At 28.4% G+C, this 117,616-nt stretch overlaps 5 protein-coding genes across 12 annotated transcripts in view; 3 read left to right on the top strand and 2 right to left on the bottom strand.

Moving 5' to 3' along the window:
- The first annotated feature begins 944 nt into the window (after positions 1–944).
- Positions 945–32,410, top strand: LOC107451568 (uncharacterized). The gene is made up of 12 exons (XM_016067712.3): positions 945–1,361; positions 6,164–6,228; positions 7,613–7,904; positions 9,865–10,071; positions 13,564–13,719; positions 15,870–15,964; positions 18,783–18,880; positions 20,405–20,600; positions 24,610–24,734; positions 26,895–27,127; positions 28,439–28,598; positions 32,135–32,410. Exons 1-12 carry the CDS (start codon positions 1,283–1,285, stop codon positions 32,205–32,207), a joined length of 1,779 nt encoding a protein of 592 aa, XP_015923198.1. The 5' UTR covers positions 945–1,282; the 3' UTR covers positions 32,208–32,410.
- Positions 32,411–33,644: 1,234 nt separating this feature from the next.
- LOC107451585 (ribitol-5-phosphate transferase FKTN) lies at positions 33,645–53,089 on the bottom strand. 6 transcript variants are annotated; one of them, XM_071183381.1, is made up of 9 exons: positions 52,775–53,089; positions 51,727–51,842; positions 50,377–50,409; positions 49,366–49,557; positions 41,991–42,274; positions 38,491–38,753; positions 37,259–37,392; positions 36,068–36,122; positions 33,645–35,646 (listed from the first exon to the last, which is right to left on the bottom strand). In XM_071183381.1, the coding sequence occupies exons 2-9, from the start codon at positions 51,817–51,819 to the stop codon at positions 35,603–35,605; spliced, it is 1,098 nt and encodes a 365-aa protein (XP_071039482.1). In that variant the 5' UTR covers positions 51,820–51,842; positions 52,775–53,089; the 3' UTR covers positions 33,645–35,602. The 6 variants fall into 6 exon arrangements, with proteins under 6 accessions (XP_071039482.1, XP_015923226.1, XP_015923225.1 ...); XM_016067740.2 differs by having other exon boundaries at positions 36,068–36,192; positions 52,929–53,087; XM_016067739.3 differs by having other exon boundaries at positions 36,068–36,192; positions 52,775–53,086.
- Positions 53,090–53,314: 225 nt separating this feature from the next.
- LOC107451577 (solute carrier family 35 member E1 homolog) lies at positions 53,315–69,590 on the top strand. 3 transcript variants are annotated; one of them, XR_011637268.1, is made up of 7 exons: positions 53,315–53,865; positions 55,555–55,625; positions 56,508–56,645; positions 58,650–58,775; positions 61,579–61,824; positions 63,698–67,801; positions 67,932–69,590. XR_011637268.1 is itself a non-coding variant. In XM_016067723.3 (6 exons), the coding sequence occupies exons 1-6, from the start codon at positions 53,541–53,543 to the stop codon at positions 63,899–63,901; spliced, it is 1,110 nt and encodes a 369-aa protein (XP_015923209.1). In that variant the 5' UTR covers positions 53,315–53,540; the 3' UTR covers positions 63,902–69,590. The 3 variants fall into 3 exon arrangements, 2 of the variants coding, with proteins under 2 accessions (XP_015923209.1, XP_071039483.1); XM_016067723.3 differs by having other exon boundaries at positions 63,698–69,590; XM_071183382.1 differs by lacking the exon at positions 61,579–61,824 and having other exon boundaries at positions 53,341–53,865; positions 63,698–69,590.
- A 3,114-nt stretch (positions 69,591–72,704) lies between these two features.
- LOC107451560 (uncharacterized) lies at positions 72,705–102,112 on the bottom strand. The gene is made up of 3 exons (XM_016067699.3): positions 101,980–102,112; positions 94,393–94,796; positions 72,705–77,287 (listed from the first exon to the last, which is right to left on the bottom strand). The coding sequence occupies exons 2-3, from the start codon at positions 94,693–94,695 to the stop codon at positions 76,184–76,186; spliced, it is 1,407 nt and encodes a 468-aa protein (XP_015923185.1). The 5' UTR covers positions 94,696–94,796; positions 101,980–102,112; the 3' UTR covers positions 72,705–76,183.
- An 11,782-nt stretch (positions 102,113–113,894) lies between these two features.
- LOC107451572 (serine/threonine-protein kinase STK11) overlaps positions 113,895–117,616 on the top strand; it is a 15,445-nt gene continuing 11,723 nt past the window's right edge. Inside the window, exons 1-4 of the mRNA XM_016067715.3 lie at positions 113,895–114,601; positions 115,397–115,570; positions 116,065–116,197; positions 116,728–116,864. Coding sequence (XP_015923201.1) covers positions 114,279–114,601; positions 115,397–115,570; positions 116,065–116,197; positions 116,728–116,864 — 767 coding nt within the window. The 5' untranslated portion in view covers positions 113,895–114,278. The remainder of the gene's footprint in view (positions 114,602–115,396; positions 115,571–116,064; positions 116,198–116,727; positions 116,865–117,616) is intronic.

Here is a 117,616-nt window from a genome sequence, read left to right as displayed (position 1 = left end):
CTGCGAAGTGTCAAATACTCGATGCCTTCTTTTGTTTTTGGATTTAGTAACTTTGCCTCCCTCGTAGATATAAAAAAAAATTTACTTTGGAAGCGAGCCACACTGCATGACCCTTTGAGCAAGCCAGCAAGGTACATCTCTATAAAAACCAGAATAATCATTTCTATTTATCTACGAACGTCTTTTCAAATTTTGTGATGATTGCCTGCTGAAGTATAAAGCACGCTACTGGTGATTTCGGGTCAATAGCGTAGAACACCTTTCCATTGCAAATTTTTTAACAAGGCGTAAAAAGAGGTTCCGCGATCAAACCTGACACGTTAGCTGCTTTTTTGTTGTAATCAATGTTGCTCTTCCTCCCGTACTAACACCTTTGGCTATTGTTTCCACATTATTGCTCATCTTTGCCAAACAGTGCAAAATTTGTGCAAACTGGTTGAAGAATTCGTTCAAACCAGCCGTAGCTGGGGTTCGAACCTGAATCACCTCATTTGGAGGCAAACCTATCCCCTGATCCACGGTGGTTTCTACCATCGAATTGTAAGTATCACGTGATTGTGGCATCACGTGACCTTATTACCCCGTACCCTTTTCTTCTATAGGGACTACTCTGTACAACGCTGACAGGGATGGTCACTGTCTTTATGGTTAACATGTGGCTAACACCCTCTTTGCATTCCACGTAGCTTGCCATTTTCACTGATTATCCTGCATAGTTTAGTTGAAAAAACTACTCCTTTTTATGTGACCTAAGCATTTTTATTTCAATAAAACGCTAATGAAATAAATCGGCTTGATAAATTAAATAATTATCAAGAAAATAAAACTTAGTTCTACCTCAAAACAAATAAAAATTAAAAAACAAGATCTAAAAAATGAAACCTTACAATAATTCCTATCAGAAATGATTTGACAAGTGATTGCTATGACAACACTGCGATATTGCTCTTCTTATCAGTATTGTCATTGGTAAATAAGGCTTACGATCTACATACTTTTGAAACTAAGACCTGATAGTCAAATGTATGACAAAAAAATCAAAATCAACTCGTTTTTTAAGCATCAGAACTATACGAGTGTAGCATTCATCGCTATTCTAATGAACGCTATGTTATAATCAAAATATCGATTAGATAGTTTCGGAAAGTGAAACAAAAGATAGAATTGTTTTTCTAATAGTGATAGTGAAAAGTTAAGCAAGCTGATTTAAATAACTCTCATTTTAAATCATGGTATAACGTGAACAATCATACATTTTTAAATGTTGCCAATTTAAAACGAAATGTCGATGTATGAGAATAATGCTCTTTTCTTCTTTTTGATTTGTGTTGTTTCCTTAGTCAAATCTGTGGAAAATGCAGGTATTTAAAAAAGTTTTTTGATTTATTAGACATTATTAATCTGAGAACTCTTAATGCCATGACCAAGGTCCTAAAAACTTCATTAAATTTGTAATGTAATATATTTTAATTATGCAAACAGTAATGGTTAATACCAAATTATTTTAAGGTTAAGATTGCAGTAATAATATTTTTATTTATTTATTACATAAACTCCTATACGTACGACAATCGACTCATATTACTTTTCTTATAGCATATTTTCAATCATATAAATATTTTCAAGAAGACTGAAAGCATTTTTTTCATTTTACTCAGTTTGTAAACAAAAAATATAAAAGGTTACAAAATCTGAAAAATATTATAGATATTCTTAATTCATATTTAAACCTATACAAAGCTACCCCGACGTTTTCACAACAAGTGTCATATTTCAGCTTTTTCCTTTAATTTTTTGAAGAAAAAAATCACATTTTTAACTGTTTAGTCCTGAATTTTATTGCAGTCATAAGACATACTCGTTCATTACAAAACAAAAGAAAATAAGCTTTTTCTAGAAAAAGAATTCTACAATTTTCTTATTAAAATCTGAGTACATTTGCTGCTTTATCTACTCTAACAAGGAAATCCGAATCAATATAATTCTATCAATTGCAAACGAACTTCATTTTAACCAAACAAAAATATCTTGTCACCTTCTTCTCTATTTTTCAAAACAGTTCTTCTAGTTGTCAATTATTTTTTTTAAAAAAATCAGTTTGTTTAAAAAGTTTTCTTAAAGAAAATAATTCCTTATTTAGACTTATGTCTTATGCAATAATTTCCTTTCCAAACATCTAATCTCACAACTTCTTTTGTTTATCCGGCTGTTTTAGATACTTTTAACCTAATTAAAGCAATAAAATCAGACCTATTGAAGCTAGAATTCTATATTTTAAAAAATATGTCTAGATGCCACTCTTCAAATTGGCTAAAAATATAGAAAAAAAATATGTTACTAATTCTTAGATTGTACATCACTCTTAGTACTTTAGGAATAGTGATGCGAAGCGGTCTGTTAAAGAGTTAGTGAAATTTTACAATACCTTTTTAATCAATAAAATTACTTAAAGTGATTATTATTATTAAAATTAAGTACAGTGACCATTACTTATTAAATCACTATAATATGAATACTTAGAATTTTATATTTTTTTCAAGTTCATATATTTCTCATATCAATAACAAATCTTATTCTGACTTTTAAGAATAAGAAGACCAAAGTTACTTATGCGGATTACTGTTTGTTAGGGAAATTGAAAAATGAGAGTTAAAGATCAGAAACAGTTGATACCGAAGAGTGCAAATGAGCACTATTCGTGAATTAAAAAAAGTCACAGAATTCTTATAGTTATCCAATTTTGATAAATTTAAATTTAAAATTTTAGTTCGTGTTTCAAACTGTCAAATGCAGATTAAGCAAAATTAAAATATGTATAATTAATTTAACTTTGAGTGTATTAGCAAAATTTTAACTTTGAGCATTTTTTTTCCTGAAAGTATAGACATTCCGGCTTATGAAATTTAACATTCTCAGAACAGAAAAGATTTTAATAGATAAGTGATAGCTTACAGCCATAATTCAAAACTACCGTGATATGGCAAATAAAAGCACTAGATTTGATATGAAGGTCTAAGGCCCATTTGAAATTTCTAACTAAGTACATCAGGCTGTAGGGGTAAAAGAGAGGAAGAAATTTAAAAACTGCTATCCGTATAACTAAAATATAGTTTTCAATCCATTTCATTTCGGTGGAAGAAATTAAATCAGCAAAAATAATCCAACTTCATTAAGCCTATTAGTTTAGATGTTACAAGTGTTTTAGGCTCGAAAATTCGGTTTATTTACAAATAACTATTTACAATAGCGATCAAGGAAAAAGGAATAAAAAGCTTTTATTAAGTCAATAAATAAGGAGTTTATTCATCACCCTTGCTTCTTAGTAATTGCATTTTGACCCAACTTTATTCAAAAAGCACATCCCAATACCAGTCTTACATGCCTTACATTTTCCCTATTTTAGCTGATAATATTCTATCGGAACAAGATTAACATCAAACTCAACTAATGCGATATACAGCTTGACCAACTGTCGAATTATAAACTGGCTACTTAACTTTATAATGACTTAGTTTACCACCACTTATTTTTATAAATAACAATAAGAAACAAATATTTTTGCTGCATTTATAGATACTTGATCTTACCTAATTCGAGGTGTTGGGATTTAAATTCTAAAATTAGTTCTGCTCCTAAAACTGCAGATTCTTTTTTTAAAAAATTACATTTTTGGTCTATTTTTTGTAGAAATGAGCAAGTTTAAAAACTTTATATATAATAGGGGTCGCGTAAATGTTGCAACAAACTCTTAGGGAAGTTAAAACACATCATCAGGATTGAAATTACATAGGAACCCAAGTCCAGAAATGTACTCGGCTAAGGGCGCTCCCTCTATTATGACCTGTTCAGAAGTATACGAAGATATGGTTCATAATAGGAAAACGCTCCTAGTGGCTTATGTCTACATTTCCGGGCATGGGTTCCTATGCAATTTTAGTCCTGATGATGCGCATTAGCTCCCCTAGAAGTTTTTCACAATATTTGTGCAATCCCCTGTTGTTTATAACGTTTTTTAAAACTTGTACATTTCGACAAAAAATAGAATAAAAGTGTCATTTAAAAAAATTGTAACTTGGCGAGAGAAACCAAATTCAAATTAGAAATCAACAATGTGAAAATATCCAAGTTTAGTTAAAATTCTCATGCTACAGAAAAAAAAAGTTTTTCAATGTTATCTCTCTTCTCATTGCATATCCAACTAATTCGTCGACCAACTAGTCTTAGAGCTAAGATATCCGACTAGTTTCAATAACGTTTTTTAAATATTAATATAAAATTTTAAAAAAACTAACTTATTTGTTTCATTATGTGTAAAAACTTAAAAACTAGCAAAAAAAATTTTAAAATAGTCATTGTTAGATAAAATAAAAATTAATAATAAATAAGGCATTTTTTGCATATACAATAAACACTTCAAAAGAAATTTCGATCACTTAAAATTAAAAAAATCTTTTGAGGAGTTTATTTAGAAGTCTATTAACTATTTTTTGAACTATTATCTTAAAAGCAAGTGCATATACTACTGAGTTAAAGAATCAATGTACTAGTTAAAAAACCAAATTTTTACAATTTTCGAACTTGTCTTTACGAAAAAACATGCATAAAAAATGAAGTTTTACTTTTTTCTCTTATTCTGAAGTTCAAGACGTGTGCTATAATCGTAAACAATCATGAAAATTTGCAGACAATTATTTTAAAAACCTTGTTTAAGGTGCTGTAAATTTTGAAAAAAATCTGATTTTTAGATAAACGCATTTCAAGTCTTAAAATCTTTAGTCTTTCCACTGTGATCACCTTGCATAAAAACTGCTATAACTTTGCAAATAAGTAAAATACAAACAAAAGCAAAGCATTTTTAGAAAGCTAAGAGTATAGGGATTTTAAACTTATAATAAACTCAATGTTGAAAATTTTGTCCAAAAATATGTTTTTGCTCTTGTCAGATACCTTAATAAATGACCTACTGATACCACAGCAAATCATTAAGTTATAGCTATAAGGGTCATTGATAATTAACAAACTATCTGCGTTATGAATTAATAATTTGCCCATTAGTTAACTATAGTCATCCTATAAGTCAGTGTTTCCCAAACTTATGACTCTTGTGTACCCTTTCTAACTTTTTCGTAACGATGTGTACCACTAGTGAAAAAATGTGTACCACTAATAATATTTTTTTACTATAAAAAAGTTGCACAAAAGATAAAAATCACAACTGGCTGTTGACACCACTAGTTATTAACTGTTAACTGTGCAAAAATAGCCAATAGAAGAATACGTAATCGTAAATTTTCATAGCTAGTTATGTTTTTTTAAATGAAAAATTCTGAAATTTCCGTTTGTTGCAAGATATTTCGCATAAGAACGCATACCCCCTCTAAACTGTTCCCGTACCCCTGGGGGTACGCGTACCACACTTTGGCAAATACTGCTATAAGTAAATACCTTCAAATTCTCAATTATTCCTATTAATCAATTAATGAAATAAATACTAACTTCATAATTAACTAATGAACCCCTCATAGTGAGTGAAGCAAGGAAGATTCTCAAAGGAATCAGAACGGTAAAAAATTCTCAGATTGGTTCGAGAGGATGTGTTAAGACGGAGTATGTTTTCTCTCGTAAATGTGTCGCTGGAAAAAAAAAACATTAGAGCTAGAAGTTAAAAGGACGCTATACCGGGAAAGAAAAGTTTCATGACAAATTATCTTTCACCTACATAATTAACTCAAATTTTAAGCATACAAAGAGTTAGAGCCATGAAGTACCAAGTAATGATTTTTGTCTTCAAAATATCAAAATGCAAACAAATTATGGGTAACTCTGGGTGACGCAGTGAAAAAGTTATCCTGTAATAATTTGTCTGAAAATTTAAATGACGATTCAATATTTTAAAAGCATTTAGCAGCATTTGAAACTTCGTAGTTTTCTCTGGGTTTAACTGAACTCACATTTTTCAAAGCTTCAAATTTTAAGATGGCAATGGAGGAAAAACAAAATTTGCCATGAAAAAAACATTCCGTGGTACAACAATCTCATAAAAGAATGTCTATATATTTTCAGTTTGGTCCAAGGGAACAAGTAGAGACCGAGACTCTTATTTCTTAATAAATTTGTCGGAGTTCATTCATAGCATGCCCGATTTTTATTTATTTCTTTACAGAATGCTCCACTAATTTTCTAAATGGAACTGAAACTCAGCAAATCGAGTTAAACAGCGGGTGTACCGTAAGTACTTTACATATACTTCAAATGCATTTATTTGTCAGCAAATTTCTGTTTGATTTTATAACTGAAAGAAATCTTTTTAACTATGTTGTTTACGAGATCCTAATCCTTTGTATCCTTTACGAAACTAATGATATCCCTTACGAGAAATATTATTTTTTGTCCAACACGGGCGTAACTTTGTCAAACGTAAACATAACTTTGACTAACGTACTCTTATTGTCTCAGCAATATTGGGTCAAAATATGTTCAAAACGTACTCATCACGTAAAAAATATCCGTAATTAAAATACTTCATTTTAAAGTAGATTGTTTTCAAAACCGGTTTTGAAAATATGTAGATATTTCAAAAGAAAAGAATAAAACCTTATTTGAGAAAAAGATTATTGCGTCGAAAATATCGCCTCAGACTGCGGTTTATAATTATCTCGTGTGCATACAGATGCATTTAAAATGATCATAAATTATACACTTTTTCTTACAATGACAAGGAAGCCTGTTATGTGGAATAATAAAATGCACGGAGAAAAAAATTCTGAAAAGATTACCGTACTGCATAGTAATAACATTCTGTTTTTTTTTTTTTTTTTTTCTTTTTTAATAAAATAAAACATTAATTTGATATATATAACGTACTTAAACCACTAATTTAAAAATTTTCTAGTTCATATCGTAACGGTTTTCATCGGATATTCTGGTTTTTAAAATTATAGTTCTTATTATGACATATCTTGTAAAAGGTACAAAACTGAAAAGTAAATTTAACCGAATAAATGGCTTTGATGACCGGCTATCAAGCCTCCTTTTCAAATCACTGTATTTTACAGTTATTAAATTTGATCACTCATTATAAAACCCTATTTTCTATTAATTTCCCCAAAATCATTATCAAAGCACTTCGGAGAAAAAAAAATTATCGAGATTTTTGGTGTTCCCCAAGAGCCAGAACATGGCAAATTTTGCCTTACTCCGGTAGTTTCGACCATATTTTGTTTCTCAGTACGATTTCAAATTTTATATACATAGATTAATACTTAATAATTATGCTTCAAATTTAAAAATTAATACTTAAGATTGAGGGGTATAATAGCACTTGTTTTCTGCACTCTTTAAACTATTTTTTAAACCATTTTTTTAAATCATTTTGAAGAAAAAATTCAATGTGTATATTCCATGCGTTCTATGTGTATGTGTGTTTCTATGTTCTTAAAATGTATTTCTTGATATTTATCTAAATTCTTTCCTTTAATCACGTTTTTTAACACTTACTGTAGCTATTATTATGCCCTTATTATACCATCTTACTCTTATTTTAAAATGCCATAAAATAATGATTATTTTTTTACCATCACATTTCGTTTCATAACAATATTATTTTCATCAGATATTTATTTATGAAAGTATAACTGTTTCGGACAAGAGCATATCTAGAATTGTTTTGAAAAACTCTCCTCTAAAGGAAAATTTTAATGGAACATCTGCAACTGTCACCATAGAGGAATATAGAGAAAAAGAGAAGAATTATGTACTCATAAATAATTCATGGATTATGAACTCGAATGAAACATTTAAAAGAAGTCATTTCAGCGAAAATTTAAAAATGAGAATTACGTTCTCTACTTCAGAAATTTGGTCAAACAGTAATGTCACACTCTGCTATGAAGAAATAACGTTTGGTAAGTTATTTCTTTTGTTCTTTTTAAATATACAACAAATTAAGGAATTAGATTCTCTAATAAACCTTACTATTGCACTGTGGACCAGAAGACAATGATCTTTGGCCAAAAGTCAAAATTAAATTTTCCAACTAAAATATGTGTAGGCAGTTTTAATATAGCCCAAATTAAGTATTCATAATCATTCCTAGCATTATAATTTACTTTTTGATCCGACGAGAGTACAATGCAGTGAGAAATATATTTAAAAAAAAATTTTTAATGCAACTTTTAAGTTTTAATGTCAGAAATATGTGTAGGAATTTCACCTTACTGTTACATTTTCATCAGAGTAATTAGTCTGAAATAATAGTACAATTTTTCAATTTGTTGGATTAGTTAATACTCTTGACAAACTTATAGTTTATATCTTATCATTTGACATTTTACAATGTTTGAATGACTTTCGAAACTTAGTTCCAAAAAGTTCCACGACGTAATTAGCTAAACTTTTTTTTGTTGTCTTCTTTGATGTTTCTTCTTTCGAAAAAAAACCCGCCTCATTTTTCCCATATTGCAAAGGTGGACTAAATATACCGAAAAACAAAACTTATGTTTTTTTTCATGATTTCGCGTTATTTTGTAATATTACTTCGGAAATGTAATTTGCTTTTCATTTGTAATATAAAATTAAGAAAATTATTATATTTTCATTGCTATATTTAATTATTTAAACAAACTATATTACTTTTTTTTATTTTTGCTCGCCATATTACAGCCACCATTTTGTTTTGTTTTTGGTATTTTTAGTGTATTTCAAAATTTCAACTATGAATTCAATTTACTTGCACATAAGAACCCCTAAATAAAAAACCCCAAATTCTGAAACAAATTTTATCGAAATACTAATTTTGGCCACGAAACCTTGGATGCTGGCCCACTGTACATTGTTGTTATCGTTTAACATCAGGGCAATGCCGACGCGAGATGTGTGATTCGTTCAATCTTCATCCAATTCCTTTTTTCCAGATTCAAATTTATAGTGAGAAAAATGTATAAGACAGGCAGCTTTTGCAAGTCTATGTTTTTTTTTTCTTTAGTGCGTATCCCTGTAATTTTAGACAGGAAAACACATTTCTGACTATAGGTAGTTAAGTTAGGTTCTGAAAATAGGTTTGAAATCGCATAATATGGAAATTTAGTTCCGTTTTCTGGTGTGTCTCTCAACCAATGTATATATATATACATATATATAAGCCATATGTCATCAAATTTAGCTACAGTATTAAAGTGTCTCAGATATTTACTTCGAATCTTATATGATGTGATTTTAAACAATATAGATTTGCTTATTATGAAAGTTAACAGCTATATATTTTTTGTGGTAAATAAAAATTTTCTATATTAACTAATAATTTTCAATAACAAAGTTTATTAAATGGATTAGTTTTTAATTATTATAGATAATATATTAATTTTATTATCTAATATAAGTTTTAAAAATTATTGGATAANTATATATATATATATATTCATTAAATCGATTTTTTATTACTCACAAAAATATTACTTTTACCGGTTTTTTAATAATTAATATTCCATCAAGTAAAACATCAGTTTAGAAAGTACTGTGTAAAACCTTTTAAACTTACCTTTAAAAAATAGGTGTAGGGAATATCAAACAATAGCGCAAACATCACTGCCGTTTTATCATTCCTTTCAAAAAAAGCATTCCTTTCTTAATTTTTTAATTCAACTAGCTCGAATAATTCATAATTGCACGAATTTAAAGTACGAAATAATCATATTTAATACACTTAATTCGTAGAGCTTATGATTATCTGATTTTTACACTTATACTTATGATTTTTATAAGTATTATTGTTTGATTATTATGTTTACGATTATAATTATTTATGATATATTATATTACATTTTATTTATGTTCACTTATTTACTAATTTATTTATTTATTTTACAGAACAGTTTGTAAATCATTCCTCATATGTAGAAGGAAATGTAATATCTCCGTGGGTCAAATTTGATGATGATTGGAATTACAGGCCCAACTCGAAATATACTTTTTACATTGACAAAAATATTAGCCAATCCACCAGTAACATTCGAATCACACTCAACGAGCTGGATGCTGATATAGCTATGGGAGAATATTTACTGATTGGGGCTGGTATTAATTATATTACATATAGATTCTTATATGAATTTTTAACAAACCTTCAAAGTTTTTTTCTAATAAAATCTAAGCATTCAATTTCATAATGATTATGATTGTTAAGTTTGGCTTTAAGAAAGTATTTAAATATGGCTTTAAGAACATATTTCAAAAACGTTCGAACTTTTTAATAAATTTACACTTTTGGAGTCTTCTTGCTGTTATCATTTTCCAGTGAGCCATAGAAAACAGACAAGAGTTAAGAACAAAATGAATTTCTTACCTAGAATTATGTACCAACATGAATATTTTTTTTAAATAATTGTAGCAAAATTTAAGACGTTTTGTGTCTGTTTAAAGAAATTTCATGTGCATATTAAAGAAGGTCGGAAATATTGGCGTTTGGTAAAGATAGCTTTGAAATCTTTTATTAGAAAACGCAGCCGATAATTTTGTGGCACTATTACAAATTGGCATCGAAGTTCTTTTCTGCTTCTGAAGCGTTGAAGTCTACGCTAGATCAATAAGAAGCTATCCCTTTAAAGGTAAAAATATTTTTTTCTCTTTTAATTTGCTGTAAAAATAGTGTGAACGTTACTTTAAAGCTTTTAATAAATTTAGAATAGCATAAAAAGATTATATGTCAACTGTCTGACTAGGCTGAAAGGCGGGAGAGCTAATGTTTAAAATGAAAGCAAATTGTTCTGCAATGATATCTGATGTGAAGATCCTGACTTCGCTAATGGACAGGCATGAACTCAAATGAAGAGGAATGTTCTTGACTAATAGTGTAGACTGAAGACGAAACCAATCAAAATTGCGGAGAAGTGAGGACAAACTAACGCTTAAAATAAAGTTAACGCTTTCTGGTGCAAAAATAAAAGACAGAACATTTCAGACTTTTCTTGAAAACGCGTGAAGTAACATTTAAAATGAAGCCTAATGAATTCTCATTGGTGTCTAGGGTAGAGAGAAGATTCTGAACCAAACTGACTTTAAGAGCATTTTAAAGGAGCGCCATCTTGGACTCTAGGTTAAATTTTTAATTCGTGTTTTCTCAATACTTTTTTAACTTGGCAAAGTTTTGAAGATGTAGCATTATTAGACAACAGAACACCTTTCAAAAAAAAGGATAGAAAATAAAAAGACCGCTTTATTAGATTAGGAAAAATAGCACTTGATAATTTCTAGAATTTCTCTGAGTTTTTCCACGAAACTTTAAAGCAATAAAATGGTACGATTTGTGGTTTTGAGTAAGTAATTTAAAACAACGTGTTTCACAGTTTTTAGATTTTTTAATATCTAATCTTTGTGCTGCTTAAATTGGTAAAAAAAATTAATTTTTTTGACACAAAAAATTTCCTTTAACGTTCATTGGTTAAAAATTTCCTTTAATGAACTGTTAACTATTTGCATATCTTTCAAAAACTGTAGTCTGCGAAATTGTATTAGCATAATTTTGTCAGAAAAAATAAATAGAGAATCTAAAATACCGTATACTTTATATCTCAAATTCTGATTCGGTAGCGACCATATATTGTGCATGTATCGAAAGATAGTGCCAAAAAAGAGTAAAATCCATAATCAGTTTTTTGAGAAAATTAAATGAAAAAGATTAAAAACATATTTAGAATTTTGTCTCCCCGTCTCGCACTTACATACTGACACTTCTCATATTCATACCCTGACTCTCTTACACCTTTAGTTTCAAACTGATATCTGTTGTAGAAAATAAACCTTCCCGACAAATGAAGAACTTCATATGCCTAGTATGACACACTCTACGTCTACTACGTCTTTCGAATTGAAGATTTCAAAGTTTTTTTGGCCATATGTCATACACTTCGATTTTTCCGCAATTTATTTCAACCAGAAACTACGTTTGAGTGCAATGTTTGGTGATGAAATGCTTTTATTCTTTACTCTTTTCTTTCCTTTATACATTCCATCGGATTCTATAAAAAGATCCTAAAATGATATCTAAAGTATTTTGCGATTTTTTCCACAATTAATTTTGAAAATGAAAATGATAAACTCGTTTTTTACGTTGCTCTTAGAAAATAAAATGCTCGATGTGAACTGAACGCTTATGCCCAGAATAATTTTTCGAACAGACCTTTGTGTGAAATTTAAGTTTTTTTTTCCATGAAAAAAAAAGCAAAATGCTCTCGAAAACTGTTTTTGTACATTTAAGAAAAAACACGTGAAATTGTTATGTATTTTTCAAGTGAGCATAAATTTCGTGAAATATATCTTTTATTTTCATCATTCAAACAAATTCCTCATCTCAATAAAAATCCCACAAGAAAAATGGTAACTGGACTTTTTTAATAGCCTTAACTTATATGAAAATCTGTTACACTAATTTTATAATTTAGTTTGCTATTCCAGTTCAATTAAATAAAAAAGAAAGAACACTTGAAAGGGAGAAAAAACAATTTTCTGGAGGGTTGGTGAACAAGTGTTTAGATTGTGTTCGTTAAGTGTTTAGATACGTTGAGTGTTTAGAGTTGTTAAATGTTTTTAATTCGTTAAGTGTTAAGAATCTTTCAGTGTTTCGATTCACTGTTATTTCTTGCGTATGTTTCGTAGGTTACATTAAAATTAAAATATTTCTGTTTCTACATTATAAGAGTACTGGGAAAAAAGTAAAGCTCTTTAAATGTTTAGAGTTGTTAAATGTTTTGATTCGTTAAGTGTTAAGTGTTTAAAATCGTTCAGTGTTTTGATTCACTGTTATTTCTTGCGTATGTTTCGTAGGTTACATTAAAATTGAAATATTTTTATTTCTACAATATACGAGCACTGGAAAGAAAGTAAAGCTCTTTAAAAGTAAGCATATTAATCGTAATCCACAAATCAAGTCAGAGAAAAAAATAGTCATTTCATTTTTATTTCTGGAGTTGACTATTGACTTAGATGACTGAGAATGTTACGAATTTGAAAAACGAAACTGAAGTAAAATTTTACGTTAAAATGTTTAGCATAATTTATATTCTTAAAATATTATCTAACATATTATGACAAAAATTCGAACTGATTCAATAGAAGAAGAAAAAAATACTTTCTCGGTTTTGTTTAACTTTCATAGAGACTAGACTTTAAAGTCATTATTTCGAAATTAAGTTTCAACAGGAACATGACGTATGTACATAGCGTTTTGTCTCTAAAATAAAACAAAATAAAAATTTTAAATGGTTTTACTGAAAAGGGTTTAAAATTTCATGACAAATTGCAATATATCCATTAGAAAAGGTAATAACCTTATGTCTCAAATCATATCTCAAATTGGCTTGATTGGCCATTGGCTTGAAATTTCGAAACTTTTTTAATCAAAATGTGCTTCAAAATATTTCTTTTTGTTTAATTTCAAACCTTAAATGAGTTCACATATGATAATAAAAGATGTTTTCTTATAAATAAAGAGAGTGTAATCATTTTCATTTTATATAGAAAAAAAATATTGCCTCTGGTACAAACTAAAAAATCAAAATTTATTTTTAAAAGGTTTACATCCCTTAGAAGGGCCGCCCTGGCTAAGCATAACCAAGGCAGATGAAAAAAAGAAATATGAAGTTTACGATGAAAGTGCATATATTGTGTTTGTTACAAAGGCAACGAGTAGAAACTTCAGGGGTTTCAACATTTCATGGGACTACGGAGGTAAAATTCACACTCCATGCCTTAAATAACTCAAATACATTGTACTATAAATCTCAAATGTGTCTTTGTTTTAAAATTTCAAATAACTCTAAGTTGTCTTAAGTAAGTAGTGAACAAAGTCAACTCAATCGCATAACAAAGAATCTGGGTACAATAAAACGTCAAGACTACACAATAAAGGTTAAGATGTCTCACAATGATCTCCAAATGTAAATTTCAATAAACGCCACTTGCCCATCGAAGATGGAGAGATAGATACTCTAGCTCATACGGCTACAACCCTGCATCGTGGTGACTGGCTGTTCCTGGGTTCTGTCCGCCTCGCTTGACCCTGTAAAATTTTGTTCGTTCCTCTTCTAAAATGAGATTTATGTACTTGGCTCTCAATATAAAATTTTCATCCATAGTTGAAGAATAGAGTGGGAAAAGATTTTAAGTACATTTTAGTGAATATGAGTACTGTTTGTCTAAGATAGGTACTCTGCCAGACATTCGTCTGGAGCTGTGGTGATGACTATGGTAACGAGGTATGATTATTTTAAGTAGGGGTGAGGGGTCCCTCTTTAGGACTGGTTTCGGCGAGAGAAAAGAAGATCTCTTCATCGAAGCTACCCTCCCTAAAATGCCATCTTCTTGTTTCCATAGCACCAGACTGCCGCAGACTTAGTGGCGGTCAGAGTACCTATCTTAGACAAACAGTAAATCATTTTTAAAGTTCACGCACTAAAACTAAGAAATCGATGTTGTGTCTTACTTTCCTTCCTTAAGTTTCCTACTTCCAAAATCTTCTTTTTTTAATGCCCACCTGGAGAATGACCTATCATACAGGCATCTGAAGAGCAGATTTGTTGGCCACTCAGTCAGAGGCACCATATTAGGTGGGCCAACGTTGCTCCCACAGTAAGGACAGATAGTAGAGAAAATGAAAGAGCATCCATGCCTTGCCCCGGATTCGAACGCAGAATCTTTCTGATGCAAAGCTCTGACCCCTACACAGGCAGATTAAAATTTCCAAAATCTATAAATGTCTAACTCTTCATGTTTTTCTTAATTTGTTGTCAAAAGAGAACATTTCTAAAGTTACTCATCGATGGCGTTCTTGGAATTTACTTCAATTCCGAAACCACTCAAAGATTGATATGTAATACCTTCATCCATTATATTTCAAAAATTGGAGAAAAAAACAACTTATGTGTGGTTAATAAGATTAAAATAAGATTTTTTCCTCAAAACCTCTGGGGGTACTGGATTGGAGATCGATCGTTCTCCGATTCAGGTCAAAATTACGATCTGTGGATGAATGAATGGATGTATGACTGAGTCCGCCCTATAAACGGGTGTGACGTATGGTGTGGCAGAAGTCGAATTCTTAGCCATAGATGGCGCCACTGGAAAACAAGAAGAATCGCACCCCCTCTGCCTAAACAGGCATACGTCAACAACAACATAAGATTTTTACAACAGAAATCTTTTTTTGTTTTCAAAATGTCTCATACAACTTTTTTTCCCAAAAACTATGTAATTATCAAAAGCTATGTGAGTGATCACAAAATATCCTGGCATATTAATGTAAACAAACTTATAAAATAGTGTAAAGAAATAATTAATATTAATAATTAAAAAGCTAATAAAATCATGTTTAATAATACATTTCCGAACGGAAATCACTCCCAACTCCTAAATCCGAATAGGAGCCTCGTTTTCTCTCATTCTGTACTCTGCTAATGTCAATATCCCAATGTTTATACTTTTTTATTTTTATGGTCAAGAATTTTAATTGGTTGGGGAAAGTATTACTTTAACTATTGAATTCCTTCTGAAAGACCAAACACGTGAGAAGTTTCAAAACAAGAATTTTTGAATTGAGATGGATTTGTTCCTTGCTTAACACGCCATTTTGCTCATATATGATCATTAGGTTCCGATATCATAGGTCACATGAGTGAGTATCCATGATTTTCTTCTTCTTCTTCTTGAAATGAAAGTACACAATTTATGTATGTATGTCGAAAAATAACCCCCGAAAGTCAATGTAAAACTAAAAAGTATTCCTAAAACCATCACTAAAAACGGACCGAGTTCACGATTAAGCTTCCTAACATGGATGGAAGAGAATTAGAACTAAAAATATTTTTTTCTTTGCTTTATAGATACAACTATAGAAAAACCTGAGATTGATGAAAAAAAAGACGTGAAGGAATCTGCTCCAATATGTATTTATAACATTACAGCAGCAAATGAAGAAGTCAGTAAATGCTATTTTTATTACCATTTTCCTTAACCTTGCAACTTACACTAAACCTGTTATCACCTAATAAAAGTTTATTTTATTATTCGTCACCTTTGATCACCATCGCTGCCTATCCTGCAATAGATATGTGGTTATAAGATTCACCTTAGTATCCGTCTAACTTTAATCTCTACTTCAAAAGAAAAGACAAACTTAAGAGTCAAATATCAAGATCGGTGCAAATGTTTAAGAAGCTCAGTTAATTACTTATGAAACCAGCTTCGTTCGTTGCTTTTCATCGAATATATAAGGCACTTAGTTTTCAACTCTGTATTTTTGTAATTAAAAACCCAACTCATAAAATAAACAGCCGCTACGTCAGAGTGGTGAGTTAGTCCATCGGCTTCGATCCGAGTTCGATTGGCTAGTGCAGTGGTGCACAAACTAGGGGTCGCGACCCCAGTGGGGGTCACCATAAGTTTTTTGGGGGTCGCCAAATTTATATGAAATGCATTATCCCTGCATGCTGCATACCATACAGTGTACAAATAAAGAGTGAAGCGCCGTCACTCCCTGTTTATTTGCAATTTCATGCTGTCCACTCTTTCTGATGGTGCTGCAGCATTAACAGGTTTGAATAAAGGGCTCAGATGCTTAATTCAGAAGGTGGCGCCTCATATGGTATTTAATCACTGTATGATTCATCGGCAAGCTCTTGTTGCAAAAGATATGGATGAAGAGTTGCACAACGTATTACAAGACGCTGTTAGTTCAATTAACTACATTAAATGCAACAGCCACAACAACCGTCTTGTTTCAATACTTTGCAATGAGATGGGCTCAACGTATGAGAGATTTACTGTTACACACCGAAGTCAGATGGCTTTCACGTGGGAAAATACTACGACGGATATTTGATTTAAGAAATGAAGTGTACTCGTTTTTAATCGAAAAGAAACATAGATTGGCAAGTTATTATATCAATGAAGTTTGGATGGGGAAGCTGAGCTATTTAGTTGATATTTTCGAAAAACTTAACGACTTAAATTTGAACTCGCAAAGTGAGAATTCAACTATCATAACTGCAGCCAGTAAAATTCAGGCTTTTAAGAATAAGCTTAGTCTCTGGCAAACTGAACTGAATAAAAACAACACCATGATCCCTTGCTTTAACGATTTTATCAAGGAAAATAATATAGATATATTTACTTTTAAAAACATCATTTCCAATCACATTGAAAAGTTACAGAAAATTTTTTCAAGAAGATTCGAGGATTTTCCTGAAAATCTTGGTTGGATTCGTGATCCATTTTCCTTTGACATATGCAGTTCAACTCTTCAAATTAGTGAGAAAGAGCAATTGATGGATCTAATTAGTGATTATACTCTTCGAAATCAATTTAAGACTCAGCCTTGACAAAAATTTTGGCTATCCGTGGAAAAACAATATCCTATTTTATGCAAGAATGCCATCAGAGTGTTAATACAATTTGCATCAACGTATTTATGTGAAACTGGATTTAGCAAACTAGTTTCAATAAAAACTAAATACCGCTCGTGTTTAAACCCTGAAGATGATATGCGAATTGCAATTAGCAACATACATCCTAACATCGATGAGATAATTAGAAACTTGCAGCCACATACATCTCATTAAAGGGCAATTTACTGATTTTTGTGTTATACAAAAAGTATTTTCTTAAAATTATGAATAAAATTAATATGAGTCAAATAAGATGATGTTTTTATTCGATGAAACGAAAGAAATGCGCGAAATATACATCTTATTTGTGAACATTTATCTCTAGGGGTCGCCAAAAATTTTCTCTCTACTAAAGGGGTCGCAGTCGAAAAAAGTTTGCGCACCACTGGGCTAGTGGACAATGTGATCGAACTGCACTTTCTCCTTTCGTGTAGGTCAGTGTTTCCCAAAGTGTGGTACGCGTACCCCCAGGGGTACGGGAGCAGTTTAGAGGGGGTACGCGTTCTTATGCGAAATATCATGCGACAGACCAAAATTTAAAATTTTTATTTAAAAACAAAGCTAGCCATGAAAATTTATGTTGACGTATTCTTCTATGGGCTATTTTTTGCACAGTTAACAGTTAATAATTAGTAGTGTCAACAGCCAGTTGTGATTTTTAACTTTGGTGCAATTTTCTTATAGTAAGGTAAGTAATAAATTCCACTTATTATAGGTTTGTAATAAATTCCACTTATTTTAATTATTTTTATAAAATAATAAAAAAGGATTTTAAGTTATTAGCTAATAAATTAGCTAAATATCAAAAGTATTCGCCAATTTTCGAAAGTCTTCGCCAAATGCAAATCGTAACAATTTTTTATAATTAATTTTTTCCCATAAAAAAACTATTTTACGGTAGTTTGTTTCAGGCGTATATTATTTGGACCCAATTCTACTTGGTTATGCTGGGCATCTATCAGAAAATTCTGTAATCGAATAAAAAATACTGATTTGTTTAAAAAATTAATATTGACTTAATTTTAATTTCTTTCCAGTGCAAAAAACATGCAGTGGAGTGCTTAGCTCGGACCCTGATAGTATAATTCGTCACCTACGAAACTTTAATCCGCGAACTGCCTTGTTTTTAAAACAATACTATCGTGATGTTTTAAGGAATAGTTAAATTTTATAGCAACATCGAAATTTTGAAAAATATTTCTAAATTTCGGATTCTATGAAGATATGCTTTTTTGCCTCAAACGTGATCTAAAAGTTATTAGTCAACATTTGAATTTGTTAAAAAAAATAATTAATCATAAAATAATTTATTTTGAAGGTATACAGTAAAATACTATTTAAATTTTACAGTTTGCGAACAACACACCAGGAGATTATTTCAAGGATTTTCGTGAAAACTTCGCTAAAGTTGCAACTGATGTCAGCGAAAACTCGGATGATGTAATTAGGTGAGTAAAAAACCTATGAAATACCTGAGCAAAATTAATTTTAGGAATTAAATATTACCTTTAAGTCAGAAAGAAACCTTATTTATGTTTGTTTTATCCAAAAAGTATATCACCTTAATTTTTGTGCACACGTCGATAAAATTAGCGAGATTATTGCACGTTAGAAATCCCTTCTACCGAAACCTGCGATTAATTGGCGTTGACGAATGATAAACACACCATTGCATTCTTATTTTTAAATAATGTAAAAGTAGAGTTTGTTTCTTCATGAAATGTTTCGTGATTGAGGATCCCGTTGAACGAACTAGTTAAGCCCGAATTTTCCGAATTCGGTCTTAATGCATTTTTGGCTAAGGACAATAAAACTGTTTCGATTGGTGTAAGACACTGTCATAATTATAAAATAAGCCTCTTCGTGAGCAGTAAATAGTACGAAGGAAACCTATATAAATCAATCGTCTTTTTAAATTGCCTTTGGCTCTCACCAGCATTTTGTTAATCTGGAGAAACCTAGTTCTCTTAAAAAGCCCTTCAATTCTTGAGAACTTCCATGAGGAAATGTAGAATAAAATTCAACAATCAATCCGAAGACGTAGTGTTTGCAAACATCGAGAGTGGAAGAATTGGTAAAGCAGCTTTAAACATGGCTGACTTCTATAATCGCCTTTTCAACATCAAGAAATAAAGCAATTTTTGCTCAAGCAAGTTTCCAAATGATCCATGATGATTGAACCAAGTTAAGTAAAGCGAAGCTTACCCTGGCCCGCCTTCGGAGGAAGAATTCAGGAATTACCAGGTGACGTGGCATTGCGAGAGCTCAGTTTCAGTGGAACAGAGGACCGGTGGCGCATGTACACGGAAATTCATAGCCCCGAGTCACGCCCAACAAAAGCAACACTTACTCGTCGAAGGTAAAGAGGGGCAGAGAAGCTCCAAGTGCAAGATCCGCGGGGCGTAGGTCGTGCCAACTCCGCTGAGACGCAGATCAGCTGGGGCTGACCGCAGGGAGACAACACCCATCCCGCGATCAAGAGAGTAGCCCTCTGACTGGAAGACCCCAAACCATATGCTTTATTACCAAAATTACACCCACGTTAAGTAAAGCTTGCGCATAGAGTGAATCAGAAATAAACCAGCACGTCACATTTTGACCTCATTTTAAGCATAGCTTTCTCAATGCGATTCAATGGTGATTTTTTAGGGACCCTATTTTTTCAATAAGAAATTCTAAGAGTAAGAAATTCTCACATAAAAAGGGAAAAAAAGTGCAACTGATTCATAAGCTTTGCGTCGATACGTGACATTGACGATATTCTGGTTTTATTTACTTGTGGACAAAAAAAAAATAAAGACAAGTTTTAATAAACTACGTATTTAATTTTTTACATTAAACTAATTTGTGACGCTAAAAAATTAATAATAATAATTCTAAAAATAATAAACAATTGTTTGTAAATTTAGTCTGTTAGTGCAAAACATATTACTATGAGTCTATAATTCACCACTGCTCTTTTCATTATCTAGCGCTTCTAGTGTCAGCGTTTTTCGAATATCTGGAGTATTTAAGGATGATAAATCCAACGAAGCTCTGTACGCAATGGTTAAAATAACAAAGGATTCCACTCAAGGAGAAGCAGCTTTCAAGAGGAAAAAGCTGGAAGAAATTATAACTATATACAGTAAAAAAGTTTTAGAGAAAGAAATAGTGGACAAATTTGAGGTAATATTTCTTTTGAATCCGATTAATTAAAGCTTTGCTTGAAAAGTCTTAATTGTTTTCTAAAGAAAAAGAGCCGGGAGAGCCTAGTTAGTAGGACACTGGGTTCATGCTCGTTGTAAGGTCGTAAGTTCGAATCATGCCAGCAAAAGCCTTCTCGTGTATTAAATGGTGATTGGTGCACTTTAAATCTGCAGGGGTCATGAAGCCCTTCAAGTTCCCATAACAAATCAATACCTCTGGGCAGAATTGAGATTGATCATTCTCTGGTTCATGTCAAAATTACTATGGGTGGTAGAATAAATGGGGTATGAATGGATCCTCTTTGTAAAACGTGCTCTGACGTGTGCGTGGCTGAAGTCGTATTCTTGGCCATAGATGGCCTCTTCTGAAAAACAATAAACGCGCTCTCTGCCTTAAAAATTACTTGGATTCCCATAGTAGGCTTGGTATTCTGTGGCGAGCTGGACTGGTAGCCAGACGTGGACTATACTGGTAAGGGTTTTGCAAACCTAGGTACGTCTCCACGTCTGGAGGAAAGGAAAAGCAGGCTTGGTATTGACAAGTGGAGGTAGTAACAAGAATTTTAAAAAATAATAATTGCTTCCAGATATGTTTTCACTAAAAGAGAAGTGTATAAAAAACTTTGCAACGGTAACATTTTTCCGATAATTGAATTGATACATCGTGACTACCACAAGTAAAAAAAAACTTAACAGACATGTAATATAGGAATGAATTCATCCAATCTACTATTAGTAGCTAATGCTGTTACATCATACCTGATAAGTTTTACAAATTATTCACAAAAATACAAAAAAGTTAGACTTACCATATATTCAAAGCTGAATAAACTGACTTCAAAAAATGTAAAAACATTGAATTTTCAGCACAAAAAATTTAAATTAACACAAGTTTGATGTAGAAAATATCAGAATACGATTTCCTCAAATACATTTCATCACTTTAGTCCTATGCTGCCGTAAATATGAAAAACTGATGTAAACGACGAAAAATTCGAAATCGAGATTTTTATATATTTGGCATTTTTTTTCTTCGGAAATCAGTTTTTTAGCAGTTTTCAGAAATTTCGTTTCAGCATGACTCTGACTGAATCTTTAATTTGCAGACATAAAATGCCTAAGTCCAAATTACAATTGAAGAAACAATGTTACTTAGCTATTTATTCAAGGTTATCTTTTCGACAAGTAGTAAAACAGATTTACGATGATGTTTGTATTGCAAGTAATTGTGACCGATGGAAAACAATAACCTCTGGCAACCCTTGAACTTAAGTTTTTTTTTGTTTTTTTTTTCATCTGCCGCTTTATTTCTTTAGCATCTTGCGATAATTCAGCACATTCTGATTTGAAAATTTTTGGTTTTACTCAGAAATAAAAAAAAATTCACGTCTATCGCGAATTAAATAATTTTATATGAGTGAAATCTTCAAGATTACAGAGCATTGTGTTCGACCTTGTGTTCTATCCTGAAAAACGTACGACTTTTTTATATAAATGTTACGGATGTACTTATTAATAATAACCCGTTATTATTAATAATAAAAAAGCTTTTTTTGGTAAATATCTTGCAACTAAGCACAATAATCACACTATTATTAATAATTGCCAAAAAAAGCTTAGCAAGTGTAATTATCTAGGCATAATTTATTGAGACTTAAACCTTAACGTAATTTTTTATATGTTTATGTGCGGTGATTATGAATCTGCCTTTGTAAAGTTAAAAGAGGGACAACAAGTAATACGAATTTTTACTTATATTTTAATTTAATATAACAGCATTAAAAATTCAATTTGCTTGCCTATCATCATATCTATTGGTTATTGATAATTTTTTAAATCTTGAGTTCATAAATTTTAATATCGTTACAAAAAATGAAGAACGGCTATTATAAATATTTGGATTGATTAAAGTTGCCATTGCCCGGTTTTCCCTACACTGATTTTATGAATAAGTGCCACTGGCCGATACACCCTACAGTTATGTTTTTTACTGTCAAGTGCGTTGCATGATACACATTCATGATACCCGACACTGATATTTTTTTTAAAGTTAAGGGCAACAGCTCAGTACACATTGACGAGGTATATCCTACACCGATGCGGCTTTTTTTTTAGGTACAAATAATTAAAAAGGATTTAAACCGACTAGGATAAAGTATTTGTACAACATACGAACAGCATTCAGAAAGGGTGAAGGTCCACATCTAAAGTAAATAAGAAATTCACATTCGTTAGCTGGTTGCACGGGAAATAACCAATATGCATGCGTATCAGAAACTCTAGCCAAATGGATTGAAAATCATTATACCAACTACACTTTATTGGTAACTATAAATAATAACCAGCAAATATAATAAATTTCGATAGATAATTCAATTTAGCCGACTTGATCGTACTTTAATAAAATGGTGAAGATCATGTTCCAAAGACGGATTAAAAATTTCGAAGAAATTTTTCAAAGATGGCCACTGGACAGATGTAAACTTCTTGAAATCATCTGTAGCAAAAGACGAAATCTGTAGTTAAACTTTCTGACAAGACACTCCTCCCACAGATGAAAAAAAATATTTTTTTCATCCTAAAAAATCTTGGATTACTGAACGGAAGTTATTATTTTGGAATAATATAAAAGCATCTGAAACATCCAGAGATTTAATTCATGACTCCTCAAATAACTTTATATAAATATATGCAATATTGTTAGTATAAAATTTGTTTAACCATTATTTCGTTTTATTTTCTTATTTATTTATTTTTGATAACTTGAGGAAAATAATCTTAAAAATATATTTAAATTTTAAACCCCAATCCAGAAGACAAGGGAACTCCTGGACCAATCAATAGAAGAAATTTGCCTTCGTGGAGGACTTTTTTGATGGAATTAACCCGCATTTGCGTTACATGGAAAGGAAAACCACGAAAACATCTCACGGTTAGCCTGACAGCAAGCGGACTCTAACACATGATCCGTCTGCCACTGAGGATATTTTACGTCAGCACTGCGCCGGTCACAGAATTTGTATCGACCAGCCATTGCTGGGATTCGAACCCGGTTCACCTCATTGGAAGGCAAAAGCTCCATCTCCTAAGCCACCACGGCTCAAGAAAAATATTGGGGAAAAAAATTTTTTGAAAATAAATAAATGAAAAAAAAGAAGAAAAAAAACTTCACGTCGTTGCAACAACCTGCGGTGCATGAGCAACTCACAAAGGGGGTGGGGGTGGAAATGATGCGTCCAGTTGCGCTGATTTTTAATCTGTTATAAACTCGCCAAAGTATTATCGATAGGAGAAAACCATCGTAATTCCTAATTTGTTTAAAACTTACAGATTAGTAAATTTTTTTCACAATATTATTAATGCAATATTAAGGTACGTGTATAACTAATTTGAAATATTTTTAATTGATAGTATTAAAACAGCAAGAAAAATAGCTGTTAGTTGTTTAACTTAAAATCTTTCTTGAAGAACTTACGATTGGTTTTTCAATTACACGGCAGAACAATAGTTGACTAAATATCAAACTATCATGCAATGAAATAAAAATTTTAATGTATGCCTTTAAAAATTCCAATGCCATTAGACCGTTATATCGTAGAAATATATGGCAATCTTAATACAATGTCTAAATGTACCAAATTACCTTACTTCTAGACTTGGTTATACCATACTACGTTTCAACTTGTTCATTCAATTATCTACGAATCAATTTATTATCTTGTTAAGGTTGCAATATTTTTGCACCGTTTAAGTTACGGTTATAATGTTTCTACATTGCACCATTTTTTTCCCTAGGACTTTACAGATTTGCAGATCTGGTGTTCTATGCCAGTAGAAATCACATCCTCCTCATATCAAATATTCGAATAATTTGGAAATTTAAATTAGAATTTGTATTAATTAAGTTATTCATAATTTTTTTATGTATTTTGAATAAAAACTGCAAATATTTTTTTAAAAAATTTCCTTCTAAAATCTCAATTGTTCAGTTTAGAAAATGTGAAGCTCCTTATGTACCTGAATCCTGGTTCTATTTTGGCGTAATCTTAATAATTCCAGTCGTCTGCTTTGCTTTGATTCTCTGGATATGGAAACAAAATCCTATTGCGGAACAGTGAGTATTCAAACTTCTTAATTTCAAAAATCAAAATTGTCTTATTGTCGCCAAATTTCACTTTCATTGAAATTATTTTTCTACAAAGGCATAAAAACAATTGATGCATGAAAAATATTTTTATTGAAGTTTGAAATTTTATTGATTTGTAAGTTTATAGACGTTCTCAAGATCGAAAATATAATATTATTATTATATTTTATTATATAATATTATACTGAAAATATAATATTATACTGTTATTATTTGTATTACGCCTAATAAAACATTTCAATATTTTATAACTAGTATAGTAAACTAGTATAGTAAACTAAACTACTTCAGAAATGATAAAAATGCCTAAAAAGTAAAAGATAAGATTAATAAAAAATATATATTTTAAACATAGGTTCCCTTACAGCATGCGTAGTAAAATAATAAGTTTTAATCAAAAGTCTTGAATCGAAACACTCATCACAATACTTTTTATCGCTTTAATCGTTAATGATTTATGATGTCTAGTTTAAGTACACTCATAACAAAATATTGTATTATTACACGGGTATTTGACTATTTTTTTTTAATTTTATAATTACATTAGACTATTTTTTTAGGTAAGCGTGAATTTATCACTCAATAAAATATGAATTTAATTCAATCATCTCGATTTTTTTTAATTAATTTCATTGAGTTATGCATCTTCCATTGCAAAGACTGCTGTTATTGTTATTGTAGTTAATTTACGTCGCACTAGAGCTGAACAATGGGCTATTGGCGACGGTCTGGGAAACATCCTTGAGGATAGTCCGAAGACATGCCATCACAATTTTGAACCTCTGCAGAGGGGATGGCACCCCCGCTTCGGTAGCCCCACGACCTGCACGCGAAGTCGAGCACTTAACGGTAGAACAGTTTAACGAGGACCAATACCGCACACCCTCGGTCCCTACGCAGACTAATCCAAGAGGTCACCCACCCGCACACTGACCGCAGCCAGTGATGCTTGACTTCGGTGATCTGCTGGGAACCGTGTCCTAACGATCAGTCCACTGCGGGACTTGCAAAGACTGCGTTAAAATACATTATGTCTCTTTTAGTGGTGCTAGACAGCGCTGTTTTAGAGTGCGTCTCTGAAGTTCTATTGTTGTAACAAAAACGATTTGCTAAAAAGGATGTTTCATAGTTTTATTTATTAAGTTTACCATTTGAAATCAATTTCTATAGGCTAAACTAGAAAATAATTCTTAATGTTCTTGAGAAGATTATAATTCGAGGTTATCAGAAGTGTCTATGATAGATAAAATTTTGAAAACCTTTCGAAAGCACCAAAGTTAAATACATATTTTTAAATAATTATCTCTAAATAACTTAATATATAATTGCTCATATTTAAATAAGTTTATCTTAAACTACATTTCTGTACGTCTACATTATAGAACAGAGATTTGTTGTACACGTACGTTTGTTGTATTGACTACATAACTATCAAATTATATTTTATCTATACTTTATTGAATGGCATGTTATATTTGATTACTTATTAATAAACAAATATATTATCTTCATTTTGTTAATTTAATTTTGATATTTATTTTGTTGTTGAACAATGTTTCATTGAGTACAATTCCTTTAAACTATCTTAATATCACGCTTTTTTTAGTAGAATCACCCAAAAAAAAAAAAATTGTCTATAAAACATGGGTTTGCCAGCTAGACGATTGCGCATTATTTAATAAAAAAATAAAATATCCAATATTGACGTTTATTTATTACCTTTTCCACGAAAAATATTTTTCTCTCCAAAACAAATGCAATATAAAACTCTCAAAATGGAAAAATATGGGAACAAAACTATCATTACTACAGTATAAAAAAGGTCATCGACTTAAAATATTTACATTAAAAATATCCATTGTTATTAAAAACTGAGAATATTATTTTGATTACTATTTATTTTTTCATCTGACAAATTCTCTAGTTCTCGACAAATTCATTATAATTAGATGTTTAATTCTTTCAATAGAACTCCTGACAGTTAAAGAATAAATTCTTTACATATGAGTCAAGTAATAAAATCTCGTCATGGCGGTGTTTAATTTCAGTTAAATCTCCTGTAATATAGTAAATACATAGTAATGCAGCATTTCATTCTGTTTAAATTATTTAAACGTAATATTTCAGTTATGAAAAGAAGAGAAAGTTAAAGAGAGCGTCTTTTACACGAAGATCTCAACACGAAGAGACACTAAATCCTAGGTTTTATGATGTAGACAATTGTGATTTTGCTGTGCAGTCTGCAACTGAAAATCATTACATAACCGTGCCTAAAGTTCAGCTAACGAATGAACAGGGACGAAGGATGACTTTAAACCTCTCCGATACATTGCTGTGTGGCGATAATGCATCTGACGATGGTAAGTTAAAATTTTGGGGGGGGGGGAATTTAAGTTCTATAATTTTAATCGTTGGTTTTGTTGAAGCAGTAAGAGTTAGTTCAACCGACTTTGCTTAAATGAAAGAGAAGGAAAGGGTTAGGTCATTTCGAACAATATATAAAAACATAAGAGCTCGAGAAATAGAGTCTCATAAATGAGTTGACCCGGGTTCGAATCCCAGTGATGGCTGGTCACTCGGCACCCATCTCGCACCGACTACAGTGATAACGTAAAATATCTTCAGTGGTAGACGAATCGAGAGTTAGTTTCCTTGCTGTCAGGTTAACAGTGGGAAGTTTTCCTCTTCATGTAACGCAAATGTGGGTTAGTTCCATGAAAAAGTCCTCCACGAAGGCAAATTTTTTCCAATACTTGATCCAAGAGTTCCCTTGTTTTCTGGATTGTGCTAATAATTACAGAAAGCAATATCCAGAAAACATCGAACTCCTGGATTAAGTATTAAGAGAAATTTGCCTTCGTGGAAGACTTTCTGACGGAACTAACCCCTATTTCAGTTACATGAAGAGGAAAACCACGAAAACCTCCCTCATTGTTTTATAACAGTCGTTGAACAGCCGATCCAATTTTATGGGTTTACGACCACTAATGTTGAACTCCGTAGCCTTGTAATTTGGAACCCAATCCAGAAGACAAGGGAACTCCTAGATCAAGTATTGGGAGAAATTTGCCTTTCTGGAGGACTAACCCGTATTTGCGTTACATGAAGAGGAAGATCACGAGAACCTCCCACGGTTAGCCTGACCGCAAGGGGACTCTAATCCATGATCCGTCTACCACTGAGGATATTTCACGTCAGCACTGTGGTCGATGGAATCGTTTGGGATTTCAGATGTGGTCACGGAATTTGTATCGACCAGCCATCGCCGGGATCGAACCCCGGTTCACCTCTTTGGAAAGCGAGCGCTCTATCCCCTGAGCCATCGCGTCTCTCCCGCATTCTTTAAAAATACTAGAGAAAACGTCTACTGATGTTGCTAGTTTGTATGTGACATTTGTAAAATAAATTTGTACAGAAGCATTTACTAACGCTCAATCCATAAAGTAATAGATTCGATAATCTTAACGGTTGATATGATCAGTGCTAAGTCATTGTCACGTATTTCGAACAATTCTTTAGTATTCAGTTTAATTTGAATTTAGTTTAAATTGAAAAAAAAACTGTCAAAGAATCTCGGGAAATGTCTAAAAAAACTAGTTTATGGTGTTAATGTGTTGACACTGAAGGCTGTTTACAAGTAGTACAAATCGTTACTTTTTTTATTTTTATAGAACTCTTCAACAAGATGTTTACACATAAAAGACGAAGCGATATACTCGAATTGCAACGTATGCAAAGGACAAACAGATTATTTTTAACCAATGAGGGAGAAGATAATGCGGCCTTTGAAATGGATCAAGAAAGGAATGCTGAAACGGAACGAAGGCAACAGTAAGTACCATATTTGAAGAAATAAGTTCAAGTAAACATGCAGGGTTCCAAAGTCTGGATGCAAATTTGGGGACCCGCATTTCACATATACAAAATCCCCCCACCCTTAATATATATTTTTAGAATCCTTATCAAATATGATGGTAAAACAATACGCACAAATTAATATTTAAATGAGAAAGAAACAAATAAACGCTATCGAAGTATGAAGAATCACAAATAAGTAAGGCGGGACTGAAAATATCAAAACATGTTTGATTGTTGATAGAAAACGCAGAGAATTTGAAAGATGATTATTAGAAACATTTCATTCCAGTTCATGGGTGCAAGTTGGAAAAAAGGCCAAGACTGAAAATTTTTTGACTGAAATACCTAACATACGCAATACTCCCTCGACATATGCAAACTATCTAAGAAAGCTTTACCATAATACATCAAGTTTAAATACTGTACAAAAAATATTTATTCATCTGTCTTTTCATAAAATAACAACAGGACATAAGAAAGTAGACCAATAACGTAGACCTAAAAAATATTTTTATGGACAGAAAAAAAAATTCCGATTTCCGTCTTCGAGTCAGTCTTGTTTCCGTCTTACTTCCGTCCGCGGACATTTCCGAAAGACGGAAATCCGTCCTGGGGACGGAAGACTTGCACCCATGTTTCAGTTTCGTACTAGCTTTAATATCGGCCCCTAATCTGTATGCTCTTCTTTTACTTCATTTCTGACAAGGATTCAAACATAAACATTAAGGGCAGTCACTAGGAAATATCTTATATACTTGGATAATCATATGTGGATGGAACGTTTATTATTATCAATTTTTGTATAAATTTTTAGTTCTATTTATTTATTGATTATTCTGTTGATATTTTGTTTATTTACTTGTTAAGAGAGCCATGTTATATGAGGTTAAAACTGTGTGATTGATACGAAAGACGTATACATACAGAGAACCAAAAAAATAACACAATCAACCTAAGTCAAGGGGCTAAATTTAAACTTACTATTTGCAATCAAATTCAAAGGTAGTGAGTAAATTTCCTTTTTTTTTTTTTTTTTTTTTTAAAGTTAAATTTTAAGTAACTAAACATACTATAGTGCTTTAGTTAAACGGCGCATGGAAGAGTTTTGATATCAAGCAATTGCATTTTTCTTCTATTTAGAACAACAAAAAAAGTCACCCCCCACTTTTTATCTCCGTAGTTACTTCTCGAAACAATGAAATCTTAAGACAACATTATTTTGATTTAATATTTTTATTGCTATAAAAATGTTTCGAATTTTAGTTTCTACAATATTTTATGGCTTCGATCATGAAAAAGTTCTTCATACCACATATGTTAACGATTTAAAAAATTTTCATATTTTTCAGAAATGAACAATTTTTAAACTTAAATTTCATGCTGTGCTCTAAATAAAAAATGTCGCGATGAAGTGTTCGGTTGTTTACGTATTAAGAGACAATCCAAATGGTTCGAAGAGATGACTTTATAATATGCTAATTATTTAGTGCTAACTGCTGATTAAAGAACGAAATCAGAGACAAAACAAACTTTCTCCCGATAGACGAATTCGGCATTTCATTTTATTTTATTTTATAACCGTCGTTGAACTGCCGATCGAATTTTTTGGGTTCACGGCGACTAAAGTTCAACTTCGTAGTCTTGTAATTTTTGACCAAATCCAGAAGACAAGGGAACTTCCGGATCAAGTATTGGGAGAAATTTGCCCTCTTGGAGGACTGTTTTATGGAACTAACCGGCATTTGCCTTACATGGGGAGGAAAACCAAGAAAACCTCCAACGGTTAGCCTGACGGCAAGGGTCCCTAACCCATGATCCGTTTACCACTGCGGTTGGTGCGATTCACATTGGTCGCTGGGATTCGAACCCAGTTCACCACATTAGAAAGCGAATGCTTTATCCCCTGAGCGATCACGGAACTGAATTCGTCATTTAAAATAATAGACATTACGACAAATTCGGACCTAAAATGTTGGGGGTCACCGTCTTCTAGAAGATATGGTCTCATAAGTTTGGCGGTCTAACGTTTGGGCCCCCTAATGTTAATTTTATTTCCTGCATATTTCGCCGCATTCAAAAAAAAAATTTAAAATATTTAGCCCAAAGATAATAAATACCCAGCAAAAATAAATTTTTAACAATTATTTATTAATATTTTTATTTATCTAAAAATGATTGCAAATATATTGACTAGTAAGGTGTATAAAATTTTACAATCCAACAATCATTTTACAATTATTTTAATCAGTGTAATATTAAACAAAACGCAAAATTTAAACGAAATCGACTTATTTCTTTCCGAGTTATAATATTTGAAAAATAGTTGTACGTGTAGATTTTAAATTTTAAAGAATAAGGCGAATGAATTTGTTCAAATTTCGTAATTTGTCATTTAAAGTTACACAGTTTGAAATTGTGCTAAGATTTATAAATAATCAAATAGTTACTGCTGTGAACAATTTTTTCCAGATTGAGTTGGTGCCATAATTTGTTTTGTGCATTTAATTTTTATTTAAATGTTAACCAAAAATATACAAGATTTCCTTAAATTTTTTCTGGTTGTTTTCTTACTTAATAAATTTTGGATTAAAAACGAACACAAAGTAAATTATTATCTAACTGTTTATATACATACAAAGAAGTGTTTTAAAATTATGCAACGAAAAATTATGCTCAGAATTGCAGCAAACAAATTGTTTAATTCTAGTAAAGATTTCTGTATTAAAAAAAAGCCAACACTTGGCGCATCAAGCATGTTTTATTTTTTTCATTTTTTAAAAATAAAAAAAAATTTCTTATTACGTGGTTAATAGACATGCAATAATATACAGGGTGATTCTCAAATAATACGACACAAACTTAGAGAGGAGGTGGGGCGGCAGATCATAAAGATTAGGAATCGCATTAAAAACCATGACCTAAAATTTCTGTTTTCTAATAATATTGTCGCAAATTGCGTTTAAATTTGGTTCAGTATTAGATTTTTAATCGTAATTTAATGATTTAGCGACTAATTTGATAACTTCACTAGATCGCTAAATTATTACAAAATAGTTTTATCTGCGTCTATTTGAACGCAATTTTCAACAATTATTAGAAAACATAAAATTAACAGGAAATTAGATAATTTAACTAAATAAAAGAGCCTGTTCAAAGGCATACGTAAAAACAGTTCATAATATAGAAGCGCTCCTAGCGCCTTACGTTGGCACATCCGCTCATGGGTTCCTTTGAATTCTTAATCCCTATGATGTGCCCCACCTCCCCTAAGAGTTTGTCTCATTTTAAAATCCCTGCATTCGTCATGTGCACTCTGCATTTCGTCATGTTCTTAAATCAGAAAGTATACGGTAAAGAAATTCTGACAATTAAGAAAGATTTTGTTTTTACTTTATAGGGAAATATATCTGCTTTCTTTTATTTTCTTAGTGGTTAAAATTTTGCTCATTCAAATATTAAATTTCAAAAAGAATAATTTTATTCTTACATATAATATTCTTGTTTTTCAGTGACGATAGGACAGATCATACCTACGAATCACTCAGATCATCAGCAAGCTTATATGAGAACACTAGATTATAAAAATGGTCAAACGCAAATATATATATGTATATAAAAGAATGCCATGGTGCTTTTAAGAAATTTAGTTCCCTTCAATTATGAATAAAACTTAGTTAAATCAAGTCCATAAAAACTGTTTTAAAGACATTTGTTAGTTATGTTATACATTGTGCTTTGTGATTGTTTTAATATTTTTATTTAATAAAGCTATTTTTCAATATGAATTTCAAGATTGATGTCTAAAAGCACACAAAATCATAATTTTTAAGGACACAAATATTTGGTGTCATTAAAACGGTTAATTCTCTCATAATATAAAGGAAACAAAATTCGCATTCAAAGAATCGCCGTCAGTTTTTTGTATGCTATTGGCGAATAAAATTAAAACAGTTTACGAGAAATTACTAGAAGTTATTCGAAAAAATCAAAATTCTTCATACATGTTTGTTTTGTTTTATTTTTATTATATCAATTTTACTTTTAGTTATGAAATCTAAAATCGTCGAAAGTAACCCATAACTATTAAGTAGACAAAGATAAGATCGAAAGTTCGTTAAATCGTTTCACGCAAAAAAATATCAATCTACTTCACAATTCTTTGAACTGAGCTTAGTATCATAACATATTTTGATGTTGCATTCATTCATAAAGCTACACTCTCTTGCCAACAAAGCAAACTGCGTTATTCTAACGCTTCATTTTCTTTTAAATAATCGCACTCTTTTTTGCAGCTTTTTATATAATCCCTATCTGAACTCGTCATTACATAATCATTCAAAGACATAACATTTCTGAAATGAGTAACTTAACTGAAATTAATAATAGAACACTTACTGTTACACAAATCTTTCAAAAACAATTGTGGTTAACTCTTTGTGTTTACTAGTATTAATATGCTTCAAAACATCTTGCATAAAAGCACATTCTAATGAAAACCATATAAATAGACAACTAGTCATAGACGAAACCTCTTAACTGCTTCTGTAAATATTTGCCTCGAGTTTTGTAGGGATTCAAAACTATGAAAAAGTTCGAACAGGTTCTGTTACATAACAAGCCTTGCTTGGAGAAGAACAAACAAGCCTCGAAACCAGTATATTTTTTTAGATTTAGGACAAAGTTGAGATAAATATTTAGGTTTTAGCTGTAAGCTTAGGTTTTAGTTAGTAGGCTCAATAAACTTCGCTACGTTCAGTTGATTAACTATCTGTCAAAGCCATAAGTCGAAAGGGAAACTGGGCTTCATCTCTTATTGCTCCGTTTTATCGGTCTTAATAAAACACTATATAGAATAATCCATCAAGCTTTTTTATAACTATTAACCACAAATTTTGCAATCACAATTCAGTAAAAAATATTTTTTTAAAAAAAGGATGGATTCTCTCATTTCCGTCTAATATGTGAATTTCTATCCATCATATATATATATAAAAGAGAGAGAACAATAAAACAGTAAAATTAAAGCTGAAATATTTATTAAGAAATTGATGAATAGACAAAAAATTGACAGTATAATGAGAAGCTTCATAATGTTTTCTGAAAATAGAGTATTAAAAATAAATAAAGTATATTTCCCTTTGCATATTTCAAAAAAATTGTTAAAAGAAAGTTAAAATGTGAAAACTCATTACCTAAGCAAAAACATTAATGGAAAACAATTCAAATAACAAATTATTTGAAATTTCAAGAACAAATTATTAATTATATTCTTAAACATTAATTTAGTTTAAACTTTTTTCATTTAACACACTGACGGTCCTGCACGTAAAAAGTCACATTTTAACCAGTTTTCCCATGTTAATGGATAGGGGAACTGTGTGTAGCGGAGAAACATTCTCCAAATTTTGCCCATTTTCTTAACCACCAGTGGGTTAAGCAAGTAAAATAATAAAGAAAGATATTTTAAAAAATAGGATAGAATAAATAAATAAAATGCAGACACCTATTGACAAGTTAAACTTTAACAACAACAAATAAATATATATTTTCACACATAAAATAAATATAGAAGTTTGAATAATTGAATAGATAGATAAAAAAAAGTTTGCTAAAGAAAACAAGCATGGCATGCACAAAAGCTTAAATATAATTAAATCCATACAAGTAAAAATGAAAACAAATTGTTTAAAAAAATAAATATGGCACATCTTAAAATTGCAAAAATCACAAAATTCAAAAATGTAAAAAGTAAGCTGCCGAAATTCATATTTCATTATTGAAATAAGAGTTGACTAAAACAAATTATATGAAAGGAAATCTCTAAAACTCTATAATATGTACAAACATTTTAGCAGTAATTTACATATTTATATAGAAATAAGTTACATTTATCACAAATCAATGCCTATATAAAGCTCGGTGGTATAAATAAATAAACATAAATACACAAAAGTCAACTAGAACATAGGTCACAAGACACATGAATAAGGTTAATACTTAAAATAAATAAATTCCGCCAGCTGAATATTCGACAAAAAGGTCAAATAGCAAATAGGGGCCAAATATATGTTACATCCCTTAGTTAATATTTATTAAAAATAGTAATAACATTTATTAAATAGTAAAAAAATTTTATAACAATAGTTAAAGAATAGTTACAACTGTTGTGTCATAATACATAACAGTTGCAAGTATTTCTTTGAAACTTTATGGAAAGTAATATTTTGGAAAGTAGCAAGTATTTCTTTGAAAAAAAAATATTTGATAAATGGTAGGACCTTTATAAATAATTAAATAAAAACTTAAATAAGTTCAATTACTTATTCATACAATTTTAATACCTATTGACAGTTTACTTCATAGAAAACTATTGTTAGATCATAGGGAATACCAATTAGTTTAAGCAATTTTAAAATTCAGTGAATAGAAAAAAATTGACATACATCTGAGTGCAAAAAAAAAATTTCTGTTCAGAACAGTTCAGTTTAAAATCTCTTTCCATAATCACAAGTATCAAAACAAGGATAAAAAATCTTTTTTTTCAACATTTATTTATATTTTTTAAAGTAATGAGGAAAACAATTAAAAAATAAATTTTACAAATAGGTCTGTTCCATTTTTATACAAAAAATATCAATAATTGATGTTAAAAGCTATTTTTTTAAAAAAATAGATATTCTATTAAAAAAGTACATCACTATTTATTTTACTGAAAAATTTGATCTTGGTTATAATATCAAAATAGAAAACCATTTCATAAAAAGAATCAGTAAAATTTAAAAACTAAGATCACGTTTGTTCAGGAAGAGGCAGAAGTTGAATAACTTCGGGCCACTCATCAAGAGGCCACTGTCCATTTTCCATCACATTTGAAGGACTGCTTTTCCAGTCCCAAACTTTAACTGGCTCATACCATTTTTGGCCATAATTTGCTTTTATGTAGTCTTCAGTTTGACAAGGAATTCTAACTTTAAGTTCTAAAAACTCAGTCCAACAAAGTTCAAATTTTGAAAACATATATCTAGAAACAATATTGTTTTTAGTAAAATGATCAAGAAAAAGATCACTATTTGACTTACTATAAATAAAATACAATCAAAAAATGTAATGATCACTCATACAACAGAATTTAAGTGAAGTAAAAATTAAAACGTAAGACCTTACTAACTTACTTTTATAGTTATTGGTAAATTAACTTTAATTGGTCATTTAACTTTCATAAGTAATTTAATTATTGGTGTAATTTAACTTTTTTATTAGCATGTAAGTAAATATTTTTTTAGAATCTTTGCTTAAATGTAAGAGAAATATTTTATAAACAAATTTCTTTTTCAACTTTAGTAAATATTCATCTTTTGAATAAGATGTATTTTGAATTTGATGTGATTAAAAAAACATGAAGATTTTATACTATACTAAATTTGATTCATTGTAATGCTTACTTGAACTTTTTCCCAGTCCTTGCTTGCGTGCCTCCATTCCACACATATGACTCCTCTTCATAGAAAAAAAAGATATCAAGTTTAAGGTCATTATCCCTAAAAGATAATTCATAACTATCTTCAACCTATAATTTTAAAATACAGATTTTAAGTACTATACATTACTAATCATTTTTTAACAAAACATAAAATTTACTAAAATAAAACTTTAACTAAATTTTCATAGAAGCAAAAGATAATATCATCCTAAAATATTTCAACATATTGAGAATTTTTTCTTTTAACTCATCTATTAACAGATAATATTGCATATTTAATGACAAATAATATATAACAAAAATAAAAAGTAACTATTATTCCATTTATTAATTCCAGGAGAGATATGCTTCCTGATTTTATTTTTTATTTTAGTAGTTATGAAACAAAAATATAAAAAAATTCATACATTATAACTTTGTAAATTTTTACATTTTTTTAAGTTTGAACCACATAAACCAGCCATTTAAATTGAAAAGAAATAATAATAATAATACATATACCATTGGGAAACACAAAATATATTGTCCTTCATTTCAAATAATTTTAAAAATATCAAGCTAAGGCAGCTAGATTTACTTAATTTACTGCTTTGTTTATCCACACTGATGTAAGTGTGGAATAACATTTTTGAAAAGCAAAAAAAGCTAGTCTGGATTAGCAAAATAGTTTTATTTTGATGTAGAAAAAAAAAACTATTTTGAAGCAGAAATTTTTGATTCTGCAATAGCCAATAAATAGTCAGCGGCAAGAAGAGAAAGGATAATTCTCTTTAATGAAAAAAAGTATGATATAAAATTTATTGTAATGGTGGCAACTAAATACCATTATATCAAATAAAGAAAAACATGTTTGAAAAAAAAGTTTTAGTCTTTAACAAGCTAGTAGCTTTATTTTATCTGATGGCTTTTTTTATTATATTAATGATCTCTTTCAATGATTGTTTTACTAACTAATGAATCAATGTTCAAAACGATTTTTATTATAATTAGCTGTACACCTTCAAAGTAAAAGGAAAACATTCTATCAATAATAAGCTCATAAAGACTAAACTTTTTTATGAAGTGTGGGGAACAATGTCTTCCTGCTAATTTACAAAAATTAACCTTAACTAACATTAACTGCTCAAATAATGCAAACAAAGCTACATTTTACCTTTCCAAATGAATGAATTAAAGGCATATCATTTGTTGAAAATAATGATATTATTTCCGGTCTGAAGTCCTTAATCCAAATACCAATATCAACATCTTTACTATAAGAAATAAAACCACATTCTCTATAGTATCCTAAAAGAATGAAATTATTTAAACATTAATATTCATTATAATTAAGAAAACAATAACTAAAATGCAATTTAGTAACATAACATGATGCTATTGATACAACACAAAAAAAAAATGTACAGAATAATAATTCAAATCTATATAAGCAATAATGATTAGATAAAATATAAATTTTAAAGCTATCTGTTGAATAGTAGCTTCAAAAATGTTATGCACCATTTTTGATAAGTTGTTAAACTTTAGCAAGGGCACAATAACAAACACTAGTTATTAAAACTACCACATGGTTAAATATATTTTTAACATAAAAAAAGGGATTTTTATTCCTAAGTTATCAAAATTCAGTTTAAATGCTTGTTCAGTTTAAATGTTATTCTCTTTAAATAATTATTAAGATTTTAAAAAAAATTGTATAAGAATAAAAATTAATAATCAGATAAGATATTAGGTTTCATAAGTAATAAATTTTTATTAAAATAATAAATCCAAAGTAAAGATTGCTATAGTTTTCTTACAACTTTATTTAAAATAATGCTCATTTTAGTCCTAATACAATTCAGTTTTTTGGATCAAATTTAAACCTATTATAGGTCAATATTGAATGTTGTATTTTAATGCTGTTTTTAATCTTTTTAAAAGCAAAAATAGAACTTTTATTTCTTCTGAAATTTAGGTACTTTACTTTTCTATTATCACTTGTATCAAGTTGCGTTGTTTCAAAAGGTTTTTCTAATTAATAAGCGTTAAAATAAAAATTTAAACAAAAAGTTCAACAATTAGTCTTATTAACTTATTGTCATTTTTGGAAGAAAAATATTGAAAACAGTAATAATATCACAATAGAAATGAATGCTAAAATAATAAATTCTAAGAAACTTATTAATCAATAATCTAATACAAATCAATGTAATACAAAATCATACAATTTAATTTAATGGATTATCAAATTCACAAACAAATGGGTAGCAGAAAGAAATAATCATGTTAAACATTAAATTTTAAAAAAATATATAAAAAACATATTATCACAAAGAAATTAATTAAAATTATACTAATTAAAATAACTAATTATATCATTAAAATTGCTAAAAACATTATTACCAAGCAAAGTTCCACTGCTCAACCAAAAAGGAATTTTCAAATGATCCAATAAAGATTTTGCTTTGGCTAAGAGCTTCCATGCTTTAGTGCGAAATATTTCAGCTTCATCACTTTCATCTCGGCCAAACTTTTCAAAGAATACTTTTGCTTGGGAGTAATTACACTCTATGAATTTACTGTCGTTTGGAAAATTCAAAAACATATGGTGTTGCAAAGGTACAAAGATTCTAATTTTATCTATTGATGCTGAATGTATTTCCATCCTAAAATAAAAATATTATTACTAATGTTAATATAAAACAAAATTATAAATTATAAAAGTAAAAAAGAAGCTTGCAGGATATAAGTAGTGAAAAATGGTAAGATGTTATAAAATATATCATTCATCTTTCTACTGTGTTGCATGATAAAATTTAGTTGCTATTTAATATATAAGAAAAAAACCAATAACTTTATGATTTATTTATTATTACAGTATTAATTTTGCCAAAATACATCAATCAAAATATTTGCACAAATGCCTACCTACCATTTAAAAGATAACATTAAAGTAAGAGGGTTATAGCATTATCATTTAAATAGCACAAAAAATTAAAATTTCAGTTTTTAAAAAAAATCAGTTTCTTTAGTTTAGGAATTGGAAGATATTACTAATCAGTCAATTTTTGTTTTGAAACTGTGTGATATGATACCTAGTTATAAAAAACAATTTTATGGTTTGTTTAATCTCAAAACTTTGCTGTTTTAAATGAAATGTAATTCATATGCATACAAATAAATTTTATAATATTTACAAATTAAGAAACTAATTAACAATTTAAGAAGCATAAATAAAATTATTTTGAGAATACTTTTTATAAAATCAACAAAATGTGCTAAACAAAGAATAAGAAAAACCACAATATCAGTCGAAGTATTATATAAACCAATTAAAAAAGTACCTTCATGTGAATGACCAGAACAATGAATTAAATAAATAACTAGAGGCAAGGGGAGGTTTATCAAGAAAATTCTAAGTTTAAAATATATATATTTGCAGGAATAAAAGGACACTAGAACTTTTTAAATTATTCCATTTAAAAACAGCAACTTCCGTCTTACTCATTGTTGTAATAAGTATTTTCCCCAGATTGTTACATTTTAATCAGTTAACATATAAATTGATTTTCACAGGGCAACAAGAAGAAATTTCGTCTCTGACTTATTCAGGAAAGTAAATATAAAATTCAGAATTAAAAGAAAAATACACCAATTTTAACAAATTTTACGCTTAATAAAAATGCAAATTACTTAAAAATATAAAATCTCAATAAAAAAAAGTAAATAATAACTGTAAAGAAGAAAAATTAATATTGCTTAGTGAAAAAAAAATGAAAAACGGAAGAAAACATTTTTAACGCTTACTTGGTTAATATATGTTTTACTTATTTAACACCAACAAAGATAGGAAATTTATATTTAAAAAAAATTATTTTGAAAATAGTCCACCAATTTGAAGATAATTTTCATTAAAAGTTTTAGTTGTGTTCAATAATATGTTTTTTTAAAAAAATATTTCAATAACTTTTTGCATAAAAAAGAAAATAAATGCTACAGCCAAATATTTTTGTAATATTCATCATTTTCATTTCGTCAAAAGGAAATTAGAATACAAGTCATTTAATTTTCAGCTTCGACTATTGAGAAATTATTAAATTACTTTCAAATAAAATGATATAAGAGGTTAACCGAGTTATTTAAAAGGATTTTCATATAAGATTTGTAAATGCTTTATTTAATATATTGAATAAATGAAGGGTCTCTCAATGCATATTTATTAAAAATTTTGTAATAAAGAAAAATATTGGATGATTTATGTTTTTACAAAAAATGAAAGAGTATTAAGAAAATAACTGTATAAAGAAAATTTTTACAATCACAAATCCAGTAAGATAAACAAGGCACTTTAAATACATTGTACAACTAGTTGACAGTCCCTCAAATAGAAACTTAGCAACTAAATAAAGCTTGCGCAGCTTAGCACTAGTAAATTGAATCCTTTTTAAATCAAATAAATAACAGGGGAAGAAAAATTTTGAAATGATGAATCTCTAACGTCATAGACTGTCGTAAACTCTCAAGAGAAAATATAATTAGTAAATGATAGAAAGGTTCAAGGACTGTAATACTGACCTATTAACAGAACAGTGCACTAACATCAACAAGCAAATTATTTGTTATCTTCTAATTGATACAAATATTTTTTAACATTAATTTTAGTAAGAGAAAACAAAAGTGGAAAGTTCAGCATTTCTTACATAATTCGATAAAGTTAAAAATTCCCAAGGCTTTGGAGTAGAATTATGTTTTTCTCTAACATTTTTTATTGAATCTCTTTTTCTTTAATTTTTACCGCTATTTTAAATATTCCCAGGTACATACAAACCCTGTTTAACTAGGTTTTGTTTCTCCATTCATTTTTTCCAACAAAACCTCAAACAAGGTTCCCCTGCAAGTGAAAATTCCTAAACTAAACCCGAAAATTTAAAAATTGCCAAACTTTTGCAATACCTTTCTAACGTTTCAATTGAAAATAATAAAAACAATTGTTCATTACACTTTTCATCTTAAAATAATATTGAAATACTAATTTCAATGATTAATCAATACATGATTTACATTCTTAAAAAACAATAAAAGCAATTTTATTCCAATTACTTTCATAAATATTAACGATCAATATTCATAAAAACATTTAAAAATTGCTTCAAATTTAATTTATAATTATAACAATTTTGTAAGCAAACGAAAAAGTATATTTCTTCTTTAAATTTTGGTAAAACATAACTAAAACTAAAGGAAAATTTACACATTTAAAGTTACAGCATGAAATAAAATGTCATTAAAAAAATGGAAAACTAAATAGAATAATTATAATAGAAATCCTTGCAAGTTTCATAAAAAAGTTCACTTATAGAGATACATTATTTAATATTAACATGACAACAAAATAAATTACACTGCAAAATTATTAAAGAAAAATATAAACAGGTACTTTGAAACCTGAAAAACAATTATCACACAAAATATACCAACAGATATCATGTCTCTGCTTGATTTTCATGTTGTAATTTAATCTCAAATTAATAAATTTCAGTAATCTATATTGATTATTTTATTATACACTTTAATTACATTAAACTAATAGCTATACATGCTAAATAATTCATTATAATTACTATGATCAAAGTTAATAAATAAGAACGGATGAAACTATGTCTAAGAAAAACACAAAAATAACTATCAAAACAAAATATTTATAGGTACTGAAAAACCAAAACTGAAGCTATAATAATAACGAAAATGCAAAATAATAGAAACATGATTTAAAACAAAACAAGAGTAAAATTAAAAATAAAAGTAAAAAGTAAGATTTATGTACACTTATATTTTGAAATCATAAAAACAGTGTAGAAATTACATTATTTTGTGAGAAAATGTAAGGAACAAAGTTATTTTACTTATCAAAAGCAGCAGATTGTAACAATAAGAGCAGGTCCTCCTTTTTAAAATCCATTTCATATAAACTGTGCAATTCTTCCTGTTTGAGATTATATCCTCCTGTCCACCAAAACTTTCCAGGTCTTTCATAAAAAAATGCAACATGAATAGCGATATGGTTGTCAGATATGATGAAATGAAGTGGAATTGGAGAATTCAACCCATGCTGTTGAAGAATTGGTTCAAATCCTACAAACTGCATGACTTTAAAACTTTCAGCTTCTAAAGCTTCAGTGAAAGAATTCTGCAGGAAAATAATAAATAGGAAAATTCAAGTTCAACTTCTTATATTTTTATTACAGCCTTTCACTGGCATAAAAAAAAATAACAAATTTAATATTAATGTAAAAATGTATGCGAAAAAATTAAGTTGTTTATATGGAAATTTAAAAATAAAATTATTTAAAAATAAAATGCTTTTTTACGATTAATAATGCAATGCTGAAGAAAAAAAGCTTTACTTAAAATTATATAAGAATTAATTATTTAATGCTTTCAAAATAAATAACTTAAAACATTTACTATAATGTAGGGAAACAATTTTTGACAGTACTTTTTAAATTAACTTTATAACTTTATTTAACTTTATGTTAAGACTAAAATAAAAAAATAAATAAAGTATTTAATAATTATTCCCTTTCAAGAACACATGGGTAAAAAGTTATAACATGTGAAAGAGAAATAATATTGCTTATTTCTAATTAAAAGCTTTGTTGTTAAACATTACTAGAGCAGAAAAAAAAACTCTTGTTGAATAAAACTATTTACAGAAAGGAAGTGAAATTCTTATGCGATGTAGGTTATCATCTTTTAACTCTGAAATCTGCAATCATTTATTTATTCAAACAATAAAATAATCTTCACATTTAATTACATAATGATTCAAAAAGTATAGGAAATTTTGTTTCAAATTTAATTTTGTAAAAAAAAATAATTATGTTCATGCATAGAGAAATAATGCTTTTACTACAAATAAAAAAAAAGTTATTAATAGGTCAACCAAAAATTGGAAAAATATAGTTTCAAAATTAAGAGAGAAATGAGAGGGAAAAAAATATTGAAATTGAACTTTTTGCAGCTTTCATAATGCTTCCGGTTGAAACTAGAATCTATAGATTTTACTGAAAATACATATAGTATCTCTCAATAGACAGGGTTAGTCCTACGTCATCAACGACGTCACTAGCTCTCCTCGTTCCAAACAAAGTTCTGAACGGAGCAAACAATATGGCGTTTCTCATGTAGTTAAAAGTGGGTGAACTAAATCTTTGAATATATTAATATAAAGTCGAATTTAACCACTAACATGGCAAGAAAAAGTGTTGCATATATTAATATTACGTTAATCTCTTTTTATGATATTAATTGGAATAGCTTATTAATTGCAAATGATTATGAAAACTTTTTGTATATATGATTGAGAGAATTTGTATTTAATATTTACCATATAAATTGTATTTATAATCTGGAAATCGGAAATTTGTGAATTTTATTATTTGGAAAAAGTTATTTCTAATTTATGTTTAATTTTTCTTAAAATATGTATATTATATTAAATCAATTTTTTTTATAATATTGAGACAACTTATTAATTGTAAATAATTATGAGAATTTTAAAACAAATTAAAAAGTTATGTAAGAAGCATGAATAAAGTCAGATAAATTAGTGAAAATTATAAAGCATTTTAGATACACGTTTTTAAAATAGCTCAAATTAATTGGTAAATTTACTAAAATGATAGGAAGTAAAAAAAAAATTATATAAACAAACGAGTTGACAGGTCTTAAAACATATTTACAACCAAATTATGAAATAAATATGGATGACTTGAATGTTACGTTCACTGCAACAAATAGAATATTACTATGAAGGTAATTTAAAAAATTTTGATTTAGACTGTCAAATGCAAATTTTATTCTATAAAAAGTGATAACAGTAACATTTGCCAAAATAAAAGCTGTATAACTAAATATGCATACATACATTAAAGAATTAAGTTTCTAAATTAAAAAATTTCTTAAAAATTTGAATTATATTTATTTGAAATGCATGCGAAATTAATATTATTAAATAAGTAAAATTTAAACATCTATGTGAATACATAGATTAATAAATATGAATGTTAAATAAAAGTTTATGTATGGGATAAGTATGTTTTAAAGAATTCTAAAAAAATTCATGTTGCACTTTCTTATCGAATAAAATAGGAATCTGAGATTTTAAGATAAATTCATATATAACACCTAAAAAAAATTGTTCCTCTCACATTTTAAAATGAAAATTAGAAATTTAAAATTCTAAAATAATTTAGCTATTCTATATATTAAAATTCTGGAAACTATACATAGTATTGACCCTTTTAACATAACACTACACTTTAACATAGCACTACACTAGTTACGTTAAGAAATAATCTAATATTAATTATTTAATAATAAGGTATCTTAATTTTTTCAAAAAATTAATGCATAAAACTACTGTTAAAAACTGATAAATACAAACAAGAAAAAATCTCAAGTCAAAATAAATCTGAGTTTAAACTAAAACTCTGTGCAGATTTAACTATATGTATACATATTAAATAAGTTAGTTACATAATTTATTCCTATTTAATAGTTAAAAACTAAAGCTTATGAGAATTAGCAGCAATAATCAGAAAATCTTAAGCAAACAAAGTTTACAATAACTACAAATTTAATCATCAGGTATAATTTAATAAACAGACATTAGTATTGATAAATACAATCTAATTATAGATTAAAAATTCATTTCTGAACGTTTTAAAACAATGCATGCCTTTCCATAACTAAAGAAAAAAATTAGATGTAGGTTAAGAATATGTAACAAATTCTAAATAAAATAAGGCATTATTATAAACATGAAACAAGAGTTAAAAATAGTACTGACGCTTAAATTTTTATACATCAAAATTAAAGATAACCATTTTGAAACTTTTTTATAGCATTTAATGCACTTAACTCGTAAAATCTACTGAATACCCCGTATAATGAAAACTACATAAATTAGGAATATGTCCCTTAGAAGCGCTATATAAATTTATTTATTTCAATAATTAACTAAAAATCTTGCCGTCTTAAATTCACATAGGAAATGCCATTGAAATGGTTCGTCCGAAAAAATGTTTGGAACGCGTTTGGAAGGAGGCGGGGTGAAATACGTCATCACTGTCCCTGTCTATTGGCGACGGTTCGGGAAACATCCCGGAGGATGATCCGAAGACATGCCATCACAATTTCAGGGCTGGATTACCCATTAGGCCAGACTAGACCATGGGGCCCCCAATGATTAGGGGCCCCTTTGAAATGGATTTTTTGAAAATAAATTTTAAAAAATTAAGGAAAGCGATGATTTTTCAAAATGTTAAGATTATTTTTTAGTTCTAATTTAATAGAATAAAGTAAAATTTAATTTATTTTTATTATAAGTATGCTTTCTTAAATGAAAAGATATATAAATGCTTTTATATTTGAGTAAATAAAAAATAAACGTGAAAAAAATTTAATCTGAGGGCCCCAAAAATTTGAATGACCTAGGGTCCCGCATGCGCTTAATCCGGCCCTGGGTGTGTTAGATCCTCAGCTTCATATTAATAGGTAGTAAAGGCAGCCTGTGAGCAATGCTGACCACTTAGCCATAATCATGGGGTTGGGCACTATATTGTGGAGCCTTAAAACCTCCATCACCACCCTGGTCCATAATAAGTTGTTGCGTGAATGCTTTTTCTTCGTCTTTTTTTTCCCTTTATAACAAAGGGTATGTGGTTTAAAGTAGAAAGAAAGAAAAAAAAATTGGAATTTAAAGAAAAAATTGCTTAATTGCAAATAAAAAAGTCCCTTTAAAAACACTAAATTTCAATTCTGAACTTGCAGTCTGAGAGCTACAGAGTTACTAATGTGTGTTTTCACTGCAAGTTTAACAGTTAATAATTCTTGAACTAATTAAATAATGTTTAAATTTTTTATTCCATCACATTGTTTGTTCTCCAAATCTTTATATTTTCAAGTTCCGTAGTGCCAAAGTCTTATAGTTTTGCGCTGCAAAACGAAATTTAAAGTATCGTAAAGGTTATCCACCAAATCAGTGATTTCTTTCACCATTTTTTAACATAGATACTTATAAACACTTAAAAAAAATAGCAAAAAATTGAAGAACGGTATCAAAATAATAAGCCAAAAAACCTATTGGCCAGCGGTTTTGAATCAGCGACCGCTGGAGCGAAAGGCGGGTTTTTCAAATGCTGAGTGTACACGGACGTATAATGGGACCTCATTCTTTCTTTCTGTTTCGCAATTTTAGTTCTTACTTTTTAACAACTCGAACATTCATATAGAGGTAAATAAAAATAAATCATAAATTTGAACTTGGTTCCTTAAATTCATTAATGAATGTTATGCTTAATATGAAGAATTTATGTTTCAATTCTTGTTTTCTTATTATGTGCAACTAACTATATTTGCAGCTTCGCAATGATTACTAGGTTTAAAAATTTTAGTTTTTGCGCAAAATATTCCTTTTCATTTAATTTATTCCGTAAATTGCGTAACTGCTTTTATTCAATAGCATTCAGTTTTTACAAAATCAAATATTATTACATATATTACAGCCGACGCTAGAAAGCTGTTAATGTGAACAATATCTTGCTAATATATAGATTAACTGATTTGGTCCACTAAAGTGCGGAATCAAGTGTTTTCACATTTTATTTTACCAAGGTAATGTGCACAATAACGGATTTAGTATCATTAAAGTTCAAGCGTTTATTTCTCTCATTTCTCTGCCGTAATATTCTCTATTTAAAACCATTTGATTCTTTGTATTATAGTTATTCAATTGATTGATTCTATCTACTAATTTACTGATTGCATTAATTTCATTCTTTAGATGTCTAATAAAAAAATATAATTATGATAATTTACGATGCACAATGACGTAGCTGCTGTTCTTGCAAAGATCTTATTTTCCATTTAACGACATCATTTTGTAGGCAATTTTCGATCAATAATGGATCGCCTTAGTTAATATTTTCATTACCAAGATTATCTGCAGAATAACTGATTTCTGCACTTTAGTTAAAATTCAACTTCAATTCAATTCATATTCAAATATTATTAAGTAAAATTTCTTTAAAGAAAAAAAAAGAATGATCCTATTTTATTTTAAAAAATATTGTTTGTTTATTTGAACCATTTGGTTGGAAGCATATTTTTCAATATTCTTTCACAATATTACATAGATATTGATTTATATAGATATTGATTTCTCATTTTGATTCTGCTGCGAAAAAAAACAAAAAAAAAACTGTTCATTCTTGAAGTTGAGTCACATTCCTTTCAAAGCATTGTATCTAAAATCCTATAAATAATACAATGATTTCAATTTAAATTAGGTTCACTTGTTATTACTTATTCCTTTGTTTTCCAAAATTATATACATAATATTCCCTTTTTAAATAAAATTCAACAGCTATCTGTCTGGTTTGGGATCCCGCAGTGGACTGATCGTTAAGACACGGTTCCCAACAGAACACCAAAGTCAAGCATCACTGGTTGCGGTCGGTGTGCGGGTGGGTGACCACTTGGATCAGTCTGCGTAGGAATCGAGGGAGTGCGGTTTTGGTCCTCGTTAAACTATTCTACCGTAAATTGCTCGACTTCGTGTGCAGGTCGTCGGGCTACCGAAGCAGGGGTGCCATCCCCTCTGCAGAGGATCAAAATTGTGATGGCATGTCTTCGAATCATCCTCAGGGATGTTTCCCAAACCGTCGCCAATAGCCCATTGTGCAGCTCTAATGCGACGTAAATGAACAATAACAATAACTGTCTGGTTTGGCAAAATATACAAGTATGAGGACACGTATGGCTCCTCGTACTCACAGAGCTCAATTATGTAATAGATTCATGACCGATAATTTTTTTAATGTATGTTTGAAATTTGAAAATGAAATTTTCAAAAGAAAGTATTTTTTTAAATCTAAGTGAGGCTCTCTGTAATAATAGGTATGCTATGCAATGAACAAATAAAGTTAAATTTTTGTGTTGCATTTATACAAACACTTGATTTTGCATAATTCGGGTGAGGGGATTTCAAATCTGCTATTAGTTTCGCTCCTTAATCTGCAGATTTTTTTTTAAAAATTGACATTATTAGTCGAAATGTGCAAATTTAAAAAGCTATATGTAATAGGAGTGTCGCATAAATGTTGCGATAAACTACTCGGTTAGTTAGGGCACATCATTAGGATTAAATATGCATAGAAACCCGTTCCCGGAAATGTCGTAAGTAGCTAAAAGGCACTTCCCTATTATGACCTGTTCAGAAGCACACGAATAGACAGTTTTCAATAAGGAAACACCCTTAGCTGCGTATTACGGTGTTTCCGCGCATGGGTTCTTCATGCAATTTTAATCCTGGTGATGTGCTGTAACTCCCCTAGAAGTTTCTCGCAATATGTACGTGAACCCCTGTTATATACAACGTTTTTAAAATTGTACATTTTGACAAAGAAATAGAATAAAAATATCAATAAAAGAAAACTGTAGTTTGTAGAGAGAAACAGAATTTAGATTTAAAATCATATGTTAAAAAATCTCATGCATCAATCTACAGAACATTAATTAATATTAAAAATACAAATAATTAGAGAGAATAAAATAATTTATTTATAAAGAAAATCAATTAACTAATATTGCATGCGTAAGAAGTCATGGAAAAGAAAATGGAAAAAACGTCTGAAAAAAAAATAGAACAATTGTTATGATATTGTTGACTAGTTATTACATCACTGAAAGAGGTAGAGGGAAAAAAATCCAACTCACACCATTTATAAATATTTATCTATCCCAGCAATTGCGTTGATAATTGGTAAACAGTAATATGACCTTTTTTATGTTTTTCTTTTAACAAATAATTATACGTTGATGTTTTGTTGAACAAAGATTGAAGATCAAAAAGATTGAAGAGGTTGATTCTTTTGTTTATCTCAGAGCTAGCGTTAATAAACAGGGCAGAAGTAACATTGATATTTCCCAGAGAATCGGAAAAGCTATATCCTGTTACAAAGATACAGTTTTTGGAGAGCCTCAAATATAAAATTAAAAACAAAATTAATTGTCTATAAGGGAGACCGAGAATAATATGGCAAAGATGCATTAAGGAAGATCTTAGTAGAGTAGGATTAACTGGATGGGAAGAAGCGTGTTGCCTGGAGAAAAAGACTCGAGGCCTTATGTTCGGCACGAAGAGGATAAGTAAGTTAGTAGTCTAACAATTATAGTTATCAAAAAACCTTAAGTTTTCATAAATTGCTAACTTACTTTCTGAAACTGGGTTGTCAAAGGACCAATAGTTCCTAAATGTAAGACTTTTTGTCCCAAGCAAATAAAATGGCAGTCAATATGGTCTTCTTCATCACTAGAAACATGTGCTCGATACAATATTTTGGGATCAATAAGGAACAAAGGAACATTGTGTTTAACAGAATGACTTATGACTTTGCTTATAGAACTCTGTAATAAAAAATATAAAACAATTAAAAATTTCATTTGCAAAAACATAAAAATAATACCATCTAGCCAGAATCTCATAAAAATATTTTGCAATAATGTATGATAAACATTCAATAAAAAAGATATAAAAAGCAAATTAAAAACTTGCTTGTTATAAATCAGGATAAAGTTCAAAACAAGTAAAAAGAAAAAATAAGTAAAGAAATAAATAAATACAGTATTTAAACCTTGATTACCCTAAATAATTCGGCTTGAATAATTAAAATTTTTCAAAAATCAAGGTTTATAATTATCACATGAATTTATCATATTTTGAAGTTATTACTCCTAAAGTAGGAGTGCACGAGCTGTAACCCAAATTTTTAGAAAAAGTATCAGGGTTTTTTTCATCATTCAAAAGGAAAAGCAAGTTATAATGTAACATCATTTCATCATGAGTGGATAAAAATGCCATAAATATTTACTCATTATTAAAAAAATACATGATGAATTTGGACAAAACAATAACAAAACTAACAAAATAAAAATACAAATTCATATGGTAAAAAAAGAAAAATAAGTTATGTTTTACCTAATGTCTTTTTATAAATGAAGACAAATTTGTCCAATCTCAAAAACTATCAACTACTATCCTTAAATTTAATAAATATTTTTAATTATCAATTAAATTCAGATCAGTATGAAAAATTTTAAAGCTTAAAAATAACAATAAATTATAATCTATATATTTCTATAAAATGAATAAAAATCATTCATTATTAAAGGATTCCAATTCTATGAATCATATTTAAATGCATAATAGAAATCTGTTTTTCTTACATAGGCTGGATCAACTTTTTCTTCCTTTATTTCCTGCAATAAAAAAAAATTTTAAAAAATTAAGATGCACATTAAGGTTCAAATTAAGGGTGCACAACTTGCATCCTAAGGGCAAAAATGTCTAGGACGTATGTAGTATATTACATAACCAGAATAAATTAAAAACAAAACAAAAACTTTCAACAAAATTTAAAAAAACACAGAAATTATAACATTAGAATTCTAAAAGTAAAGGTAAAAATTTATGAAGTAAAAAGATTTTTATCAGTATTTTAGATTACTTTTCACATTTCAATTTTTACACATAATTTTCTTAAATACAAATACAAATGCATAAATAGTTTGATACAAATGTATACATAGTTAGGAGATTTATTTAAAAATTAAAGATTTAAAGAATTCAGCAACAGTAAAAAAACTAATAAAATAATTTTTCCAATTTAAAAAATAGTTTAGAAAAACCTGCATTGTAATTTTGTACATAAAAATACAAACAATAACTTTATTTTATTTTCTTAAACAAAAAGAAAAGAAAAAAGACAAAATTTTAAATGTTTAATACAAAAATTATATGCATATTCCTTATTTTTTACTTTATAAGCCAATCTGATGTTGTTCCAATTATACTAAATTATAATACACAAATGGAAATTTAAAAAAATTAATCAAATAAATTAGAAATCAAGTAGAATTTAGAAATAATGAAGAATAAAAAAGTTAGAATTCGAAGAGATGTTAAAAACATTATGAAAGATACATTATATTTTAATTTTAAAAAAAAAATCTAATTAACTTTAATGCAAATGAGATCAAATTTTAGTGTGATAGCTTTAATGTCATATAAACCTTTCAACAAATATTCTGTAATTTTCCCAAAATTTAAATAAATACAAATATGTAAAACACCTAATAAAAAAATAATAATAATTAATAATGGAAAAGAGTAAAATTTTTATAAGCTATTATATTAGTAAACAGGCCAGTGTTTGTAAAAAACTAAAAAATTTACATAGTATTATTACACTCACTACTTTACCTTTCTAATGTTATATTCTGGAAACAGAAATCCCTCACAGAGATTCTCTGACAGAAATAATTTTTTTAAAGATTAAACGGTAAGTTTTCAAATGTTCTTTTAAAAATTTTGCTACCAGTTTTATAGTTTTCTGAGAATCTTGATTACCTTAATATTAAGACATAAAATGTCTTAAATAGATAACATAAAAACAAATTTAACAGTAAAGTAACTCTTAAATACTAAATCATAAAATATTATACATATAAATCTTAACCATATAAAATATTTATCTATAAAATTAACCATATTTAGCAACTAAACAATTGACCTACTTTTTGCAACAGTAATCTCAGTATAAAAGTTTGTATTGTAAGAATGGTGATGCTGAAAGTGCATGTTATAAATAGGACTTGATTTTTTTTCATTGTAAAAGCTTTTGAGCATCAACCTAATGTGAGAAAGAATAATGTAATGAGTAAAAATAAACAAAATAAAAAAAAAAACATAATTTTTTAAAAATTTAATCAAGAACCTATAAAGAGGGACAAATTTTTGATAGTGTTTCTCAGAAGCAGAATTATATCAAATGTTCTGCAACAAGACTTTTAAAAATTACAAATATTATCAAATCTAATCTTGCTAGAAGTTGCCAAGATTTGGCGATTATTCTGCAACACATCACGATATGGAAATCTCCCTGGAACTATGATCGCCAAGGCACTAAAAGAATTTAAAACTTGCAAAAAATTTTAAAGGTTTGCCATGCTTTTCAAGTTGGTCCCTTTTTTTATAATTATTATTATTTTTTTTTTTTTTTAGTTTTTTTTTTAGCACTGCCTAGAAATAGCCTAATTTTGACAATCATATTACTAATACGGAAATCTTCTCAGGTACAATGCTCTCCTCTGTTTTTTATTTGGTACATCTGATACTTCTTTTCTTTACAAAAATTTATTATGAAATATTTATCTAATGGGATATGTATATACTACACTATAATAGCCAAGTTTTTTGCTTCTGGCAGTGGCTCATGAGAAACTAAACAAAAATATCACAAACAAGGACCAACTGGAAAAGTATAACCTGTAGTCACCCCTAAGTAAACCTCTACACATTTGGAAGAAAAAAGAAGAAGAAAAATTTTCAGGTTTAAAATCTTAGTGCTCTAGCGATTGCAGTAACGTGATAGATCTCTTCTATTGAAAATAAAATGAAGTTTTATTTCACAGTATATTAAAAGTTATTTTTAATTCAATAAAAATATGAAATTTCATTTTCAATTCAATATATATTATACAACTAAAGCAATTACGGTCTGTAATAAACCATATTTTTAATAGTTACTTTATTAAGTCAATATAAGAAACTAAATCAGAATACTTTATTTTACTCCAATGATGGCTTAAGTTACCATTGAAGTTTCGAATTAATGTGCCGCTTCGGAATTAGAAGCAGAAAAAGTAATAATTAAACATCAATGAATTTAAAACGGCTCCATAAAAAAACTCGGAAAGAGGAAATTAAATATTAAAACCTCATAGAAATACAATCATAGTGGGATCTTGCCGCTTTATCGATACCGAACACAGCCAAATCCATGAGCACTGATTAAATCTTTCGAGCTTCATCTGGCCTATTATACACTATTGAATTTTTATATACTTTACGTACTTCAATAGATACAAAGTTTTCCATGATTTGTATGGAAGAAACTATCATTATCATCGTCTGCTCCGTTAAACATCAAACTAGATCTCCAAAAAGTTTTTTTTATTATTTAAAATTACTATTTTTCTATCTCATTTTTTGAACTGTTAATAAGCAAAAAATAATATAATTCATCAATTTAAATTTGTCGGGATTTTCGTAAAGCTTTTTAAGAAAAAAAATTACATAACTATAAGTAAATTTTTTCAACTCAACTCAATAAGTTGTCAAAGTTTGTCGTCTGGTACGAATTTTTCTTTCGGAGTGAGGTAGTAAACTAGCACGATGCTGACGTGGGAAGCTGTAATAAATAATTAATGTTTACTTCTTAAAATGAGCTATTATTTACTTGTAACTCTATTTGAATTATAATAGTTCTTTGACGTTTCATTTAATTTATTTTTACACATTAAAATGTCCCGATTTCTTCGCATTTAGCATGGCAAGTGATTCCCAAACTAGAGAAATTTTGCATGTAGTTTTGTTATGTATCATCTGGTATTGTGTTAGTTCAGGTAATGGTGTTATTTTAAAAACCATCCTAAATGATTTCCCATATCCTACTACCGTTACAATGGTACAGTTACTGACTGCTACTGTACTTTCTGGACCGTTATTTTCTGTTCTTGGTGTGAGAACTAATGTGGAAATCAGTCGCTCATATTATTGGAAACTTATCGTGCCTTTGGCATTTGGTAAGTTTTTTTCATCAGTTTCAACCCACGTCAGTATCTGGAAAGTGCCTGTTTCTTATGCGCATACTGGTAAGTCTCTTTTATTCATGTAGTTGTACTGCATTACCATAGCCAACTACATGTTCATATATTTTCAAAATCTAGTTGACCAGCATATGTGCAGCAGCAGTTTTTTTTTGTGATTAATTTAAATCTGTTTCATTAAATCTAATTATGAGCAATTTTTATTCTTAAAATTAATGTATAAATAAGTATTTAATGACTTTGTCTTATGATTAGATTAGAATCTAATTTTTCCAACTATATATGTCTATTTTTTACTCAATGTTTCAATGCTTAAAAACAAAATAAAAAATTTATAAAATTTAAGAAATTGTAAGCTCACTACCATAGCTATTTTAAAGAAAGTAAGAAACTTAAAAATTTATAAAAACTGCACTAGCAACAATTTTCATCTTTCAATTTTCCCTTCTCGAGTCATTCAAAAATGTGTTACAAGACATTAAAGTGGAGGTATCTAGATTTTGCCCTAATTAGTTAAGATACAATTGGACAAATATTGTTCCTATATCAACTGAATCAGACAAGCCTGTGTAGATTCAATATGGGCCAAATAATCAGCTTAATATAAAATATCTTTAATGAAAAATTCAATTTGGGATTTTTGTAAGTAAATATTGGTTGATAGCCAATTATTTAGTTTTTTATTTATCCAAGATTCTCAAATATTGGTCCTGCAATGAAGACAGTTCATTATAGGGTTACTATTACTTGTATCACACTGATAATGGTTCTTGTACGCTTAGAGCTTTGTTCCTATTATCCTTTCCAAAATCTGTAATAATGGGTTTTTTTTTTTTTAAGTTTAAATTACAACTTCAATTTGATATTTTATAAAATGAGTATTATTGATATATATTATTGCTTAGTATAGTTATTAAAGCTGTTCTCTTTCTATTTCTGGCTTTTGTTAGCCTTTATATTTAAACTACAGTGTGTATAATGTTGAAGACTGTCATTGGTAAAATTATAAATTAAAGTTAACTAAAAAAAATTTTAAAAAATCATCAATGAATTTAATTGTTGTGAAATTAATTCTATTCAAACAGTTCAGTTGGTATTATGTAAAATTATTTACAGCTAACTTTATCAACATTTATAGTGTTGAAAAATTTAAAAAGTTATTAATAATAATAAATTAAGCATAATCTATTCTAGGTACTGTGAAAATAGGTTTTTTATGACTATAAAAGGTATAAGTGCCAGAGGAAATTGTTAATTAGGGCAACTTTTTACTATCAACTATGCTTGACCTCTTATAATAACATTATACCAAATGTCACTGAATGTAGTTAATCTTTATATTGATGGGTGGAAGTTTTAAAAACATGTTTTGCTTAATCTTTTGATCTAATAACTTATGTACTGGGAAGGGCAATAAATATTAAAAAATAAAGATATATGATATATCTTAGCTTAATTCTGGTAGTATATGAATTTCATTTTTGTGCATGATTTTGCAGTGTTGTTCAATGCCGATTTATTGGTTATTTATTTTTTTCCAACCCATACAAAGATTGGTTATTCAGCTAATCGGATATCAATCATTACTGATGGGTATCATTATGTATTAGTTAAACATTCTTAATGATATAGGAATGAAGTAAAATAAGATATCAAAAATTTTAAAATTTTTTTGTTGAGGTTTCCTTTATATGTATGTGTATTAATACTTATATTCTGCCTTTCTTTTAACAGTTAAAGCCACTATGCCATTATTTACAGTTATATTGTCTAGAATAATTCTAGGAGAAAAACAAACTTTGAAAGTAAGTAAATTTTAATGTGCTTATAATTCGTTTAGTTGCTTTATGTTTGTTGCAAAAAAATAAATAAATTATAATATTAGTCTAAAAGATTTTATTTTGTAAGGTATGAAATTTTTTACATCATTTTAAAGAACGTAATTTTTCATAGCAGAATACAAAATTTGAGCAAAACTGGTCGAACTGTTCCTGAGAAATTGAATTTTTAAAATAAGACATTTTACAAATTTGATTTCTCAGAAACTATGGCCGATTTCACTCAAATTTTGTATTTTGCTGTGTAAAATTATGTTCTTTAAAATAATGTAAAAAATTGCATACAGTATTCATAATTTTTTCGGCTAATATCAAATAAAATAATAAAAAATATTCATTATTTTCTAAAAGTTATATTTTGCATGGAATTATCTTTGGATAAATGAATTTTATAATTTGTTTAAAATGTTCCCTAGATATGGCAAAATGAGCACTAGAGGAAATTAACATTAGGTCCAACTTTTGTACCGCTCTCCTGACCAAACTATCGAGACTATATTTCCCAGATTGCAGCTACCCCCTATATTTGGGATCAAAAATCCAAATCCGTCGAGAAATAGGTATACGTTTATTCAGAGAAAGTACATTTTTATGTCTGATTTCGCAACTTAAAATATGGCCTGCAGTAATCAATTGGCATATTTGAGGTCACCCCTTTGAACTATTAAGATTGAGTCCTAGAACATTATGATCCGATTATTAGATTAAAAGTTATTAGAGTGATATGCTTTTTATTTTGCGCACTGCATATATTAAATGTGTTAACTTATTAGTTATTATACTAAGTAACTTATTTGTTGAAGCATTCTTGAGTGATAATCTTGTTTGTTTGTTTTTTATTTATTTTAGGTTTATTTTTCCTTAATCCCAATTGTAATTGGTGTTGTCATAGCAACAGCATCTGAGATATCTTTTAATGTTGTTGGTTTGATTAGTGCACTTTTAGCTACAATGGGATTTTCTCTTCAACATATCTTTTCTAAAAAGGTAAAGATTGATTTTCTGGACAAATCCATTTGTTACTTTTATAAACTGCTATTTTCATTCAATAATTGTTAATATAAATTTCTATGTAACAAAGCTAAAATTTAAGAATCAGAAGAAAAGTTAAAAAAATACAGATGTAATAATTTTCTTGGGTAACTGATATCATTTCAGGTAATCTTTAAGAAGCTTATGATGTGTAAGCTTATGTTTGAAGGCATCATTTTTGTTTCAAAATTTTATGATTACTGCTTCTAAAAAGCAGCAGCCTCTGACATTAGGAAGATCTCTTTTAACTTTAAAACTTTGTTAATGTTGTCTTTTTATCTTGAAAAAATTCATAGTATTGTTTAGGTTTTAAAATTTTGCTTATGCTGCCCATGAAACAAAACAGAAAACATAATTTTTCTTAGTTTCTTCTTCACCACTGGCTGTTAACTAAAATTAAGCTAAGAGTTGCTTTTATATTATTACAATTTAGACATAATCTATGCACATGAAAAGGTATGTTATGCTTAAAACTAATTTAGGAATAATATACATTAAACATGCTAAGAGCTATTATGCATGATATGCTTATTTTCCTTCAACATTTTTTTAACATAAGGTGTAGTCTTGTTCTATCGCTATGGTCCTGTTATTTCTATGGAATTTTATTATGTGCATGTATGTTGTTTAGCCATTACTGAATAATCTTGCTGGTGAAGATCAATAAAATTGTCTAATGTGAGACACAATCTCAAATATTTGTTATTTTAATGTTGTAAAAATAGTGCAATTATTCAGATTGTCGTTACCAAGAAAAACACCTACGCAACAAGCAAAATTATATTTTTTACCTTTATTTAGCATAATTTAAAGCATTTTATGTTGAAAATTATAACTTAAATGTAAAAACTGTTTTTAAAATCATAAATGAAAGTACTTAGTGTATAGTAAGCCTTGATCAGTTTTAATTTATTCTGATTCTATAAAAATATTTTTATAGAATCAGAATCTATAAAAATATATGCCAAGAATTTTCCACTAATTTCATAAATTGAGCCAGTTAATACTTCATGATATATCTCTCTGTGCTTATCATATTTTTTGGTAAATTTAAAAATGATGAAACAATTGTATTGTTTGATATTTTTATCATCAAAGGATGACATTTTTGTCTTCTTTTGTTAATTTTCATTAAATATGATTGATACGTTTAATAATAACTCAAGGAAAGATATTCATTGTGTTTAATATTATTCTACACAGAAATTTGGTTTACCATTCATTATATCAAACTTTCAATATTCGTGCTTGCATTTTCTTTAATAAATCAGCCAAAATTTCCCTAAATTTGAGTTTAACAGCAATAGATCATATATTTGAACAATTAATATTCAAAAACTAAACTGTATCATCATAATCAGTTGTTAATGTTATTTTATGTTCCTATTTCACATTTTGTTATATCCAGTATTATTTCCAAATAAATTCATTATCATTTTTTTTTTTTTTTTTTTTTTCTGAGTAGAAAAGGAGAATTAAAAAAGTTATATTTCTCTCTTTTAGAATTTTTTGTGCTATGCATTGTTATATTACATGGGAGTAACAATTTGTCTGGCAAATATGAATTAAGATTTCAAAGTTAAATGTTAAAGTATGCTTACAAATTCTATCATTTTGATATGCAGGAATTTTGTAATATATATATGTGCATATATAATACATGATATTTTGAAATTTTAATTGTAAACACCACATAAATTTTGTTAAAATTATACAAACACTTTCATAATTAAATGATTTGTAAACTGAAATATGATTGTTAACAACATAATTTAAGAAGGGAGAATTTTAAAGTAGATAAACTATGAATTTTTTTACAAAATGTAAACATGTATTTATTTTATATAATTCCAAAACTATTTAATACTAGTATTGCTTTTGTTATTGTAAACATTTATCTTTAATTAGACTGATAAGTATCTAAAAACATTTTCATATAATGATTTGATTTCATTCTAGGTCCTAAATGAAACGAAAATTCATCATTTACGATTGTTGTATGTGCTTGCTAGACTGGCTCTTTTATTCTTTTTGCCAGTTTGGGTTATGTATGATTTGACTACCATCATTTATGATGAAAATTTGGTGAGAATAATTTCTTCAGAAAAAATGTTTTTAAAACTATTTCAATAAGTTTGCTATATATTTCAAATTTTTAGCTAGTTATTAATTATTTTAATTTTCTTTTGTCAACTCATATTTTAGGAATTTTGAGTTCAAAATTACCCAAAGCCTATAATTCTGAAAATAGATGAAAGTCTTATCATTTCCTTCAGTCTTGTCATTCATATCAATGGATGGAAGATTATCATTTTCAGAAAACTTGCCCCTTTGATGTCCCATGACTTTTAAGTGATTTTAGTTACTGAAAAAAATTCCAAATAATATTTTTAAGCCTTTAGATTAATTTACTGTGTTTTTTAATAAATGTAGGTACCAAACTGGCACCTATTTTAAAAACAATGCTTGTACAATACTTTTTTACTATGTCAGATACAGCTAAATTGCTATGTCCCAGACTTTTTTTTGCCTCATATTTTACTACAGTTTAACCGTTAACTGAAAATAAATTTATATGAACTACTTATGAAAATTGTGTTAAATGCCATATACTGTTTTAAAATTACTTTTGATTGCTAAGGATTTTTTCCACTCTGTTATTGTGGTAAAAATATTGTAGTATTAGATAATTTCTGTATTAATACAGAAAATATTTAATACAACAATTTTATTTGTTCTATTAAATAATTTCTGGACAGAATGGCTCCCTGAATAGTCTATTTTATAGATATTTTAAAAATTGTCATTATATCTCCTGTATTCTAAAAAAATAAAGTGTTGACAATGTAAGAAGGATGTTTTATTCACTATCTACTCTTTTACTACCATAATTGTTTTAAATTTATTGTTTTAATGTTCATTTTATATTTTTAAGGTAAGATCAAATTTTATTTTTCTGTTTTATATAAATATTTCTTCTTTTTAATTGAACATGTCCAAATAAGTTGACAATGTTTTTTTCCCCTCTCTTTTATTTTCCACTCTGTTACTGTATTCATAGTTACTTTTTTTTATAGACTTTAAATTAAATATTTCATTAAATATTAAGTTTATTAAAAGAAATATAAGTAAGTATCAATATTTGTATAACTAAAATTTAATAACATTTCAAATTTAGTTTTTTTATTAGTTATTCTTTTCCTCTTTGTTACATACCATTTATTAAGTTTTATTCCCTATATAATTTAACAAAATGTGATTTGAATGCTTTACAGTGTTAGTTTGACTAGAGTGTTAATTATTTACTGTTTCAGGTAACTTATTTTTTTATTCAGACACTTTTGAACATTAGAACATATTGCAGACTCAAATAAATTTATGTTCCAATTCAAAAAGTGTATTTAGTTTTATGGACATGAAGTATTCCAATTTCAGCTGAAATTTTTAAATAGTAATTAAAATATTTATTTTTTTAAGAGAAATATTTCCTAAGTGTTTCTCCATTTTGAAAATGGCCCTGATATAATTCAGTAACTCAAATAATATTTATAAGAATTTTATTTGTAATGTAAGTCATAGATTTAATCCTTAAATAGAAATTACCAATCAAATAAGACTATATTTTGCTTTTTACTTGCCATAGTTATTTTGCCATTATTTTGAGTGCTTAACATTGGTTACTTAAAACTACTCCATGATATCCAGTTTTTACAGTTTTTTTACAAAAAGGGTAAAACTACTTCAATTCGCTTGTTTTTGAAAACACATTTTAAAAACATAAATTGAGATTTAATAATAGTTTAATTAATAAAATGTTTATTGTTAATTGTAATATTGTTTATTGTATGTTTCTCAATTTTCTATAATTGCTTAATGAAACATCTGCAAAATCTAACTTTTGTCAGAAGCACATTGGGCAATCAATAGAAAAGTTTTGTACAATAATGTTTTTGGCAATTTTGGACAGGACAAGAAAAACCATAGTTTTTACCATTGCCATTATTTTTACTGTTATTCAGCCTACCATGGTTATAAAAATAAATAATTAGCAATAATGAATATATTCAATTAAAATTATTAAAAGATTCACATAAACTTTTGTGGCATATTTCTTTAAATTGAAATTTTTTTATAATCTTTAAAAATCTCTACTAGAAACATTTATCTAACTAAAACTTTTTTCAGAATATCTTCTAAAAAGCACCTTAGATTTCAGACAGATAAATGTGTGAAAAATATTTTAGTTACTGTAACTCTAATATTGTTTAGTTTATTACTAATTTAGGTGATAGTGTCATTACACTCCACATTTTATCCAGTCCTTATCTAAATGCAAACTCTTTTTAATGTTATTCTAGCATTTCCTGACTGTTGTAAGTTCACTACTTATAAATTTTGTAAATATTAGAACCTAAAACATATGATTTAGTTAACATATGAATGATATCTACCTGCTGCCTGCATTCATATATAACCTAGTGCATGTAGCAGATAATACGTTAAAACTCGTCAGAAAAGTTAACCGTCTGTATTTACGAACTATAATATAAAAATATGTGTGTTTAAAATTTTCATAGATAATTATAATTCCTTTAATATAATTTTTTTTTAAATTTACTCATATAATCAGCTCTTATTCACACTGCTTGGCGATTAAGTTTGTTTTAAATTGTAATTTGCAATTTTCAAAACCTATGTAGCAAATTTAAAATTCATCTACATGTAGTTTTTTAAAATTTATTTACACTATTAAAATTTTAGGTTTAGTCTTAGTTTTTGTATGTATGTAAATTAAACTATTTATGTATGTAAATTATTATGTATGTAAATTAAACTATTTTTAGTTCATGTTTTTATTTTAGACTAATATTCTTCTATTTTATTTTAGTTTCAACAAAAAAATCAGGGAAGAATTTATTTCTTATTGTTTGCAGATGGGTTGTGCAATTATGCCCAAAACATTGTGGCCTTTAGTATTATTTCCTTAGTCTCTCCTCTAACTTATTCAGTGTGCAACACAGCCAAAAGGATATCTGTTATAGCTGTTTCTCTAATTCTATTGGGTAATCCGGTGACTGCAGTGAACTTTTTTGGCATGATGTTGGCCATATTTGGAGTTCTTGTGTACAATAAAGTAAGAAACTTTTAATGCTTCATGAAAAATTTAATCTAAAATTTTTTGAAATCTATAAAAAGAACTCTTTATCCCAGGTACACTAATTTAACTGTAATTTTTAATTCAAAATCTTGTTTTTGTAATATATTTATAAAAAAATAGCTTCTTTTAGTTATTTAAAACTATTATGAATTTTAAGCATAAGTTTTATAGGTTATTCAAGTTTTTGTAATTTATTTTTTATACTATGATGTACTTTTTTATTTGCTTATAATTATGTATATACTTATATATAGTAGAACCTCGTTAACGTGAACACGTTTAATGTAAATTTCTTTTAACATGAACTAATTTTTTATTCCCTGTCAAATTGTAACAGATATAATGCTTTAAAGTATGTTCAACATTGACACTCTTAACGTGAAATATCTTTTAAGGTGAATTTGAATTTCATTACCCTTGGAAACATTTAACTTCTTATGTGAACAAAAAAAAAATTCCCCTTTGACAGGTAAAAAAACTGATCATTCACAATTCTATATCTATAAGAGTAGGTATTTCTGAATGCTTTGTTATAATGATGATACTTTGACAATTATAGCAGTCGAAACGTACAGCAAGCCATTGCCAATTATTTTGTTAGTAATCCTCTCTAATTTATGCAATAAATAAGTTCACTCATATTAGTTAGTTACTTTTCAATATTTTTTTTATTTGCTTCTTTAGAATAATAAATAGAACAGAGTAAGTAAGTACATTTTTTGAATTTAATCGTCTGAACTAAAAAAAAAAAATTCTTTCTTTATAAGTTTATACCTGTAATAACGTTATTCTATTTTTTGAAGTAATTAGTTGTATTTAATATGAGAATCTGTGTAAAGATTATTAATTTAATATAAACGGCAAAATAGAAACTTCTATTGAAATGAAATGTATATTAATTTATCTATAGATTATAGAACATTATGCTTAAAAGATGCAAATAGATATAGATATAGTCTGCGTATTGTATGATTTCCCCTTCAATTTGAGGTTAATGAGGTTTGGTCGTATATTTTTAATCAACACAAATATAACTTTATTGGGAACAAAAACGAACACATAAATACAAAGAATATATATTCGTCGCCAAGAGGAAAATCCTGTCCAGGCGACAAAGAAGGGTAATACAATAAATTTTTAAAAAAGAAAAGGGGGGATATTACAATTATAAATTATTTTGCTCATCATAAGACATCATATATTGTTGAACACTGTAATAATAGGGAAAAAAATACATGAAACTATGTAAAAAAAAATAACAAAGGTAACATACGAAATTCATTTGGATTGGCATAAGACTGGTATAAAAAAATCAAATGCTTCCTTTAAAGTTAAAAATAGAGATCTAAATTGTCAATGTTCATCACAAATTGAAATAAAGCATGCTTAAAAGAAGAATATATTTGGATGTTTTGCAACTGAAATGGTAATTTATTGTATAATTACTAATCTATATTAATAGATTTATTAATATAATCTTAAAAATACAATGAATTGTTGAATTTCAATTAATGATGAACAAACATTTCATATTAAATATCAGTAAAAGGAGAAGTTAGATATATATTTCATTTTATATGCAATAAATGCATAGTGATCACATTAAAATTTGTAAGTATTTTAACTATTTTCATAATTATTTACACATTTAGTACACTTTAAGACAGTAAATGCAAATTTTCCTGTCAAAAAAACAATTTAGGAAGTCCAAAAGTCCCATCCTGATTATGATTCTATATGTATCTGTAAAATTTTTGTAACTATAAATATTTAAAACATTTTGTTCATTTTTAGTTAAATCATAAGCTAAATTAAAAGATTTAACATTGTTTATTTTGTTTCATTTTAGGCAAAATATGATGCAAATCAAGAAAAGGTAAAAGCAACAACTCTTCCCTTTGTAAAGCAGAATGATACTAATTTACTTTTGAAGTATGACAACTATTATGATCCTGTGATAACTAAGGTATACCCACTAGAGATGCCTAAGCAAAATGGATATGTTCGTTTGCACCAAATGATGAATGGCTCACCGAACCTACAAAATATATGATAAAATCTACACTTATTTATTTTGCATTTAAGTTGATAATTTTTATGAACCCTAAAGTGAGTTATTATTGATTTTTAGTTTGCAAATTTTGTTTTTGTTTGCTTATGAATGTTAATTCATCTAGTACATTCATTCAATTTGCTTCCTTCTGTTAAATATAGTCTCAAAATTGATTTGTCAAATTATTCGAATAAATAAAATCATACAATGTGTTTTACCAGAACTGATTAATAAATAACTGTTAAATGTTTTTGCGGGATATTTGTTTATTATTTTTTTTTTTTTGATAATTTGTTTAAAAATTAGACAGCAAAAAAAGAGCAAAAAAATTTGCAAATTCTCATTAAAAATTTTAACTTTTTGAATCTTTACAATTAGAATGGCTTAGTAAGGAACTAAATTAAAGCATAGTAATTTGTAAATGATGTAAAAAGAAATTAATCTATTGATAAATAACTAAACATTTATTGAACAGGTTACAATTTATTTTTTTAGTTTCAAGAAAATCAAGTTGCTATTGTAATACTTTAATAACTTAAAACGTTTAACAGGTTAAGGGTTTTTTACATCAAGAAACTGATTCTCAGTGTTATTCAATGGGAAAATTTCAACCCACTTTTTCCTAGGGGTTCAGTGCTTGAAGGGTCAATATGAATTAGAATGAATTAATGTAAACTGTTGCTAAGAAAAACCCTAATCTCTAATATCTATTTTAGCAAATTATTTTTTCAAATTTCTTTGTTCTTTATTACCAGAGTCAGACTTACTAATTAAGGCTATTTTTTTTACCTCAATGAGCAAATTTTATTATAAATACTAACTGTAGTATTTGTGTTTTATTTGATGTTATGCATATTTATCTTTTCTTTTTTTTTATTTATTCATTTAATTTAAGCAACAACAAAAAATTTTATAGTTTTTCTTTAACTCCATTCATTACCAAAAGATACATGTGTAACATTTAGTTGGTTATTATAAACAGAACCTGGGTCCTGTAGGCTTGGGAGATAAACTAACTATCTTGAATAAATACAGTGTTTCAAAAGCAACAACTTGTTTCTAGAGATATGAGCTTTATTTGCATTACTTGTCAGCCATGTGTCAAAACTCCATCACATTTCCTTGGAGTATGACTCTGCATGTCAGCGCACAGATACCATTGTTCAGATCAGTTATGTGAAATACACAAAGTAAAATGTGCAGAAGTCCCCATCTTGCTAGAAAATTACGAAAAATTAAGGAAAGAAGAAAAAGTTTGCTAGCTTATTTCAAAAAATGAGTTCTTATTTGAAACACTGTTATTTTCCTGTACTTTACTAAGTCTTCTCTATTAGTTCAAAAAAGTTTCATACAATAAACCATGTTAATAGCATTTTTTTTTTTTTTTAATTTTTAAAGTGAGCTTTTTTATTGACTATGTTTGCTATAGATCATTTTATTTTATATTATATACATTATCAGTATTTCAGTTAGTAATGTTGTTTTCAAATTTTTTTGAACATTTGATTTTAATTTTCAATAACCTTTTGTTAACATTCTAAAACTTTAGTTTCTAATTAGTACATATGTTTGTTTGTTTTTTAATAATTTTCCAACATCTTTCTTGTTATAGCAGTTTCTCTGCCTAGCTCTTTGAACAATTAAAGAGTTTAGTTATTGTTGCACATAAAACTCATCTTAATCTGTTATCTAATAATTATCACTTAAATAAATTGTTCACTTTTTCACATATTAGTTTATAAGAAAACTTTAGCTTTGTTGATTTGCAAGGTGTAGTCTAAACATTTAAATATAATACAATTTGCATTTTTAATGTTTAATATATTGTGATCTGTTTTTATGTGTTGAAAGGGTATTTTTCCTTTAACATATCATGTTTTATTTAATTCATTATTGCATTTTATAATTTATTGGTCCACAGGTTTTAAGTTATTTGATTTAATTGATATTTGAAATGTATTTTATGGTACTTTGGTTATGTATTATTTCTAATTATATAAAAAAATAAATGGTGTCACAAGATCCAATGAAATCATTGACAAAACGAAAGTCTTAACCATCAAATGCATAAACTAACGAATCAGAACTGGGAATGTTATTAAACAGAAGTTATTGTTACTTTAATGATCCTTTTCAAATGTGAACTATAAATCTCTATATAACATAAAAACAGAATACTCTAACACAGTTTTTCAGTGCTATCAATGTATTTTTAGGCAGAAAATCACATGGTAGAATCCAGTTTTCTCACATTAATTTCCATATATTTTAGGTTGTTATCAGGACAAGATTAAAACAAGTTATAAAGCTTTCATTTTCCTATAAAATATTTTTGTATCCCTAGTTTAAAGGTATTTGCCTGTAATATATTTTTTTCTTATTATATTCTGCATTTATTATGTTTTTGATTTTGGCTGTTTTCTAAATTAAGAGTAACAATTTAAAAGGTTGTTTCTTTATTACAATGTAAGCTAATATTATATTACTTTAATTTGCTACAATTTAAAATAAACAGACCTAGTTAAATCGGTGTTTAAATTTATTAACTGTTTTACAAATATTGTTTTTTTATACAAATTATATTAATGTAATATTATAAATTACAGTAGAGATAATATAATACAGAGATTTGATTAATGTCATACACACTGATACATGCCTAAATTGTATTTAATAGATCAGCCTAATTGGTAAACAAAAATTTTAAATTTCAGTTGTTCACTCACTAAATTTGTAATAACTATATACCTTTAATTTTAAATGTTAATTCAAAAAATAATTGCTATTTAAAATTATTTATGTTTATTAATAGATCTTAATTGAATCGTCAAGGAAATGTTTGAACTTGAGAGCAAGTGTAAGCAAACAGAATTCTTTCTTAGTACATATACTTTAAGTAAATAATTTTCGCTTTCCTAGAAAAAAAACTGTTTTATGCCAATAAACAATTATTGGGAAACATTCATTGGGGTTGGTTGAATGGCAGCAAACATAGTGCTTTTCTCCCTAGTGGTGAAATAATTACCCTTGCCTATTTATTAATTGTGTAGTTTTTAAAGAATTATTTACTTGTGCGAAAGTATGGAATACATTTGAACTTGTATTTGTTCATTTTACATGCTTTTAAGGTATTCTGTTCTAATGTTTTAGTTTCTGTTTTTAACTAATTTATTAGCTTTTAAAATTTGTTTTTGATATTTTTACGTATGCTTATATATTTATGTGTATTTATGTATATTATAAAGTATAAAACTCAATAAATCTTCCTAATCAGATATTATTTTATGTCATGTTCATCAATATAAATATTTTTATGGTGCTATGGTAATTTTAAAGGTATTTTGTATGATTTTAGAAAATATCTTAGTGCTTCCATTTAGTATAACATCTGCTATTTTAAATTAAATTCAATTTAAATAGTTTTTTTTAAGAGTGTAAGCCGTAAGTATTGAATTTCTGTATGTAAATTCATACATTTAATTTGTTTTCTTGACAGTTCATGTTTAATAAAAATAAATTAAGATGTTATTGATGAACAAAAGCAATAAATACTCAATTTTATAATTGTGTTCTATTTTTTCAAAAAGATAATATTAAATAAATAAATGCTAAATGCATAGAGAAACTTTTATACATTTTTTTTCATTGGAGAACACATTTTATTAGTGTAGATATATACATAATTAAAAAATTAAACTTGTTTGTTCATGCGTTGAAAAAAAAATGTGTATCAGTTGCTTGTGGTCAAAAATGCACAAAGAAAAGATCAAATGTATAATAATCATGTATTGATAATTATAAATATTAATTGCATATATTTATAGTATATGTTAATAACAATGGAAATGTATAATAATTACGATAAAAAATGCATAAAATTATACTTCCAAAATATTCCAGGTAGTTCATTTTAAAAAAATAAAAAATGGAAATGTATAATAATTGCAATGGAAATGTATAATAATTGCAATGGAAATGTATAATAATTGCGATAAAAAATGCATAAAATTATACTTCCAAAATATTCCAGATAGTTCATTTTAAAAAAATAAAAAAGTTGCTGCGACAGTTTTAAAAAGAATTATCTCAAGTCATTGTGAATGTTTTTTTTTAAAAAATTATACAGTATTTCTTGAAGGTAGAGCATTCTAAATAATTATTTTTATGTTCTATAAACTAACCAACTGTTTATTTATTCATAAACTGCAGTTTTTTATTGCAGTTTTATTAATAAAGGAAATTTTAAAGCTGAAACATTAGATTTCTTTTCAGTATTTTAATTTCAAAATCCATTAATAGGCTGTTTAATGCAGAATCTACCATTTGTTTATTTTATTAAACAAAAATAAATTTATGTTTTTCTGTTGTATTGGGGGTGAAACTATTTTATTTTACTGTCGTAAAATGACATTTCTTTTTAATTTTAATTACAAATTTAATAGTTACATGCACATTATATATATATATATAAGCACTTAAACTCTAATTAGCAATGTGCACTAAAGCAGCTGGCAAAAATCAGAGAATGAAATATACAATAGAATTAATCTAGATTAAAATTTACAAAATGTTTATTCAAATTACAAATTTTTTCTATCAAACATTATGTAAATTTAATTTTTTTTTTCAATTTTATTTATTTGTATCATTACTTGCCTAAATTGTTTTTGCCATTTTGTTGCCTGCCATTTTTGTTTTAAATTATTAACTTGTTTTTAAATAAACTAACCATTGTAATATGAATCAGTATTGATGCATTTTTGTCATGTTCATTGCATTGCAAATTATATATAAAAACATTTTTTCATAACTTAACGTTCGTAATTGTTGAACTGATGCAATTATTATATACATTTATCATGCAACTTTATAAAAACAGTTGCTGCATCTCATTATTGGTTTGTCTTAGGTTTAAATTGCTCAAGTACATCACAGTTAAATATTTTTACTGACAGTTTTTTTTTTTTTTTTTTTTTTTTTTTTAAATAAAAGTCAATATTCCTCTTTTATTTATTACAAGTTTTTAATTTATCTTCATAAATTAATGTAATTTAATCTTCAGTTATCATTAAAAAACTTTTTTTCTTATATATAATCATACTTTTTATTCATTATCATAATTACTTGTTAAAAATTATTGAATATTTTTTTAATGTGTGTTTTCTTCTATCTGTAAACTTTAAATGATACCCAGTGCTTTTTTATTTTAAAAATATGTTAGGCTTTCTGCAAAGAGACTTAAAAAGATGAGTGGTTTTTTATTATATTATGTTATTTCTTATTTTAAAATTATCTTATTCATTCATTTTATCTATGAATTTTGAATGCCATTATCTGATTAATTTTTATAAGCAACAAGCGTCACATAATTTCACAAAAGCAATAATTTTGTTGCTTTTTTAATATTTTTTTCTTTGTTGAATAAATAAATATTACAGTGACATTTAAATAAAATACTCATGTGTATCATGAGTTGTGTATCATGTGTATCATGAGTTGTGTATCATGTGTATCATAAAATTAAAAGTTGATCTGATAAATACGACGAGCTTTAAATGATTGTTGTTGGTTTTGTAGTTGTTCACTTCAATTGTAAACTGTATAACCTATGTGGAAATTAGTGAATTAAATTAACTCATATTTTTCTTATGTAGCAGCAATTGTCAGAATAAATTATGAAATACTCATACTTTCATTGTTTATTTATTTTATGTATTTATTATTTTTTGGTCCTAGTAATTGTTCTGAGTTTTTTTTCCATCTTAAAAATGCATTCCCAAATGTTCAAATGAAGCACATGAATGAATGAATCAAAATTTAATCAATGAACATAACTGCCATTATTATTTCTGTATATCATCTTTACGATATTAAAAGATTAAAAAAAATTTCTTAAGTATTCAGATTATCCTCTGATTAGATGAAAGAATATGATTGTCTTGATATGACAGTCTTTATCTCATATTTAGAGTGTTCTAAAACAATTCAAAGTTTTGAAAATATTAAAAACTTTAACCTTTAAAAAAAAATTCATAGTTTTATACTAATATAAGTTGATATCAAACACAAAGCTGAATTGATAAGAAGGAAGAGGCTACTTGACATTTTTGGAGGAGAAAAAATTAGATTCCTGAGAAATTTTTTAATTTTAAAGATCTCAATGGTTGAGGTAACAATGTGTGAGTGTTACTAGATTAAAATTCTTTATACACTTCAATGCATTTTATCCTGATTTGCCATTCTCTGCCACTATGGTTTTTCTTATTCTGTTTTTCATCTCTTTTTCTCTCTTAGCTACTGTGATTTTATATTCACCTTTATTTTTTCATTGGCAACATTATATTTTATATTTCAAATCACTTTTGTTTCTTCTCATTCACGTCTGGCAAGTCTTGAAAATGAATGCTTATTTTTAATTCTTTTTTAATCAAGTAATATTATTTATGAAATAAATGTTTGAGTGTATTTAGAATAAGAGAAGGATCTAAACGAACTTACAAGGAGCAGCAGAAAACATGCAATCAATACAAGTATGTATTTTTCTTAATTGTATAATCCTCCATACTAAGATGGGAAGCGTATGAATGCCAAGTTAAAGACAGATCAAATTAGTGTTAGGATTACTGGTTTGAAATTCATGGGGTGGCTGCCTAATCTATGAAGTATAAAAAGTTTATGCATAATCATGTCATCATAATAAAATGAATGCCGAATTCAGTTTTGTAGTTTCTATTAAAAACTGAACATTTTTATAAATTTAATTTTTTTTATAAAATTTCTAATATTTAATCCTTTGAAATTTTCAACTGGTGTCCCTTTTATATATATTTTTTCTGACGCTCTAATTACAAGCAAAAATATATTTAGGTATGTTTTAACCCTTTGACGGTTATGAACGAGTTCAGCTCGCAATCGAATCGTGCTTCATAATGCGCGCAGACGAGTTCCGCTCGGGAGCAAGATTTCAACCGTAATGGTTAGTAACGAGCACTGCTCGCGTAGTGAAATTTCTCCCCAATGCGCGCTGACGAGCTGAGCTCGTTCGCCATTATTATTCTGCATAAACTACGTTAAAAACGAATCCTACTCTCGAAACGTAGTTAGTTTTACTGCCTACAGAAGGCAGTAGTACGGGTTCCATGAATTTCTTTTCGTAATGAAGGGGGAATTTATTTTTTTACCTTGTTCTTTTTATGCGTATTTTGGCGCGTTTTTTAGAGTGTTTGTAAAGTAAAATGGCTGAAAAGTTAGATAATTATGATGATTATTTGTGATACAGAAAGCTTATCAGGTTTTGAGTCTGATGTAGACTTTGTTCAGAGTATTTAGGTAATTACTGCATTTAAATGCTTCATAAAGGAAAACAGCTGCCACTTTCGACTACTGTTTGCTTGTAATACTGCGCGAGTTAATGAAGCAAAAATTGCTCATTTCCCTGACCGTCAAAGGATTAATAATAAAATATAGTCATATAGTCCAATAATAATTTGAAAAAATTCTGTTAGATTATATAGATTATTCTTTTAGTATATTTATACTAAAATATAAAATCCAAAAAAAATAATTTGAATTTTTTTTTCCATTCATATTACAAATTTATCAATAGTCGATCTTGTAAATTAAAGAAGTTTTAATAGTGAATTACTGTTTCTCTTTCTGGTCTAAACGACTGCAAATAAGTGCAAATTTAACTAATTACTATTTGGAACTGAACTAGTAAAATTTGGAAGAATTTACCTTTAATACAGGTGTATTTCAAGTGTGCTGTATTTCATATAATCATAAATTATTAAAATTCTAAATGTAATATTTTTTACTTAATTCGACCTAAAATAATGAAAAATATATTTAATAAAAATTCTGCATCAAAGGGTTAATGAAAAAATTGAAAATTTTAGATACTCTACAACTTTTTTTTTCATTAAAAGGGGGGGGGGAATATTTATACAGTATATTTATTTAAGCTTTTTTAAATTAAATTATCGTCATTGAAGATTATTTAAAAAAAAAAGCCTTTATCAATTGCAGCAGAGAATATGAACTATTAAAAAACCTCTTTTACAAAAAAATTATGTTTATTCATTGAGAGTTGGGAACCAAAAAAGAAAATTTGTTTTAAAAAATTAAGAGAATTTTTAATTTTTATTCCATTCTTTTTTTTTTCATTAATAAATTCAATTTTCAATTGGTTCAAATTTCTTGGTTACTTCACCCTTTATAAATAAGCATACTACAAACAAAGTACGGATAAAAGAAAGACGATTCTTTTTGTTATTTTCCTTAACTTCTAAATGTGAATTTTTTCAATAAAAATGCATTCATTAGCACATAATCCTGTATATCGCAATGAAAAAGGTAAACAGCGTCTTTGCTTTGCTAAAGGCAAATCAGAAGGAAAATTTAAGCATAATAATAAGCTCATAAATGCGTTATATGGACAACGAGGTTAAAAGTTACGAAGGATAGCATTAACTAGTAGCTCCTTTTCTTCTAGACATAGTTCTATTCTCAATGTGATAAGAGTGCAGCAAAACAAAATCTTAGCTGTCATACTTTTTGTTTTCTGTCCTTATCCACATTCCAACTATTTACTATGCTTATATCATGACTATATCCAACTATATATCATGAAGCTAACTGAACTTTATATTTTATTAAGCTAATTTTTAACCCTTTGACGCATAATTTTAATTAAAAATATTTTCATACTTTTTTCATTATTTTGTATTATTTTAGGTCGAAATAACTGAAAAATATATTTGGTATTTTAATGCTGAATTTAAGCGAGAAAGAAAACCATAAATAAACAAAAATGCTTTATTGTACAAAACATCTCAGTAAGCAAAGCTATAAACAATTTATTCAATTGGAGTATAATTTCTTCATAAGTAGTTAAATTGCAAAATGTATTTTTATCTTAAGTCTATTTAAAGACAGAATCAAACAATTTTCAAAATTGTTAAGAATAGAAAGAAAAATACCTGGCATTGAAAATATTCTGAATGGTAATACTGCTCTGTCTGCGTAATCCACTGAATCCCAAATTGTAAATGCTTCTTGCACATGATACTGTTAATTGTAACATTAATTTTACAATAGATGTCTACAGATATGCAAAGTACCTACTAAAAAGCAATATCCCCCCCCCATTGCAATTTGACTCGGGCGGTTGGAGTTCCAATTTTCTAGAATCTTGATTGAGCCAATAGAGATTTATCCATTTTTCTATTTATTATTCAGCCTATATCAAATCTTAAATCAAGATTAAATCTAAAAAGTTAATTGTCCGTTAGTGCAAAGTCTGTACATCCTAATTTTAGCCCAGTGTGTGTCCTTGGAGGTCTTTTAAGACATTATTGAGTCTTAGTGAGACCAAGATCTTGTTGATAAGGTCTTCATTTTCCAATAATAAAAATTGCATTAATGGAAGTTGCGTCTATGTATAATAAAGTGACTGTCAGTTGACTTGATTGAGTAACACGTATCGTCATCTTGTCGCTTAATTTCTGAAAGTGTTCAAATCTCATATGAAGTAGGAGATACAAGAAAACAGTTATATGAGTTTGAGAGTAAAACAGTCTAACTATATATAAAATCTTATGATGTTGTCGCAGTTATGACTTTTATTGGCCGCAAAATCACATGGTAGGATCCAGTTTTCCCACATTAAATTCCATGTTTTTTGGTTGCCATCATCATAAAATTAATAAAAGTCGTTTTCTTACTGTGATCCTGTAAAATATTTTTGCATTCGATATTTAAAGATATTTATTTACCTGTACCGTCAGATGGGGTGACTTTGTGCAACGAGGGGTGACTTAGTGCAAACTGTCATTTTTTTAAATTTTTGCGTCGTGCCATCAAGGGGTATTTTTTTTTAAGCTCGGTATCAACTGATTTGAATTGTCAACATAACGAACTAATGGTTTACCAAGAACTGGCAATGTAAACATCATCGTTCTTGAAAAATTGGGTATAATATGAAAAAAACACAACTACTTCGATTTAGTAGGAACAACATATGACGCAATGCTAAACGAATGGAATTTAGTTGTTGTTTATTTAGTTATTGTTATTAGTAGTTGTTGTTATTTGTTTTAGTTGTTGCTGTTTATTTAGTTGTATTTAGTTTCAATAACTTTTCTTTATAATGCAATAAAATCTGGCGAGCAACTATTTAAACGATCGAACACTTCGTTTGTTTATTTGTGGCTTGAAGTTAGGCTCGCAGAAAATGCCGTTCATGGGTTAAATTTAGTAGGAACAACACAACCTGTGACGTAGGCTATATTATACCCAATTGTAAGCTCAAGTTACAAACTCGGAGGCTGGAAAGTCTGCTCGGTTGAGGAAGTTCTATTTATCCTGGCCAGGAAGGTAGATATACTTTAACAGTCTTATCAATTGAGATAGCAAATCATGCATAATTTTTTGTTTTTAATTATTATAATGTCAGTTATTTAATAATTAACAGTTTGCACAAAGTCACCCTATCTAACAGTACTATTTATTTTTTTAATTTTACTCTGCTATTATTACGTTTTTACTTTTATTATTCCCTAAACTAAGAGTTTTTTCTTTATTAACGTAATTCTACGATATTACCTTATTATCATTATTAATATTATTATTGCGGTTAAAGAGATTCGTTAAATGATTTCGAACGTAACGATCAGCTTCATGCACAATGTTGTTGTTGTAATTTATTTACGTCACAATAGAGCTGCACAATGGGCTATTGGCGACGGTCTGGGAAACACCCTTGAGGATCATCCGGAGATATATTATCACAATTTTGATTCTCTGTGGAGAGGAAGGCACCCCCGCTACGGAAGCTCGAAAACTTGCCCTCGAAGTCGAGCACTTTACGGTAGAACAGTTAAAAGAGGGTTGATACAGAGCACCCTCGGTCCCTATGCAGGTTGATCAGAGTGGTCAGCCACTTGCTTACTGACCGCAGCCAGTGATACTTGAATTCAGAGTTCTACTGAGAACCGTGTCTTTACGATCAGTCCACTGTGGGACTCTGCACAATAAAATGCATATAAAGATTGCTACGCGAATATATTAAATTACGATCGTAAACTCACCAAATTTGTTAATAACAATACACCTTTCATTTTAAATGTAAATTTTTAAAAAATGAGTACTGAGTAAAATTATTTATGTATTATTTATCTTAAATACGGGGTCTTTCATACTATTTACAAATCAAAATTGACTCATTATAAATATTTAATTTAAAGAAATGAATGTGGGAAGGGGGGCACAAGCATAACGGAATGTTTATTACCCCCCCCCCCAGAAACCGTAAGCAAGAAATTTTTCTTTTTGATTAATTCAATTATTTGAAATTCATCTATAAAAAAAGACCTTAAAATTAACTTTATTTTCAGAGCCTAAGAAGTATTCTTTCTTATTGAGTAAATGATTTTCAAACAGAACATATTATCAAAACAGTTCGACAGGCGACTTTTTTTTTACTTTCTTAAATCCCTTTTTTTTTTTTTTTTTTTTTTTTTTGAAGAGAGGAAAACAAACTCTTTTGGAAATACTTTGTAGAGATAGGAGGAAGACTTCTTTGTTGTAATTGAACAGGCACAGGATCGACTATTATTAAATAAAATGAAAAAAATAATTATTAAAAATTATTTTTTTGATTGGAATTTTCTTTTGAATAAGCGATTTTTATAATTGTATGCAGAAATTCTCGAAATTAAGCCTTTATGCGTAAGAAAGGTAAAGGATTGATCCCTTAAATGCAAAGAAAAATTGCCTTTGAAGGGATCAATCCTTGGATCACCCTCCTGACCAAGCTATAGGTACCATATTTCTCAGATTGCAGCTACCCAATATATTTTGAGATTAAGGAATTCGACCAAAAAAAGGTATATTCATTCAGAAGAAGTACGTTTTGGTGACTGATTTCGTAACTTAAAATATAGTAACGTAACTAGCACAGATTAATTTGCATATTTGAGGTTACCTCTTTGAACCATTGAGTCCTAGAGCGAGAAAATCCAAAAATCCAATTGCCTTACTGGAAGGTGATGCTCTATCCCCTGATCCACCATGGCTCTTATTATATTATTTAAAATAATTCATTGTTCAACATTCCTGAAAAATTAAACTAAGATTATTAATTTTACCCCCCACCCCTTAGAATATTTTCTGAGTGCGCCACTGGCATCACTATTCAGAGGTCGAGAGAATTGGAACCCATTTTAATAAAACGAATCTTCGATACTTTCTTCGAATCTTTCGTACTTTATCATCTTTAAATCACATCGCTTCAATATTTTTCTTGAATATTTCTAGGTCTCTAGGAGTTTGATCTGCTCTAACCGCAATAAATGGAGTCGATTGAAAGAAAGAATTCTTTTTCGAACTTGCACTACGTTTGATTGAGTATTTAACCGGAGGAAGTGAGGAATTTTCTTGACATGGAATTAAAGGCAACAGGTTGGCGATGTTATCTTTCTTTTTGGCGCTCGCTTGTTTCGTTCTTAGATTTGCATGATAAGACTTGAGAGAAGATCCCATAATCATATGATCCAACTCTTCCGTAGATATGGCATTTCTAGAATCGTGGAGTTTGATTCGCAATCCTGATGTACCGCGATGACTTTGCTTCAAGAGACATTTTCGTTGAAAAGTGTTAACATTTGAAGTATGACTGTTTGTAATTTCTATTGGCAAAAGAGGCTGGAGGATCTTGTGAGAAACTGGCTTCAGTTGAATTGGAACAGTTGGCCATTCGTCGATCCTTGGCGAAATTTGTAAATCTTCAAGCAAATCTTGCATGTTCTTTTGCTCTGTTTTAGTTTCTGTTTCTTCTGGAGTCTTTCTTTGACCTATTGATATGACCTGGGTGTACTTGTTAGTTTGGAGTCCAAAAGGATGAGTGTAATTATAAATTGGAATATCACCAACACTACACTCCAAAACACTTAAACTATTACTTAAAAATTCTAAATCTTCTGGTTCTATCGTCATAGTGCCGGTTGTACGTTTACTGTCAGGTCTTGCCCACAAAATCTTTTCGGATTGAGTGCTTATTATATTTGTGTTCTTATCGGCCTCTAATTCAAGTTCAGTTGGGGTTGGATCGCGATCTAAATCTTTTGGATCAGGAAACTCATCTATGGCTGTTGGAAACAGCTGTCCCTCTTTCGTTAAAAGTCTGGCACATGCATCGTATCTATTGCGGACTGCTAAATGCAATGCTGTGAAACCATCATTGTTGCGCTTATGTAATTGGAGACTCTTGATATCATTGCGGAAGACAGATAGGAAAACTGCTATAATTTCGTGGTGACCATGAGCAGCAGCGTACATGAGAGCGGTGTTTCCATTTGAGTCTGTGCAGCAAGGATTGGTCCATGTCTGTAAAAATAATGACAAGCCTTTTAACAAAAATAATTTTTAAGTTAATGAAAATTAAAAAAAGAAAGGAATTAAATAAGTACTAATGTTCAACTCCGTAGCCTTGTAATTGTGAACCCAATCCAGAAGACAAGGGAACTCCTGGATCAAGTATTGGGAGAAAATTGCCTTCGTGAAGGACTTTTTGAGGGAACTAACCGCATTTGCGGTACATGGAGAGGTAGACCACGAGAACATCCCACGGTTAGCCTGACGGCAAGGGGACTCTAACTCATGATATTTCAAGTCACCACTTTGGTCAGTGCGAGCCGGATGCGGAATTCGTATCGACCAGCCATCGCTGGGATTCGAACCCGGTTCACCTCATTGGAAGGCGAACGCCCTATCCTATGAGCCATCACTGCTCTTAATTGGATTTTAACAAAAACTGTGAACGGGGTTGTTGATAGTGTGGGATAATTGTTCACAAGGGCGCCGGGATGAGAGAGGTCCTAGCGACCACGCATGCGTTTTTTTTTTTTTTTTTTTTTTTTTTTTTTTTTTTTTTTTTTTTTTTTTTTNTTTTTTTTTTTTTTTTATCGAAGCATTTTTACTATTCGGAAAATTTTGCTTGACAATTTGGCATATTTACGCAAAATTAGAAAACACAAAGTAAGTTATGAAGAAAGCTCTTTTATTTCGTTTAAATTTCTAATTTATGTTTAATAAAAGAATTTAAAGCTCTTACGATTGGGGAGAAATAAATAGCAGCGGGAGGAGCTTCTAATGTAATTAAAATTAAATTTAAAAAAAATATCGATATAAAAATTAGGGTATTAAATAAAACTCAGAGAATGAGCTCTTAACAAAAATCCTTCTATGATACAAGAAAAAAAAAGTAAAAATTAATTCAAACTAAGGATTATCAATAGTAATTTTAAAATAATCATTTTTATATTTCATCTGTTTATATTCCTTTTCTCAATTTATTAAATTATTATTAATTTTTAAGTCGCGGCATAATTAATATTAGGCAAAAAGTCACGTTTACTATATTCGTATCTACTTTATTATTGTTCACTTTTTAAATTCCACAAATAAAAGTATTTTAAATAGGTTCAGTAAACTTTTTATAACAATTTATTTTTTATTCTTTTTTTTAAATTTTCATGTCTATATTTTCTATATTTTCATTTTAAAGTATCATTCTCAGAATGCTTGTTTTATTTCTATCCGGTTTTCGACGAGATTTCTCGATTATCTTCCTATCTGTTTTACTATTTATTTATCAAACGGTTCAAGATTTATTTTATTTAGTGACTAGAATTAAAATTACAGCCTTCTGCGTGCCAGGGAGTTCAAAGAGGATAGGGTTCCAGAATGTGGCAATCGCTGTTTGTGACATTGTGATAAGCATTGCGCAGAGGCGGCCTTTACTTCCTAGACAAACTGGTACCCATGGATCGGCTTCAAGCCGCCGTTGGGAATTGAACCAGTAGCTCAATGCCTTACCAATTGACTAATCGCAGCTCAGTGACTAAATAATTAAATATGAAGCCGTTAAATCAGTAATATATTTGTTGAAAAATTTACATATTGTGAAAATATTAACAACAAAATATTTTTTTTTAAATTTAAACTAATGAATTACATACTTTTTAATGATTTGGTCAATTTCGAAATTTCATTCGACAAAATGGGAATTTCTCCCTCCCAAAAATATAACTTGACGGTGCCCCTTGTTGTTCAATTGAGTAATTTTTTTAAACTGGATATAAGCAGGAATTTTCAACATCCAAACCCCCCTATAAGTAATGGGGGATGATATATATTGGCTCAAACAGATTACTCAGATTCGAATCCAATAAACTTATCTGAATGTGGCCAGTCCTACACTGTATACGACAATAAACATTGCACTGAATATTTCTCATGAGTGACTGTTGAGTACTCTTAGTCAGATTTTCGCAAAATTAATTTTCTTTGATTCTTAGATTAGTTTCTTTAAGCTTCTGAATTCGCTTCAAAATTATAATATTATGATTCACCACTCCGAGATTTCGTATTTACCCCCCCCCCTATACTTTTTTCTTTTCATTACTTCTTCCTTTAATTATTTCAGAAGTCATAGTTTAAAATATCATTTGAATTTACTGCCTTAGGTGAGTATGTTGCCTAAATGCCTATGTCTCATGCCTATTAGCTATGGCTTTAGGTTCACCTTGAGTTATAAGCACAGTATCCGGCACTTTTACAACATTAAAATTAATTATTTACTCTTAATTCGAAAGCATATTGGATATCAAACCAGCTGCCTTAGGTGAGTATATTGCCTAAATGCCTATGTCTTATGCCTATGACCTACGGCTTAGGTTCACCTTGAGTTATAAGCACAGTATCCGGCACTTTTTCAACATTAAAATTAATTATTTACTCTTAATTCGAAAGCATATTCGATATCAAACAACCCAGATAAAATAGTTGTAAGCTTTATATATATTTATATAACAATTTAGTAAGAGTAAAACATAAATTGAACAGTATTAAGTTTGAAATTTTTAAAAGTGTTTATGCATCAAGCATTTTATTTATTATTATTATTATGCCGATTTCACTGTTAATACTTGGTTAAAAAGAAAATCAGAATTTCCCTCAGAAGGCTCAAATAAGCTGTCAAATAATATACTATATGTATATAAATATATATTCAATAATTCAGTTTGAATCAAGAATAAGAATTAAGAACAAGAATGTTCTTTCTTTTTTTTTAAAGGACTCCTACCGTTTTTTAGAATGAAAATAACTACACTTGGAATTACGTGCTGTATTAATATTAAACTAATATTGAAATTGAACCAATTCCTTGTCATGTAATAACAATGAACTAAATTGAAAATACAAGTTTCAATGACAAAAAAAAAATGACAATGAAATAATGGTTAAGAAATAGACTTCATAAATATAATTGTGTGGAAGTTACAAGTTCAGATTGGCTTCCGTGAGTGCTGCCATTAACTTAAACTTCTTCCGAAACTTCAAGGACTATCATAATAATGGATGGTCATTTCTATTCTCACTACCATTGATTTGTGGAAAGTGTCAGAGAAGTTGTTCACTACAATTTTTTCTGAACTTGAAAGGAGAAAAGAGAAACAAATTTAACCACAGAAATTACGTTTCCTGCGAAACGGAAGAAATAATATGATTGGCAGTCATATAAACGAAATGTTTAATGATAAATCGTAGGATATTTTTACTGTGGATTTTGAAATTAATTTATTTTACTGCGTATTTAATAACTCGTTTTCGTGTCTATGCGGGCGGTATTTTCGACCACTTTCTGACCTGCTAAAGCAATCAGACTGACCCGTATAATATACACGAACGAGTCAACGCCGTTTACGGAAAATTTGTCATCATTGCAGAATATTTTTTACTGTTAATAAGAAAGGGAAAAGATTCGCCTATCCAAAAAAATTTAAAAAAAGTAGTTTGACCTTTTCGATTTCCAAAAGAAAAGAAATTATTCATTTTTACGCTTTTTCATTGCCAATGCAAAGGCGATTTAAAATTGCATTCACATGATTTAAAATCATACATTGCGATTCCTATTTATGCGATTTAAGATTACGCGTCGTGTTTCATATTTTCATGACTTTATATCAAATATAACAGGTTTCGTATTTACACGATTTGAAAGTCACATTTATGATTCGTGCTCAAGTGACTTCAAAATTATACTTAGAGATTCTTATTCACGCCGATTTTAAAATCAAGCATCGAGATTCGTATTCACGATGTTTTAAAATTAAATGTCGAGATTCGTATTCGTGTGATTTAATAATCACTCACTGAGATTCAAATTTACCCAATTTAAATAAATTAATCAAATCTCGCATCGATATTTATTATTAAAAAGTAAATAACATTGAGGATAAGTGGTCCTACATACACTTTGCTGAAGTTTCAGATATTTTTTTAATTATGTATTTCAAAAGTGCTTTTGCATTTAACATTTTTGGATTTATATTTTAAGATTTTTTAGTTTTCTACCAAACTCATCCCTGTGGTATGAATCAATGTAGAGTTCAATAAAAATTAAAGATTGTTTTTAAAAAAATCAGTGATTTTCAAAAAAATTTCGCCAAGAATCAGGTGACAACGAGAGGGTTGAAACTAGTTACAAGAGTTAATCAATTGCTTGAAGAAAATTTTTTAATTAAGATTTTGTGTTCACAGAAAATTTTGCATTTAATATGAGTCAGCATTCTGTATTTATCGTCATGTTGAAATTTTGACCATTTTCCAATAAGCTAGAAACCTCAAATTTCAACTGCGTCGTTTCCAATACAAGTTAGAATAGTTTTCTTAATAGTACAAGCACAATTCATTACTATTTTTATCGCAAATCGAAATTTCAACTCTTTTTGGGTCTACTCATAAAAGTTGTTTTAAATGTTTTATATTATTTAATTATATAAGATTTAACCTTATTTTGCTGACAATAAATACTACTATTAAAGGGAAAAGTCCTATAGTTGAAGTACAGGAGGTCAAACTCGCTCTACTGAGAGGGTCAAATAGCGCCGCACCTTGCAGCCAGTAACGCCGTTTGCTCACGTAGATAGACATACAGGGAAATATAAACGCATTTTTATTTTGTTCTGTGTATAGAATGAGTGGACTTTCAGTAGCTGCAGATTTAACGCACATCTTGCTGCGTAAGCATGCTGCGGCTGTTTAGTCGCAGCTACAATCAGGCTCGTGACCCACTTCTCTTATGGTGTGACCAACGCTGCTCTAACCGACTGCCCCACTGGAGCGTTTTTCTTATACACATCAAGAAGTCAAATTAAATTTTTTTTAAAAAGGGGAAAAAACTGGATCATAAGCTAATTATCTTTTATTTTTAATTTAGATTGCTCAAAAAATAAAAATCTTTCGAAAAATTTTTTTTTTAAAAAGGAACTATCTTATATGAAAAACAGTTCAGTTAAACAAATTAGTATTAATTTGTTTAATAAGTAATAAAATTTTTAGAAAATTTCAGGAGAGTCACGTGATTTAGAAAATATAATTCTGACAGATAATGAATAGCTGGGTAACTCCAGAAGAGTACCATTGAAATCGCATAATTGTGCCTAATCACGTGGTTGTGCTTGGATTGTTAGCGTCAAAGGTATTAGGATTGGTTTATTATCACGCTGAGAAAGTTTTCAGCTCAGATTTAATTTGGATGCCTGCAAGCGACGTCACACGTGAGTGTCGAACCTGATCATCAACTGAATCGATTACCCACAAGTGACGTTGCCTGCAGGCATCCTTATTATAAAGTTTTAATACTTTTATCATAATCGGGTATCTGCAAGCGACGTCACTAGATAAATCGTGATACTTGTTTATGCTCCAATTCAGCAGCCAATCCAAGTTTGAGACACATGCGTATAGCATCGTTTGTAGTTATCAAATTAAAATTGGTTCAGTGTGATGACAAACCAAGCCTAACAGTTGTAACGTTAACACGCCATGCGCAACCACGTGATTAGGAACAGCTGTGTGATTTCAGTGTTATTCTTTTTTTCCAACGGCAAGTACCAGATTTTTTTTTTAATTTACCACGTTTGCTTCCATTTATAAAGTTAGCATAAGTAAGAATTATTTCTTTCAGAAACTTCATAAACACAGGTAAAGAGTTTATCTAATTAGACTGAAATGGCGAAAAAACGTCATTGACAGAATTACAAATCCATTAAGATGACATTTGAAATGAATTACAATGGACAATACAACGAACAACGAGATGTTTTAAAACAAGAAAATGCGTTGCAGGTAGAAAACGAAACACTTGTATCGGATCAATTCGAGATACTAGAGCCTGAATCCGGCACTATTCCTAGGAAATATAATTTTGTGAAAATAGTTGATGATGTCAAACCGCCTGAATCAGATCAATTTGAGTTACTGAAAACTGGATCCAATGCTCTTAGAAAAGTTAGCGCTGACCAGATAAAGGATGATGTCAAACCATCCGCCCCAGATGAACCCGAAACACTGAACGCAGTTTCCAGTTATGCTGTTTTCTCTCGATCTGTTTCCCCTTCTCGTCCTGTGTGTAGTGAATGGTCTGATTATCTTAATAAGTCAAGTGCAATAGAGGGTTTGAGAGAGTCACCTATCTACGAAGGTGATCGTAAAATTAAATCAGCCTTTATACTCAAATGTTTGCAATATGGTATAGAGAAAGAACTAACAAAATTGTCAAACAGTGAACAACGTGATCTTCTTTACACAGATTTCTCTTTCATTAAAGATTCTCATTTTTCCCTGAATGGAGTATCTTTTACTTTCGTAATGCATGCTCCAATGGCATTCGTCTTTTTACGTGAAAAATTCGGTATAAAAACGGAAGATTTCATTAAATCCATTTGCCACGAACCATTGTATCAAATAAAAAGCGGGAGTAACAGTGGAAGTGTTGTATATGTAACAGGAGACGACCGTTTTATCTTGAAAACTGCACAGAGAAAAGAAGCCAAATTTTTATCCAAATTGTTTCCTAGTTACTACTTAAACTTAACTCAACACCCGAAAACTCTTCTTCCAAAGTACTTCGGTCTTTTCTGTTATCAGAGAATAACCAAAAAAATAAGATTTTTAGTCATGAACAACGTGCTTCCTTGTGCAAAAAACATTCTGGAGGTATACGACCTCAAAGGCGCAACTAACAAAAAAAGGAGAAATAAATTGAATGTAAATCAAACAGGCGATGTGTCGAAAACTGTAATACAGAAAGATTTAGATTTTCTGAAGCAACAGCATGGTGGCCTCTTCATTGAAAAAGATATGTACGATCTGCTCATAAAATCTGTTGAAAGGGATTGCGAAGTTTTGCGAAGCATTGGCATCATGGATTACAGTTTACTTCTTGGCATTTATAGCCGCAATGAAGATTCTCAATGTCAAGAAGCCAGTCAGCTAAGTCAGCCAGCTGAAAAATCTCAGTTGGATAAAAGGAAAATCGACAATTTAATTGGTCCATTTAATGCTCGCACTTCGAGGGGAGAAAAAGTTAGTTTATATGTTGGCATTATAGATATTTTGCAGAAGTACACCATAACGAAAAAATTGGAACATTATATGAAATCGCTTGTTTATGACAAAGAAACTGTTTCTGTGAACCAACCAATGTTTTATTCCGTGAGGTTTTTAAAATTTTTGAAAGAGTCGGTGTTTAAATGTGTGCCAAACTTGGATGTACCAAACAAGTGAATGTAAATGTGCATGAATAAAACTGAATTGAAAAAAATTTGATTTGTGAATTCAATAAGGTTTTATCAAAGCAATTGCGCAAATTCAATAATTTAAATTAAATAATTTTTAAAATCAATTTTTATTAAAAATAGTTGAGTAATCTTAAATCAGATCCTTAACAATTTAAATTAAAATCTTTAAATTGATATATAATAAAAACAAATACGTTAATGATTAATAAATCTAATCACCTTTTTACTATACGAAAGCCCTCTACAACGCTGTTGTGTCCTTGTCCCCTCACAAGCGTCAGAGAGAATGTCGCATAATAGAGACTCTACTCGTTAATTAATTCTTATACAATTAAACTTCTTATATTGATATGTGAGGCAATTTTTTCGTAAAAACTCGATGTTTCATATTTTATTTAAAAAAAATACTGGATTATTATAAAAATATAAAAATCAATAGGCAATTAATTTTATATGTTTTCAAATATTAATAACTAATTATTTAAAAATGCGCATGTAAAAACACCCATTTAGAAAAAATTTTATAATATATTAAGTATATTGCAATGTAAATTGTAACCAATCAAAGCGAACCAAACCATACATTTAACGAAGAAAAAGAGATAACGGAACATTGATTTAATCATCAGCTAGTGCCTGATGCATTTTTAGCAAATACATTTTTTTTAAAAAAAGGCATCATTAATGAATATTTAAAAAGGGAGCTAACATCAGAATTTGTATCGATCAGCCCTAAAACGTTATACTCGGACACTGGGGAATTCCACAAACCCAAAATACTTCCGGGTTTGGGAATGGTATCTCATCAATGATTATAAATGTTCCATCAAGCGAATGTCTGTAGGTTGTTGGCTTGCACTACTACCTTTGTAGGCCATTTGGTTAGTAATAGCGAGGGTATTATTCAATGTGTCATGTTTACCGATCAACCTACATTGTACCAGAAACTCCCCACCCAAACGTTTACAAATTAAAAAAGCTTTTAACTAGATGAATAACTGATAATGGATCATCTTGGCGACTCGTGCTTTTTCGAAAATTATTCTACAGCATTTCTACCAGCTTAATAATTATAACATCTTTGCGAATGGAATTATTAAAAAAAAAATCTTTATATTTCTCTCATATAAATGATACGGTTAATTTTTTTCCACAAAAACTATTACTAACTACAATAGATTTATGATGTAAGTTGTTTTCTATGAATGTTTTTTCCAATATTTCTGTTGAAAGCTTCTTTAAACCAGTACTGAACAACACTACGAAATCATGCACAATAGAACTAAAAGGTGTATAACTGATACAATTAACAAAGCTAGAAATTATAATTTTTTTTTTATTTATTATTATTTATTGCTCTTTTCGCTAGCTTTGAGTTATTATATTAAGCAAAATAAGTTTTTCATCCCATTAGAATAGAGATTAACTGTATTTATCATCATTTGACATGATGCTATTGCTCGCGGCCTACTCAAAATTTACCACTGTATGTAATTTTCTCCAATACCTATCCCTTTCGAAGGGACGTAAGACATTTATTTCCACAGTACCATTATTGAAACTGCTCACTATTGGCGCAATTTTAATAATAACCAAATATATCACTATAATACTTTATACCTATATTAGTATATTTGGTACTTATTGCATAAACCTCAACATTTGAGTCTTACTTGAAATACATTTATCACCAATATAAAACTAAACCCGAAATTTTAAAAACAAGTAGAATTCTTATAATACCTTACTAAGGACTTAAGAGCATGATCATTTCTCTATCTGACATTTAATAAACTGTTCAAAATGCTTATAAGTAGTGATGGAAAAAAGTTCTTTTAATTCTTACTCATTAAAATATTAATACACTATCTTTGCTACTTCCGATATTTTTTTTTTATGAAACTAAGGAAAATCCTTTGTTGAATTCTTATTAAATGCGCCAGCTGAGGAATTCGAATAGGCCAGCCATCGTTGGGTTTCGAATCCGGTTCACTTCATTGGGAGGTGAGCGTTCTATCCCCTGAGTCACAGCCGCAATGGCTCTAACGTTGTTTATTGAATTTTTCTGTCACAGCTAATAAATAATAACTAAATATTCAAGTACGTGCAATAAACATTTTTGTTTATCAAACACAACTATATTATTATAACCGTCGTTGAACAGCCGACCCAATTTTTGGGTCGGATCATGGGTTTACAACTACTAATGTTCAAATCCGTAGCCTTGTAATTTTGAACGCAATCCAGAAGACAAGGGAACTCCTGGATGAAGTATTGGGAGAAATTTGCCTTCGTGGAGGACTTTTTGATGGAACTAACCCGCATTTGCATTACATGGAGAGGAAGACCACGAGAACCTCCCATGGTTAGCCTGACGGCAAGGGGACTCTAACCCATGATCCGTCTACCACTGAGGATATTTCTCGTCAGCACTGTGGTCGGTGCAAGCCGGATGCGGAATTCGTATAGACCAGTTATCGCCGGGATCGAACCCCGGTTCACCTCATTGGAAGGCGAACGCTCTATCCCCTGGGTCATCGCGGCCTCAAACACAGCTATAGGCGTACAAGTATCACTAAGGTTATTTTTAAAATATTTGAAAAAATTAAATTGACTACAGTTCAATTTTTATTTAATGACTAACGCTCATTCATCCCGCTGTAACGGTTCGTAGTAAAATGTTCTAATGTCGACAGTGACTTTTTCCCGCGTTGCAAACTATTAGTATGCCAAATTTCATCACCCTCGATTGATGGTTTAGGAGTCTATATTCAGCACAGACAAACATTCATTTCCATAAGTATAGATAATAAACTATTATTAAAATTAATTTATATTGTAATATAACCTTGTAATACCCGAAAGCAGCAAAGTCCAAAAGTAATCAGGCTCCACATGTTTTTCTCTTTAAAAAAATCTATGGTTTTCAAACGTTTAAAGTGCCTTTAAAAACCTTTTCATTTGCTTTTTTGTTTCTGTTTTGTTTTATTTTCTGTTTTTGACAGTTAAAAAAAAAACATCAAACAAATATAATGCACACGCATGATAGCACTAAACAAAACTCTGAACGGTTTTGCATCAGTTCGGCTCTTCAGACTTGTTTTTTTTATCTCCAAAACTACGGAGCAGATTTTAGCAAAGTGCGATTTGAATGCAAGTTGATATAGCATTTCAAAAATAATTATTAAACGCATGATAGTAGTCTGATGCGGAGTCGTAAGGTATGGAAAAATGGTGACGGAATCAAACACAAAAATGGGTTAATAGGGAGTTCAATTCATATTATTATCCTCAAATCCTCTTTCAGATTATTTTCAAAAAACTACGTGCCCCATACTGTTATTTCATGCTAGGAATATTAAGAAAATTTCAGCCTTACTATGGCAATTGATCTCACTCGTTCAAAAACGTTGCTTTTAGGCCTCGGATAGATTTTCAAGTCGCTATTTTCCTCGTCAGAGCGTCTGAGGCATAAGGTTTAGATCTGGTGATCTGACTGGCTAGCCAATCAGGTGAATATTTTCACTTTTCTGAAAATGTCAAAAGACGGAGATTTATGTGGCTACATGCTGTCGTCTATTAAAATAAAATCACCTGCTTCTGTAAAAAAGGTATAATGTATTTCTCCAAAATCCCCTACTATTCTCACCATTTAAAATAAATTTTTAAAGACATTGGGTGTGTGTGCAGTTGTCTAACAAGGTGAATGTTCGGATCATCTAACATCGGCTATCATGATGGCTTGTTTCTCAGACATTAAAACATATGAATACCTTATTTTTGGCACATAATTTTATATGGAATGGAAGCTTCAGTGACGTGTTACCAATGAAAATATTTGAAGTTTTTGCTTTGATCAAGGTTGTTAAATGATTTTTGCCCTTATTTTGAAATTCAAATAAGTATATAAAACACGACATTCTCGTGATCATTATTGGTTACTATAATTATCAATAACGAAACATTAAAAAAAAAGGTAATATTGAAAATATATATATATATATATGAAANGGTAGAACAATATCTTTATCTGAAATGCTTCTAAAAATAGAAATTCAGATAAAAGAAATCTATTTATTTCCCGTGTAATATATATGATAAATTATATCATTCCAATGAAAAACAATTTAACTACATTTTCATTATTAATTACGTAGCTGCTAGGTGATTTCTTATTAAATGGAAACAAAAGCGGCAATTGTGTTTACAAATTGATGAATTTTATTCCTTTTATCTCAAAATCATTTATTTTTTTGTTGGAAGTTATACTTCAATTGTTAAGAAAGATTCTCAAGAACTTGCTAACAAGAGACTTTCTTTCATATTCCTAATTTTAACTATGAACTATAAAAAAAATAAATTAAATCAGGTTTTCAACTATGTAATCGCTGACAATATAATACACTTGCATTAAGTATGAACAATACCTGTGTTTAAAATCCTTCCAATTAACGATCGTATAATTTCTAGTAGAAGTATCAAATGAAATCAATTTTTAGTAAAAGTATCAAATGGAATCAAATTTTAGAATGAGTATGAATGGATATCCAATTTTAGAAGTATTAAATGGAAACCAATTTGAAAAAGTTTCAAGTGAAATCAAGTTTTTGTAGAAGTATCAAACGAAATTAAATTTTAGTAGAAGTATCAAATAAAATTAACTTTTTGTAGGAGTATCAAACTAAATCTAATTTTAGTCGAAAGATCAAATTTGTATCAAATGTAAGCGGAGTAGACATAATCATTTAGAAATCTATAATATCGCAATGTTACTTTTACGCAGAAAGCTGCACTTCTATCGTTATAAATGTATTTTTTTCGTTTCAGAAAATTGTCCTTCTTTTTTTAAAAGGAATTTAATTTTTTTGTTTTGGAGTGAAATTCTTTTGCTGTTAGTAATAACATTTGTACCTATTATAAAAATTGTTATTATGATATAAATATATATTATGATATCTAATCATATTCACTGGAAAATTTTTGATGTTTCAATAAGAACAAAATTTCATTGGAAAAATTTGAATGCTGTCCGCTTCTATTTGGCCCAAAATCGTGGATAATGATTTTCCGTCACAATCATTCTTTATTAATGCTTATATATATATATATATATATATGGATTATTTTTTAAATATAATATTGTGAGTGTTGATCAATTTTATTTGGATAGTAAAAATTTGTGTGAAATATTTGAAAAATTATCGCGTATGTAAATAAATTTCAATAATTTTGAAAAATATATCTTGATATTAAAATTCAGCTTTTATTGGTTGATTATTTTTATATGAACCAATGTTCGTTTTGGTGACAAGTTGGAACAGCAGTTGCTAACACATGATCTCTATAATCGATAAGTACCCATTGAAAATTAAATGTAAGTAGAAAAGAAAATTTTCCGCAATTAGAAACAAAATATGGATACGTGTTACAGTGAAAAAAAATTTCCACTTTATTCAGGAAATGTTTTGAAAGTGTTAGTCAAAGTCAGTTAAGCGAAAAAGCAAAAGTCATAAAACAAGGCGATACACTTTATCTTAACCATACTGTCTACTGTAACTTAACTCGTATAATTTTCAACAGCTATTTTAAGAACTTTTTACTGAGTTAGTTGAGGACAAAGCTGGAGAGATATCATTTTTCATAATTGACATAAAGGTGAACTTTGAAAGCTATAATTGGATTTCGTTCGGAGAAGTAAAATAATTTTTTTGTTAAGTATACCGTAGAAGAAAACATAAAATTGAAGAAATTGCTGCAATGGTATTGATATGTTTTGCATAGTGAAATTAAGGCATGTTAAGAATATTTTTTAAGATCTAAATAGAATTATAATCACTAAACAAATTTTCTGAATTTTTTAAAATTTTATATTCTTCGAAACCTATCGATGATAGTCATCTTCTGCTAGAACAAAAAGTTTGCTGTAGGTTCCGATTTGCAAAAATAACAGTTGTTAATAAAAAAAGTAAATTAAAAAAATTAAAAAAAAAAAAACAATGTATGTTACTTAAAATTTACTTTCCACGTAAAAAAAAACATGTGCAATAAACAAATTAACTAAGATGTGTTTCTTGTAAACATTACAGGGAAAAAAAACCTGTTTAATAGTTTTTACTTCATTTGATCATAAACTATCGAAGCGATAGTTCTTTCCAGCAAAGCTTCAACACTTCTATTTCAACTGTTATTTTGACTTCAGAAAATTGTGACAAGGAAGATGTGGGTTCTTACCATAGCAAAGTAAAAAAAAAAAAAAAATGAAAGTCCAAGTACAGAAAGTCCAAGTACAGTCTAAGTACAGAATTTCTTTGTATAATTTAAATTGAGTGTTAATGCTCATCAAAGTTCGAAAAATTTGGTATACAATTGCTGTTTATCATCAAGGAAAGATTAAATGTTTCAAAAATCTGTTACTTCAGTACAATTATTTTTATTATATAGGAAGTATTTTATGAAATTCAATCAATTTAGGAAAAGTTTTCAAGCATTTAAAAGAATTGGGAGGACTTCTTTCGCCTAAGGTTTAAAGACTAGAAATCCTCATCCGCCGCTATAAAAAAAGATTTTCATGATGTAAATTTTATTTTAATATTTTATTACATGCTTAATAAAATTTAAAAAATAAAATACTTTAAAATATCAACTTTTTACTGATATTTATGATATTTATTCAACTGTAAAGCTGATTTTCTTTCTTTTATTTTAAATTTCCAAACATGTGTAAAAATTTTATTTTTAGCTTTAAGCACATAATTTAAATTAAAACAGCTTTTATTAATTATTTCAAAATTAATTAACATTTTGATTAAATATTTATTACCAAAAAAAGCATACATTTCATTTTGGAAAATACTTCCATTCTTTGTATTGTTAAAAATGAATATAAGGATTTCAAAGTTGTGTAGAAAAAAGGTTTGAGTTTGAATAAAAATATGCAACAAATGATTTGAAAGTGTTCGTGATAATAATGTAAAGTGTGTTAGCATTGTGCTCGCTCTAATTCTTTGAAACAATTATGAACTAAGATATCATGCTTTTAGTTTCAAAATACTGGTAATGATGAACTTGCATGCAATTTTTTAAATAAAAGGCCTCGTGTCATAAATAAATACCAAGTTTTGTATACAATGAAGGTCAATGACTCGTAGTGTAACAAATATTGATTAGTGGGAAAGAGGGAGTTTGTACGAAGATACCACATATATAAATTTACAAACCGCCAATTCTTTTTATTTTTTTTATTTCTTTTATTTTTTTTTTATAGCTTATCATAGCTATTGGCTTTTGCTTCTTAAAGCAAGAGGCAATTTATTAAGAAAGTAAAATAGTTTATAATGGCGATTTGCTTCGATTTTAAACTGTTGGCAACTACACTACGTCATTAAATCAAATGCGTTTTTTCAGAGGCAGTAAATTTCGCTTGATAGTAGCTTAGAACAAATATTTTTTGGTTATGTAAGAAAATTTTATTTGAATAAAAAGTCAATTTGCTTTTTTTGCTTTTTTTTTTTGAGATATGAAAGGTGTTTCTAATGTCAAATGAATGTATTTTTTTCCTTACATGTCTCATTTTTGTGCTCCATATTTTGCCAAAGAAAGAGACTGTAAATGTACTATTATTAAAATAAGATAGAAATGACTTGCATTAAAGTACAGTTAGTTCTATTTTTCGGATAACTGGAGTTTAACCACTGCCGTAAAGAGGCTTACTACCAAAGAAGCTGAAATCTAACCCCAAAATATTTTAAACATACAAATTGCGGGAAATTTTCAAGCCTTTCCTCTCCATATAGCGCAAATGCAAGTTAGTTCCACCAAAAAGTCTTCCACGAAGGTTAGTTTGTCTCAATGCTTGATTAAGAAGTTTCTTGAACCTTGATAATCGTTAACTCAGAATTGGGTCAGCTGTTCAACGCCGGTTATAATATTATATAGTTAAGTGTAATTATAATATAAGTTATTACTAGGCAAAGTGTAAATTACTGAATGCATTTATCCTTTAATTGTATTGAACAAATCAACACAAGTAGTTTCTGACTATTAACTTAAAGAATAATTTTTTTTTTATTCTAATCAAGCAGTGTCTATATTATCTTTTTGATTTGCTGGCATTCTATGTTGTTTATAATTTAAAAAATAAAATGCTTTAAAATATCAACTTTTTACTGATATTTAAAGAAACATAGCTGTTCAAACGTTTATTCAACTGAGAGCTGATTTCAGAAATATCCGATGAAATATCTGATAACCATAGACTCTTATTGCTATTATTTTTTCATTAAATGCTAATCAAATTAACATCAAATCGATGTGTAGATCTTTTAGATTTGATAGTTGCTATCATTCTATGTTGTTTAGAATACACATGAACTGTCCTATATGAAAAAAATCTGTACAAGATTTATAAACAACCTGATGTTATTAAATACATGAAAAATAGAACAAATTGGATGGTGATTCCAATGACTGATGACAATACAATAAAAAATATATTGCTTTTTAGACCCACTAGAACAAGAAACAGTGGAAGTCCCCGGTTGAGAGGGGCTGATTCGGTGGGATCTGATTTTCTTGCAATTAATGAAAAGAATTGGAGATCAAAGATAAATCCGAAGTCGTTATGGAGAAATCTTCAGAGGAAGGCATTGGCCCACATTGGGCTGTGTGGCCAACTATGATGATGATGATGAGCTGTCCTATAAGTATAGAACAATTAATTTTTTCCTATTATTTTTTCGTTAAAAGATAATCAAAATAAAGTCAAATTAATCAGGATTGGAGTTCTAGTGAGTCTAAATTGATTTTGGACTGGACATGTATTGATATGAAAATAGTTATAACTCAATATGCACCCATTGTGCAGCCATCGCGTATAAAACATAACTATATCACTAATTATTTTATTTATTTTAAAAATTATTAAATGAAATAAGATGTTCTAGCATAAACATCATACTAATGTGGGTTTAAAATTATATGAGTCATTGAATTTTAAAATTATGTTTATAAATAATGAAATACATTATAATAAAAATAATAAAATATTTGTATTGTAACTTTGAAGTAGATTTGTAAAATTATAGATAAATTCACCTTTTTCTTATTAAGTTTTATTTTAAGTAATGTTTATGATTTTGTGCAGTCTTGCATTTAAGAAATTTTAGATTGTGAACATTTTATAATTTATTACAGTTTAAGAAAAGGTTTTGTATATTTGTTTATAATAATAAAATGCATTATTATGTTGTCTCAAACAAACTACATTAATAATAATTTGTAAATAAAATTTATAAATAAAACTTTTCTTCCGTTAAACTTAACAATTTTATTTTAACTCGATTTATTTTTGTATGGATTTATGTCTAAAAATAATAATTGATAAAAAACTAAAATAATTTTTACTTAGTTTTTTATTGAGGGAGGAGCTAATCTCGGAAATTTTGAAATTAATCATGTCATTTTTCTTAAAAGGTGTTTTTTGCAACATAGTTTACTTATTTTGACAATTTCCTAAATTTTAAAAGAAAAACTTGTACAAAATCTAGCTTTGGACTAAAGGGTTTTGGAAATAAACCATTTTTAATTTAGTTTATTTATATTAAATACCCTTTTAAGACACAAGGATCAACACTTAATAATAATAGTTAAATAATTAAAAGGTAGTTGATATTTTACTCATACTTTCTTTCTAATATCTAATTTTTTTTTAAATTGAATTCATACGGAATCTAACTTTGGACAGAAGAATTTTTCACAAACCTATTTCAGACAGAAAAGCTAGAAACATTGCTAACTTTGAATTTAATACTGATCATACTAAATGTATGGAATATATATACTTACACATTCCAGCAAAGCCTTGATAGTTTCTACTTGCCCCAAAATTGAGGCATGCATCAACGCCGTGAGACCCTTCCAATCTGCAGCGTTAGGATCTGCACCAGCTTCCAAAAACAATCTGACGAGTTTATTTCTACTTCTGCTGCAGTCATCAACAGTCACAACTGTATATATGAGGGGTGTCTGTCCTTTATCATTTCTACAATCAACATCTATGCCAGCCTCTGCTAGGAGCATGGCTTGACGGTGACGCTTGTAACGAATAGCTTCGAACAGTCCATAATGTCCTGATACAGATGACATCATAAGGGAGTGGAATGTTCAAAATATTTAGCAGTAATTCGTTAATTTATCTACATGTGTTTTACATGAGTGGCTTTGTTATGGTGCACTTCTGCTTTAAAAATCTGAAAGGATAAAATAGCTGTTTATCTTTACGATACAATATTACCGTCAATGCATGAAATCCGACATTCTACAACAGTGATTTCCAACTGGCGGTACGTGGGCAGCATCCGGTCGGCGAAGCTTTTTTTGTGGCCCGCGTACTAAAATATATTAGTTGTCATTTTTTTGCAGACAATTTTCGTAAAAAATCTGTATGGGTTTAAAATACTTTTCTCGTTAATAAAAACCTAATTTCTTCGTTTCTGTGAAATTTGACAACGGTGCGAGAAAATTTATTTCTCAAGTTTTGCATCCAAGAAAGTATTTATTCAAATACAAAAATAATCGTGTATGTTTCTCTTTTTTATTTCAATTTTTTTTTTTTTGTATTTTGTGAATATAACGTAGCGTGTGTGTATCAGAAATTTTCTCGAAGAAATTCTCCGATTTAACTTTTTTAAACCCCTCATTTTAGACGAAAATATTTTCACACACATTTGTGAATTTTAAACTTAAAATGTAAATATCTATTATGTGGTGGTTGCAGCAGACAAACCTCTTTAGATATCTGTTGCACATTAATTGCTTAATACATAGGTGCACATTAAGTTATTGTAGCCCGAATTTTTAATATTTTTAAAAATATTATTAATAACAATTAAATATTTTTAAAAATATTATTCTTAACAATTAAATATTTTTAAAAATATTATTAATAACAATTAAATATTTTTAAAAATTTACGTCTTATTTTAATTTGCAATTCAATACTTTTGTTTTGTACAACTTGGTAAAACTCTGACAGTAATATTTAATGTTCCTTCAAACATAAAAGAGTCCAACAAAAAATTTTGATAAAGTTGCGGCCTGTCATTTGATTTGTATTTTTAATTGTGGCCCCCAGCCTCATGCAAGTTGGAAACCCCTGTTCTACAAAGTCCCTATTCATTGTATAGAATCACAAATAACAAAAAATAAAAGGATTGGATTAATATTTTGCACATTGCAAGGCATTCTATAGAATGACTAATGAAAAACCCGCAAAGTATGAAAGGTTTAATATTTCATACAGTACTCTATGCATTCTATAGAATGACTGAAGACAAACCGGCAAAGTATAAAAGAATAAATATTTTACACATTGCCTAAACATTCTATAGTATGACTAATAAAAACCAGAGAAGTATAAAATAATGAATGTTTTACACTACATCTAAGCATTTTATAAAATAACTTACAACAAACTGGCAAAGTATGAAAGAATTAATATTTTACTCATTGCCAAGGCATTCTATAGAATGACTAATGAAAAACCGGCAAAGTATGAAAGGGTTAATATTTCATACACTGCCCTATGCATTCTATCGAATTTTACTCACTGCCTATGCATTCTATAGAACGACTGAAGACAAACTGGCAAAGTATGAAAAAATAAATATTTTACACATTGCCTAAACATTCTATAGGATAACTAATAAAAAATCTACGCTCATTCTAAACAATGAAAAGGCATTCTTCAGACTACCAACAATTCATATATTGTCAATAACATGTAAATTAAAATACATGATAGAATAAAATGGATTATTCTACAATTAACATTTCAAGTTGAAATCGAAGGAAGGAGAAAACATAAAAACGAATAAAAATAATAATTCTTTATTATGAATTATTATTATATTATGAATTATTATTATATTATGAATTATTATTATATCATGAGTTATTATTATATCATGAATTATTATATCATGAATTATTATTATATTATAAACTGAAACATCATTCAATATCCTTATTAATTTTAAACACCTTCACATAAGAGATAAATTTACTCATGGGGTGAGTTTAAAAAAAATAGAGACACCCGTTACTTTTAAAACTAAAGTATTTCTTAAATAAAAATCAAAGTCCTGCTAAAATGTTAAAAAAATTTAAATGACTAGTATTATAATTATTTTTTACTTGATTAAATAACTTCTCTTGCATTCCATTTCACAGAATTCGCATTAAATCACATTTTACTCTAACTAAACGTAGGTAATACTATATGCCATGTAATAAAATATATTATCGAATCAATTATTTTTAGTATAGCCGCCTATGGTGGCTAGCTGGTCGCCTTTCAAAAGTATATTGTATTTTTATTTGATTTTATATTGTATTTGTTTATTTGATATTCAAAAGACATTGATTTAAATGCATTTGATTGATGCATTTGATTTAAAAAAAAACACACGCACAAATATATCGAATTTTCCTGTAACTAAAAGAAAAAAAACTTTCTAAAAAGAAGTTTTCTTATGTAAAAAATAGCATTCGCTTTTTTTTTTCTTTTTTAACATTCATTTAGAGCACTTTTAGGGGGAAAAGTATCCCGGTAATTTATCAGACCAGCTCTTCCGGGTTCCTGGCCTTCTAATTGTTGACATGCTCTGTTAGTTTTTCCGGTTTTCCACACTAGATCATGAGGAATACGGGTCAGTACTGTCAATCTACCAAGTACTTAGGGGACAAGAAAAATATTCAGTACAGAAAAAAAGAGTGAAAGGTGAATGATCCTTATATTTGGGGGCTATAATCCACCTCCAGCTATATCGATCTCTATTAATTGATTAAAAAATAACGCGTTGTTTATACCAATACAAGATAGGTCATGATTTGCTGTTTATTATAATAAAACTTTCACCAAATTTATGATAACTTTATAGCAATCACACTGTAATAAAAATAGACCTAAAATTAACGATTGTTTTGTTTTTTTTTAACATAGAAAATTCACATGTGTTAAATTTTATTTATTGATATTGTCTTACAATGATATCTGATATTTTAACCAATATATGATGCTTTAACCAAATTCCTATTAATAAAAAAAAATTTGACTGATGAATTCGTTCAATTCCTACAACGGAATTATTATTAAACTATGGCAAGAAATAAATGTGTGAAGATTAGATAATGTTATTATATATAGAAATGAAAATAAATATTAGCATTTTTATGTATAATAATCTGATTTTACCACCAATCTCTACCTATTACTAATTTAATATAAAATTGGTCAAATGCTATTTGCCTAGTTTGTACATCCCACTCAATACTTAAAAAAAATATTAAGTTGTAGAAAATTATGAAAAAACGAAAAGTTTTTTTTCTTCTAATAATAGTGATATAAATATCTTAAGAAGTAAATTTTTATTTTAAGATTTTGTTTTATAAACATCTAGACACATTCCATGAGTTTTTAATTTTACTGTTATTTATATGTTGTGCCTATTTATCAACTATTGATTTTTAAGAAATAGTTGCATAAAATATTAAATAGATATCATAACTTTTCTTTACTTAAAAAGCCCACGTTTATGCAATAACATCTAAATCAACAGTTATTATTCTCTGGAATGGCAGTTTTCAGCTCAGCAATGATTTTGGGGTCATATCTGTACACATTGCCTTAGAGTCACAAAAATGAGTCACATGTGTTTAGATCTGGAGAATATGGTGACCAAGTGACTCCCATTTCAGTTGTCTCTGGGCACCCCAGAATCAGAAAGTGGTATCCAAAGCGTTCCTTCAGGACATCAAACATTCTCTTGGTCGAAATCAGTGGTACTTTAGATAATAAGGATGAAATCATTCGAATTATGAATGGGGATGAAATTTTGGCACTAAACTGATGCCAAAACTATGTCTTTTTTCCAAAAATAAGTCCTTTTAAAGATCTGTCGTTTTTTTTTCTTTTTAATTCTACTGCTTTTACAGTGAAATGCACAGACACAGCTTATCTATATNATAAATATTAAATCGAATGTAAATATATATATTCTTACATTCAGATGAGGATACAGACGAGTTATAAACAGGTTTCGCAGTTTCGCATACTTCACCGTCAGTGAGCATTTTCAAGAAAATCTCTCAGGTTTCTAATTTATTGGTCAGTGTGCCTATGTCTATACTCCTGTTGTTGATAAAATGCATTCGTATTCATGCTGGCGATTTTTTCATGTTTTGAAATATTAAGATCAAAGCTCTCTTACACGGAGAAAAAAATTGTAGTAAAATTATCGTACTGTATGGTAATGATATTTCTGGTAATAATTCTGGTCAATAAAACCGTAATATACGGCATTTAAACCATTCATATGATAATTTATAGTTCATAGGATAACTATTCATTGGAAATTTTAATTTTTAAAATTATAGTTCTTATTACTACACAGTTAGTAAAAGATATAAAAGTGAAAAATAAATTTAACTGAACAAGTGGTTTTTATGCCATTCTATGGTATCGTGATAAAATTACCGAATTTTATCACATTTATCAAATTTTATCATATATTATAAAACCACATTTTATAGTTAATTTTACCTTAATTACTATCAAAGCACTTCGGCAAAAATTACCGAACTTTTTGGTGTTCCCTTAGAGCTAGAAACACAGTAAATTTTGTCATATTCTTGAAGTTTTGATCATACTTTTTTTTCTCGGGGTGTGAACGCGGATTTGTTTGATGAATAAGCATTTTTATTTAAAAAAATAAAATAACTTTAAAAAATTTTTTAACAAATTTTTCATGGATGCTGGATTGAAATATCACTATATCTGAAATATTTGATCACATTCTTTCAAATTCTGGCAAAGACATACATTTGTCCAGAACAGTTTTTCGTGGCTACTGCAGCAAAGAAAAGAAGAAAAAAGTTCTCGGAGATTTAACAAAGAAAATAGCCATAATAAAAGACAAGGAATATATAAGAAACTTCGTTGAATTGAATACAGTTAAAGAGAATTCACAAAGAGTATTTTTTTTAAAAATTAGTGTTTTTTAAAACAATATAATATAATTTCGGGAATTGAACTCCTTTAGTGAATTTTTGAAAAGCCAAAAAATATTTTTAAGACTTTGATGCATTTAAAGTGTACTTTAAAGTATATAATGTGCATTTTATAAAAATTACCACGTGATATTCAAATAAATTTAGATAATTTCTTCTAAGATATAAAATACAAAACAAAGTTATTGTTTAGAGATTTGAGTTCATTAAGAGTTTTTCAGAAAATACATAAAGTTTTATACAAAAATTATAATTTTATACCATTGATTTTATTTTTTTAAACGAAATTAATGAAGCCAGTATTAAATATTTTTTAAAACTAAAGTAGTGAAGTCACTATTTATTATTTTGTAAGCGTGTTTGTGAACACATTTATAAAACGTTTCTTACATTTCATATTTAGAAACCCATTCAAACTCATTCTACTTAAAATGCTAGCAACCTGCTTAGGAACGGTTTCTCGACAAAAGGAAACTATTGTTTAATTTTCAAAATTCACTTTACAAAATAATTAGTTTTGACTTAATTTGAGATAAATATTGATAATATTACCTGACATAAATTAATAGTTGACGGTATGTTTAAACGAAACGATATTTCAGTAATTTTAAAAAAATAATAATTTTTTATACAGAAATAATGATTTAAACTTCTGATTTAAAGCATGTACAAAATATTGAATATTTCTGAAATAAAAATTATGATTTGTTGCAGAACTCGTTATAATGCATGTAATTTGAATATTGAAACTATTTTAAATTACATAAATATATTTTTTTTGCAAAATAACAATTTTTACATTCATTGAAATTTTATAAATATTAATCTCGTATCGAATGAAAATACTAAATATTTTTTTAAAAAAATGAGTACACCATAAAATCCTAACTTTTTATGCAATTTATCATAAGTAACTAGTGCGTTAAAATTAATACATCAAATACCTTTATTGCAGTACAACCAACAAGTACCATAAACAAAACTCAGAATGAAGTGTCAATTATTATTATCCTAGATATTTTTTGCACTTTTTTCAAAACCAACTAGTATGTATCAAAAAATACATATCTAAAATGAAAAGACCAAATGAAATATACTCTATATTTCAGGCTAATTAACATAATTTTAGAAACTGTCTTATTTATTTACCCCTTTTGAATTTCCTCTTCATGAACTTCAAAAGATTTATAGCCTAAAACGTGTCTAAAGAAACTTATAAAGAATATCGCTTTTTCTGTATCGAACACAGAAGATATTTTTTAGTTAGATATTTCCATACTAATTAACTTTTAAAATTAAACTTTTTTATTTATATCTACAGATAAAATTCTTAAATAAAATTAATTATAAGCTTGAACAAACATTAGACGTATCTGATAAATCACTTTAATCGTGCTTAATTAAATACTATTCTGTTTTCTTAATTTATATAGATTTTTTATTTTTACTTTAATCTTTTCCAAATGTATCTATTAACAGCATAATATATAATATAATCACAGATATGCATCAAGTAATTCAAACTGCTGCATGTTTTTGATATTCTTAGTAAAACAGCTTTTTTAATAATGTAACTTTTTTAAATAAACAAATGTATAAATAAATAAATAAATAAATAAAAGCTTCCAGTTATTATCCATTTCCATAATATACTTCACATTTTTTCTCCCATCCCTATTTCTTGATGATATTTGTTTGTTCATAGTGCCGAAGTAGGCGGAGGCTTCCTTTGAACAAATTACCGTGTTTTATAGAGCTATTTATTCTAGTACAATAAAAAAAATATATAGCAATACTTTATATGCGTGATAGCTCTCTGAAAATTTCAAAGATAATGAGTAGTAATGATAATGCTTTTCTTGATTGAGAGGCTATTGTGCAAGTTTTATTTTATCAGTAATAGTAAATTGAAGTTTTGATACTCATATTAATTATACATAAACATTGAATTTTTCAGAAAATATCATTTGAGTTGTAAACAAACTAAAAAAAACGATTTTAACTTCACACAATCTATGTATTTTTTTAAACTTTCAAATTACGTTAAATGATGTATAACATTAATTTGAATTACGTTTTAAAAACAATTTTTATTATTTTAAAACATCTCTTTTTAGTCGAAAGTAAGGATTTATGTCAACAAGCTTAAACCGTTAATTTTTCTATTTTCTAAAAATATTGATAAAAAAAATTAAAATTATTTGTGATACTTTCAGTTTTAAAGATTACTAATACAATTTTGAAGATAAGGTAAATAAAATGACTGACATAATGATGATTAATAAACAGATAATGATATAAAGGATGATTAATAAACAGAAGTAGACATATTAAATAAAAAACAAACAAAAATTACATGCATACCCGATGTTATCTTAACCGGCGCCACTGTAACTCGATTCGTGCATAAATATTAAATCGAATGTAAATTTTCTTCTCTAACCTGGACAATCGGGAATCGAATTTTCCTGGAGAGAGTGTTTTGGAGAATGAATGAAATACGGGGAAATAGATTAGTGAGAAAAGAGGAATTGTTGACTATCTGACGTCACTTAAATCGATGTCACGTGTCAAATAGCAACCAATTCTTTACCGATTTTCGTTTCTGGCAATTTTCTTTTCTTCTTTTACATTATCTTTGTTTGAAAATAAAAGTTAACAGATAATAGCTGATACATTAAAAATTAAATGCAGTTTTTTTTTAATAAAATTATCTTGTTTATTTAGAGACAATTTTTTATTCCCAATCGCAAATATAAAAATAAATCAAGCACGTAACTTATCGTACATATATTCGAAGTTAAAACAAATAGCATTCTTAAGTCAACAAGATTTTGAAAGTATCGAAATTTTAAAAATGTAAAAATCAAACTTTTTTTAAATTTTTATAATTTGTTCTTAACATACTTTCAGTGCTTAAAACAAATCTGATAAGAAAGACTTTTAAAAATGTTTCGGATGCTTATAGAAACACTCATAATATAACATTGTTAACGGTTTTGTATTTGTTAACGATTTTGTATTGTACTAACGATTTTGTATCGAAATAAAATGTTTTGAAATCTTTCATTTTAATGCAAAATATTTTCCGATCTTGCAATGACATTATTTTTTATTGTAATTTTTTTCTTCAAATATATGAAATATATATTTAGAAATTGAGAATTTGATTAGTGCATTTTAAGTAGAATAATCAAACCAGATTCTGTAAGAATGTTCTTTATTGTTGTTGTTGTAGTTCATTTGCCTCGTATTAGAGATGCACAATGGGCTATTGGCGGCGGTCTGGGAAACATCCCATGAGGATGATGCGAAGACATGCCATCACAATTTTGATTCTCTGCAGAGGGGATGGCACCCTGCTTTGGTAGCCCAACGATCTGCACACGAAGTCGAGCACTTTACGGTAGCACAGTTTAACGAGGACCCATACCGCACACCCTCGGTCCCTACGCAGACTGATCCAAGTGGTCACCCACCAGCACACTGACAGCAGCCAGTGATACTTGACTTCGGTAGTCTGCTGGGAACCGTATCTTAACGATCAGTCCACTGCGGGACGAATGTTCCATAAGTTCGTAAAAATCGTGAATTATATTTAATTATTCTTTCATGTGAATTTTATTTAATTATTCCTTAATATTTCAGCTTTTTTTATTCTAATTAGGTTTTTCTGATAAAATTATTTAAAATATTAATAAAATAATTTCTATTCCATAAAGAATTATGACGTAATGTGAAATTTATAAATTGGATTGACCAAAAAGTCGACAGTCAAACGGTTGTTTGCTTTTCGAAAATTTAAGGAATTTGGAGCTAAATTCGAAAATTCCGTGTCGCCAAACTGATTCATTGTGTATTCTCATCCAAATCTAAAAAGGTATTTGCTATTTGAAGCTTTCCTACTTCATGTATGCATCGGCAGAAAAAACACTTTTACACAGTACTTTTCTCCCTGATTTAAGCTTATTTAAACAAAACATTATTACGTTACAAAAACTCGATTACTTTAATATTGCTTTTACCATAAACACTTTGCGCAAGCATACTTTTCTTAAGTCAAAAAGAAATAAATAATAAAAATAATAATAAAAGTACAGAAATATTTAAATTATTTTAAACTATTTAATTGTGCCAAAGTTTTTGACGCTTCAAATTATAAATAATTACAATAAAATCAAGTATATATTTGATGAACTTTAACTATTCCAATTCGGAAAAAAAAATTAGCGGATAATTTCTTGAGAGTAAAAAATCGTAATGTAAAATTAATTTTCTAGATCGAAGTAATTATTAAATTCTAATTATCCAATTATGCATTTTTAACCTGAATGCGTTGCCAAGAACTATTTATCCTACAGACGTGTATTGTTTTGTTTAATAAACTTCAAAATTCTTACACTTTACAAATATTTTTTCAAATGACTTTTTTTGCAAAATTAGAACTCTAGTGCAGAAGTGTTTGAAATTTTTCCCTAAGTATTTTAAATGTAATTCTATGAACTGTATTGGTCATTACGCACACAATTAGCAAAACTATTTATTTCCTAAACTAATATTTTCAGTAAAATTTAAAAAAAATTAAGTTATTTTGCAAATAAAACTTTCGGTACTTAGTATTTTTGTATTATCGGCCATCACAGACATAATTTGATATCAGAATTTGTGTAAGAAAGGCAATATAAGTTAAAATCTTTTGTAAAACTAATTTAACTCTTGTTAATGTAATTTAAGTATGATAAATGAATATTAAAAAATCAATGTTCTTCTTGTTTGATATGAACATTTAAAGCTCATCATAAAAATTATATGACAACGAATTAAAATAATTTTAAAAAAAGAACGTGAAGAAAACTAAAGAAGAACTAAAATGAGGAGTTACCTCACTTGTCATTCGACAATCAGGCTGATTCTTATATAAAGAGAATTTAAAATTTAAAATTAAAGTGTAAAACATTTTGTCTATTTCTCTTTTTATTCGGAAAAATAAAATTTTAAATTTTAGCTTTGACAAAAAATTTTGCCAAATGATTCTGTTTTCGCCAAGCGAGTGATGAAAATTCCTTACTTACATTTAGTTTGAAGAAACTGAGAAAAGTGTAATCAAATCAGAGGTATTATTGACTTCAGTGGATCGATATATGTTCTTTGTTTTTTAACAAGGGAAATAGTAATCTGTAAAGTAGGTACTCCGCTGAATGATATTTGCTTGTAACGCAAATTTTAAGCCAAAATTAAAATTTGTTCTTTTAATCTTAGTGTAAAGTTTGAAAAGGATTATGAAGAATATATCTCAAATCATTTGTTGAAAAATGGCCCCTCTCTGACTTTAAAGTAGAATTATATTATCTAAGAATTTTTTTAAAAATTTGGATAAAATATGACAGTGTATAAGGAGATAAACTATTTTATAAAAATAGCTTGTAATGGGATACCTGCAAGTAACGTAGTGTGGGTATCTCGATTCCGATTAGTGATTGAGACGTAGCAGCATTCATTTACGTTAGCAACTGTTCTTTCCATTCTATTGCGAGAAAACCAAGCCCGTCAAGTATCAATTCTCTTAAGTGACACATTCTATATTCTTACACAAAGATTTAAATTTTTTCACTATGTATAATACTTAACTATATATAATACTTCACTATATATAATACTTAACTATTTCACTATATATATATATATATATACTTAACACAAAAACAGGAACAAAGCCATGTAAAACATAAACAAACTAATTAAGCACCCAAATGGCCAGGTACACAAAACTAAAATATATCATGGTTATAATAAAATACATAAAGAAATAATAAATCTAAGTTAAGTAAAAGATATTGAAGAAACAGAATTATATTTTAACAAATTCAATGTGCGATACAGCGTTGTATTTAATCAACTCCATGCTATTTAACATTCTAACTTATCTTGAGAAACTTAGCCCGATTTTAACACGCCATCTTGTTTATAAACGATCAGCTGGCGCTGAGATCATATATCACGTGACTGTGTATCAGTAATCGTCCTCTTCTCGAGTTGCAAGTACTCAATTGAACAAAACCTGAAACTATATTTGTTATTGAATCCTGAGATATGTAGGTACTTTATTAACGTAGCACCAGCGCTGCACAATGGGCTATTGGCGACGGCCTGGGAAACATCCAAAAGGATGATCCGATGACCTACCATCGCAATTTTGATTCTCTACAGAGGTGATGGCTACCCTGCTTTGGTAGCCCGATGACCTGTGCACGAAGTCGAGCACTTATCAGTAGAACAGTTTAATGAGGACCGATACCGCGCACTCTCGGTCCCTACGTAGGCTGATCAAAGTGGTCAACCACCCGCTTACTGACCGCAGTCAGTGATGCTTGACTTCGGTGTTCTACTGGGAACCGTATCTTTACAATCCGTCCAGTGCGGGACATTAAATCCTGAACAAGACATAAATTCAATTTAATGTGAACTCTAACAGTTATATTTATTGCTCCTTGCTGGCCAACTAGAATAAATAAGCTTCATATTAGTGATTAAGATTACTTTTTTAAAAATAATCTATAATTTTAAAATTAATTCAAAGTCGAAAAAACTTTACATTTTTTCCCAGAGTTTTACGAAAGAAGTATAAGAAATTGCAGCTCAATTGGTGGTAAATCAATAAAATGATATAAATTTTGCACGAAAACTTCGAGTTTTCTCGAAAACTCAAGTCGAAATTTGGCAAGTTTTTCAAATTTTTTTTTTGTTACGTTTTTCAAAATTGCTCACTTTTTAACCTTAGAATAATCGAAACATCTGATAGCTACTGTAAACCAAAATAGAGCCAGGCTGGCTCAGGGGATGGAGTGCTCACCTCCCTAAGTGGTGTCCCGGGGTTCGACCTCAGCAATGGCTGGTCGATACGAATCAACCGACCACAGTGCTGACGTAAAAATATCCACAGTGGCAGACAGAACATGAGTTAGAGTCCTCTTGCAGTCAGGCTAACCGTGGAAGGTTTCTGTGTTTGTCCTCTCCGTGTAACGTAATTGTGGATTAGTTCTATCAAAAAATCCAAAACGAATGAAGTTCAATGCCTGCCATTCGAAAAAAAAAATATTGAGGTTCAAAAATCTAAATCCATCGAAAAAAAAGGGTATCGAATTCAAAGAAAGTATGTTTTTTGTGTGATTAGGAAACTTAAAATATCGTCTCAAATTCATTACAATAAATTAGCAAATCTAAGTTTAGCATCCAGAAAAATTAAGATTTCATCTTTGTGTAAATTTGATCATTAAATCAAAAGTTATTCAGGTTTTATAGTTTATTTTGTATAAAGCTAATCATGTATATTCTTAAATTGGAAAAATTAGAGTTTTAAAATGTCATTTAATGTGTTTTATTTTGTTTAATTCGTTAATTTGTAAAAAAACATGTTACATAAAAAGCCAACATGAATTCAAAAATATAAACACTTCAATTACATTTAATTTATTAAACAAAGCATATTTATACTACGTACATAAACAATATTGTACATTATTATCACATGCAACAATGTATACGATACATAGAAGTTTGGAAAATTTTGTTCATTTCTGAACTCAAAATTGGGAGTAATTCTTGCAATGTATCCAAACAATCATTTAGAAATAGGAAATACGTAGTAAATTTTTCTAAATTAGAAAATATCTATAGCCATAAGCAGTGAGTATTTGTAAGGCATCATCCTATTTCATTAAGGATATTAAATAAATTTGTACGACAAATCTCAACATTGATTTAAATGGACTTGTGTACACTGCAACTTTTATAATCAAAAATGTGGTAAGTTTTTTGTCCCTTAACAAAATAAAAGGAAGCTTGAATAATGTTTTTCAGAATAAATACTATTCTACTTTCACAGAATATTATTGCCCATCATGTAAGGCTCTTAGCTTTGTAAACCTTATATTAAAATATAATAGTAAGAAGAAAAAGACTACCTACAAAAGATTTTTAATTCATAACAGAATTTTAAATTATTCATAAATTTTTAAAAATTTGTCAGGCAAATATATAAACAATATTATTTAATTGTCTCATGATTATTTCTAAATATTATCTGATAAAAAATTTCTTTTCTTCTTATTCTTAGATTATTCTACAGTTAATAGAATTTTTTTAATAAACTGTTCTTTATATATTTTTAATCTATTAAATTTTAAAAAAGATTTTAGATTAAACATAAAAGTTTTAAAAACATTCAACAGTAGATGGATACTTTAAGCTTGCTGATTGAGGCTTACGAAATTTCAATACTTCTAATTAAACAACAACAAAAAAAACTGATTATGGTTACATATAATGTAAATAAAAAAAAATAAAGTAATGCACTTTATGTACTAGTATTACACTTGGACTTTTAGAGCTTTGCATACTAACTTTTACTTGATTGACATAAATTAGTATCACACAAACATAACAAGAAGTAAAAATAGAGAAAAAAAATTTTTTTGTATACATCAAAATATACCACTTAAAAATCTTTTGATCTTAAGATAAGATAATTTTATTTTGAAATAATAAAATAAATTGGACAAGACAGAAAGAGGAATGTCTGTTAATGATTATCTAATAAACACCAATAATTTTAAATACTATAAAAAAAAGACCTCTCGTAAATTTTAATTAATAAAATTTCTTGAAACGTAGAATATTGAGAGAAAAGTTCACGCTATGGTTGATTTTTACAACACAAGGAGGCATTGCGGTTTTTGGCCACTGTTATCGCATACCTTTTATTTTCACGCCACTTGGATTACTGTTAACACGTTGCTAAAACTTGTTTACTGTTTTTAGCAGTGACTGCTTGTTACGTAGCATTTCTTATTTTTATTGTATTTTTTTATTTAATATTTATGCTTATAATGAGTTCAAATTCTAAACAAAGAAACTTGATGAGATTCTCGTAATAAAACTGTTATAAACAATAAGCATTGAGAAAGTCATGAACTGTTAACCAGAAAATGAAAAATAATGAGCAAAAATATACATTTACATCACAATTCATTTTTATAATTAAAATGAAAGTAATTATTTCAAAGAGTAGGAAAACATGTGGTTTTAGTTGTAATAAAAATGTAGAATAAATATTTAAATAGGTATTATAGAAAATAATCATATAAATAAAACAATCATTCCCTTGTCATGAATGTACTTTCTTTGCATTAAAGTGGAAACTAACTAATTTGTCTATAAATAAGGCAAACAATTTTCTGACAGCAAAATATATAATAAAATATAGAAGATGTAATCTAAAAAACTACATTATTTATTTCTTTTTATGAAAAAAAAAATTAGCTGTAACTTTCCATTGGAAGTAGAGACAGTGACAGTTTGAGTTTTACTTGTGTTGAAGTTTTTATTGAAAACACCATTGTTATGAACTGCAGGTATTAACATTTGGTAATAACCTGTAGTAAAATTAATCTTAAATTAAAAATTCTAATCATTAAAAAATTCATGAAGTTAAAAACTTAGAAAACTTTCAATGAGAAGAGAATCAGAACAACTGTAAGCCTAATAAATGCAAGTTTAATGTAGAGTACTACTATTATTTTTAGTCACTGATTAATCAAATCTACCAAGAATGCGAAAAACCGCAAAGACAAAGGGCACAAACACATTGTTTATCACACGGAAAATGACAAGTTTCCTCCATAGTAGAAAAGACAGCCATGGAAGAAACAAGTTTCTTTTAAGATGAAAAATGGAAGAAATTCTTCTTAAAAAAGAAATATCCAATATTAAAACAATTTTTTTAATCAGTTCATAATTGCAATATAGTTTAAATAAATAAACTAAATTCGAAGTTACTTCATAAATAATTTTTAAACATGTGAAAATTTTAAGGCAAATATTTCAATAAATAAAATTATATGAATTTTTTAAGAAATTAAAATAACTGTAGTTTTTCACTATATATTACTTAATTGAGTATAGTAAATCCTTATTTCATAATTTATAATACTGTAATTTCCTGCATATAATCCCCGAATTATCTGTTAAAAAAAGATGTGGAAATTGCCACTACGGATAATGTGGTGTAACTATTTTCTTGCCTTTGGGTATGACTTTCAACTTCAAGGGCTGAAAAAAACCTGTTTCTTTTTTTCTTTTTTAAAAAAGCCCAACCCAAGTGAGTTTTATGGGATAGCATACTACATGTATTATTAGTATACAATTTTATTACATAGTATATAATTTTATTATTAAATCTATAACAGTATACAGTGTTAATATTGGCAGATTAGTTAAACATAAATTTTATTTTTAAAAGCTTAACAAACAAATTAAATTATTATACTGCTTCATTTCATTTTTCATCAGATGATATATAGCCAAAAATGTTTCTCAATTTCAATTAATTTATTTATTTTTGGTGATAACTAAAAGGTGAAAACTTTTGGTGATAACTCAATTAGTTTGGTGATAACTCAAAGACAGTCCTATAAAAAAAAAAATGCCTTCTTGACAGTCCAGTAGCTCTTCTACTTTCATTTATTACAATTTAGGTTAGACCATTATCAGCATGCAAAAAATTAGATAGTCTTTAATTTTTACTAATCAGTCACACAAAACTTTTAATTCAAAAAGTAACACAGAACCAGAACTTAAACCAAACAGACAATGAGAATCTAAGTCCATACGAAAAAATTATTGAAAAGAGCTGTAATCAAGGCCTTACTCCTTTCCATTTTTTACCTAATATGCTGAATACAAAATTACAACGGAAAAAGACTTCCTAAATACATGACAAAAGAGGCAGAGGATTCTGTTTCCAAGAAAAATGCTCAATGGCTAATTCAGTGTTTCAGAATAAAAGATCAAGTGTATATCCACACTCATTATTTATTGAAAGTGTGGTGGATAATATAAAAGAATTTTACCATTTTATAGTTTAATTAGCTGGCTTAGCAGCTATTGAATGCAGGTTTTCTACATATGGACTTGTTTGGTCCAAACTGCTAAACAAAAAGCTTGGTGAAGTTTATAGACATTTAATGAGTGAAGCAAAACAAGAGACTTCTACAGAATTTTTAACCAAATTTGACATTCATTTTATTTTTACTTTTTCCATACATCATTCATTAATGTAAATTACAGAATTTTCTTATAAGATTAATATTATGTGATATCACTGAGATTAATATATTTTGGTAAAATACAAATTGTTCCATTTTTGCTATATTAAATTTTTTTAGCTTTTATTAAATATTTAAAATTTTAAAAATATATACTTTTTAGCTTGTAATCAAGATTATTCACTTAAAAACTATAAAATAATTTGAGAAAATGGGTAAAATTATAATAATTGTGGTTAAAACAGGAAGAAAAAAAAAAGATTGGCAAACCAACTCCTTTTTAAAAAAAAAACCCACTTAAATATGGGTTTTATTGGGCAGGTGCATAGGTAAACAGCCCTGACTTTCATAAACCATAAAAGTGAACAGAACAATTTACACTGGATCCGAAAAATTAGCATATGCAAATTCGAAGTTCCAAATGAGAACCTTATTGGTGGAATAAATTTACCCACAAAATCAAGTTCACATTCGCATATGGAATTTTTATGCATAAAGTTTGAATATTTCTTAAACATGATTGTGTATCTGCATGCCCGTTTCCCTACTGATGCCCATTGCCTTACATATAACGTAGATTCTGTCCGTGGGATAAGCTTTGTAAGTCAGCATTATTTCTTCAGAGCAAAACATACTGCCATATAATGTGCTGATTATACGGCGATCAGAATTATGTGCTAAAATTTTTCTTGTGAACTCTTCACTTGCCTGCGGATTATACACCACAGTAAATAATATGCAGGAAATTATGGTACCACTAAATTAAAGAATCACATACTAAACATCCAAAAGGATGGATATCTTTTTTATACTAAACATATACACTGCTACAAATCGCATATTGAATTCAAAAGTTCAAGCAACAAACTCATTTTTAAATTCAAATTCAGTTAAGTAAAGATATTCCAGACAACTTTTAAATAATATGATTTATAGATTTTAAAATTCAGAATAAAACTAAAGTACAGTATGAAAATAGTTATTTATGAAGAAGAGTTGATGTAAAAATTTTTTAATTTTCTGGTATTTAATTAAATTTAATTCTTGTATTTTTTTTAAATTAAAGCTATTTAATTTTTTCAAGTGCCCTAGAAGAATTAGTCTTCTTGTCAACCTTGCTGAAAATAAAGTGCAGCAAGGCCCCATAAGCCTGCTTGCTTTTACATCCCTGACTGAAATAGAAGTTTAAAACAAGTTATATTTCTTAATGATTTTGCTTTCTCAATTACATTCATTTTCTTTTTAATGTTGCAAATAACAGAATATATTTTTAAAAATATAAGCACCATTGAAATTAGTGAATTTTACATTAAAAACTGAATCAGATAGAAAAGTGAAAAAAAAATTAAAAAATTTGTACAGATTATAACTTTGTATTCAAGAAGATACACAAAAAAAAATAAATAAATAAAGCTCCATCAATTTTTACATCCATACTCGAGGTTATTATTTTTAACAGGTTGTTCATAAACTGTTTGGACAAAATGAGGGAAATTTATATCCTGTAAGAGAGAAATTAGTCATATTCCACTTCACAGTATCAAAATTCATGTGGATTTCAAGTAACTTTGCAGGTAGCAAAATTTAAGTGTAGATTCATTTTATAAAATTTTCTTTAGGAATATTTTGAATTCAAAATTCCAGATCACTGAAACTCTTTAAAGAAATTTTTTCCAATTTATTTTGTCACATAAATTTTTTTTTAATTACATTTTCTATTTTTTTTAAGAAAATTTTGTTAACAAAAGGTTCTAGTATCTTACATAAGCATTGCCACCTTGTCAGCAAAAATAAGCAAATAAAAAAAAAAACCTTTCTCTGTCATGTACTTAAGTAAGATTTGAACAGCCCCCAGTATTCTGATCTGGATGTGTGCTTACATTTCAGAACCTTGTGTACAATAAAAAGTATTATTTGTGCTTGTCAGTTGAGAATCACAGAAATATCATGAGTACTACTGAAAGTGGAATTCAATTAATATTAAATATTCATCAATTTTAAATATATTATCCCCTTTTTGTTTTGTAAAAACAGTTTATGAACCCTTTACACTCCATAAATTTTTAATGCATTTTTTTAATAAAGACAATCACTCATAACATCTCACTTGTTTCTTCATCTTCTGAAAGAGAAAAATTACTATTAATGTTAAAGCTCCTACCAATCCTTAAATCTGCAAAATTTTGATTGGGCAAGGCATTGTGGCCATCTACAGAATTCATATTTTCATGGGAATAATTAGTATCAGAGGATAATTTTCTCTCCGATTTTTGACTATGAGAACGAATGGAACGGTTTTTCGGTTTTGTGATCCCATATTTGGTTCCTTTATATGGCAGCTTTTTCATGGCACTTAATAACTTTTCCACGGCCGGAGTATAAGATGCAACATCTTCAGCAATAACGCATCGGTGATTGAGTGATTCAATCTGCTGATCTTTTTCTCTCAATAAATGTTCAAGTTTTTTCACTCTGTCCCTAAGCTGATCAATTATAGATGATAAGTCGCGAATTTCCGTATCTTTTAGATCTGTAATGTCTCTTATGGTAGATTGCAACAGTTCGTCTTTTTTCTTCAACGCCTCACTCTGTTCTTGTGCAGTTGTTTCTAATTCCATAACTTTTTCATGAAGTAATTGCAAATGATCGTTTGCCTCTTTGATACTCGTGCGATTAGGACTAGGATTCACAGTACGGTTTGAAAACATTGTAAATTAATTTCAAACTTTCAATACGCTAAATCTTCACCACACCTATTTAAATGAGTTATATAATAGTTGAGCAATTTTTGCAAATTTTATAATCATAATCACAAAATCCCATCATAATATTTTCCTGTTTCTTTACTTTAATCCCCACTTTAATAATTTAACAAATGGCAAATTAAATAATTGAAGCAATATTCAACACAAAGTTAAGAATTTGTGCTAGTTTTGTTTTTAATTCGGCGTACACCGAAACTTCTTAGTATTTAGTAGTTGAGTTGAAACTTTCCTACTTTGCAATTTCAATTTATTTTTTAAGAAAGTTCTCATATTTTTCTTTTATTTTTATGATAAAAATTAGAACGAAAAATATTACCTCATTGTAAGTTAAGCTTTTACCGTGTTAGTTTTTAAAAAATAAAGAGTGAAATATTTTTAAAAAAATTAATGAAACAGACTATGAAGTGAAATGACTAAAAAATATGATCTGATTTTGATCTCGCTCGGTGATCGATTAAAGCAAAATGAAAACATAACTAATTCTGACATCTTCCTATTGCATTTGCAATTTCTAGATTCAATTCTCATTCCGAATTTTGTTTTTCTCTAAATAAATGGTTTGCTTTCGAAGAAAATTAGTGTGATACATTGTTATGAATGTTTAATTGCTCTTTGATTTACGGTGGCATCACGTTTACTTCTGTCCACTCTCAGCTGAGATTTTAGCAGCTATGGCGGGAGTGGTTGGAAAAAAATCAACTTTATTTCTTGTAGATATTTTTTTATATCCTTTATATTTGTTTGTTATGCCTTAGACTGTGATACTAAAATTAGAAATTAAAATTTTTAATGCCGGATGGAAAGAGAGGAGGCAGCTGAAGGCACATCATTTTTTCAACTGGGTGATGATACTCGGCCACTAGATAGTTGGTTAACCGAACCTGAAGATGATGGTCCTCTCGTTTTTCACCGCGTCAATTCTAAAGAAATTATTTATCAAGCACGTAAAAAGAAAGCAAAAATTATTGGGAAGTATGTCATGGGCGATATCTTGGGAGAGGGTTCATATGGTAAAGTAAAAGAAATGCTGGATGCAGAAACTCTCTGTAGGAGAGCTGTTAAAATTTTAAAAAAGAAAAAATTACGTAAGATTCCAAATGGAGAACAAAATGTACAAATGTAAGATATATTTATTTAAAATTGTAATATATTTTTCCATAATGTACAATTTTTTAAATGTTATTGATAATGTAAATTATCTGCCAAAATTTTGAATTTCAGAACTTGTTAACATTTTTTTTTAAATGATAACTCTATTATAATTTACTTTATTAATGGTTGATAGGAGTGTTAAGTGTTTAATATAAAAACCTCTTTTTGTCAATTATTGACTTAAGTTTTGAAAATATTCAATTAAATGTTTTTCTTTGACTTAAATGTTCCAGATTACGTTGTAAATTAAGGTCTTTTTATTCTATATGCTGTGTATAAAATTTTATGCTTTGATCATATTATAGGGGGGGAAACATTTGCGATATATCATTACATTTAAACGAGGAAATTTACTGTAATTTGATGCATATTTTCTTTTACCTATATTATCTGATTTACTTGCAGTGATCCAACTCTATTCTTTAAGTTTTAAATAGAGCATAGCTTTAAATGTTTTTATTTATATGATAACCCAAGAATCAGCGAATTTTCGTATAGATTTCGATTTGTCATTTTTTCATTCACTATTGATATATATTTGTCTTACATTTGTCTGTACTGTTAAGCTGAGTTAAGTTTTGATCTTATGAGGTTTAAAATACCAATTGTTATTAATACACGTCTTTGCTACTAATGTATATTAAATACTTTTTTAATATATTATTCTTTTTAACGGGTAATATGCTTTTTAATATATTTTATTGTACTACATTTATAATGTTAAAATAAGTCAAATATTTGACAATATATTCTTTTTTCTAGGGAGATTTTGCTTTTAAAAAGACTCAATCATAGAAATGTTATTAAGTTAGTGGATGTTTTATACAATGATGAAAAGCAAAAAATGTATATGATTATGGAGTATTGTGTATCAGTTTTACAACAAATGTTAGAAAAACTGCCTGATAAAAAGTTTCCTATTTGGGAAGCTCATGGGTAAGAAATCATAAGTGTTTCTGTGAAATTGCACTTTTATCTAATATTTAATATATGATTCGCTATAATATTGTAAACTTGATTTGTTTCAAATTTTATAATATGCATTTTATTTATTTTTTCAATCATTTTGCTCTTAAAATTCGGCTAATTTTTTGTGAATAATGTTTACTATTTTGAATTTAGAAGAAAATATTTCAAAATAGAAGTTCTATTGTTTGCTTATCTTTTGTCTTAAATATACACAGTTTTTGAAGAAGATAATAGATAGAGGATGAAGAAAAAAAATTTACAACTAAGATTATTTTTATCAAGTAAAAAAAAAAAAAAAATTTGAGAGAACTAGTGAAAAAATACTAAACTGCTTGTTAAAATCTAAACATTTTATAATGTAAAATTTTGTTAAATTGAATTTATTTTAAGATTCTTCAAAATGTATTGTATATTAATAAGTAAGTTGTACTAAATAAATTATTTAAACATGTTTGTTTTAGATATTTCTGCCAATTATTAGATGGTTTAGAATATTTACATAGTCAGGGTATAATTCATAAAGATATTAAACCTGGGAACCTATTGTTGACAACCTGTCGAACGCTAAAGATATCAGATCTTGGAGTAGCTGAGGTATATATACTTTAAAGGTTTAATTTATTTTAAAAACTGTAAGCTGTAATTCTTCCTATTTCACAATTTTATGCAATAATATCAATTTGACAATCTATTTTCTACATAATTAACAATTTTCATCACTTAATATTTTTTATTTTAAGCCATCAATTAAAATGAAAACAATTTTCTGAACTGACTCCTCTACTGTTGAACTTAACTTTAAATGAAAAAAATTATAATAAAAGATTGAATATAACTCTGCTTTAAAAATGCTATTATACTAAATATATTATGTAAAGAAATATAATAAATTATCTTAGTAAAAGAGTCTTTTTAGTAGACTCGTGACTACTGTTACCCATGTAATTATTATATTATACAAAACTGCTATAAGTGAAAAATTATAGTTATGTGAATGTGTAATTCTTTTAAATTAGTAATTTTCTCTTTGAAAATATAATATTTTGTAACTTCAGATTTCGATTGACACTAAGAGTATGACATCTACTGGCATAATTGGTTTTATTTTTTGTCTTTATTTCCAGGCACTTGATCGTTTCGCTAAAGATGATATTTGTTATACCAGTCAAGGATCTCCAGCCTTTCAACCACCAGAAATTGCTATTGGCTTAGAAAGTTTCTCTGGTTTCAAAGTAGATGTTTGGTCTTCAGGTGTTACCTTGTAAGTCACTTACAACTATGGCTCTTAACCAACAAAAAAGTCTACCAAAATTTCATGGAGAAGTTAGGTTTAAGTTTTAGTATGTCTGGCATATTTTATGGGATGGTTTATCTGTGGATTTTTTTCTTTCGCCACTTGAGGTTGAAAATTCAATTTTGTTGTATTGATTCTCCAAAATTCTTTTATCTCCCTTACCCTTTTTTTTTCTTTTGTGTCAACCTAATTTTATATTCTTGGATGAATAATGTTCTAAAGAATTATCAATGCAGATGAAAAACAGGTGCAAGGGTGCTTTCCCCCTCTCCCAAAGAAACCGTTGACAAATGCAGCTCCTGGAATAGCCCCAGGAATAACAGTTTTCTACAAGAATCAACAGAAACATTATTCCCACTATCCTTTTCTCTTTCTTCTGTTGTAGGTGTGGGGGGAAAATGGAAGAGAAATATGCAAATCATTTTCTGAGGAGCATGAGTGGGGTAAAATGCTTAAATGATCTATTTTGAAAGTCAAATAATTGTTTGCATGAAATACAAGTAGAAGTCAAACCCTCAGCTGAAGATCAACATTGTTATTTTTGGGAAGTGTAACATTTTGAAAATTAAAGTTGTTTAAGTAAAATGATACAACATGATTAGCACATGGATAAAGTTAGAATGCATGGACTGCTGGTTTTAAATTTTGGAAGATTTGCTTTTTCTCTTTTTTTAAAAAAAAATTTCTTTAAAGTTTATTTGATAAATTTTTAGCTGTTT

Source organism: Parasteatoda tepidariorum, chromosome 7, assembly GCF_043381705.1.
Source record: "Parasteatoda tepidariorum isolate YZ-2023 chromosome 7, CAS_Ptep_4.0, whole genome shotgun sequence".
Lineage (NCBI taxonomy): Eukaryota > Metazoa > Arthropoda > Arachnida > Araneae > Theridiidae > Parasteatoda > Parasteatoda tepidariorum.
The sequence above is the reverse complement of the archived record's forward strand: the minus strand, read 5'-3'. Positions and strand labels throughout refer to the sequence as shown.

Excerpts from the sequence above, each read along its gene's own strand:
- LOC107451568 (XM_016067712.3), top strand. The coding sequence starts at position 1,283 with ATGTCGATGTATGAGAATAATGCTCTTTTCTTCTTTTTGATTTGTGTT. Across the intron at positions 7,905-9,864 it reads CTATGAAGAAATAACGTTTG|AACAGTTTGTAAATCATTCC; the intron begins GTAAGTTATTTC and ends TTTATTTTACAG. Across the intron at positions 24,735-26,894 it reads CAAAATCCTATTGCGGAACA|TTATGAAAAGAAGAGAAAGT; the intron begins GTGAGTATTCAA and ends GTAATATTTCAG.
- LOC107451585 (XM_016067740.2), bottom strand. The coding sequence starts at position 51,819 with ATGAAAAAAAATCAAGTCCTATTTATAACATGCACTTTCAGCATCACC. Across the intron at positions 50,410-51,726 it reads TGAGATTACTGTTGCAAAAA|GAAATAAAGGAAGAAAAAGT; the intron begins GTAGGTCAATTG and ends TTTTTATTGCAG. Across the intron at positions 49,558-50,376 it reads AAAAAGTTGATCCAGCCTAT|AGTTCTATAAGCAAAGTCAT; the intron begins GTAAGAAAAACA and ends TTTTTATTACAG.
- LOC107451577 (XM_016067723.3), top strand. The coding sequence starts at position 53,541 with ATGGCAAGTGATTCCCAAACTAGAGAAATTTTGCATGTAGTTTTGTTA. Across the intron at positions 53,866-55,554 it reads TGTTTCTTATGCGCATACTG|TTAAAGCCACTATGCCATTA; the intron begins GTAAGTCTCTTT and ends TTCTTTTAACAG. Across the intron at positions 55,626-56,507 it reads GAGAAAAACAAACTTTGAAA|GTTTATTTTTCCTTAATCCC; the intron begins GTAAGTAAATTT and ends TATTTATTTTAG.
- LOC107451560 (XM_016067699.3), bottom strand. The coding sequence starts at position 94,695 with ATGATGTCATCTGTATCAGGACATTATGGACTGTTCGAAGCTATTCGT. Across the intron at positions 77,288-94,392 it reads TCAAGGCTTTGCTGGAATGT|ACATGGACCAATCCTTGCTG; the intron begins GTAAGTATATAT and ends TTATTTTTACAG.